Source organism: Bemisia tabaci, chromosome 1 (assembly GCF_918797505.1).
Source record: "Bemisia tabaci chromosome 1, PGI_BMITA_v3".
NCBI classification, from domain to species: domain Eukaryota; kingdom Metazoa; phylum Arthropoda; class Insecta; order Hemiptera; family Aleyrodidae; genus Bemisia; species Bemisia tabaci.
This window is the reverse complement of record NC_092793.1, coordinates 15,995,313-16,126,363: the sequence shown is the minus strand read 5'-3', so window position 1 is coordinate 16,126,363 and position 131,051 is coordinate 15,995,313. Positions and strand designations below refer to the sequence as shown.

Below are 131,051 nucleotides of genomic sequence, written 5' to 3'. Positions count from 1 at the left end.
ATTCAATATGGTGATATTCGTGTTAGCAAGACATATGGCATTAGCCCTTTAGGGCGCCCCCTCCCCGAACCAAAAATTGTCCCTAAAAATGTTCATTTCTAGCGATTTTTTAAAAATAATTTACTCTTTGATCATCAAACCCTGCTAGCAAAATTTTCTAGATATACTCAATACTACTTAGACCTAAATAGCTTTGACATTCTTATACTCATTGGAGGCTGTCAACCATTCTGCGCTGATTTTCATGGTTAGAATTATTATAAAGATTCTAGGCCTAATGAATCGTGGCCAAAAATCCGATTTTTGAAAGTACGAAAATCTGGCAATCGAGCATATAATCCTTATCTACATCCTTTAGTAGGTGTGAAATGACCTATCAAATCTTATGTAATTGTTTTTACGATCAGATATATGGTGGCGAACTTCACATCCTCCGAGGTAAGTAAAGAAACGTGAGAATTTAAAGTGCACGTCATCGTGTATTGCCTTGTGTCGCTTTGTGATAAGTTGGCGTAGATCCCCGATCAAATATGGAAAAGAAAGGTGAAAGTAAGTACTTTTTGATGGTTTAATCGTTTTTAGTATTAAGATTGATTTTATGACCACCATGAGACTCCAAAGTTTTGTCCTAATTTAGGCAAAAAATTGCCTTCACCTTAAGTTTTAGTTATCACTAACACGAGCTAACACGTTCTTATCAGTGCAAGAATGTAGCTCATATGTTCCTCTAACAGGATATCATAGGTTTTTTTGCATCTTTTTGCCTCTGGGGCCTTCAGACCCAGACCCAGATCAGACCCTAAAACCTTGCGGATTACCATTCTCGGGTTGCCTAGCCAGGAATTGAACTCGGAACCTCTTGATCTTAAAGCCAGCACTCCAACCACTACGCACCACAGCGGGCCGAGTTAATAAATTTGTATTATGTATACAGGCTGAAGAATAAAAAAAAATACCTAAGTTTTATCCACCATTTGTCGTTTTTCCGGAGAAAATATTATTTTGCTTAAAAATGAGGTTTTTTGCAAAAAAACTTTATTTTCCGGAAATCTGGCAAGTGCTGGAAAAAAACTGATATCATTTTCGGATTCAGCAGCCAAAAATACATATGAATCACCCTATATCAAACGTTGACCTTGTCTCATCTCTCTTATCTCCTTCTGCAATGAAATCAGATTGCGCAGAAAATCGTATAAGTCCTTCACTAAAATGACCAAAAAAGGCCCCAGAGGCAAAAAGCGGCAAAAAGCGGCAAAAAAAACCGATGATATCCTGTTAGAGGAACATATGAGCTACATTCTTGCACTGATAAGAACGTGTTAGCTCGTGTTAGTGATAACTAAAACTTAAGGTGAAGGCAATTTTTTGCCTAAATTAGGACAAAACTTTGGAGTCTCATGGTGGTCATAAAATCAATCTTAATACTAAAAACGATTAAACCATCAAAAAGTACTTACTTTCACCTTTCTTTTCCATATTTGATCGGGGATCTACGCCAACTTATCACAAAGCGACACAAGGCAATACACGATGACGTGCACTTTAAATTCTCACGTTTCTTTACTTACCTCGGAGGATGTGAAGTTCGCCACCATATATCTGATCGTAAAAACAATTTCATAAGATTTGATAGGTCATTTCACACCTACTAAAGGATGTAGATAAGGATTATATGCTCGATTGCCAGATTTTCGTACTTTCAAAAATCGGATTTTTGGCCACAATTCGGCGCCCCCAGACCATAGTGCGTGGGTGCCCGTGGTATCCCCGATCGGGAATCAATGACTCCGTTGTCGCCAGACGAAGCGTCGGCCGCCCGGAAGCCCCGCTCCTCACTATGACGCGAGGAAATCCCACATTCCCACGGGTTTCCGGTTTTACTGGAGCAGAACTAGCGCCATGCGTGCTGGTGATCTGATTCATAGCACCTATAGCTAGAGAGTATTATACCGTGGTTGTACCGCTCTCTGATAAGTTCACTGCTTTTAGGCCTAGGGCCCAAAGTGAACAGACCCAATAAGCGAATTTTATTTAAAGTTCCGACCCTCTTAGGGAAGTTCTGTCCCGGGTTTGTCTCATCAATCACCACACTATCTCATCACCAACACCAGTGGACACAGTCGTTACCAGATTCGATCAATCAGGTCCATTGTTTTTCGACGGTTCGAACCTTTTTTAGAACCACCTCGTGAGGGGTACCACGATACCAACGTTGTGATTCGTCAGTCACCGAATCGGAAGTTCCGAACTCAAATAAAATGGCACCTTGGAGATCCGGCACAAAAGTAGTACCAAACCCCTAAATAAAATTCGCTTAATTTGGATGAATTCGAATTTTCGAGAGAGAAATGAATGACGCCATGACTGAGCAACTTGTTTGTTAGGATGACGGCAGAAAGGCTGTCAAAGAAGATGGGGTGCCTCCTGAGAGGAGGCAAAGTGGACGACCCGTGAGAGGGTGGCGACAGGGGCGACAGGGGGTTTTAAATGAAATGACGGAGTGGCAACTTCCTACAGGGCTGTGGGAGGACAGGGTATTGTGGCGGTCAGACGTCGCAGAGCGCCAGAGAGCGCTGTGAAACCGGTTCTTATGTATGTATGGAAGTGGGAGAAGGTTTGAACAACATGGAAATGAATGACACCTACCCGCAGGAAAAGAGTAATCCTCGATTAAAATACCATCAACATTTGTTTAGAGCTCATTCCAAACGTCAAGGACTAACATTCCTTATCGCACGTAAAACTACTTCACCATTTCGCCTATAGCTATGAAAGCATGTAAACTCGCAAACTGAACAAAAAGCGTCACAGTATTTCTGGACTATAAGGATCCTGATGGCAATACCCCCTGTATTTATGTTCTCTAATTCAAACTCGTGCCATCAGTCTCACTAGAAAACCACTCCATGTCTAAGAGTCATGTCTACGAGCTTCACGTACCAGCGAATCGTCTAAGTCTGGTTGAGTGGCCGCAGCTGCGGTTTTTGATATCTAAGGTTCCGGTTTTAAGATCTGAAACTCCTCATCCCTTAGGAAAAAGCTGTGGTCAGCATCAGTATGCTAATCGACGCGAAGCAACGCTAGGTTGATAGAAGCGCCTGAATACAACTATTCGTACCTAACGGATGTCTGTGTTGCATACTCTATTAAATGAAGGCACTTTGTTTTTCGCGTTGTCGGCCAAACTGCGCTGATGGGCACCGCCACATCGTTTCATGTTGTTCGTAAGGGTTGCTCTGATGACGTCAGAGAAAGGAACAAGGAGGGAAGTTTTTCTTTTTGCGATTTTTGTTTGTTTTTTTTTGTTTTCTTTTTTCTTTTCTGATTGGATCAGACTTACTGAGTGTGCACTGTGCATTGATGACCGCACCATCCACACAGATAGAAATGGGCCGTTCACTCATTTTTACATTTGTGAATTACCGATATATGCTGATAAACATAATATGCTGCATCCTATGTCAGTGGAGGGAAAAATATTTATGCAGGAACTGTTTAACACCCACAGTTTTTACGCATATTCGATTATTTTAAAGGGCATCGTGCAAAAGCTCTGCTTACCTTTTAAGAAATAATAGAGCACCGGTGACGACTTAATACCACCGTTAAAGATTAAAAGTCTTCCCACTAAGTTGTAATCAACTTTCAATGAAACTTTGCTGATATGAGGTATAACGAGCGGAAAATTGAAATAGATTCATTTTGACGTGCATTGAAGATCTTGAAAAATCTCAAAATTGACAACCATGTTGGTCATTAATCCAATTAATTGCCTGGGCGGCACTTTCGATTTTCATCAATCCGTAATCTTCACGCGTGTAGAGGTAATTCCAATTGAGCGTAAAATACCTTCCTGCCTTATATGCTGCGTTGCCTAACCGGCCTAAAAATTCAATGCCTATCCTGAAATCTTAATGCCTCATGAATGATTCTGACAACACTGTGTTGTTGAATGAACGCAATAAACATTTACACACGCCAGGTTTATGACCTTCTTTTGCGATACATCATCCTAGCGGTTCGTCTTTGAACTGTTTCTTACTTGACGTCATCGTAATATTTCCCGTGGAAACACATATCGATTATGAAAAAGTATTTTTTTTTGTTTGGATCAAATTCGATCTAGCCGATGCCTGTACCAATGGAGAATTCCTACGAGGATGTCCCGTGCAAAGTGTGGAACATCAGTTTAAAAATTATTCACAGCCACGCATTGGAGTATCTCTTCGATTTAACTTTTTTGAGCGATAAAAGAATATGGACTCGTGCAGGGATTTTTACGTTTTAGACTCTAGGGTTTGCAATATGTTTTTTTCAAATTTACTGGGAATAATGTGAATATTTTTCTTCAAATTTTTCAGACGATTTTTTTTGCAATTTAATCTAAAATATCTGAAATTTTCGCCGAAAAATATGCATAACTTCCCTCTAAAATTCGCGTTTTATCCAGAAAAACTTGGCAACTCTTGAATATTCATACGGCGTTCTTCTTTAGCACGGCAGTATGGCCATGTCAATAGGATGACGAAAGAGGAGCTGCCAAAAAGATGCTTGACTAAGTTCCACATGGGAGATTAAGCGAATTTTCAAAGTTCCGAACCTCTTTGGGAAGTTCTGTCCCGGATTGTCTCATCAATCACCAACCCCAGTGGACACCGTTGTTACCGGATTCGACCAATCAGATACGTTGCTTTTCGATAGGACAAACCTTTTCTAGAGCCACCTCGCGAGGTGGTACCAAAATCACGCACCATAACGTTGCGATTCGTTAGTCACCGAATGCGAAGTTCCGAACTCGAATAAAATGGCAGCTCGGAGGTTCGGGCATAAAAGTAGTACCGAACCTATGAATAAAATTCGCTTAATACGAATCAGACAACCGGTGTAAGAGGTGCGATAAGGGATTGAATAGATTGAGGGTTTAAAAGGGCCGAGAAGGAGGACTGCGATGGTTGTGCGTCGCAGAGCGCCAGAGAGCTCTATGGAAGCGGTTTTACGTGTATGCATAGAGGTAAAGGATGAAATCAGTGTCAATGTTGATGCCTGACTTGCACTAACGGCGGTCCTTTCGCAATGTGCACGCATTGGTGTCGCAAAGTGAGACCTTCCTGCCTTCCCCGGATATAACGTCGAGGCGCAATGCTCTGTCCTCACGGGAATTTCCGGTCCCTCGAAACGGAAAATCGGATACATCTCCGTCCAACCAGGCAACTATGGTCGTCTCTCAGGGCTAAGTGCCCAATCGTTGAAAGCTGCGCCCGTGAGGTGCCCTAATTGACGACCTAAAAACAGTGTCAATGCTGAGTGTGAAAAATTCCCCACCTATTAAACGGCGTAGTTACTTGTGGCATTAGCTTTAGAAGCTCCGCAGGTGTCACACATGCTGGTCAGTTTTACTGAATAAGGCATCAATGTGTGCATGTCTCAATAAAATCCACGGAACAATAATTTTTACGGAAAATGAATAAGTTAAACAAAGGTAAATTCTAAATTCCTGCGTAATCAGATTTCTCGGGTCGCTCAACAAAAATTCAATTAGGGCCAACCGAGTAAGCCGCGATTCTGGTTAAGTCATCCTTTATTGAAGCCTCGATGAGTGAGGGATTTGTGCAAAAAAATCGGGTGTAGAGTATTTGAAAGTGTGTTTCCAGGTCACTCATTCAACCGTTCTCTCCGGATTAAATACGATCCCTAATAACAGCTCTTTATTCACATTTCGCATTTAACCCCGTCCCTCCACCCTCTATTTAGGCAGCCTCTGCGATCCTAAGATCATAAAAAAAATGTGTTCGCTTAATCTCATGATTATAATTATTAGTATACATTTTGTAAAAAAGAAAATAAAAAAGGTCCATCTGCAAAATTACTTTAAAGATTATTTGAGTCATTAGGTCCATTTTAACTTTAACAATGTTACCACATCTTCACGAACTCTTTTTTCTCAAAATCTCTAAAATGGTACTTATATCTTCGAAGGAATGAGTTCTCTCTACATTTTGGTTGAGGATGATTTTATTTGCACGGTTGTGGATCAAGAAGTCATGCTATAATAATGGTGACTGATGCCTTTGACCAATATTTTTGAACGATGCAAGAGGATAGAGAACCACGATCGTCACGATGAGCTCGTATGACAGAACCTTGGTAAATTAATTCCTAATCTTTCTGACCCAACTGTGACCGCGCAAGGAACTCAAACAACAGGATATCTATGATCCTCTACGATATGAGAAGATACATCATTATTGAACACCTGTTACTCAATAAACTTCAACAAAAAGGACCGATGAAAAATGAAATCTATTAAAATAACAATTATAGTGTGGTAAAATAATTTCCAACATGAAGCGTTTGTACTTGTCGGGCGCAGAATGAATGCGAGGCTTCTGTGCTCCTCACAGGCGCTGAGGCGTCGCGTCGTTGGACTTTTTTGCCTCAAACATGTTATGAGGATTTGGAAGGAGATTATGGACTGCACTTTTTATGTGCTGTGACTCCATCAGGAATCGAATAAAATTCAATTAAAAGCAATAAAAGAATTTTTACATGCAAGGATTAAACTTGAACTTGTAGGCGCGACTGTCAAAGGACAACCAATTTACACCATAGGTACTGTTAAAATGAACCGGAGGAAAATACGCCCAGGGGAAATTTACAGAGGCCATTATCTAATTTACGTTAGAAATGCCCCCAGTTTATCCAGTGATGTAAACATTCAAGTGCCGCCAACAAAAAAAGGAGGAAAAGAGAAGAGGAAAATTGGACTGCGTTAAGTAGAAAGGAACTAAGCCACATCAGCCATTGAAAAATTTCATCAGTGTAGCGTTGGCCTCGGACATCGCCTCACCCAAGATTTCGTCCCTTTTGTCCCACGGTCCAAAGCTGCTTCGTTTCCGGCGATCAGGGCACAGGCCGCCAGATGGACCCCCAGCGATGCAATGACGCTCGCAGGCTGAAGGGATTTTTTTGGAAAAGGAAGGAACTCGATGTTGTTGCCCAATATAAATGTCGGTTCCTCATATTTGATTTTGGTTTTTCATTTGATCCATCGTTTTGCTCTTCCACAACCTACACCGGCGAGGCCACCAGCAACACTAGCAAAAGGCTAAAAATCTTTTTTTACCTCCGCGACAATTCGGCACTTTAATTGTTTACATGAAAACGGTGGCGGATTTTTATGCAAATTTCAGTGAATTTTCGAATAAATCTGGATGATCGTTCTCTCGTAAAAAATTTAATTGCCCATTTAAAATTGGCAATGGCTGATGTGGCTTGGTTCCTCTCTGCTAAACGCGGCCCAATTGACCCTCGCATCATCAAATGCTATCATGCAAATGCATTCATGCTAAAGACGTCTGTCGCTACATACTGTCGTGCTGAGGAAAAACGCCGTATGAGCACTCGAGAGTTGCCGAATTTCCCCTCTTAAAATATTAATTTTTGAGAAAAATTATAAATAATTTAAAAAATTGAAATAATGAATATTTCTACTTGAAATTCTCCGATACTTTAGATCGTATTGTGAAGAAAATTCTCTGGAAAATTGGACAGTCAGTTTCCACAAGTTTTCTTGAAAATTCGTGTTTTACCAAAAGAAATTTGGCAACGCACGAAGGTTCATCCAGCGTTCTTCCTTAGGGTGGCAGTATAGAGGGGCTTCATTTTAGAAAAAAATTAATGCACTGAAAATTTTGCTTCTACTGATTGAAGCTATTTTACTCTCGGACAGTCTGCTATTTGTGGCTAAAACGAAATCTCACACGCTTGTAGCTCGAAACTCGCGAAACTCATCTCTTAGCGAATAATTCGAAGAATCAGTGGCCGCCTCCGTCAAGAGGTCCCCCATTAAACTTATCCCGGAGTTTTCTGGCCGCGAAGGTGCTGATCGTCAACAAAAAGAAAACAATCTAATCGGCAATCTCCGTCAGTTGGGGAATTCGGGATGAGGTCATGGGTTTATCCGAATCGGGGGGCACCAAGAACAAAGGTGTTACATCAGAGCGGATTCAATTGTCGCCGCAACAGAGGAGAGTTGGTGCTTTTTTAATGCCTCGGTAATCCTGGCTTTCACGGACTTCATACCACTGTGCTCCTCCCGATTGTAGACGAACAGCGACTCAAAAAAGAGAGACAAAGTAAGCTCTGCTGTGGATAATACTCAGTTAACTAGGAAACTCGCAATTAGACGTGAATATAGTTATGTTTAACATCGCCGATGGGGCAGTAAATTGTAGAAGAGGGTTTATTTCGAAAGGGGGTTTCAGAAGTTTGTCGTCATCGCCCGACAAAGGAACATAATTTCATTTAAATGTGATAACATTGACTAGGCAATTCAATTTTTCACAAGAATATGCGCATGAAAACTGAACTTTATCGCGTGTAGTTAGGAGAAAAATCGATTACATTTTCAAACAGGAACGCCCAACAGTTTCCAAGCATGCTTACAGTAAATTAGCTAAAGGAAATGCTGCTGTGTTAAAATTTAGTTTTGTTTTTTCGCTAGAGAAACGACAAATTAAGTGTCAAAATGCGCTTGGATAAGTTGATCCAGCTTTTTTTCAATTTTGATTCTCGTCCTGGGTGCCAACTTAAATGCGTAACTCAAGAAATTTTAAATACTATAAACTTTCAGTCTAATCTCAAAATCATAGTCCTCGACCCAACTTGCAAAATTTTGTCTCCGTGAACTAAGACCAAGGTTCCTTCTATCATAAGGTCCTGTAGATTGTCACATGTTATACCCAATATGATATACCCAAGTACCATTTTGCGACAAAAATATTGAAATAAGGCTGCAATTATGCGATGGAATATCAATATTTCAACCATAAAATTGCAATATTTTTACATTATTCTGGTGAATAAAAACCGATTTTAAACGATCAATAGTTCCACTCATCCGAAAGATAGGCAACATGCACTCATGCAGTGGAAAGAAAAAGCTCACATAATTTCTATCTCTTTGAATGGTCTACATGAGGAGCCCCTGCAATCGGGAGATAAGCAACATACATGACACTCCGATACAGGAGCGAGAATTCTACTGTCCACAGTCGTGATTCATTGCTATTTCAGAAGGGGTGCACATGCAAGAACGTGCACAATCGCACACTCTACGTTATCGTTAGTGTAGCCGGCAGAAGGAGATGGACATAGTAAAAAAAGAACAGATAGTTTAAAATTCATTCCACGATTAGTAGTTACGTAAGAGTAAACAACGTGAATCATACAGAGGAGCGACGATCAAGTTCGGAATTTTTTACTCTCGGTCATCTGCCGAACGCGACGCGCGGCGCGCTGCGACACACAGTGGATCGAGTCAATTAAAGATGTTGAACATGAAATTTTTGACTAAAACTGCAAACTTTGATGTTTGTTTCGTCACATTGTAAATTTAAAGAGGTGCTACATGTAGAAAATTTAACAAGGAAACTAATGTTTGAAAGTTTGTATAAACGGAGTTATAAGCATTTAAAGTTTCCAAATTTTGTTCGACCTCTCCTATTGACTCCATTCACTGTACGACAGTCGCTCGAACTCAATGTACCTATACTCGTATTTCATTTGGACGTCGAACGATTTTAGTCGTAACGGAACGTATAGCTAACGTTAGTAGCTACATGAAATACGATCAATGCTGCGAGGAAAGCTACTCCCTACTAATTCCACATGTATATTGTTTCGCGAGAAAACCTTCTATGTCACCCTTAACACATACAAATCATCTATGACTCATACTACACCGACAGTTTTTATGTGTATATGTCAATTTCGTTCATCTTAACCTTCCCTCTCTCCTAACTGTGAACATAGTCACCCAGGTTTTCCCTCATCGAGCGATTTTCAAACAATTAAAGTAATTGCCTACCCTCAATTCGCAACAGGTATTCTGAATTTATTCAAGGTTAGAAGAAAATCGTTCCGAAATAATGATAGAATATAATTGCAAGGAATAAAAAAATTGCTCCAACATCTCGAGACGCCTCTATCTAAGACCAACCCCCTGACTCCTCCTCTTCTTGAGATCCCGATAAATCAGGGTCTCTTACCCCCCCCCCCTCCCCCCTACCCGCCAAACCGGCTGGGAATTACCCAAGCTTCGTTAAGGTCAGTCCTCCCGAGTGAATTGAGGATAAGGAGGGGAAAAAAGCAAGTAAATTGGAGTAGTGACACCGAATAAAAAATGCGGTCTGCTAGTGAAGATTGTAGGATACGGGGTTTGTTCTCGATTTGGTTGATACAGAGTGTAATTTTTACGCGTGATGGATTTAGCGACGTAATTCCAACTTCACTCCTGATAGGTCCCTCAGCAGACGAGCAAACTCCTTCCTTTTGAAACTCCACGACCGGTCTGTAAACTTCCAAGTTAATTTGTTCGTGACATGAGCCTGGTATAGCCTACGTTGCCTTAACGCATGCCGAAAAACTAAAAGATGAGAAATTCCTAACTAGAGGTTTTCTTAAGAATAGTCTTCGTTTGCTTTTTCCTCTGGAAAGTCCATTGACGACTCCACTGTTGACTCGCCGCGCTGCGAGTGAAGTAGTGAGAGCCTGGAGAATCAAAACGCCTTCACTTTCACGCGTATGCAACTCGGACATCCGTGGAGCTCGAATAGTTGCATCCAGGCGCTATGATGGAATGCGCTCACTGTTCTTGCATGCGATACTAACTGAGGGTGCTTTAATTGTTTCTCTCATAACTCAACTTGAACACAGCGTCGCCCATCGCACTGATGAAGTAAAATTACTGCTTTTTAATCGTGACATTGATAGTTTTCCGAAAAATGCTTTAGACAATTGTTTGAATGTATTACAAGGTTGCCCTCTGAGAAAACCGGCGCCTGCAGGCCGATTATTGAAATTGATAGACAAGGCTACAGACAAAGAATACAAAAGGGACATGGAGAGGTCCTATTGGTGGAGGTGGAGGTTGCAATGGACAAAGGAGGTAGGTAATAGACTAACTAAAGGCAACCAACGAGAGGCCTTGTAGTTAGTCCATTATTTTCTCCTTTAGTCTATAGGAACCACCCATTTCAACCAACGTAGGATCGCTCCATACTCCCTAAGTCTCCTTAGTCTATCGCTTTGTCTATTAATTTCAATAATCAGCCTGCTGACAACGTTTATCAATGGACAGCCTTAATCCATGAATTTTTCTCAGCGTTCGTTTGAGACGAACCTCTAACACGCTACTGACAAAATTGGCAACATTAGAGGGGCAGCTCTGAAATTCCTAAAACTCACGACCCCCCAGGCGTTGGGAAGTCCCCTTTTTTAAAAAAAACTAGCAGTTAGCGCTCCGGTTGTTTCTCTCTCAACATATAGTTTTATGAGACTCATAATGAAGCGGTCATGATCACACGACTGGGAGTAGCTGTTGATTTAGCAGGGTTTATCCCGTTGCTTCATACGCGTTCCGAGAAAGCTCTTGTGCGAATCGGTCGCAAGGTGCACTTTTTAATGTTTTTCCCCGTCACCAACTTTGCACCTTGGCTTTTACGCGGACGCTTATCAGTGATGCTGTGAATTCATCGCGCGAACATGCAGTTAGCGTAGTCATCAGCGTTTACATTATTTTTCTTTCTTTTTTCTATTATGTATTTATTTTAGTTTATTTTTTTTGCATGATTATTCAAGCGTAAAAATGGATGCGTGGATAATGATTGCTTTTGTGAAAAAATACACTTCACACTTGTAAATTTCTGGCTGGATCTAGAGAGATATCTGACCTCCTAAAAGTTCAAAATCAAATTGATGCTACTCGGAGTAGGAAAGTACAAATATTTAAGCTTAAATTAGGCTGGAAAAAACTTAAAATATTCATGGAAACAATAATAACCGCAGGTTAAAGATCAAAAAGTTTTAATTCTGTGGCGAATTAAACCTTAATTTTAAAAAGGTGGTGATACTTAAGGTGAAATTACTGTGAAGCTAGAACTGAGTGTACGATAAGTAGGAAATAAAGTTAAATTTTTGTCCGTATAATTCAACATACCTTTCAGTAAAAGCTTGTAAAAGCTTTGCTGGTACCTAAAACCAGTGAGAATCATGTAGAAAGTTAAAAGGAGGTTGAAAAACACTTGCTGTTGCCTGTCCATTTACATTAGGTACATACGCATTTTTCAACTTTTTTTGTACCTAAAAAGCTAAGAGACCTTTGTAAAGATTAGGGAGAGAACACATGAAATAAATTCGTAAAAATATAACAAATTTTATGGGGCTTTCAAGCCTTTAAAACTAACCTAAAAAACAGCGTTTGAAGATCACTTTACATGCAGTTTTTTGCGTCCCCCCCCTCTTTTTTTCCTTTAAGTTTTCCATGTTTCAAAATGTCGCGTTTATGTCTTATCCAAGAAAAGTTTTTTTTCGGGTGAAAGACTCTTTACGATTTGTTTTGAATTTTTCGATGAATCGGGCAATGGATTCTCAAATAATAGGTTCAAAGCCTTTTTAATTATCACATATAGCTGATTCTTTTGTCACAAGTTTTTCATTGATTTTTCACGAGCCTTCATTGCAAGGGTTGCAATATACTCCTCATACTAATACAGTGGTCTCCTGTTAACGAATCAATTCTGCAAATTTTGATTGCAAATAGGAAGGAAACTTAGACTCAAAAAGTTTTCATGATCTTGAAAATGCGAGAACTGTGATCAGATTCCAATAACTCAGCCTTGAACCATGCTTGAAAATTCTTCCGAGGATCGAAATTTTGCGGTCTTAACGCTAAAGCTTCCACGAAAAAATCAACGGAGTTAAAATGTTAAGCGCGACCACCTGCGCGTGGAGATAATTCATTGCGACAGCGAATCAGGAAGTCCCAAAAACACGCGAATCGTGGTAGAATTTTTGCACCTCCGATTGCTTCAAAATTCCCAGGACTCGTAAAATATACACCCGTCGCGGTAAATCCAGCGATTTTGAGGAAAATTCTCGTGAATAATCAAGAGTAATCTCGCCGCGAACACGACTACATTTCAGCTGGGAAGAGGAACGAGAGTGAAGAGTAAGAATAAGAGCAAAAACCCGCAAGCGTTGACGGAAAAAAACATGCATTTTACGTGAAGTGCAAATTCCGATTTTTATTTTTTCATTTTACTGATAAGGCGTCTTTCATTGATATCCACGACCTATGTCAAGTAACATTTCATACTATGATGATGGCGTGGATCATAAGGCATTGATATAAGAATCGAGGATTATTTTCAAAGTAAAAATACGATAAGCAAAAGGAAAACTTTTTGAAAATAAATCCCTTGAGTGTAAGTAGTTCCGGAACTGGATTTGGTGAAGCGCCACCACACATCGGAGTGGTCCGACAGGATGTGAAAAATTTAAAGGCTCTTTTAAGTTTACCTAAGCGTCTTTGTTAACGAGACGTAGCTAGAGGTTTGAAAAAGGTTTCATTGATTTCACCGTATAAAATTTTTTCAGCAGTCTCTTGATATTTATGTATAAAATTTTGGTGGAGAAGAATAAACATGCGAATGTCCACTTTCAGGAGAAGAAGGAAAAAAAAGGGGGAAAAATAAAAAAAAAATTGCGGCAGTTGTCAATAGTTGCGATGTAATTATTCCTATTCTGCATGGAGCCACTATAAGTTTTGTCCAACAGTTTACAGGCCACGGGAATTCATGTTCTAGACCCTCAGCTTGAGCGGAAAATTTTCAGGGCAAGCGCGTAGAAGTCACGCACGCAGACACGCACGCACGCAGTGGCGATTTTGCATTGTGGCAACACTATTTCTCCTCCATTTAACTCCATTAAAAATTTCGATTTCAGGTGAGCCAAGCTGCAATTTTGCAATTCAATGTAATAAAATTGCATTTTTTTACCATGAAATAGCAATTAATATTTCTGCATCATTCAATGACCGCCAATTTTATGCGGCCAATGAAATGGAAACTCGCGTGTGAGAAAGGTGGGCAAGTCGCAACGCAAAACAAAATTGCCTTAAAAACTTAAATCAATTATACCGCGATAAACAATAAGAGGAGCCCCTTCAATTAGTGAATAGACAACATACCTAGCACCCCGATACGATGACAATAATTTTACTATATCGATGGCTAAAGTGCGAAACCACGTATCTCCATTTGCGACGATGCAGACTTCCTGTCATACTTCATTTTTTGTTCAGAAAACTAGACAACGTAATTTTTTTAAAACTCGATTTTTCTTCTCTGTGTGAGCAGATAAATTTCAAGCTATGAAATTGGCTAAATTTCCTTTGAAAAAATGAGGCAGGAGCGAAGATTCTGAACCACTGCAATAACCACTGTACGTGGTTTCGCACTATTCCCATCGACGCACTTATATGTACAATTGGACGTATTTCTGTTAAATAGAACTAAGCGCCGAATTGAGTTCCTTTTGAGGATTTTAGAATCCCGGATAGCGCGTTCTGTCAAACGGAACTAAGCGCCATGGACGAGGCGAGTCCTATTGCAAGTGTAGGACGGACTGGCATCGCGCTCCACAACACCCGCCAATCCAACCCCCCTCTCTCTTCCTCCCCCTATGGCGCTTAGTTCCGCTTGATATCAAAATTTTCGGATACGTAGCTTGCGCAGCATTAATACTCAAGGAATGATTTTTGAATACTATTAGCGATCATCTCTATCCTGTTCCATTACCGGACACTGAGTGGATTCTATCCCTAAGTGAAAACAATTGCGCACGCCTGACGTGTCGCAGTGACACCCACATTCACACTTACACCGATGCACGGGAGTGGACAGACAGTTCGCGGCGCAACATCGCATCGGCGTGCGGTTGTCGAGTCTGGGTCTAGGCGGGCAAACACGTGATTTTCTTGATTAGTCAGCCCAGAGGCTGGGATTTTACACTCGTTAACCACTCGAGTAATTGGAGCAGATCTTCATCTTGGCCACTCGCGTTATTCACAGCGGTTCCAGCGCAGTGTAACGACGAAACTGCAAAATCGCGTATCTCATCCGCGATAATCAGGGTGTCTATACTAAAACAGGCTGGTCAAAAATAAGTGCCTACTTTTACAGTGATTTTTCCGTGCATTCTCAAGAAATTCAGTACCTCCTCCAACAGAAAAGTTTCGTACTTTTTCAGTACCTCCTTTTAACGAAATTAGAAAAATTTCAAATTGCGACAAAAATGACAAAAAATCTAAAACAATTCCGGACCTTTCTGCGGAATATCGGCACTTTATCAGTACTTCCGGACCGCCCTCAAAAAATCAGTTATATTTCCGGTAATTCAGGACTTGTAGACACCCTGAATTCAAAATTTCTACTCCCATTATTTTTTTAATTGAAGGAGAACGAACCAGTAGCATTGCTTGAAATTTTCTTTGAACGTATAATGAACACAAGGAAGGGAAATCAGGGGAAGTTTTCAAGGAGGGATGTTGATTTTCAGTTATAAAACATAATGGCAGGAAGTCTGAGGCGTCGCAAACCAAGATACGCGCTTTTGCAGTTCCCGCGTCTAGTGGCGATCCCTCTCAAGTGGCAACTATGCTTTTCTTCCATTAAAATCCGATATAAATAATCGACTCCTCGCGAGGCAGTATTTGCTTCGATGCCATTATATTTTTTTTCTTTTTCTTATATGCGTTTTAATAAGTAAATAATCCCTAAGTTGGCGATTTGCGAGGATTACCGCAGGGCTTTTCCTCCGAGGAATGCATGCGACCGACCGGTCAACCCGAGTGGTACAGGATAGAATATACTAGGGGGCTACGCCCCCTGGCCGCTACGCGGCCCAACCCCCTGAAGGCGCTCCGCGCCATCAATGGGCCGCTTCGCGGCCCTATTTTTACCCTCCTATCAGTGTTAGTTTTATTTTTCCCCTAAAAAAATACGATATGAGGTATACTTTAATTTTAAACTTTACTTTAAAATACTTTAAAATTAAAAGGACGCGTTTTGGAATGACTGCTTGATGAAATATTGCAATAAAACAATGAACAGTGAAAGTCAGGTAATAATTAAGATTACATGAGTCGGGGATCAAACCCACACTGTGATCAAAGCGGACGCTTTCTACGTCTTAGACGACTCGGCCACCGCTCGACATGAGGTCGCTAGTGCGAATCTTGTGTAGATAAGTGTAGAGCTGATGCGCAGGCTACCCAGCTACTGCGCAACCTCCTCGACCATTGCGCATCCTCCCGCGCATAGCGGTAGCAGTACCGGAGCATTCTGTAAACTCACTCACTTTTATAACGTGATTTTAAAAAAACCTGGGTCCTTTTTCCAAAATCTGATTGCAGCGGGCTCATCTAGAGCCTATTACCTGTCGATTTACGCAAAAATCATGGAAATCGGCCCGGTAGAACGCTCAAACGAACTATGACAAAAAGTATAAATTTACATTGTTTAAATGGGAGAATTCGCAACTTTACCACGTAATATAAAAAAACCTGGGCCATATTTTGAAAATCTGAAAAAAGTTGGCTTATCTAGAGGCAATTGCCCGTCGATAGCCGCAAAAATCATGAAAATCGGCCCGGTAGAACGCTGGAACTAAGCGTTACCAGTTTCGCAAAATTAGGAGGTCTTGGAGCTTATAGTATAGATAGCGATTACGGGGTGAAATAAATGCAGCTGCATGGAGGTGTCGGGCATGTTGTCTATCTGTTATTTGAAGGGACTCCTCTTGTTTTGGTGTTTTTCGGCGGATTCTTGCAAGTGGATTCAGTATTTAGTCGACTTTTTCAATCTAATCGGCAGGTTTGTAAACCAATGGAGAACAGGGGCGTAGCTAGGAAATTTCTCTGGGGAGGGGGGGCTATGGGACCACCTCTCGTGGTGAAGAGAGCGGGGGGGGAGTGAAGAATGGAATATCCCGTTTTTCTGGGGAGGGGGGGGGGCAGTCCCCCCCAGGACCCCCCTAGATACGCCTATGATGGAAAATAATGCTCTCAAGAGCATTCCAATGTCGCTAACCTTGCAAACATAAACGATCATCTAAACTAGTTTCACCTCTACTCCCAATAAACTATGAATTCAAGACGAAAATTACCGTCGCAAAGTTTACTTTTCGCAAAGAATGTACCTAAGTTGCAAGCAACATGAAAGGGGTGAAATAAATGCAGCTGCATGGAGGTGTCGGGCATGTTGTCTATCTGTTATTTGAAGGGACTCCTCTTGTTTTGGTGTTTTTCGGCGGATTCTTGCAAGTGGATTCAGTATTTAGTCGACTTTTTCAATCTAATCGGCAGGTTTGTAAACCAATGGAGAACAGGGGCGTAGCTAGGAAATTTCTCTGGGGAGGGGGGGGGGCTATGGGACCACCTCTCGTGGTGAAGAGAGCGGGGGGGGAGTGAAGAATGGAAGATCCCGTTTTTCTGGGGGGGGGGGGCAGTCCCCCCCCCAGGACCCCCCTAGCTACGCCTATGATGGAGAATAATGCTCTCAAGAGCATTCCAATGTCGCTAACCTTGCAAACATAAACGATCATCTAAACTAGTTTCACCTCTACTCCCAATAAACTATGAATTCAAGACGAAAATTACCGTCGCAAAGTTTACTTTTCGCAAAGAATGTACCTAAGTTGCACAATCCCAGCAACATTGAAATGCTCTTAGTTCCTTTTTGCAAAATGCGATCCAATTGGTTGTTGCTGCAAAAAAATAGTTTCCCACAACCTGCTATACAATGCTCCAGTGACCATGTAAGTTGGCCCGAGCACTAACTTTTCGGGAAGAAAGCTAGCCTTTCCCCTACCTGGTTTCTCACTTAATATCCGCCCGAGTTTCGCATATCTTCCGTTTCTCCTCATCGCAGCTTCCATCAAACCGCAATTGCCCGGAAACTAGGACCGCACATCTTATCTGATAAAATCGTTCGCCCTTTAGACCGATTCTGGGGGGTTAGGCTAGACTAGTCGATAAGTCAACTGTTGATCTAATTTCATTACGTGAACGTAGAAGAAAAACGGGGTAAAAAATCACTAATGTGTGATCAATTTTCAAGGACAATTCTGTAATTTCTCCTACGATTTTAAATATATTAAAACGCGTAATATCGAAAATCTAAGCTCAGATTCGGATTCCTCGGGAAAAATTGATGAGATTTTATGCATCATAATGTTAGAATAGCGTGAAGGAAAGAGGTTTAATGACGTAAAAAAACACTAATGTGTGATCAATTTTCAAGGACAATTCTGTAAATTCTCTTACGATTTTAAATAGATTAAAACTCGGAATATCCAAAATCTAAGCTCAGATTCGGATTCCTCGTGAAAAATTGATGAGATTTCATGTATCATATGTTAAAATAGCGTGAAGGAAAAAGGTTTAACGACGCGTATAGATTTCTGTCATACTTCCCCTTTGAACTACGCCGCGCCGGCGCTTAGCAAGCGTTCGGTTTCGTCCCGAGGAATTCCTTACGATAAATTCTTATTCTTCCTCCTCCGCTGACCCACTGAGCACTACCCATGTTGCCACGTTGCATTCATATGCTCGAATCAGTATGTCTACGTTACGTCTCTTTCCTTCACGCTATGCTCGGGTATGATACATGAAATTGTATCAAGTTTTAACGAGGAATCCGAATCTGAACTTCGATTTTGGGTATCACGCGTTTTAAGTCAAATTTTTCAACTTCAAAAATCCGAAATTTCTGAAGTGGCTTAACATGCCATCTCGGCTCCTGTTCGATAGATTCTCCTGAAATTCGGTGTCAGGGTATGATACATGAAATCGCATCGATTTTTTACGAGGAATCCCAATCTGAGCTTCGATTTTGGGGATCACGCGTTTTAAATCAAAATCTGTCAAAATTCAAAAAATTCAAAATTCGAAAATCCGAAATGGCTTAAAATGCTATCTCGGCCCCTGTTCGATGGATTTTTCTGAAATTCGGTGTCAGGAGGTATATTTCGACAGGAAACTCGAATTTTTTGTCAATTTTTTAAAATTCTCAAATTCAAGATGGCGGACGGGGACTAAAATGCTATCTCGGTTTCTGTTTGTTCGAGTCTTGAGAAACGCGGTATCACACGGTATTTTTCAACGGAAAACTCGAATTTTTAATCAACTTTTTAAAATTCTAAACTCCGAAATGTTGGATGTGGCCTAAAATGAGCCCTGGTTTGCCTCCGCTTTGGTTGCCAGCTTTGGTTGCCTCCGTTTCTGTTCGTTAGAGCTATGTGAACCGCGGGATCAGGAGTACTTTTCGACGGAAAACTCGAATTTTTAGTCGATTCTTGAAAATTCTCAAATCCAAGATGGCGGACGTGGCCTAAAATGCTATGTCGGCTTCTGTTCGATGAATTTTTTTGAAACTCGGTGTCTGAGGGTATTTTTCGACCGGAAACTCGAATTTTTACTATGTTTAAAAATTCTCAAAGCCAAGATGGCGGACGTGGCCTAAAATGTTATATCGGCTCCTGTTCGATGGATTTATGGCGTCCCCTTACTACATGCCTACTCTTGTATTTCTGTACAGCTGCAAATTTAGGGTCAAGGGGCGCCTGACCGTCTATGGACCAGGTGGAGTTTTTGTCCTGAAAATTTACCTTTAGACGGCAATTCTCTTTATATTTTGTCTATGGTTTTTATGCCCCCCCCCTTCCTCGCGGACTCTCTTTTCACTTTTCTTGCCTCCTTTTTCCTTCCATTTCCCCCCTTCTTCCTTGCTTTCACTGCCCAACCTTGTTTCCTTTTCCTTTTTTCCCCTTGTCCTTTCTTCCCTTTTTTTCCTTTTCCTTTTCCCCCCTTTTTTCCCTCTCTTCTTCTTTCGTGGCGCCCCCCAAAGGCTGGCGCCCGTGTGCGCCGCACGCCTGCACACGCCCTAAGTCCGGACCTGGCTCTGCTGGTGTCAAGAACAAAACCTAGTTGCTTGATGAATTTTGACCCTACGTTTGTATCACCTCACCTTTCGACTTGCTTTCGACCCACCTTTGAATTTTGGATGTGGTCGTTATTGCTGTTGGCATGAAAACCAAATATTGTAGGTGCATCGTCATCTGGAGGGAATTCCGTTTTGTTATTTACTGTTTTATAATTTCCCTCATCTATGTACCTTCCCTTCTCTCTCTCTCTCTCTTCCTTCTTCTATTAGTCTCTTCTTTCTTTGTTCATCCCTTTACTATTTTAGGCATCTTGTTTTGACCTAGAGCAAGGGCTTTCTTAAAATTAGGGCTCTGCCTTAAAATTAGTTCTGTTTTCATTTTCCAGTTTCCTTCATCAGGATAGACTTTTTCATTTTAATTCAGATGTTTTTTTCATAGGGCTAGTCAACTAGTATTCCGTCTTTAATTCGGAGCCAATGATTACTGAGCTGTAAGTACATAGAGGCTGCTATCATCACATTTTCAACCTTGGCTACTTCGAAATTCTTGATTAATCTTTCAATATTTCTATATCATACTTTAAACACTTGAAAATGAATGGATGGAACATTTTTAAAAAAATATTGTTTATTTTACAGTAAATACAAGCAAAAAACATGTTTTGATAGCTTCAAACAAGTACGATAAGTTAGTCCCTATCAACTACTATAAAACAAGTAACGTCTTTACATAACATTCTTTAAAAAACTGATTTCTCAATGCAGATTTTTAAGATGAGATGGAACAATGATTAGAGGCGTTTCAAAAAAGCACATTAAAACATACCTTAGTAGAAAAATAAAATTATCAACAATAAAGAAATAAATTAGAATTTCCGTTGACAGCAGTCACAAGAAAAGTAACATTTTCTGAGGAGACATAAAAATATTCTTACTAAGAAAATACACTAAATAAGTAACAAACAACGAACAGCCCGTCGGAAAACATAATCACAGAAAAGAACACTATACTCTTCTTGGTTTAGGATTGTAACACGTGCTGGAGCATAAAATCAAAATGTATTATTATTCATTCTCAATTCTTCAAATTAAACTTGTTCAGTGATTCATTTTGCTTGAATTTCTTAAGTCAGATGAGACATCCTCTAGAGGACCTAATGGAATGTTTTTGACATCATATAATGGTTAATTTTTAGTCAGCCTTTTTTATGCTTCAAAATTTTTAAGACCCTTATTTTCAAGGAACTACTCGCTGATTATTGACTAATGGCGGAGTCTTCAGTGCCAAATTAATTTGAAAAGAAAAAACCTGAAGTCACAGATAAAGGTTAAATTTATTTCTTTTTGTTCACCATCATATGATGCCAAGCTGGCAGTAAATATGGGGATCAAACTGGGAAGCACACATAAAGATAGTTAAATTGATTCGGTAATTTAAACCTTTGTCTGATTTGGATCCATATCCAGTGCTCTATTTTAAATTTTGTCGATTGATTCGTTACGTAAAATAAAAATTTAACTCTTAGAAACATTAAAAATTCGAGGAGTAATGAACAAAAGAAAAAAAAGTGAGAGGACGTTCAGAAAAGCAACAATTTTTGTAATAAAGGAACGACAATGGTTTCAAGTCCTACCCCTGCTAAGGTGAGCTAAGTTCATGAATACATCAACTTATCAGATTTAAGACTGATTGTGAGTGACACTTTGAACATTAGATGGATTTTGACTATTGCAATTAAATTCAAGAGAGAGGCTGGAATGTAAAATATCAAGCCCTAAATAAAAAAGTGTATCATCAGATAACATTCCTCTGGCTTCAAGTGCTGCAATTGACTGCTTTCAATTATAGGCTTTATTTGGTTTTTAAGAAAGAAAACTAAATGATTTCATCAGCTTACAGTCTTACCTGTAACATAGCTCCCTTAATTATTTGTTGAAATTTGAGATTGCTATGAGAAGTTATTAACTTTTCTGAAAAAGGTACAAAGACTGAGTAAAATGAAGAGAAAAGGAAAGGAGAGGGGGAAAAGAAAGAAAGATGTAATGGAGATATGAGTAAAGTTACATTCCGAATTAGAAGAAAGCAAAACTAACATGAGGCTACAGAAAAACTTTCATCAATGATTAAATAGGCGCAGGGACATTTCCCATTTTTTTAAGTATGAAAATACATAACACAAGAAAGGGATAAAAAAAAAAAAAAAAATACATATTTGATTCTAAGATACAATGAACTTTGAGACTGATTTTAAATAAGTTTTCAGTTTTTACTAGGAAAACAAAACTAGAAAAGGTACGTGTGATACACAATTGATAATGCACAATGAAAAAACAAAAAGCCACAGCCGGAGAGTCACAACAGCAACTAGTGCTATCTCAAGTATCACTTACGCTGAGAAATGACTTCAGCCACTTCCTACTTCTGTGCACTAGCTGTGGCATAATCTAAAAAAGCAGGTCACAGCTTTGCGAATGGGTAACTTGACTAATATGTGAAAATTTTTAGATACATACAACAAAATGAGGTTTTCGGCGGAAGGCAACAAGTTCAAAGAAATACACAGGTCCCTGAAGATGCGAGGAACTTGAGCGAGACGATCAACCATCGATCACACGAGAGAAAAGCCCTCTGTTTGCTGAATAGCTTGCAACAACTTGTAGCGAAGTTTTTCTTTGGTTTTGTATCGTGGTAAATCTAGTAAGTTGAAACAGGTGTGGGCCACTGGAAGATATTTATCATCAGTTGTAGGCTGGATTATAATCTGTAAAAAAAAAATAGACAATGAGGTTTTAGAAATTAGGCTACAAAGATCTAATTACAACAGATGAACTATTTTTCTGGAAGCCTAGAAATTAGAAAATAGGATTAAAATCTGGAAGAAACTGTATTTAAAAATATATATATATAAATACTAGAGTTGGGTCCGATATCCGGCTATAATCCAGATTGCCAGATTATCCAGCCAGATACGATTTTCGTGAGTATCTGTGTCCGGCCAGATAATCGCAATATCCGGTTTTTAGACCCGCCGGATAGTGCTTTTACAGCGTGAAAATTTCGAGAAATTTTTGGTGATATTTTGGCATTTTCCGGCGCACTTTGAGTAGTCATTGTAATTGTTCAACTTTTTGAAACTTGTTATCACCGGGATTAAGGACATTTTCCGCACATTTACACGATTGCAACGTGATCCTTAACTCCCAAAGTCCGCGTGTTTCACTTTCAAAGACAAAGAGGCAGGTGGAAAGGAGGAAAAAAAAAAACAATGCCACCAACATGTGCATAAGTTCCCTGTTGGTAATATTTTTAGTCTAAGTGTAACCCTGCAATTAATATATGTCGCAGTACGCAGCTTGTTATTGCAGCATCAGAGCGCTGTTTTCCACTATTGTCTTGTTTAGGCACATTCCTAATGATATCTCTCTTTCTGCACAACAGATTCATCTCGCCCATCACACCATGAAGCCAATGAAAGCCATGCTGCTTATCTGCCCAATCCTTTTTTATAATATTCGTTTTAGCGGGGCGACTTATAGTATATCATTGAAACATATGGAGGTTGCCGGTGCGAAGGTGCCGGTGGTGTAACACACAGTGTGCCTCTTATCCCAAGTGCAAAATCAGGAGATTTTTCTCACGCGAAGCAGCACTATCCGGATCCGGTATTATCCAGTTCCAGCTGGATACCTTGGTAAATTATCTGGTACAAGAAATCGATATCCGTATCCGGTGACGCGGAAAATCCATTTCGGCCCAACTCTAATAAATACTATTTTACACAGTTTACAAATAAAAAACCTAAGCGCAAAAAAGGGCATTTAAACATTTACTAGGTGAAGCTCACGGGTAAAAATGGAGGAAGACCTGGAATAAACTGTAAGCAAAGATTACAATGGTAACAAGATCAACTAACAAAGAAATCATTAGGTCATGTTCACTCTAAGCTGATGTAAAAGTAAGAAACGGGATAAAAACTAAGAAATTAGAAATTAACGAAAAGCTAAAAATTTACCTTAATATCTTTCATTCCCTTGATGGGGATGCGGTCTGAACCCGTTAAGAACAACAAAAACTTCCTCTTCTCTTCTTGGGGTAAGGCATGGAAAACTTCCCAGAACATTCGAATTGTTTCATCGCTGGAGGTGTAACCATTCTTGTAATCTGCTGCTTCTTCTAACTGATACCAGTCATAGTTTTCATTGCCTATAGTAGACAAAAAACAAATCAGAGTTGTTTGTTGGTAAAGGTAAGAAAAGGAAAAGAAATTGAAACCGAAAGGAAGAAATTTGAATGTAATTTTTTCATCAAACACTTTAGTTATTTTTTCAGGTTCATTGCAGAAATTCTAAATATATCTTCATGGAGAGTCCATACGCTCCATGTGCCTTGGTACTGACTTCCTAAAATCCGAGCTTTCCTCGTAAATACTTTTCCTTTACCATAGACACCCTGCTGTTTAATTTTTTGATGAAAATCTTCACAATGCTGACATCAATCTGTTTTTGTTAGATTAAGCAAGATTAACCAGACTGAAAATTATACACAGAACAGAGCACCTGGATTTACCTCGAGTAGGTGTGTTTTCTCTTTTTTTTATGGTCCATCGATAATCATGTTGGGGTAAGGCGTAAAAAGGGAAAAATAGCTAAAAAAAATTACAAAAAATAATACGCTGAGGGCTAGTGTTTAACCATATCCACTCTTTAAAATTGATAACGCCAAGTTTGATGACGTCTGAGACTGTATAAGAGCTTATACAGCGTGGGACTTACCGATTACTACTGCCATTAATTCACTGGCTTGGAAAAGCTTTAGAACTCTACCACCGCACACTTTATGGAACATGGTATGGAATGCATTGTACTGTTTCTCCACAGATTTGTTCAGGACGTAGTCTACATACAAGTCAACAAATTCATTCCTAGAAAAAAAACAAGAAAACGATCAGAAATGAAAAAAGAAAGAAAAAAAACTCAGTCAACACGGAAAAAGATAAAAAGAGCAGCTTTAAGCAACTTGCCAGAGGCAAATTTCAAAAATTTCTGAGAAGGAAAAAAAGAAAATGATCCAATTGAAAACCTGTACATGGAGAAAATGTCACAGAAACCTATTACGTTTGGAGTCATAGACATTTTTGCTTATAGTGTGGGTAAATAGCAGAAAAAAATAATTGGATACTAAAGTAAAAACTACTTTTTTGTTTTATGTTTAGGTGCATTCTTTTTTATTAAACTTTTTACATTTTCCCTTTAAGTTTGATTTTGCAAGCTCATCTTACACAGGAGTTTGGATGTTCCTCAGAACATCATATTGAAAAATCTTGAAATCTAGCCAACGCTGAATTTCTTGGTATTGTATGCATAGTCCTTCAAACAAAGAGAATATGTCCTGACTTAAGGTTGACCAAAAAAAATATTAGCCTACCTTACTTGCAAGAGAGCTTGAAGGTCTTGCTGGATCATTGATAAAATAAAACAAAAAAGGAAGAAACTTACTTGTTCTCCTGGGTGACTGGTATATTTTCACCATTTGGTTTTAGAGGCTTGACTATTACTTCACCAAAAACTTCTCTGGAGATTTCAAAATTTAAACTGAACACATCTTGAAGATCGTCTTCTTTGTAATCTAAAATGTCTTGCAAACTCCTAAAGAGGAGAAAAATAAAATGCATACTTAGACATTTATTTGTGATAACTGAGGGAGTGGTTGTAAAAGTAATGATAATCAGTTTGCAAAAAACTTGTTCCCAGAAAAATTTACTTGTACTTAGCTAAAATTAGAGATGCTAGTTTTAGGGATACTTAAAAGTCGTTACAAGTTACAGGTATTTTGGAAGTTGAAACTTTTTTTTATAGAGATAAAGGACTCATTTATTAAAATGTATTTGCCTCTTGTAGTTATTTATTTATTTTTTTTATTTTACTTTTTTGCGTTTCTAACCTGGAAAATTTCCAGTTTTAAAAATCAAAGAATAATTTTATTGGAATATTCCGACTTAATTTAATTTTATATTTTTTATTTATTTGAATGCTTCTTTTATGCCTTAAGAGGCATGCTGATACCAGCTGTATTACTTGATAGCACTTTGTGTAAGACATGCCTTGAGGTCGATGTTTGTTGCCTGTTTACCTCAACAGTTCGACCTCAAGTCATGGTCTCTTAGAGTGGACAGTAACAGATGCTTCCAGTTTGAATATATGTTGTAATTATTCAATCTTATAACGTAAATTGGTCATTTTTGTACATTCAGTCAATATCATCTACTATCTTAAATGCCTAGAAACATTGTGGAATGATTAAAAAAAAAGGGGGGGGGGAGCAAAAATTAAAGACAGGCTCTGGAAAGAATAAATAATCTAGGCAAAAAGGTGGACATACTTAGCCATTTGAGGTGAGAGATCTTTCAGATCTTGGAGTCCAATTGGTTCCTCCAGCAATTTCTTGTACAAAGCTAGTGGGAAAGGTAAATTAATGATTGTAAAGTTGTAAATGGCCAAACCACAAATCAGACCTGTGAGAAAAACAGAAAATCAACACATAAATGAAGGGATAGCTAATTTTCAAAACTCTTGATCAGATTTTAGATTCACAATTATTTGCAAGAGAAACAATTATCCAAAATAGGGGTATCGATAAGGGCTTTTTTGGACTCACCCCGGATTTCCTCAACTCCGCGCTTTTTTGCTAATTAGAGGTCTATATTGTACGGAATGTACTATGATTTAGTCATTTCCGCTCTCTTTTCAGTTCTACTACCGGCCTGAACATGGGTCTAAGAGCCGATTTTGACGAAAAATGCAGATTTTTTGGTATTCAACTGCAAACCTGCATTTTTCTCCAATTCGGCCTTCAGACCCATGTTTAGGCCGGTATTAGACCTGAAAAGAGACCAGAACTGACCAAATCCTGATGCATTCTGTCAAATCAAGAATGCAAGAATGAGTAAAAAATCGTTAAGTTGAGGAAATCCAGCTAAGGTGGGCCCAAAAACGGCCCTTATCAATACCTCTCCTCTTTTAATTTTAAGAATTTCATCTGTTGATCATCAACATTTTTGAAAGTCAAATTCATTTGTAATCGAGCTTACAGCTAAAGCAAACTGTAGAGAACGAGTACGTACCAATTAAACGATAGATTGTTTCATCTTCAAAAGAATATTCACTAAACCAAATTGTTCTAGTTTCTTCATAATATTGGAACATTCCATACTTGGGGTCCAGAATCTCTCTCAAAATAAGCATGAAAAATTCTTTCTTCACACCACCAGCATCTTCAGCTTCTTCATTCAAAAACGTAACCTAAAATAGAAAGAAAGAAAAATCAGTAGTAAGAACCGATATTGAATTGGCAAAAATTACAAGCAAAGCTTTTGGGGTTTGCTTAGCTGTAGTTAGGTACCTGACAATTATCATTGTCTGACTTTTACTGTCCACCACGTTCAATTAGATATGTGAGATTCTATTTTATTCCTTTCAAGAGTGGAAAATATATAGAAAGTATTTTTAAAAAGAAACTTTTAATAACGACATAAAAAGCAAATAAAGAAACTACCTTGAGGGGTTTCTTGAAGTCTGCTTCTGAGTAATGAGAAAGTGCCTCAAAAGTACTGTGAATAATGTTGTTTCGGTTTACAAGCAGCTCGAGGAATGGGGGTGTGGAATTCATGGAAGAGAAAAATAGATTCCTTGCAGCAGCATAGCTAGCCTGAGTCATTGCAGAATGCATCTGAAAACCATACAAGAAAAAAAAAAATAGTTAGAAACAATCAGGAAGATAAAATTCATGAACTCATGGTGATTTTGAGGCATGCTTTTTATTTTTGAACGATGTACTGATTAGTGTTGTTGATGGCATAAAAAACTTAGGAAAATCTTACAACTTAAAGATTATTCAGTTTTGGTGAAACAGCAGGAATGCAAATCTTGGTTGCAATGTAGCAGACTTCCTGGTTTGCTTTAATTTTAAAATGGAAGAATACCTGACATCAGTTCTTGAAAACTTCTTTTTTGAAAATTTTGAGCAATAAAGACTGTTTGTTCTCCTTAGATGAAATGAAATGCAAGCAGAGATATTCAGAAACTCCAAAGATACGCGTTCCTACAGTTTAACAGTCGAAATGTCACAGTATACTAAGAACAGAACCTTGAAATATGGAGATAAATTTTTGAGAAGCGCAGTTTTAGTCATTGAAATAATTGAAACTTGAGTTTTCAGTGGAACTCATTTCTGGTTGGTTTTGGTAGTCAAAGAATAATCAGGAAATGATCTACTCTATTTTTGTATTGGTAGAAGATGTAGGTGGAGTCCGAAAAACCAGAACCAGGCGTGTAGGTAAAACACAGAATAACTTTTTCCCAACGATACAACTTTTAAACTTTTAGCTTCGGATTTAAAAAAAATTTTTAACGGTAGATTTCTGGTATGGTTTGACATTTTTTGGTATCTTTTCAGTCAAAAAGTTGGTAAGTCTTCTTATGGCGTTTGTAGACATGAACATCACAATTTTGCGTTTCTTAGCTCTGGGGTGATTGTTTTTGAGGTAGGTTGGGAATAAAGTGGTGGCAAAGAGGAAAATCTAAAGCAGATGTCAGAGAATAAATTGAATGTAAAAGAAAAGTAAGGAATACAGGGGAAGCATGACTCACCTGAATTTGTTGATCTACTTGAAGAATTGTAGTTTTGGCTTGTGCATCGAATAGGAATGGGTATTGGCAGAATAGATTGGGCTGAAAAATAGAAACAGAGACTTTGTAGAGAGTATTTCATTTTCTGTATTTTTCTTTGAAAACTTATTTTAATTTATTATTGTTACCTATTACATATTATTATTTTCTATTATTGTTCTGGTATTACTTGTATTTCATATGGGGCTGCAAATTAGAAACGTAGACTTTGAAGAGAGAATTTTATTCTCTACTTCATTTGGAATGTCGTTATACTTCATGATACTACCAACATTCAGAAAACTACCAGACCACATATCTTGGTTTGCAACGTTGCAGATTTCTTATCGTACTATGTTTTGTGAACGTACTATGTGTCGTACAATGTGAAGCCACTTAATGATGCTGAGCACTGCACTTTCAGATTTGATGCACTATGCGAGCACTGTAATATTGCACTACAGCTATAGTGACCAGCCCTTTTATACAAAGTTCCCAATCTTCAGTCACGATTTGTGAAGGAAGAATAGTCTCCAACAGATACCCGGCTGAGAGGAGAGGTCAATCTTCTAAAAAGACACATGATAATTATTTAAAAGCAACTATATGAATTGGGCACTTACCCTTCTGTTAGGGTTGAGAGCAAATTGACAATAATCTTCCATGATGTCGACTTTTTCAGTTAATTCTGGGATGTAGAATGTTGAATAAGGCACTTTGAGATTATTATTTAGGGTGTTCATTTTTGCAAGGAATTCCACAGCCACGTACAATGCTTTGCTCCAATTCTAATTAAAAAGCAGATAATAATGATTGATGACTGACCAAAAAATCTTAACTGATTAATTGAAATCAACCTAACTGATAGATATTTTGAAATAACATGAAGGGACCATCTGTAAATTATTTAACATCAAGGTCGTCAGTAGGTATTTCTGCTACTGCTAAGTACTACTAAACAGAAGGCAAGATTTTTGCAGTGATACTTATCTATTCACTGAATAATTTGACAAAATTCTTGCATGACGCATACCTGAATAAAATTAAAAACTGTTTTTTTCTTGCTCTTTGAATATGAAAGGTTCTATTCTTTTTTATGTATGTACTGCAGAGCAACATAAACACAATGGATTACTTTGACGTGACTTTCAAAGCAAGTTCCAAACTTGAGGGAGGACCTGTTGAGACTGACATCTTGCTATATTTAGGGGAGTTAACACAGAGTGATAAGGAGCGTTACAAGAGAGGAAAAGGTTCTAAAAAACCTGTAAATTTAGTGTTGACTTAATTTAAGGGTACCCCTAATTTATCTACTTGATGTATGCTGGCGAAGATCAGAGGATGTTTCAACAATATAATAAGATAGGAAATATAATAAAAACTACAAAAATGGATTATAGCAGAAATCTTCACGGGAAGTTCCTTTGGAGAGTAATTACATTTCGAGTCAGGTGCTATTTTTTTAAAAATTTGTTTAGACACTTTTTCCAAGGGTTAGCAGTTGAAAAATAACTGACTGCTCAGCTAAAGAATATTCTGTTGTATTTGAAAAAATAGTCAAATTGCATACGTATTAATGAGAAACTGACCAGATTATTCATGCGATGAAGTTGATCAGAAACGACTATTTTGTAAATTCTAATTAGCCGCTCAAAATATTCTTCAGACATCATGCGATACCAATAACCTGAAAAAATAAGACCAAACATTTTCAGCATATCACCATTATCCACTAAGAATACAACTATTAGATTATCGAACCTCGATAAGTTTTCTTTCCCGTTCAATTTACTGGGAAACTTTTCATTCCAGAGCATTCACAACTAAACATTATGTGATTAAAACCTGCTTCACCTTTCTTGATAAAATATAAGAGAAGAGGATATTAACTGTAATTATAAAAATTTCTTTGCAAATTTCTTCAATTACAACATGAGGCGTTGGGACAAATGATTTCTTTTATTTCACTATCAATACATTACAAGGTGCTCTTGATTTTACAGTATGCCCATCACTGAATCTAGGAGGAAATAAGGCAAATAATATGGATTTCACTTTCGAAGACTTTCTTTTAAAAAAATAAATAAAACGACATGCTTTCGATTCATTGATTGAGTCGAATTTAAAAGTTGTAAATCCAAATGGTAGCAAAAATGGAACTTAGTTTCTCTGATCTACACTCACCAAGTACTTCTGCTTGTGTGTCTCTCAAGTTTAAAATTGCTTCAGCAAAAGGCACTTGCAGCTGATTTTGGTGTTTGGGATTGTCAAACTCATGATAAAAAGGCATGATCAGATAAAATCGGAGTACTTCGAAGTCCAGTGGTTGGACTGGTAGAGAACGCATGATGCTGCAGAAAGACGTGAGGATCTGAAAAGAGAAATGCAATATTGGTAACCAAGATTTCAAAGGATATCCTCAGAAAATAGACTACAAGAAAAAAAATAAGCTCATTAAACTAACTTTCTCCCTGAGTCTTTCTTCTCGTTTTAATAAGACCTTCCAAGGTTCAGAGTTATCCACTATGATCAATTTCTTTAAGCTCTGCAAGTTATTGCCCCATGAAACACAATCTGTTACTATGCAGAGGGCAGTGCGACAAAAATTTTAGTGCGGGGCGATGAAACAAAGTTTTTGCACCCCCCCCCCCCCCCCGCACTATGAGGGAGAATAAAATAATTATCCATAGCCCCGTGCCAAAAAAATTAAGAGTTTCATTCCCCCAAATTGTATCACTGGCTTGATAATCTCAGACTGCTATGGGACACCATCAAAATCATCAGAAACTTCTCAATGACATTCTTCATCACTTTATTATATACACTTGACAGTGCTCCCTCTAACGAACAGGGTATCGCTGCAAAGCCCCACAGATTTCATTCCCCCCCCCCCCCCCAAATACGGAGGAATGCAATAATTTTGTTTCACCGCCCCACATTTCTTTTTGATGCCCGGTTCCAGAATTTTTTTTTTTTTTTTTGGAATGCCCTTGATCTTGTGGGGCAATGAAATACCAGTACGTATCATGGAGAAATAATCTATATGGAGCTGAAACGTTTTTATTCTGGAATTTAATTCACAATTACAGCTCAATTTTTAGACGAACCAATTGGAATTTTTCATCTTCTTTTATGTAAAGTATATTTTTTTTTCAGAATTAGACAACTGAGGCTAAAGTCAAAAGAGGGAATCAGCTCTTAGATGATGATACATAAAACGATGATTATGTAACGTAGATAGTGGGGGATGTTAACAGCCCTTTCACAGAACAAGTGATTACAGTAAGACCTCAATTTATCAGATTTCGCACTTTAACGCCATCTTCCAGTCCCTTCAAGGGCTTCAAGCTAATTAGAATCTTTATTTAAACAAGTTGGTAGCGGTAATTACCACAATTTGATAGCGGTAATATTGATTAAAATCACCAGATTCTGCAGTTTAACTATTCGATTCGCCAGTCTCTTGAAATCTGATAAATCAAGGTCTAACTGGAATGGCCAGTTACTTCACCTAGTCTATTTTTTAAAAATTTAAAATTGTTTAAAAATTCAACACTGACCGAGAATCTCCAAAACTCACCAATTCAGATATGGAAGAATTCTCTATCCTAGTGATTGTATTGAAACAGTCAATCGTGTAAAATATATCAATGCCATGGTTTAACAAAGTGCAGTTGAAATGTCCATCATTCGCCAACAAAAAGGAATAATTTATACTTGGCATACTGCTTAAAACGGTTTCCAGGTACCTGTTGTAAAAATGCAGAATTTTAGAAGACAAATTTTGGTTTCACAAACAGCAAAAAAACTTAAAATTAAAATAGAGTAAAAAGTTGCTTTACATCTTACTTTTGCCAGGAGACTTTTAAACCATTCTCATGGGTTAGATCCTTCAATTTTATTTCTGTTGGTAAAGATTAGGAAAATCTATTTTTTGTTGGAGAACTTGTGAATAAAATTAGAAATAATGAGTATATATTTAAAAGGTGTGGGTAGTAGTTTTTAAAGGTTAAAGGAGCAACATCTTAAAAAGGGACCTTCAAAAAAATAGAAGTTTTTACTTTTTACCAGCAGAGTGTTGAAGAGGAAAAAAGCGGATAGAAGGTGTGCATATGTCACTATCCAGTATCTGCAACCTCAGATCTTCTTTCATGTCTCAAAAGAAACTGCTTCAATACGTACGAAAGTAATTAAAGAGAGGAGTAAAAAAGAAAATAGAGACAACAAAATTAAAATAAGAGCATACGTTAGTAAATCTTGATCAACAATTTCATCAGATTTCACGAGCGTGCATTCAAGTAACTTCGCTAGCGTAATTTTCCAAATTTGAGTGTTTTCTGGAAGGAACCGTAAGTCATCAGGCTCAACATTTCTCTGTGAGGAAAAAAGAAGCAATGGTTGAAGAATGAAGAGTGAACATTTGTCTGTTAATTTAAGAATAAAAGCTAAGATTTAGTCTTGCTGAGGAGAAAGGACTTTCTTTTCCAGGAAATGAAATTCTAAAAAAACACTATCTGCCTTTTTTCTTCATTGTCACAATTTTAAAGCTGTCCAAATCGGGAAAAATCAAAATTAAGCCAAGTTAGACTCATCACTTATTGACTTGATATGGAGCTTTTATGTTACAATAATAGCCGCTATGCTTCTGGCAATAATTTTATGACCTTGTCTTTAAAAAAACAAGAAGGCCTCAAGCATTTGGAAAAGTTTTACAATAACAAACAAACTACATCAAAACAGAAGATCTACTTATACCGAAGCAGCTGGTAGATTTTTACATCGAGTTTCAACTACTCATTGACAATATTACTTTTTGATGGTCAAATGCATTTAGTTTGTTAATAGTAACAAACGCAATGAATTACTGATACATATTTGGAGTACATAATTTAGAATAAAAATGTTGAAAATCTGGCTGAAGTTGAAAAAGAGTCAATTTTGGGTAAGGTCCTTTGCAATGTTTTAAATTAAGATAGAAGTTTATTTTAATTCCATCTTGCCAAAGACATGGTTCATTAAAGAGAAAATAAAGTTGAAGCAAAAGTACTCACAGGATTATTCGTGACTAGGCAGAAACAACGATCGCCTCCTGCATAAATGCGCTTCATAACGAATGACTCACTATTTTGTATTATAGCTTTGGAGGTTGTCAACCAAGGACCAGTAACTACTTGCGGAGAGGTAGCAGACTTAATAGCTTTGCCTAATTGACCAGCTCCACCGAGACCAAATGCATAAATGCGTTTTCGAGATGGGACCAGAGCAACAGTATGCCGTCTAGAATTGAAAGACAAAATACATAAAGGACAGGCAGAGACCCATTATCTTGCAAAAAAATCATTAGTGTGAGGTTCATTCTTGGATCAAGCGTCCTCTAATTACTCTTCCACTAATCAAGCTCAGTAAGTCTAACCTTTAATCAAATAAACCAATGGTCTCCTGAGGATTGAAAACCAGCTGTGTCCATCTTTAAGGCAAGTCGTCCATTTTATCATAATCCTGTATTTAAAATATAATAAAAGTACCAGCTTTCACTATTTTCATCAAAATGGACGTTGTGATTAAAATCAAAACATGAATATCATATGATAATTCAGTTTCTTCATTTTTTTGTTAAAATTCTGTAATCCAAAGTTGATCGGTTCAATGATGATTAAAATTTCAATTGTATACAACTTGAAACGTGATATCATTACGTATTCTATTCATTCAAACCCATGGTAAGTCACCAAGGTCTCACATAGAAGCAAACAGATGAATCCAATTTATTTGGTTGATGATTGAGCAGATGTCTCCTAAAACTGCTCCTTTTAATCCTAGGATAATTGATAATAATTTGACCAAATAATGCTACAAATTATTATAATCATTTATAATAAATAAAGTTGATTTCTAATGTGACGAGGATAATAAATTAGGGTATGTACCTTCCACAGCTCACTTGGGTTACAACGCTACCCATTAGATCTATTACTTTTTTTGGAAGAATTTCATTGGATTTTGTTCCGTGTCCAAGCTGACCATCCATTCCAGATCCACAAGTAAAGACACCGCCATCCTTGATAAAATAAATAAATAAGTAGACATGGGGGCTTCAATCAAATAAATATGATAGTAAAAAAAATAAAAATAAAGAAAGAAAGTACGTAGCAAATTAAAGTATTCACATTAATGTGAAAGCAGCAGATGAAAGGATTCAGCTTAGTGTGCAGTTAGAACCATGATCCCCTGGTGACATTCTTTAAAATTATCTATCTATATATATTATATCTATACATTATGAGGGAGTACACACTCAATAGTTTCCAGGCGATTTTTTGGAGGCTGCTGAGTTTTCTGTCTCTAGTTGCGATATTAGGAGTGAGTGTTGAGTCCTTGAAAGTTTGTGTGTTCAGTGGTAGTACAGTGTGACTGAACAAAAATGTTTTGGGAAAATTTACACCTTGTAAAGATTTTCTTCGAATTTCTTTGTTTGACATGTTTTGTGATATTTTAGCTTTTCAACATTGATGCATTTACTTAGAGATAAACGATCCAAATTTTCAACCTAGATGTTCAAGAAAAAACGCAACTTAAGGATTTAAAATTAATTACCTGGGTTAGAAACACAGAAAACTCTTCACCGCAAGCTATGTATTTGACTTTAATTGAACGCAATGTTCTCAACTGTCTGGGAAAAATTAATCGATCTGACTCACTATCAATACCTAACTGACCGAAAGTGTTTTTCCCCCAGCCATAGACCGCATCTGGAAAAATAAAGATATTAATGTAAAATATGTAGAATTGTGCCTTGTCTTGATTGTTCATCACTCAAAAATGTATGAGAAAATTGTGAAAATATTTTATTGGTTGAAGTCCTCTTATGGTTCTGTTTTTTGCTTCAATTTTAAAACAGATAACTGGTAATCTACCTACTTGAAAACCAGAATCGAATTTAACAGAAGACACTTATGACTCCTGATTATCTTGAAATTCCATAAGAAAAAAAAATTGACAATTTGACCTTTGACTATAAAAAAGTGTACTTGATTTTTTGGGCAGTACACACATTTTATAGAGCAGTTTAAAATAGCTTCTTATAAAATATTTGGGCAGCATAAAAAAATATGAAAATTACAGAGAATAAATTTAAAATTTGAACACAGGAACAAACTAATGGAGTACTACGTAAAAACAATAACAAAAGGGGAAAATCGTAGGTTTTTTACAGTGATCTGTAATGGTTTTGAGTTCAATACTGCTGTGCTAAGGAAACTGCTGTATGAACCTTTGGGCATTGTCAAATCTTATTTGATAGAGTACAAATTTATTGAGAAAGTTGTGGATATTTTTCTTCTAATTTTTTAGACATTTTGTTTGCAATCTAATTTAAAATATCTGCAAATTTTGAGGAAAAAAAGAATTACTTTCTTGAAAAACACATTTTTTACAAAGGGAAAATTAGTAACATTCAAAAGGCAATACAGCATACTTTCTTAGCAATTCTATTCTGTTCTTGCAGAATAGCATTTCACCAAATTTGCTATGATTGATAAAAAATACGATAGTCTGCCATTTAAGCCAAAAAACTTTGCGAATACTTCTCAAGTGGCAGTTGAATTACAACATAATTTAACAAGAGTAATATAGAATAAATAGGCTTTCACTTACTTGACTTAGTTATTGCAAAACTATGAAAACCTCCACAAGCAATGAATGCGATGGGTACACCTTTCAAAGATTCAACTAGATTCGGAGTTCGTATACTTTCAGTTGTGGATAAATTGAGACCTAATTGTCCGTACTGATTTGAACCCCAAGAATAAAGTTCACCTCCTAGAAAACACCAAGAAAACCATTTCAGTACATCAAGAAATGATCTTGCATATTTTTTTGATAAGCTTTTCAAAATGGACTTCATTTTGCAATTAGGAACCGAAATTTCTGGCTCAGTTTATGAACAATGTATGTATCATTGGTTTCCCTATGTACAAAAGTGCTTTTACGGATGGGTCATAAAGTGTAGTTTCTGATAGCTAAACTGTAGTTCAAATAAACTGGACGGATTGAACCAGGATCTACCCAACTGCATTTCATAGGGCCCAATTGGACTTAATTTTGCAATTAGGAACTACAATTTCTGGCTAAGTTTGAGAACAATGTATGCATCAGTAGTATTCCTGAGAACAAATGTGTTTTTATGGATAAGCCAGAAATTGTATTTCCTAGTAGCAAAATTTAGTCCAATTTTCTCTATTTCATATTTTTACAAGAGGAGGTAAAATGAGACCTTCAAACTCTCAAAGAATTTACCTTACATAATGAAGACTTAACACATGAAATCGAAGCAGAATATTGTTCAGGTTTTTGCTACATAAAAGAAACATGAAAGTTGAGAGGAGGTAAGGCAACGTCAGGTGTGATTACACTATTTCGGGTCAAATCAGACCGATTATGAGTCATTGAAGCAACTGTGAAAACAGTAAGTTAACAAAGTTAAGGCCGAATGGAACTTTGTTGTTGAATGATGATTTGTTTGTACATCTTCTATACAAACTTTTGAACAAAAAATATAAAAAAAAAATACCTCTCCTCTCTTTTCTATCTCTTGAGCATTTTCTGAGAGGTCAAATAGCTTCTAAAAGTTACTATGTGAAGAAAAATAAACTGTTTTACCTTTACCAAAAAGTTTAATAGGTAGATGCACTTACTATTATTCAATGCTAAGCAATGTCGGTAACCACAACAAACTTGAACGATAAAATGAGTGGCTAAAGATTTGACAATCTTAGGTTTTTCCTGAGTATCAACATCATTACCTAGAACAAATTAATAACAATTGCTGAGTATTTTAGAGAAAATAAAGCATTTCAATAATCGTCCCACTGATCTATATGAGAGAGCTGAACGAAAAGTTTAATGCACACTGGCAAACATCTTATCTTAGGATACATCGGAAAAGTGTGGCTCAGAAGTGTCATACATACAGATTTTTTTTCACGTAGGTGAATCAAACCTTAAAAAGAGAAAATTATCTTGCAGGGGTTGAGAACTGATCTCTAGCCTTAAAATTAACTGAAACTGAACACATCTTTTTCCTATGCAGTTCAAGAGATAACTGAAAAATATGACAAAGTTAACTGAGAAACTTGAGACTTAGCTACACAATTTGCAATCGGCGCCGATCGCTTGAGCTACACAATTTGCAAAGAAAAATAGATATCACCTTACCTAACTGACCAAATTGACCTGATCCCCAAGCGTACAGCTGTCCCCATTCATTGACCGCAACAGAGTGGCATTCACCACAAGCTATAGTTGTTATTACATTGTAATCTAAACCATTGACAAGTTCTGAAAACATAACCCACAGAGTTTTAAAAATATTGAGAAGACATTAAGAGAAAAACTATGAGTGATGCACATCTTGCATTCATTTTTGAATTTTTTAGAGTTTCTGCTTTTCTAACTGCTACGATGTTGAGTGAAAAGAGGAGATTGCACAGGTAGACACTAAATATACGCTAATCCTCCAACAAGATTTTGCTCATGCATTTTTCCGATAGTGATTGTTAAATCATTTATTTTTAGCCTGATTCAACTTCAAGCATTTTGGTTTCTCGAAATGCGAACAATGCTGGCAAGTGTGCTTCAAACCTTTCCAAGAGGGAGGAATCATTTACCATTTTAACTTAAATCGCAAAAGCTTTTAGAGTTTACTTTCATTGCTCATTCAGAAAGCTTGGAATCTCACCAACTAACAATTGTACGGCATCTTCATGATTAGGTTCTTCAATACTGATGCAACTCTGTTATCTTCGATTCCATCATCAATTCTACAATAAAATAAACTTTAGATTTTCTCCAAAGTATACTTTGATACATTTTATAACCCTTTTATTTACTTTGGCACCAACAAACAGGTAGTTATTGGCGCTGTTCATTTTTTATTTATTAGAGTACAAAACTTACGAAAACGGGTTTGAATGTTTGAATGGCCTAGTTGGTTATGGTCATTGTTACCACACGAGTAAACTTGTCCTGAATTGGTAAGAACTAGCGTATGAGTTCTTCCACAAGCAACTGAAACAGAGAAGATCATTTGAATTTCCGGATCATTAATATATGCCTTCGATAAGAGTATCGGCTTATCAACATGGCAATTTTGACAGAAAAAAGAATGATTTGCCAGCAGTTGAGATAATTTTTTTTATCAAAAGCAGGTGAATAGTTGCAAATTAAATGGAAAAAATTAAAGTCCTCAACATTAAAAGTATTGATTAATTTTAAACTAAATTTTGGAATAACAGAACTTAAAAAAATCATAGCTCTGGTTTGGCTTGATGATGTTAAGTGTTTTACATTCCAGGATATTAGTAAAACACTTCTCTTTGCAAGGGTACAACAATCTCAGTCATGCATTTTCCGCCATTGAGGTTCCTCTTCTCATGGAAATTTTTCTGCAACACCTACCTTGTTTGATATAGCGTGCTTCCTTGAAATCAGACTGCGTGGGTACCAGAACATTGTCTTCTTCGATTCCTCCCAAACCCAGTTCACCATTGCTTGTGTTACCCCAACAGTACATCATAATAGTGTCCACTGCAGGAGGTGAATATTTGAGTGTCAGGCATTCTTCCGAGTCCACGATGTCCACGTCTTGAGGGTGAGTGCCCGTGGGACTCTCCTCATGACTTTCAATAGTCTGGTCCTCCGAAATCTGTTATACAAAAGGAGTATTTTGTTAATTAGAGACATTTCAATTACCTAAGTATTTTAAAACCAAGTTACGGTAAAAACGAAAATGGTGATGGTTCTATATTTTTCCACAAAATTTTCTCCCTTTCTTTCAGTGGAAAAAAAAAACCCCCGGCAAAATATGGAACTGAGATATTGTTATCACTATTTGGAGGAAAACCTTACGCTCACTTTGACTTTGAAGAGACCTGATGTCAAATCAATCTTACTTAAGTCATGCAGGTTCGAATTTTGTAGCTTAAAATAAATAATTTTGATAATATGAAATTTTTCAGGGCTAAAAATTCTGAAATTCTATTTTTTTGACCCAACTGGACCATTACTGTCCTTGAGAAAAATTTACTTCTGTGCAGCAAGTATAATCACTTTTCCTGTGGATGGTCGTGTACTAAGATAAGAAGCATTTTATAGAAGAATTTGTTGAGGTCATATCTTATTCCTCACAAAAATAATCAAATGATAGAGAATGAAACAAAAACCAATTCACATTTGAATGAATAGATCAAGCAAGGAAGACTGATACAAAAATATGAATTTGAATTATCTTAAAAGTTGTCCATGAAGAAGAATACTCATAATGATTTACCCACTGAAAAAACTGCAAGGGAAAGGAGATTAAAGGGCCAAATTTCTTGTGAACGGACAATGAGATCGGTTGGGAAGTCATATGCTGGAGGAAATATAAGGTAAAATTTTTCTTTTAACCGGAGCTGAGATGATTTGACCTGGCTGGACGTGTTCTGCCTTTAACAAGAAAGACAGGATTTTGATATGGTGAGGTTCGTCAAAGGCATTTACTGATGGTCCAAAATATGGGGTTGTTCCTTACTGGAAGGGATAAAGGAATTGGTTCTTCATTATATGCATTTTAAGCACAAAACATGTTGTCAAGGGTGCAAAAGTGTAAGTTTTTAGTAAAAAATAAAACGTGGCGGAAACTTGGACAATGTTGAATGCAGTTAGACAGATTTCTGTTAAACCTGCGATCAACTGACATGCCTCTATGTATTGAACCAATGGATTTTAGAGCAGGGGATAATGCACCATTAAATACGTTAGTAGAGTATGATACCAGATCTATATTGGTTGAAAAGGATGCTAGCATGGTTGGAATAATATATGGAAATCAAGAGACCGTCTTAGCAGTTCCAAGGAAAGCCCAATGGGTCACAAACCATTACATTAAATGTACAATGGCTCTAGAGGACACGCTTCATATAATGAGACAGATGTCAATCTCTGATTACTTTTGAATTAGCACCAATCGATAGGTTAATACATGCAGTTAGATAACACCAATGGTAAGTAGTGACATAGAGAATACTTTTGACATTTATCTCAACATACGATGCGCGAGTTCTAGGACAAAATGCGGGACGTGTTGGAACAGGGACTGGGAGATGCCCTCTATACTATGCATTTTCCTTCCCTTGTGATAACTAGAATTCAATACATTGGCAGAAACCCTAAGAGTTGAAAAACCATGTAAACACCTGCATGATGTGAGTTCCATCGGAGGAGTCCCATGCCACAGCACCACAGCACTATTTCCCAGCTTAAGCCATTTGAAAGGGTAAGTGCAAGCAGGACACTTGGTGCAACTGTTTCAAAAGCAAAATTCCTGCAGTACTTACTTACTTGACAGCCAAAATATTTTGCCAAATCGACAAATGTGGAATAAATCCAATCCATCAGAACGATAGGTACGAGTATAAACATCGGCGATACTCAACAGATATAATTCACCCAAATTAAGCACATTAAGTGTCAAAAACTGATAAAACGTTACGACAGTGGACAGCTACAGCTACTTGAAAATATGCACCCGTGGACCTAAAAATGTAGTAGAAAAAAAATGCATAAATAGTGGTACATAACCTCAAATTTAAGAAAAACAAATTTACAAACCATAGGTATTGCACTCATGGTGAATTGCTCATCAAAAAATCATCGTGTGTATAAACAGAGAAAACGTGCATACAACCAGAGTTCCACAAATTCTTTCAAAAATTTCAGACAATTTTTACCGCACTTACACAACACAATTTTAGCATGAGTAGGAAATGTGATTAGTCAGTTAACCTTGAAATTTCGAACTTCCTACGTAAGTGGCACATTCGGATAAAAACTTCTGGAAAGATCTAAGTAGATCAGACTATAGCAGTTATGATTTTACTTTATGGAGGCTGACTTTATTAAGACGTAGAAGGTATATTACACTGGAATTTAATGTTTAAAACCAAAAAATGTGCTGAATAGCGATAGTGCACTGCGCAGGAAATTGATTCTTGCTGTGCGCCAAAATTTGAATGTAACGTAAATAAACACGGCAATGTTGCAATAGTCACGTTTAATCTGTCAGCCCTGTTATTTTAGATTCTCAGTTCTAAACCAATAAAACACACTTATTACATCATATCAGAAATAATTTGCACGTAAAGATCCGTTGTAACAGAACAAACACGATGAAAAAACTAGAACTAGAACTAGAGCAAGAGAAATGACCCGCGTTGATGACGGCGCAGAGATACAACTATTCGTACTTAATGGATGTCCATGTTGCGTCTGCAAAACTGAAGGCGCGAAGGCGTGAGGCGTGAACTTGCAATGCTGCAAATGAGAGGTCCCTCATAAGTGGGGTAAAGATTAAAAATCTAGACCCGATCTATCTAATACCTACCCATACCCTGGTCATTACTTTGAAGTTGCCTGATTGTAACTGCGGAGAACACACGGTATAGTGGAGAGGACTTATATAATTGATTTTTTTACGTGAGAAAGCGAAGTTGTTCCACGCATGGAACTTTTAGTTGAAATTCTTGATCGAATGAAGCAAATTCGTACAACAGAATCACATTTTAAAAGAAGTTGAAAATTATTTAATGTATGTCAATATACGAAATGTTTTCTTCCGCAGAATTTAAATTTTTGTCAGATAGTGCTGAAAATCAGCACATTTCCCCATTTAAATCCATGTTAAGAACCACATTTTACTGTAAATTCCGGCAATGTTGCCGAAGACAATGCCAACACACTCTCATACGATTTCTCGAATGGCCACTGCTAACGTAGCCCTTGAATAAGCACCAATACAAATGAGACAAACGGAAACAACACAAAATGGACATGTAGCAAGGGAAAGGAATCGCGGTAGTCGCGGTGATGACGGCGCAGGGATACAACTATTTGTACTTGATGGATGTCCGTGTTGCGTCTGCAAAACTGAAGGCGCGATGGTGTGAGGCGTGAGCTTCCAATGCACCGCTCTAACTATATTGGCAAAGAGGTGTCGCTCAGAATCGGGAAAAAGCTTAGGTAACAGTTTAGGCCCGTTTACGTCTCTTCTATCTTCGGCTGAGTGGACACTCGATTTTTACCTTTTCTTTTCAATTTTTTTCCTTCTCGCTCCTTGTAGAGAGAGTTTAACTGCCTTCTCATTTCTCTTCTCTAGTTGAAAGACCACTCGTTGAGAATTTTTCCTGATCTTCTCATTTATTCAATGCTGTTTTAGATCCTGAAATCTACTATATATCCCATCTAGCTGAGGTGAACCATGACGATTTAATCTTTTTTGAACATTCTACCCATAAAGCAGGGCCTGGTCCTTTTATTTAATTGATGTTATTTCGCTTTCAATGTATTCTTGTTTTCCTATCTTCTTGTATAAAAATTTGTTGTTTGCACTGTTGGTTATTTTTTCTGTGATTACAATTTTATCGTGTACTCCAGTTCGGTGCTGTTTTGCATTCTCATACTCTTTAATCCTTTTTTGCATGGGCCTTCGCCTTATTGCCCGCTTGAGTATAATAAATAAGTAATATAAAAATTGTATAAATATAAGGTGACGGGGAGGGAGACAGGGCGATTTTGCCTAAAACAGAAAAATCCCCCCCCCCCCCCCCCGGACGGCGGAATCCCTAAACCCGACCATATCCGACATATACGACCCAAGGCCGACGCACAGACGGAGCCCGGAGGACGAATGGGGACAAGCGAGGGGTCGAAAAAACGGCATTCCGAGGCGTAGCGCCCATCCGGGGGCCGAAGTCGGAAATTCCCGGAACTTAAGCTCCGGCCGCCCGGAGGCATCCGGGAGCCGAATTCCGAGCCGAAAAGACGGAAGGGGACAGGAGTGTTTTTCCGAAAAAAACCCTTCAAGGGCTTTAACACCCCGGAGGATCGGGCCGTGAAACCCCGCGGAGGGACGAAGAGCCGGCCACCGCGGGGTCCAGCCGACCAATTTTCAAAAGCGTGGGATACGGGAGGACCGCGAGACGGAGCCGGGAGTCTCAAGGTCACGAAATCCGTCCAATCCTTTTATTACTTAGACTAGGGGCCTGTGGCCAACCACTGAAAAAAAAAAAAAAAAAAACTACTAGTAAAAAATCGTAGAACAACCATGTTCAACTTATTTCAGAGATGAATGGATTCAAAAGCCGACGGTTGCATTGAACGCGAAAGAAAGCGTATTTATCTCTGAATGCAACGTTATGAACCACTTTCTATGTACTATTTTTGATCACCGTTTTTAAATAGCTGACAAACAGTTTTTTGGAAGAGTTTCCCTGCAGTTCTCTAAATGATCTCAAATATAAGCGTCAAAAATGTCGACGTGATATTTTCTGTTTTAGTTCGGTTTTTTTATTATTATTATTATTCTTTTTTTTTTATCAATCTAAAATTAATTTTACGCGCATCAAGTCTCAGAATCCCTGCATCGTTTAAACATCGTCCGAGTTTTCGAATCGTTGCAATCAAGATACATATTTACCCTTTAATTGTGGTAAAAACCGGGCGGGAACAGTCATTAGAAATGAAGCGTGGTCCTAGTTTTGCGGCGATTTTAGCGTCGAGCAAGCCAGGGAAGGGAGCGCGGTCGAGTGTCGAGTCATCTTCTTAGTGTGATGCACCTCCAATCCGGCTAGCAGCAATGTACCTTTACCCGAAGTCGAGTAGTTATCGCAAATAACTCTCGCATTACGTTTGGTGAAATGCGAGAAGTATTCAGGCAGTCTTGTAGGCGCTAATAATCGCTCGAAGCCGACCGCACTCTTCGGCGCAATGCGAGAAGTATTCCAGCAGTCTTGCAGGCGCTGATATGAGTTCGACGCCGACCGCACCCGGTACCGTGTTCGGCGCGATCATTCGAACACGCGTTAGGATAATCGCGGCTTTGAACAATGGCGCTTAAAGACCCATGTTGTGTTTCGACGCCGAATGAACATTCCAACGTTGCCTCGTTTCTCCGGATAAAATATGTTTTCTGAGAAAAGTTAGGAAATTGCTCTACAGTCGCTTTATTAAGTTGAACAGACCATTGGATTTCCATGACTACAAACGCCTCGGGCAGCCGCGTTATCAGCTGACCGAAAAAAAATCGCCCGGAATTAACGAGAAATTGCGCATCTCCTGATGGGACGAACGGGATAACCGATCTTTCAAAGGGTGTAAGGAGCACGGGGTCCCTCTATTTTTCCGGCCAGTGGGGGTCCGGGACAGTTAAGACGGACCCGCGCCCGGATTGGCCCAGGCGGTCCCCGCTAATTTTTGACCCGAAGTATTGGGCTTACGTAATTATATGGACGTATTTCTATCAAACAGACCTATGTGGAGGTGAGAAATATGGGGTATGCTCGTTAGTTCTCTGGCCGTAAGAGTGAATGAGAATATTAAAGCGCCAGTGACGTCAGCGGCAATGATCGAGCCCCAGAGCGGGGGCGCGATCTTCGTCGGGGGGCATTAACTCATGAGCCCTGTCCACAACGCTCTCTTGCCATGTCCGCGGCTCATGAGTTCCGCATTCAGTTGGCACATAGGTCTGTTTGATAAAATGTAAAATCCCGATTTTCCAATTCTTCAAAAGGAATCACGCCCACTTTTACATTGCTTCTTACGCAGATTTCTGGAGCACACCCCATATTTCTCACCTCCACATAGGTCTGTTTGGTAGAAATACGTCCATATATTGTGATTTTTTTAAGGTCTAGTCTAAGACCATGGCATCTTAGGAGTGTCGTTCAGAATTTTCAAGAGTGGGCTTTTTAAAATGTATGAGTGTCTTTAATATTGGAACACCTTAACAACGTATCTCGTTTCTCGTTTGCGGTGTTTAAAAACGAGTGTTCCTATTTTGTTTTTCAAGGAGGAATGAACATTATTTCTCGAACTTTTCTCAAAATTCGTTTCGCATAGAGGAGACAAAATCAGGGAAGTTTTCAAGAACCGACGTTGAGTAGTTCTCCATTTAAAAATGAAGTATGACAGGAGCGAGATGTGTGGTTTGGGAGTTTCACCTTCAAAATACAGATTTTTGCAAATGCAGTCCTGTTGCTGATCGTGAGTGACGTCGAACTTTTGTTGAGTTGACATTCCAATATCTGAGAGAATTCTGGAGAGTTTACAAGTGACATCACTTGTGGTGTATGAGCGAGGACTCGAGGAGCCATGCATCAGAAAAGTTATTTTTAAAAATGAATATGAGCATCCATGAGGGGAGTGACAGTTAGTAAATCAATGGCATTGACGTATGCTACGGTCGCAGTCCTTGTTTACACAGCGCGTAGCAGACCAGTGCTACCGTGCGAAGTAAAAACGTCCTGTGCACCTTTAGACGTTGCCAAATTTCCGCAGACAAAACACGAATTTTGGGGAAAATTCAAGCTCATTTTATTCCAAATGTCTTATTATTACGAATCGTGTTCGTAATTTGAGGTAGTGTCTAACAATTTCCTGGGAAAATGTTCATGCCTTTCCTCAGAAATAAATATTTTCTGAAAGTAAATTTCGCAACATTCGAATGTTTCGGCGTTTTTCCTTAGAGAACGTGATAAAACCGATTTGCGATTAGTGTTTATTGCTTCAACAAAAATTGATGTATTACCGTATGAATCTGTCATTGCTGACAGATGCTATAAACGGTGCTGTCACACCGAGTAAAAACGCCGTATAAGCATCCGAATGTTACCATATTGCCCTCGATTAAATATTTATTGATATGGTGTATTACGGATGCTTTTCTTTGAAATTTTCCGGTACGATAGGTGGAGTAATGTATGAAATTCTCTGGAAAGTTTACAGAGAAAAATTCATAACATTTTCATAAAATGTTATGGTTTATAGAGAGAAATTTTGCATCGTCCAAGGGTTTACGTGTCGTTTTTCCTTAGCACGTCAGGATGGATGCCAAATATGGTCAAATACGCTCGGTAATGAAAGCTCATTGACAATACTGCCTTGCTGAGGAAGAACGCCGTATGAACCTTTAGGCGTTGCAACGTTTCCTTTGATAAAACACGAATTTCCTGGTAAGCTTGTGAATATTTTTCTTCCAAATTTCCAGATAATTTTGCTCGCAATTTTTCCGAAAAGTCCTAAAATTTTCAAGGGAAAATTTTCATAACTTTCCTAAAAAATGAACATTTTATCGATGGAAATTTGGCTACTCTCGAATGTTCTTACGGCGTTCTTCCATAGTGCGGCAGAATAAGAGGGAGGTGCTATTTGAAAATAGGGCAATAATGGAAAGAACACAACATGCTTTGAAGTGCTTTGAAGCGAATTTGTTTCCGATTCGCATACAATCGTGTATGTCTCGATAGAAAATTAGAGACGGGTGGATGTGTTGTGCGGGTCGTATCCTTTTCTTATAGGTTTAGGGGATTACGATTGATTCGATGGAAAATTTTGCGGAAATCCGTTCCTTGGAAGCCCCTCGACAGAGTGCCGGATCAACAGTTGTTACCGTGGATCAAATTAAGGCCTGGAGGTGAACGAAATGATGGTGTGGCAGGTAGGGTGTATGGATACTCATTTGAATTTGTTTCGCGTTGGGTCAGATCATTCAAAATGTATAGTGTACGATAAAAATTTTTGCGGTAGTATCCGTTACCCGAGAATATTCGCAGTTGAAGCCGAAATTAGCGGCCCCGGCTGCCGAAATTCGGCAGTATTGCCGAAAATTCAGCATATTCTGCCGAATTTCGTCTGCCGGGACTGCAAATCTCGGCTGCAGCTATTAGTTATTAGTTAGTTATTAGTACAGTATTAGCTATTTTGTATATAGTCCAGTCTATAAGTCTATCTGCTATGGATTTTCGGAATAAATATACTCTTTTTTCCCACTATAGCATCCAATTCAAGTAGAGTTGAAAGTCGCGCCGCAGGTCGTGCTCGTAAGCGTGTGTTCGTAGTCGTCAATTGCGGCTGGCAACGCGCTGAAGAGTTATGCTTGTCGTATCGTTTGTTTTTGAAGGGGATTTGAAATTTTTTTGCATTGTTCGCTGCGGATCTGTAAAACCACACTCACATTCTAACCTTTGCCGATTTCCAAGCCCATGAAAAAAGAAGATAGAGATAATACGAGAGTCCTTGCTTGATGCATGCATCAGTACCTTACCGCATCCGAAAAATTTAATTGGTGACAAGTCACATGCGCTGCATTTTTTTCAGAGACAGAAATATTCAAGAATAATATCCTATTCGTATAAAAGTTAAGAAATTCTAATGGATCTCAAAACTTCTTTGCACAGGCACACTACTGTGTTGCACCCATCAACTTATCTAACATACAAAACTTTTTGACGATCTTCTTTGGTATTATTTCCTTCATTTGAGAAAAATCACTCCACAATTTTTATAAATCAGATCACCGTGCAACTACATTTGATCATTTGAATCGGTGACTTTGCCGTGCAGTTCTCACAGAAAATATGTAAAAATGACTTTAGACCTTTTTCACTCTCAAATTCAATGCTAATAAAATTGAACTAAAACTTTGTGCGGAGAGGGAGCAAAAGAGGTTATACCAAAAGAGGGACTGCAATAAATCGCTATTTTTGCCCTTATCGCAATTCTTGCGATTGGTAATAATTATTGCGTTAATAGAGACAGTATTGCCTTCTGAATCCTTTGAGCATATGAATTTTAGAATAACTGTGCCATTTTCCGATTGGTTTGCAAGTTTTAAGCGCTTACATAGCCTTGGAGACCGAACGTGAGCTGACAATATGATACAGTGAATACAAAGGAGTGACAGTGAAATACACATATAAGAGTCGCTTTCACAGCGCTCTCTGGCGCTCTGCGACACCTAACCGCCACGGTACCCGGTCCTCCACAACCTGTCAGGGGGTTGGCACTCCCGCATTTCATTTAAAACCCCCTGTCGCCACCCTTCCACTAAGCGTCCCCTTCGTTTCCTTCCAGGCACACATAACCAAGCATTTCTTTGTCAACCTCTCCTCGGTCACTCTGTTAACATGATCGTACAGACAAACAGTTTGGTCATGACGTCGAATACGATGTCATTTTCGACTTCTATGATCTGACGCACTCTATCATTACGGACCCGATCTCTCCTAGAAATTCCTGCCGACCTCCTCCAGAAATTAATCTCCGTTGCTCTTAGCATATCCTGAGTCCGTTTCTTCAGCCGCCAAACTTCACATCCGTACGTTAAAATACTTTTAACTACAGCGTTGTAAATTCTCCTCTTATTACCTTTCGAAATCGCTGATTCCAGAGGATTCCATTTAACATCGCTATTGCCTTCCTTGCTAGGGTGCCTTCCAACCTGGATCAACTGCACTCACAAGTAGATATTTATACCTCGCGCAGCCTCTGATCTGCTGTCTATCCTCCAACCCAGATAGAAGATGAAAAGTGAGGAGACATTTCTAATTTTTAGCTCTGAAAACATGAGATCTAAGAAACAAACTTTCATTGATATTTTTGCCAATAATTAAACTGTTTCTATAAGTATCATTACTTTCTCTTTAGAAAATACAAATTCCTCTTGGTTGGATTAATTAACACTAAACTCATGTGAACCATCTGAAAGCCCTAAAATTAGTTCACCTTAGAGCTGTGTAGACATGGCAAAACTCTTGTTATACACTGAAAAGAAACTATAGTTAAAATTACTATGACAGTGATGTTTCAAGCGAGTGCTCAATAACCATCGATAAGTAGTGCTTTTATCATCAACCCTTAACATCCTAAATTTTTTTTTTCCGAAATTTTTAAAATTTTCTAACTTTTTGAAGTCACTAAAGCCTCCTAGGAGTAGTATCATGAAAATAAATTAGAAGAAGTTTTAGGTCATTCTGGCTTAGAAATGAACGTTATCCGGCAAGCTAGAATTTTGAGGGGTCAAATGACCCAAGATCCCATAAAATTTATTGGAGGTCAGAAAATGTGCCGTCTATATAGCACGTCAAGATGTTGAGGGTTAAAAAATCAATTTACTATCGTAGTAGCAAAATTACCAACGCAGTGGTAAGAACACAGTAGTTAACTTACCACTATCGCTGTTTAAGACTGGACGGAGTATTTCAGAATTTCAGACTATTTCAGAATTATTTAAGAATGAATATAAAACACCATTTATATGGTAATTTCTAGCATAGTTTTAAGTCCATTTTACGCAGGTATTGTACACTATTTTTCTGTGCACTTTAACCAAGAAGGCATCGCATCGGCGTCATGACGCGCAGCGTGCCTTCATCGGTATTCTTGCAAGCGTCAAAAATCCGGCGAATTGAGCAGCTGGCTACGCAACTTCGTAGCGATGAGGGGGGGGGGGGGGGGGTTAACGCGACCCTTGGGCGTCGTTCCTTTGGCCGGCAGAACAAATTACGCGCCGGCGAAAAGAATACGGACGCACTTAATCGAGTGCTTGACCATCTGATTAACGTTGATGGCCCGCAACTCGGGCCGATTTATTTGCATTTTTAATCCACGGAGAACATGCCCGCGTTTCGAAGCTTTTTCCGCGGCACGGTAAATGGCCCTCACCGATCCGAGGCGCGATTTAAAATTGCAAGAAGTGAATGTGTGTTGCGGTAGCCTCTCGATTCACCCTTCGTACTCTCTCAGTGGGGCTATTATTTTTCACCCCTTCGTTGCCCGCCCCCTGTTTTTAAAAATCAAGGATTCTGCATCTTCACCCCACCTAATTTACGCTGGCTCGTTCTGCTCTATAATTTGGCTTGACGTTCATCGGCGCTCACCGATGGTACACGCAGTCAAGAATTTCTGTACATGTGGTTACTTCGGGTTAATTTCTTCTGGTCAGATCAACCAAATGGACTTGGTTGATCGGGAGAATTTTCGGTGAAATCGAACAAGACCGCAGGCTGTACTCTGAGACATCTGGAGATGAAGAAAGTATCCTACTAGACTATTGCACTATTTTTTCTTTAGATGTCACTAAGAACTTGCAACTTTCGAGTAGCTAGCGCATTGAACTGTCACCAATACTGCCGTGCAAAGGAAGAACGCCGTACGAACAGGCGAGAGTTGCCAAATTGTCTCCGATTAAATGTTTCTTTTTGAGAAAAGTTATGAATATATTTCCTTGAAATTTTCAGACACTTTAGATCAAATTACATCCAAAATTATCTGAGAACTTGGAGGAAAAATATGCACCAAGTTTCCTGGAAATTCGCGATTTGCCTAAAGAAATTTGGCAACGCCTGAAGGCTTATACGTCGTTTTTCCTTATCACGGCCGGGCCGATTTCAGGGGGTGGCCACATGGGCCGCGGCCCATGGCGACAAATTTAGGGACGGCAAATTTTGCAATTTCTTTTAAATGTAGGTATAAAAAAAAATCGGATTCAGAAAAAAAATTACAAACGAAAAAAGGCGACAAAATCTCTCATTTCCTGAGGTATAGTAATTTCTAATTTTGTCGTCTTTCGGTGACACAAGATACAGCACCTTTAATTTGTCGAGTTAAGAGAGAAACCAAACACGCGATTTGGCATGGAGCGGCGCGGCGCAGAGAGCAATGATGACGAAGACTTGAGATGAAAAGGAGAAGCCCTCAGCGCGGCGGTCGGCGTGTAACACATATTAGCACCTACAAGACTGCATGAATACTTCACGCATTGCGTCAAACATAGTGCGGGCAGCAGCACTCAGCAGTCGACGTGAAACGCATAGCGCCTACAAGACTTTATGAATACTTCACGCATTGCGTCAAACACGGTGCGTTTGCGGCGGCGCGGCAGAAGGTAAAATTATTAAACCACATTTATGTTTGTTCTTGCATAATTTTTACGTTCATTTCTTACAAATGGAAGGCCTTGTTCACACAGAGATAGGGTTACGGAACTTAACTTTTGCGCAAAGTTCCGAGAATTTTTGCTAGTAGTGTTGACAGGGCTTTCGCAAAAAATGTGTCCAACACGAGTAAACGCGTGTTATGCACCCCTCCCCCTTCGGCACGTTCACTTGATGGTTTTTATTGATGTTTCAAAACGAATAAGGAGGGGGCGGCAAACAGGCGGCCCATGGGCAGCAAGTAGGTAAATCCGGCCCTAATCACGGCAGAATATGATAATATATAATACGAAGTTCGATCCTAGATGCCCGTCCCTGAATTTTAACGAGGTTGATTTTCAAGTGAAAGAAGCGGTCAATGTACCCCCAAAGAAATTCTAGATTAATGTAATGAGCGTTTAGGTCCCTTTGTACCCTACTTTTTGTATTAACACACAATTTTGGGTACTTTTTTTACTGTGTACGATCAGTTTCGTGTAGGAAAAAGTAGAATGTAAGGAAAAATCCTTCGCAAACGCCCTACTTTCAAAAATTCCTCGATCCTTGTATCAATAGCTTATCCTGAGCTTGCTTCAAGTTTCTTCCAGAGACCCCATCTCAATTTATAATTTAAAAATATTTGAATATAGAGCTGGTCTTCAGTCAGCCTGATATCAGACCATGCCATCTAAAATCCTCCTAATGTCTATCAGCTGTCTAATGATCATTTGACGCTCTTCTCACGCCTGGAAGATGCCACACTAAAAAAATTCGTTTGTATGACTCAAACGTTTGAAGTTCCATGTCGGTAGACATGTGAGATCGCACGCTCGGTTCGTAAGATCGATTTTTACGATTGAACCGAACTGACAAAAAGACGTTCGATCCCAAGAAACGAACAAACATTCCCTCAGTTAATAGTAAATTGATCGTCAGTAACAAAACTTCTGTTTGAAAAATGTCTCGTTTGACTCCCTAAATGAATAAATAAATGAAAAACTCTCTATCTTCAAGTAAACAATGTTTTTCTCTTGAATAAAAAACCGCTATCGGGCTAAACTCTTTTCGATAAACAAACGGGAGTACAATAGTACATCCTTTTGAAATACAAACGTTTTTCAACGATTACGTCGCTGTCTTCCTTGGAAGCTCTAGCTTGACGAAAATATTTCGCGGGCCACAGCGCTGAATTGCAGACGAGCCTCAAGGCAAAATTCCTCCTTCCGATTACGCAAGGTTCCGGGACTCGAAGAGGAACCCCTGGTCCAGGGACAGCGACGGCACCCACCGGACCGCGGCGCGAGCATGTAATCGCGCAAAATGATAATCCTCGAAGAACACCGTTCAGCACCTTTAGCCGGCTAATGGACCAGAAAAAATGAGTTATAAATCGTGAGTCATGATTATGCCACTCTGGCGAAGCCGCATTCATTTCATCGACCGCGTAATTAATTTCCGATCGGATCCTCTGCAACGTTGCCAGGTGCTTGGGATTTCTCTGGAAAAGAGTCTCCGAACGACCGAGATGGACTTTCTTGACACTTCTGGCAACGTGATGCACCAGTTTACGCCAATGGCCTTGCACCTGTATGCAAGTTCTTTTGTGCCTTCCTATTTCGCATAGTCTGGTTGGATTCCTCGCCCGCACTTCTCTCAGAAACTTATGTGAGCCTCCAGAGGAAATGCAGCGAGCTGATTATTGAAATTGATGGACATAGCAATAGACAAAGAAGACAAAAAGGATATGGAGGGATCCTATTGGTGGAGGCGGGTGGTTGCAATAGACGAAGGACGTAGGTAATAGACTAACTAACGGCAACCCACGAGAGACCCGATAGTTAGTCCATCATTTACCCCATCAGTCTATAAAAACCACCCATTTCAAACAATCGGATCGCTCTTTACTCCTTATGTCTTCTTTGTCTATAACTTTGTCTATCAATTTCAATAATCAGCTCGCTGGGCCTCCGGCGCCGAAAATCTTGTAGTTGAGGGGCTTGGAGGACAAGGCGCATAAATTCAGTTTCAGCTACTTCGAGAAATACGTGTTTGAAGTTTTGACATTGCATGGATCCTAGAAAAAAAGTTCAAACTGATTATTTGATGCTTAAAAACTGGAATTTTGGAGCTAATTTTTCACAAAATATGCATACAGATTAAGTACTTTTACTCGAGATAATGAATATCTCAATTTTTCCGAAAACTGCACTTATGCGCCTTGTCCTAGGAGCCCTTCAATCGAGATATTGGTGTGTCTTCTCGGATGAGTGTCCTACGAATATTTAGGAAAATAATGTCAATCCAAAGACAGAGATGCCAGCTCAAAGTTTGCAGCTCAATAGGGAGTTTTTAATAATTTTTTCAGTTCTATTCTAGTGAGTTTAAATCCAACACGGAGCAGTCGAGGCCACCGCTCCAGCACCCGGAACTTTCAACTTCTGAGTCCGGAATAGGTGGTATGTTCATACAGCCCGTAACTTTTTTCAGCGTGAAAAACTGGAGTAATATGGGCACAGATCGGAATATACTCTCTTTGTAGAGTAAAAACTCCTCTTACAGAGAGGCATCGACTCTTCTTGCGGAGTTGGCTTCGCTCTTACGTAACGAATTTCACCTCTCGTTCGAATCACCCGAGTTTTTTTAAAGCGAAATAGGCTCGAGGATTAAATGCACTCCGGTTTTTACTTCGAAATTCTTAGCAGTGTATGTATAGGCCAAGGCCGCTTTCTGCGTAGAGTCAAGACTTCTGTATTCGAATATTGAAACCGGAAAGGCAGCGGTCCTGATTCGAATCTGAATTGAATATTTAAAATTAACTCGGCCACTGTGTTGTCGCAGCATGTCAGCGAATATTTAGGTTTGGTCCAATGATATCGAAAATAAAAAATTAAAAAAAAGTGAAGTGTGAAGATAAAACCAGGTGAACGAAATGCAATGGAGGCGTCGACAAGAAACGCCCCGCGGGTTAGGTGCCCGCTTCCCAGGCTTGTGAAGCGAATTATATAATGCACATGCTGTTTCGTGGCGAGCAAAAACAGATCCGACCTTGATCAATAAGTAGCGAGTTTCATTAAACTTGTTTTCGGCAGTTATTGTGATCACTCTTTCCTCGGTCTCTTTGTTCGCGCTTTCTATCCTTTTCCACTGTGAGTCCAATCGTCTGTTTTTTTTATCGACCAGGAATAGAACGGAGCATCGCGGAAGGAAGGGAAAAAACAAAAACCGCTAAGTGGCAGGATATGATTAGAACAGCTTGACTGCCGAGGTGAGGGTTGACCTCTTGTCTTGGAATGTTTGATAATGGACCAATATGAGTGAAGGTGCTAATGAGGACTGTTGAATGCGACCTTAAATTCGTTGAAAATTTAAAGTATCACTCGTTAATACCAAGCTTTTTTCACAGTTACTTCAGGTCTGACGATGACACGGGCTTTAGGAAATTGGCCTGCTGAATCAAACTCCGTACGGAGTACGGAGTGATCCTATTGGTTGAAATGGATGGTTCATATTAGAGTACCTATATTGAGAGAGTATGGCCACTGAAGTTACCACCTCTGATTGGCTCAGCCATCTTAGGCTAAATGGAGCCTTTAGGACCCAAAAATGGCGGACGCCATAAAGTAATGTAATGCAAAATGACTCAAAATGTAGTTTTCTTTGCTTATCGTAACGAGAAATTTACTCAAATGCACCATTGCGACATCTTTACATATTTTTAAGGCTAATCGTGTGCAATTTTTGAGAAAAATTATCTTAGATGTAGTAAGGTTGGCAGCAAGTGCGGTTGGTAATAACCGTCAAAAGTTGGCAATGACCCCCCTCCCATCCACAAAAACCAAAACAAAGCACCGCCATTTTTGGGTCCTAGGCCTCTCCATGGGGCCCAGTGGCCATACTCTCTCAATATAGGTACTCTAGTTCATAATGAGTAAGGAGAAAATGATGGACTAATTATAGGGTCTTTCACATCGTGGGTTGCCGTTCATTAGTCTATTATCTACCTTCTTCGTCCATTACAACCACCCGCTTCCACCGATAGGATTTCTCAATAGCCCTTTCGTCCTTCTTGTCTATAGCTTTGTCTATCAATTTCAACAATAAGCCTGCAGGATATCGTGGGTGCGTGGGGTGTACCCTCCATTACGTCTTCAACTTTGAGAGCTATTTTGAAGTTTTGGAGTTCGTTTCAAAGTTAACCAGTTCACGGAGAAAAAAACTTCGTGCGTGGGACTCGAAGTTGAGGTCATATGGATCTCTGAAATTTACGGATCACGTATCTAAAAACTTGAGGTCGAGCTGTCGAAGTTCGGGTCAAACATCTGAAGTACTTCGATGTATACCGAAGGGTTCGGGTCATACATCTGAAGTACTCCGGTACATACCCAAGTGCCTCGATGTCTGACCCGAACTTCAGCAGCTCGATCTCAAGTTTTCGGATGCGTGATCAGAAAACTTCAGAGATCCATATGACCTCAACTTCGGGTCCCATGCACGAAGTTTTTTTTTCCGTTTGGCACAGTCGTGTTTCTGGGGAAAATTTACAAAGGCTTCAGGGCTTGAATCTTAAATTCCTGATACATGCAAGAGCTTCATTATGACTTGCCGAAAGGTAAAAATTAATCGAAATTTGCTGAAATTTCATCTTAGATCCTGGACTGCCTGGTGGTCCACACGGCGAGAAAAACTTCGTGCATGGGACCCGAAGTTGAGGTCATATGAATCTCTGAAGTTTTCTGATCACGCATCCGAAAACTTGAGGTCGAGCTGCCAAAGTTCGGTCGGAGTTCTGAAGTACTTCGGTATGCTGAAGGGTTCGGGTCACGCATATGAAGTACTCCGGTACATACTGATGTAATTCAGATGTCTGACCCGAACTTCGGCAGCTGGGCCTCAAGTTTTCGGATTTGTGATCCGAAAACTTCAGAGATCCACATGACCTCAACTTCGGGTCCCATGCACGAAGTTTTTCCTCCGTGCATGGACTTGCGTAACATTACAACATGCGAGTGGGTTGGAACGTGAACGGCGGGTAATGGTGGCGCGCGGTGAGAGATCGGCTCCAAGGCCAGTCTTGAGGAAGAGCTCAAATTTCCGGATGGTGCGGCTTATTTCCCCGGATTCTGAAGGGAAGGCGGAACGCGGCGGCGCTGATGGCGCGATCGCTGGTCGTGGAGGGTTCGCGTGAAAAAAGGCTGCCCCGTGATCAGCACGGCGCGCGCGCGGCGCGGCACTCCGGCAACTGGAGCGGAAAGCTGTCCACCGATCGGATCTGATCGTGCTCTGCTTCCCACCGACTCGTGCAGTGTGCTCCGCTGCACGCTGCTGCAGTTGGTGATGTCACAACACGCTTTCCACCGGTGCGCCCCCGTGTTGCCCCGCGGGGAGAGTAGCAACACCCAAATTTTCGAAATCGAGTTTTCCTAGCACACGACTTGTAACAGCTAAATTCGTCTCAATTTTGAAAAAAAAAACCGAGAATAATGAGGATGAGGAAGCAGTACATGCGCAAAAAATGACGTCATCTCAGAAAAAAACAGCAGTAATAAGTCCTAGAGTCCCATTATATTGACAGAAAAGACGATGCGAATCCATTTCTGATTGGTTCCTGTGTTTAAGACTTTTGTAAACGTTGCTAGAAATTTTCGTCCAATTATACGATCAATTATCAATTCAGACCCACCCCGCAATGATAACTATACGATCAAGTTCACTCGTGCTTGCAAAGGAAGCGCATTAAAATTGATTTTTCAATCCAATAAATTCGTCATATGATAAGAAGACCCTTAAAATGTAGAACCGAAAGGTAAAACTCCCCGTTCTCTCTCTCCCCCCTCCTTACCCACACCTACGAATTCTATAGATATTACTGCTCATGTTTCAGTTCGAAATCATATTCTTTTGAGCTGAAATTACACTTATTGGCTTCAGGGCCGGATTAAGGGGGTGGCCACATGGGCCGCGGCCCATGGCGGCAAATTTAGGGGGCGGCAAATTTTGCAATTTTTTTTTAAAAATAGCCATTAAGAAAAATCGAATTCAGAAGAAAAAAATACGAACGAGAAAAGGTGACAAAATCTCTCATTTCCTGAGAGTATATCTCTAATTGTGTCGTCCTTCTGTAATACAATAGACAGCACCTTTAATTAGTCGAGTTAAGACTAAGAGAGAAACCGAACACGGAATTTGGCCTGGAACGGCGCGGCGCAGAGAGCAATGATGACGAGAACGTGAAATGAAATAGCGGCGGTCGGCATGTAACACATATTAGCGCCTACAAGACTGCATGAATACTTCACGCATTGCGTCAAACACAGTGCGTGCAGCAGCGGTCGGCCCGAAACGCACACCGCATGTAAGACTGTAGGAATACTTCACGCATCGCGCCAAAGACAGAGCGGTCAGCGCGGCGCAGCGGCGGAAGTTACAATTACTAAACCACATTTATGTTTGTTCTTTCGTAATTTTTTGGTTCATTATTTATAAATGGAGGGCCTTGTTCATACAGAGATAGGTTTACGGAACTTAACTTTCGCGCCAAGTTCCGTGAACTTTTGCTAGTAGTGTTGACAGGGCTTTTGCAAAAAATTTGACCAACACGAGTAAACGCGTCTTATACGCCTCTCCCCCTCCGGCAAGTTCACTTGATGGTTTTTATTGATGTTTCAAAACGAATGAGAAGGGGGCGGCAAAATACAGGTGGCCCATGGGCGGCAAGTAAGTAAATCCGGCCATGATTGGCTTCCACTGCGCTGCGTAAGCCCTTTCTACTTATTTTAAAGTACTTATAACTTTCACCAGAATGATGAGAAAACCATGAGGCTATGTGATAGATTTGTCATGTTAATGCTGGAAAAATTAGAAGTTGATGATAATCGGCGTCGCCAAGTTGCACCATCCCTTATAATACTGCCCGAAGATTGTTCCCAACCGTATGATGCATAGCATGAGAAATGCCATCGGTAACATCCAAGAAAAGTTTTGTATACATTTTCAATCACACTCCCTGCGATTAAACTGTTCGCAGTAAATTGTTCGAGATTATAACAAGATACCCTCGCGAAAAGCTAGGAAATTTCACTTAGAAGAACAGGGCTCAAGACTGATTTTTAAAACGAAAACTAAGAATACGCCCAAATGAGATTTTCAAGCAGTTATAGTCGGTGCAATCAAAAGAATTCAATTATCTTTCAAAAACTTCTAAGAAGTTTGCAAGCACCTCTAAGAATATACATAAAAAAAAATCTCAATGGCTTTCAATTATTATGCCTTAAAAATGAGAATTTTTTTCGGATATTCTGAGACGTGCCCTGAGTGATGATGACTTCTTTAAAGTGATACGACCATTTGATCACCAAGGGGCTCGTGTTGCCTACGCTCGAAAATGAAGGGAAACTAAAAATGAGTTCAAGTTACCTCTCCTTATTCGAAAAATGATGTTTTCGAGATGTCTTCTGCGGAGTGGTAACTTATTTTAGGTGATACCACTATTCGCCCACCTAGGCGCTCGTGTTGCATACACTGAAGACTGAAGGGAAACTAATGCGATCACCAAGTCTTTTCTCTTTTACTATCCCTGTCTTCTGCTACTTATGCTTTAAAAAGCGAATGTTGGTCAGCATGGTCGTACGTATTTGATATTTTGGAGGCCTTTATTGCGAAAAGAGGTCATTTTTCTGAACGACCGTGTTGATGTCACTACTATAACAGCGTCCGTGCAATCTGTATTTACAATTTTAGTTTTAGAGTACCAAGGTACTGGTACGCACCTTCCTGATGTACCAAGAGCACATATGTATGGGAGAGTATTGCCATCTCAATCCTTTTACTACAGAAAAAGTGTGCCGCTCTCCCACTGGTCGGCAAGTTTTAAGCTTTCATGGTTGATGGTATCACTTTCTCTCCTAGTTTTTACCCATTGACAAACAAGATGGTGACAGAGCTCTGGATGTGACAGAGATTTTTGTATTTTCTTATTTTCAATGTCTGAATAATTGAGTTCTGACCAAACTTTGATTGATATTTCTGCCGAAAATTACACTTTTAGTGTGATTATAATCCATTTTGTACCCGATAATACGAATTCCTCTTGATCGACTCTCTTTACATTGGGCCAATAAAGAGTTCCATGGGGAGCATAAAATTGATGAACCAATCAGAATCGGCACGGACATGGCAATACTCTTCCATATACAAGTACTCTGCAGGGTGTACCGGTCTTGCACTTATGATGAGATTTCGTGGAAAATGCCCAAGTGGACCAAACCTGACAACATTTGAGATAAAAAAAATCAAGAAGCCGAATTTGAATGACATTTGTTTATATTTTAATTCGAGGCAGATGGATCTGGATAGGCGGGCAGACGCAGTGTGAGGAGCGGAGGAAAGTTGTCGCGCAGTGTTGCCGAATCATGCTGAAAATCAGCAATTTTCCTACTCGTAAATCACAGCAAAGCACGGAAAGTTGACGAGACGATCTGGAAACCTGATCGTGACGGGAGGGTGCGAATGAGGGGAGGGGGAGGAGGGGGTGGAGGACGTCTCTGATCCGGTCCCCAGAGCCCTAACGCCTAACGCCTAACACCATCCGCGTCGTCAGCCGTCTAACCACGGCGAGGTGCCGGGCGTCCGCGCCGCGGCGCGGCGTGAAGTCATTTGCTGCGGCTTAGCGCCGAGAAATTAGATTTTTCCCGTCATTTGAGTCCGCGCATCACTCCTCTGACGCCTCTCAAATCTGACGTGAACATGCAACGCCGCCAATTCAAAAAAATAAATAAATTTGATCAACCCAAGAAAAGTACCGAAGAACTACTCAGGGTCGCATTTAGGAACGACGTTCCTGAAACGGTTCCTTCCCTCAGGAGACCCCACTTGTTTTACTTAGTGATTAAGGGAGGCATAAAGATCCATAACATAGTATCATAAAAAGGACAATTGTAACAAATTTCCGGTAAAATTCAACGGCATACCTTTAAAACACGGATCCTTGCAAGGGACTACGACAATTTGACAAAAGAAAAAGAATAATTAAAATTACTTTCCGAGAGAAAGGCAGTTTTCTTGATTCCTTAAAATTTAATTTATCCACTCCTTATCAGGCATATCAATTTACTTGGTGACTTACATCTTTTTTTTCTAAGGAAAGGGTACATCTTTTTGGTCATGCAAATTGCCCACACTCATGAATTAAGAACACAGGGTGATATTTTAAGAAGTAGAAAGTTCCGGTGGTTCAAGTCCTTGTGATTGAACCACCATCGAATCCTTCCGGGCCTTGAGCCAAGAATTACGTGACTAGGTTAGGAGTGATAAATCTGGGTTCATTTTTGCACCACTACCCTCGTCACCTTACTCTCATTCCTCAGACACACGTGAGTTATATAACGTGATACTCGCAAGCGGTAAATGAATAGCGATGAATCGGACATGTTCTGCTTAAATACCGGTTCTATCCTTACATACAGTAAAACATATAATATAAGTAAAACATGAGTAAAATTGTGAGGAAGCACATTCAAGTCAGCTTTGCTCGAGATATCCTTACCGAGAACTTTTCATTAAAGCCACGCAGGGTTTACATGTGATAAAAGGCACTGTCCAATTTGACAATCCGGATGACATGTTTTGCTTTCATTATTTTTCGTTTCTAGGGGGAAATAGTTTTTTCAGAGACAGCTAAAGTGAATTGCTTTACTTTTCCTCACAATTTTCCCCCCAAAATTTAAAGCAATACCTGGATTTTATAAAAATATTTCCGAGATATTGATGTGGATCCCATTAATTGACAGCAAAACGCACAACTCAACCAATCAAAGCTCAAACTGGACTAATATTGATAGTTTTTAATGATAAGAAGGCATAAAGACAACGACGCACTAATCGCAGAAGCATTTATTTACTCTTCTCATTTAAATCTCTCTTGTCCAACTTGGTGAAGACCCGACCGTTGGGTTGCAATCCGGTATTGATGTCTAAAAATAGCTCTGCCAAGACTTAAAAGTTCGAATATTCAAAGCGCTTATCCATAATTAATGACGAACAAAAATGATGATGACTCGCTTTCAACTCCGCATCCGTGAAAAATTTCATCGGAGTTTGAGGGTCGCTGCGTTCTGCAAGTTAAGACCTAGGTGTGTCCGGTGCAGATCCATTTAGCTGTGCGCATAATTGCTTCGCGTATTTTTTATTGACTCCGTACGTCGTTTTCTTTTTTCGTCACCTTGACTCAGCCGCCGATTGTCAAGAGCCGTGCAGTGGCGTGGCGTGTTTTGCGATGTATCGATCGATCTGCCATTTAAACCTATGGAAAAAGATCGATAAACAGGGTGCTCGCAACGGACACCTTAATAATCGATTTTTTACCATAGCTACAAATGGGGAATTATCGATTCTCGCTCATTCACGCCACGCCACGGAGAGTCATGCTGCCGGGCCGGAAGAAAAACGCCGTATGAACATTCGAAAGTTGCCAAATTTTCTTTGATGAAAAACTCATCTGTGACGAAAGTTATGAATCCTCTCCCTTGAAATTTTCAGATACTCCAGATGAAATATCGGATTCAGGTCACTGTAAGATTTGAAGGTAAGTATTCACAAGTTTCCCAGAAATTCTTGAATCATCGGGAGCAGTTCAGCATCGTTTGAAGGCTCATACGACGTTTTCCCTTGTGCGGGAGTATGTCAGATCCGAGTTTCCGGATGGTACAAAGAGGCATGCCTTTCATAAAATGCAATCAAACCGAAATCGATAGTTTTCCGCGTGACTATGTCCCAGCCCGTCGTTGCAGCTTCCTCTCTGGGAAGCTGAAGCATTTACGCACAGCTAATGCTATAGTCCGGAAATTCATGGTTTCCACGTTCAAATGCTCGGCTCATGTCTAAGCATGCATGCTTATACTTCCGTAATTTGCGCAGCCTCGTTAAGAGCAAAGATGAACACACGAAAGATCGTGCTGCAAATAGTAACGTCGGCGGTGGCGATTCCAGCAAGTTGGTAACGCTGTTAATACTCCGTTTAAATCTATTGAAAATATCGAATTTAGTGAGACAGGCTACCTCACTTGGAATCGATTGTTTAACATAAATTTAAATTGGAGAAAACAGTGTTGGGGGAAGAGGGTCAAACCTCCTCTAACCATGACTTTGAAGTGTCTCCCCGAAATGACAATTTCAACAACTTTTAACCTCTCGACTTGACCTGGATTTTTTAAATCTTCTCTTTCTCTGAACATTTTTTTCTATTTTCCATCTATTTAATTAGAAGTAGTATAAGTTTCAATAAAAAAGGCAAGATTGGTAGATTAGCTAGTTAAAATCTTAAATTATTCAAAAAAATAGACGAGAGTACTTTAAGTATACAAATCCGTGGGAACAATACCAGATCCAGGAGCAAGAATTTTTCTCGGCGTAGTCCAATATGTTTCCGGATATGAATATAAAATAATAACGTGAACTCCTGACAAGATTCTTCGATCGTGCTCTGGGCAAACACATGAATGAGGCGGCCATAATGCGTGAATCAGTCTGGAGTTTATGATTTGAGTGGGTAATTGGTCGATCACGGGCCACTTATTCTTTGCGCATGAATAGACGGACTGCTCAATACTTATACAGCCATTATTACTTTATTCCTTCCTGCTCCTGGTCTGGGTGTCTTACGAGTGACCAATATGCTGCCACGTTAAGCAAAAACGTCGCAAGAATATTCGGACGCTGTCAATTTTCAACAAAGAAAAAGCAAAATCTCTGGAGAGAATATGGGAATTGATCAAAAAATCGAGCTACAAGCCAAAAATTGAATGAAAAAGTAATAATTCAAACTACATGTAGATAAGAAATAATATAAAACTTACCTACAAGAAACAAAACAAACGTTTCGGCCGCCAACAAACTTTGTCTCTTGTAAGTTTTGCAGTTTGAAATATTACTCGTTTATTCTATTTTTGGCTTATAGCTCGATTTTTTAATCAATTACCATGTTCTATTCAGCTCAGCCAGCCAAATTTTGCATTAAAATGTATCTCTGGAGAGCTTGTGTATTTTATATTTGTATCCTTCAAATAATTTAATGCGAAACTCGATTTAGCGCGCCTGAAAATTTCTCTGAAAACTCTTCATAATTTTTGTGTGGCAACAATGTTTATTTTGAGAAAATTCGACAACATTTGATTGCACATACAGCGTTTTTCTTTAGCATTGATTCCTAACGTATGTGCCTCCCTCTGCATGGTGATTTCTTCGGGCATGCGGGTATGAGTAATTGAGCATCATCGAAACTTAGACGTCTGCGGTGTTGTCTAAAAGTGTGTTTTTCGTCCTCTTTGTCCATAGTGGCTGGATATTCATTTGGCAACGCACTTATTGCGCTTATTGATACGGTTATTGTATTACTTCAATTTTTACGCGAGAACTGGTCTCTGTGTTTGATTTGATGCGTGTCGAAAAATTTTGCCGCCACTCTTCGCTTTCTCCCGGTTTTGGCGGTAATTTTCATTTTTTTCTGGGATTTTCCGCGCCGCCTAAGTTGATGGTTTGGAGGTTATATAATGAGTCTCTGGTTCAAATTATCAGTGAGCATGCCGTTCGAGGAAATGTGTTTCTGATTCTTTACATGGGTTTGTATATTATCAACCAATGAAAACACCCACTTTCCTCTGGCTGCTGTGCAACCTAACCCGCGGCGCTATGTGGCAATGAAAAATCTGGGAAATAATTTAAAAAAATCCTGGGAAGAAGAGGTTCATTTTGCGACGATAATCCACCAATAAGAGTAAAATTGTATAGCTTAAAAAAATTGCCGTAACTGAAAATGGAAATTTGGACTGCTACAAGCAAGATCGCATAAAGTTGCAAGATTCACAGATGAAGTATCCGATTGTCAGAGAAAGGGACATACAGTCCACTTAAATTCAAAATTGAGTACTGATTAGAATATCTCTAATGAATCAGAGTTATGGCAGTTTCAATTTGCTAGTTAGAAAATTCCTGTTTTGAAGTAAAAGATAAATAATCTAATTCGTCATCTTCAAGACGCAAAGTTGTCGATTTAAAATGCAACTTATTTACGCTCTTTAATAGTACGAAAATGAACTAAACCGCTCTCAATTTATTCTTCAAGATATTCTGAAAGGACTATTAAAGAGTCTGCGGATACCCGAGTGTGTAAGAGACCCGCGTCAAAAAGGGTGCTCTGAGGAAAATCACTGTTTCCTTCAATTAATTTTGATATAATTTTTTCTAAGAAGTGCCATCACTTAATTTATCGGAATATGTATTTATCGGAGGTATGTAACTCACGCAATAAAGTTCTCTGGTCCAACTTATAACTCAATAAATTTCCTCCGATCAATAGTATCCCATTAATGACCGTGCGAAATTGGACATTCAAAATGAGGGGCTTTATTTTACGAGACATCGTTTGAAATAATACCGACCCGACTAAGAAAATTCTTAAATAAACAAATTAAAATTGGGGAAAATCTTACAGGAATGCCGAAACATTTCACCCTCGATAAACCTCCGATTTTTGAATTCCCATATCATATTTAAATACATAATAAAAGTTAGCCGCAGCAGTGATTCCAAGTCACTTAAAATGGAAATCAGAATAGTCATTATTATGACTACGGAAAGCAAGATTTTCAGAATCGACTAGTTTAATAAGAGTTAAATTTTTGGATATTTTCATTTTTTATGGGTCCACATAAAAATATCTAGCTAGCTTTTGCGGCAAAGGGACCAAGAAAAAAATATTAAGAGGGATTACTGAGCAATTTTGATGATCAGGAGGTGAGAGAGCCGAATTAAAGAACAAGGAAGAGGATTAAAATGCTTGTTGTTTTAATGGAGCCATGTCTCGTCAATGTATTTTAACGTCTGTTCATACCACGAGGTAAGTGACTTGAACGAAATGTTAGAACGGAAGAATTACATAAAATTTGGATTGGGCCAAGCTTTTGCCATCAATTTTTAATTATTGTAGCTCGAGAATAAGTTATTGATTAAGTTATGGAAGAAAATCATTCACTGAATCTAAAGAATTTATAGATACATACATATACTATTAAAGTTACGTTCGTGGGGCCTGAAGATAATAGAAAACCTTTGAAAATAAGATCAATTTACTTTACAGAATGAAACTAATTCTTTCAAAAAAAGCAGAGCAGACTTAAAAGACAACTAGAATTAATGAACTGAAAGGTACTAGTTGATGGTTCAAGATCATTGGATCAACAGATAAAATTGTGCGGGATGTGTGGGAGTCTCAACATTTCTAACGCTGCGTTTAAGTCTCCAGGCCATTCCATGTCAACGCCTGATTTTTCAGGAAGTGATTTTAAATTTAAAACTTTTTTACCAGGCAGGTTTCATGCGCCATTTATACCCGATACTCTTATGATTAAGATCGAGTATAGAGATGCGGTAATCGAATGTTTTTACTTACATTGATCAGATTAATAATAACCCCATATCTCCACCAATCCAAAATTCCTCTTAATTGTAAATTATCCATTCATAATGTCACCAAAGCGTTGGGATTCTTGCCTCATTCTTCGAATTGCTACCCACGGATGCACGCATAGTACCATTGCGAGAACGTCAACAATATGTTTTTATTCTTAGCGTCACACCCTCGAGTGGTGCTCTCTGGGTTCGACAGATTAGACCGCCTTAAAAAACTTACAGGAAGGAAGACTGACCAGCCTGCCACGCGACCGGATTATTGACATGCAGTTGAGCTGACCCGCGTTTTGTTGTTTTGTCTGCGAGGCCTTGAAGGTCGTTTGCCCGGTTAAGGCTCGCTCGATTAGCAACAATGCAACAATCTAATTGCCTTGGGTGGCTAATAATTAGCGCCGTGGTTATTTCTTACGGTATTAATGGAGACGCTGCGCTATTCCTAAGATTTTTCATGCACGATGCAGAGATGAGTTAACTCAGCTGCAATCAGAGATTGAATATTTTGGAGACTGAGCACCATTCATGTAAAAGGTTATTTCTGCAGATCGGCACCGATTTTGGTTCAATGATAGTTGATGAGGTTTCAGTAATCTATTCGACTGAAGAAGGGTTTGATAAAGCGACACATGGCAACTTTTCAATTTAATTTTTGACAAATGATCCATGAGACTAAATTACTGCTTTCGTGAAAAACACGCTAGTTAAAAACACACAAGTAAAAAAGAAATAAATCAAACCAAACCGGAGTTATGACAGTTTGAATTATGCAGTTCAAAAAATAATTCCATATAGAAAAAAAAAATATTTAAAATGTTAATCTGTCATGTTTTAGGCTAAGACTTACAAAATTACAGGGGAAACCCACACTTTCCATTAACACAAAAATTAAGAACACTCTGTGAGCCCCCCGAAGGCCGAGCCCCGAAAGCGAGGCCCCCTCGAAAAAAGTCTACCTTTTCAGCAAATTTTGGCTTTTCCAGCAAAATGTACACAATAAGAAAAAATAACCAAGGAGTAACCAAAACGTAACCTCTTGTCGCTCATCTTCAGGATGTTGGTGGGTGTTTTTTATTGAAAACTCGAATACGCATTTTGCGATCAAACCAGGATATTGCTTTCTTTAAGGTTTCGACAGAAATTCTTGAAAAAACACCGAGACCCTAAAAAAATTAACCTTCAAAAACTGATGGAATTTTTTTTTTAAAAAAAAAAAAATGTAAAAGCGTCGAGTAATATGCGCATCAAATGTGACGCATGCATGGATTCAATCTCTTCTCGCTAATGCATTGTTTCCGCTGGAAGGGGCAACCACAACAAGCTGTCGACTGACGAGCCAATGATTAAGTAGCAATGAAAATACTGTAATTTCAACAAAGAGGGAGTGGAGGCAACAATTAACCGAAGAATAATGGAAAATTGAATGTAACCTGTCCAAGAGGTGCCTCTCACGCGAGGCTGACCTTACTCACTAATGCGTACAGTTCGATTTTGACCCAGGATAAAAAGCTCGGAAAAACAAAGTTTGCCGATAAATTGCTGATTTCCACTGCAGTGCCAATAATTGTCCGTGACTTTGCAAAAGGTGACGTCGTCCCGGAAAACTCCTGAAAGCTCTCATGACGTTTGAGGATGTAATTTACAATCAATGTGTTTTTTGCAGACTCATTTCGCGTTTTATCTTTTCGTCCACCCTCTTTGTTTTGGTCTTAATTATGAAGCGATTTCCCAGCTAGCGTAAGCCTGATTGCATCATATGTGTATCGAAAGATTTTGAAAAAAAAAAACGACAGAAATAGGACATAGAATATCAATTGCGAGAGGGACCGCTTTAAGAAAACAAACTTTTAGCAGGGACTAAAATGATGCTTGACTTTCTGGAGTGAAACATTTATTTTTGCTAAAGCACTCAATAAAGATGCGTTGCATCGAAGAAAATTGATTTTCATCAGCAAATGTTTTTTTTTTTTTTTGTGTGTGTGTTTCTTTAGTGGATTGTAGCGGTTCTGGATTGTGAATTCGTCCCCGTCCAAAAAAAAAAAAAATTGTTATTTATGGGTCTATTTCAAAAGTAGTAAGGTGGGGGGGGGGGGGTCTTAAAAAAAGGCTGCGGTCATTGATTTTGGCTAATTTATAAGACACTTAAATATAATTATTTATCAAAATGCCACTTTTTTATTCAATTTATAAGCATAACACAGTGCCTAATCCACAACAATAGTGAGCACCTACTTTTGTTGCACTGCGTTGAAGTCTCCGAGAAATATACCATCAAATTTTTTGTTAGGGGCTGAGGGCGCCTGTGGCCACCCACACAAAAGAGCGACGCCAAGAATGGCACAATTTGGGCCAGAAGGGATTTTTCTGAAACCGGGCCCAAACGATACCTTATGATACCCTAAAACTCTGGTAAAAATTTTAGCTTGAGTATACGCACCGTTTTTGAGAAATGGGGGGGCAAAGTTGCCAAATCGCCATCATTCTGGACAGCATTTTTACAGCAAAAAGACGGGAAAAATGGACGAAAAAGTTACACTATTGATGGGTTTGGGCTGTAAATGTTCTTATTGAGCCCCCGTGCATGTAACTGTGTTCAGTTTCAAAAATTTTGGACGTACAGTGGTCCAAAATGGGGAGAAATCGTGGACAGATAAGGATTCTTTGTCAAACTTTTTAAAAATGGAAGTAAAATTGTTGGTCTCCTGCAGAGATCATGTGGAACAATGTTCTTATCGGTCTTCAATGCATTCAATTGAGTTCAGTTTATCAAATTTTCATCGCACAATGGTCCAAAATGGGAAATCAGTGGACAAATTAAGATCTTCTGCCTAACTTTTTAAAAATGATGTACGACTATTGGTCCCCTGCAGAGATCATGGGGAACAATGTTCTTATCAATGCATTCAATTGGGTTCAGTTTATTAAATTTTCATCGCACAATGGTCCAAAATGGGAAATTAGTGGACAAATTAAGATCTTCTGTTGAAATTTTTGAAAAATAACATGAAACTATGAGGTTTTTCACTAGATTCGAAAGGTGTAAATTCAAAATAAGTTAGTAGCCAATAAAAGCTATCCATGTTCACTGTTTTGAACTGAACAAATGAGGTCTGGAAACGGTAATTCAGGAGGAACTTAGCTTTTGGATCCTTAAAATCCGGCTAACTGGGTGGTTTTTGTCCTAGTTAGTTGTCAGAGAATAATTGTAGTTAGAATAATACTTTACAATAAATCCTTTCTAAGGATTTAGGAAAGGTTAGGTTAGGTTAGGTTAGATTTCAACAGAAGATCTTAATTTGTCCACTAATTTCCCATTTTGGACCATTGTGCGATGAAAATTTAATAAACTGAACCCAATTGAATGCATTGATAAGAACATTGTTCCCCATGATCTCTGCAGGGGACCAATAGTCGTACATCATTTTTAAAAAGTTAGGCAGAAGATCTTAATTTGTCCACTGATTTCCCATTTTGGACCATTGTGCGATGAAAATTTGATAAACTGAACTCAATTGAATGCATTGAAGACCGATAAGAACATTGTTCCACATGATCTCTGCAGGAGACCAACAATTTTACTTCCATTTTTAAAAAGTTTGACAAAGAATCCTTATCTGTCCACGATTTCTCCCCATTTTGGACCACTGTACGTCCAAAATTTTTGAAACTGAACACAGTTACATGCACGGGGGCTCAATAAGAACATTTACAGCCCAAACCCATCAATAGTGTAACTTTTTCGTCCATTTTTCCCGTCTTTTTGCTGTAAAAATGCTGTCCAGAATGATGGCGATTTGGCAACTTTGCCCCCCCATTTCTCAAAAACGGTGCGTATACTCAAGCTAAAATTTTTACCAGAGTTTTAGGGTATCATAAGGTATCGTTTGGGCCCGGTTTCAGAAAAATCCCTTCTGGCCCAAATTGTGCCAAAAAACGGTCGTTTTTGGCGTCGCTCTTTGGTGAAATATTTCTCGGAGACTTTAACGCAGTGCAACGAAAATAGGAGCTCACTATAGTTCTTGATCAAGCTTAGTGTTACGCATACTGCACACAATTTTCTAGCTACACTTACGCAGTGAGTAATGAGCTTTGATTCAAGTATCAACCTCCTCAGAAATCTAAAGGTTGAATAAACACAAGCCCTGTGTTTGCAAGATATTTGAACTCTATAAAAACACATACTGTTTGGCAGAGCGATATACACCAGATTGGAATTGTGTTGAAAAACAAAGGATCTATAGCAGGGAAATGACCCTATTATTGTATGCCTGTGTTAGTTCTCGTCTCAGTATCGTTGCTCCGTGTTACTCTGAGTTTCTGATGTATGTTATTCTGCCTTGATTTTGTGAGCAACTTAAACTTCAGAAATTCAACATCGACTCAGTGTTAAAAACCTACGTAAACCTGTGAACACGGACCATCGAACCTAACCATCGAGTAACCCACCATCGATAATTTCTGAAAGCACAAACCGGAAAAATGCTTGTGTTAAATATGTCGCAAGAGGAATTCTCATCGAACAACCGGAAATCCCTTCAAAACGACATAACAAGAGTACTGTTAAAAACAAAGCGATTTCCTATCGTATCAATAAGGAACTCCTGTCACGGCATATCTGACGGGAATTTCTGTTATTCTAATAGAAAATGTTTACTGGGGTAACTTTCTAGTATTGCCGGAATATTAGTGAAGGGTTCATATTACCATATTGGACGTATTTATGCTATGCTATGGAATGCTGTTTAAAACAAAGAGATTTCCTATTGTATCAGCAAGGAACCCCTGTCACGGCATATCTGACGGGAATTTTTGTTAGTCTAATAGAAAATGTTTACTGGGGTAACTTTCCAGTATTGCCGGAATATTAGTGAAGGGTTCATATTATCATATTGGACGTATTTATGCTATGCTATGGAATGCTGTTTAAAACAAAGAGATTTCCTATTGTATCAGCAAGGAACCCCCGTCACGGCATATCTGACGGGAATTTCTGTTATTCTAATAGAAAATGTTTACTGGGGTAACTTTCCAGTATTGCCGGAATATTAGTGAAGGGTTCATATTATCATATTGGACGTATTTATGCTATGCTATGGAATGCTGTTTAAAACAAAGAGATTTCCTATTGTATCAGCAAGGAACCCCGTCACGGCATATCTGACGGGAATTTCTGTTATTCTAATAGAAAATGTTTACTGGGGTAACTTTCCAGTATTGCCGGAATATTAGTGAAGAGTTCATATTATCATATTTGGCGTATTCATGCTAAAAGGAACTATGTGCATAGGGTTTGCGTGGAACATAGTTCCTTTTGACATCAATACGTTCATATTTCCACGAGGGGCCCACGTGGACGGGGCAAGCAGCGCATCCACCGGCTGAGAACGAGATGAACGAAAGAAAAAAGCGCAAGAAACACAATTCCCAAGGTCGGCAGCGCGGAAACGGCAAGTGGTGAGGACTCTGAAAAAGAAGAAGTAAAGTGTTCCTGCCGTGGCGGGAGCTAACAGAGTTCCTGCGGACATGCGAGTACTCAGGAAACCGGTCGGGTCAAGCGGGGGCGAGAACGGCGAACCCGCGCCGGTTCCCGCCAAATCAGGTGCGCGCGGAGGGAGGAGGGGCACCGGCACCTGTGGCGCGCGCCGCCGCTAAATCACCGACCGGTACAATTAGATAACTCGATTCCTTGACAATGACCGCTAAATCCTTCCTTCCTTGGCCTCCCTCCCCTGGCGCTCGTGTTCCGTCTTACCCCCTCCCAGAGTGGCGTCTCCGGTATAAAGAGCCATTGCATCACCGCTTTACACATTATTTTCCACTTTTCACTTTTAATAATGCAGTCAGCCTGCTGATAAGCGACTCGCGACACCGACCCGCCGTTTTTTCCACTCAGTTTCGTTCGGACTCGCGATCTTCGCGCTTTGCAGGTTATGTTCACGCGTCTTGTGCTGGCTTGAAGTCTCGTGTTCGTACCCAGTGCTGTGAGCTCTGTGCGTGTGTGTCTGTGTCAATCGTCTTTGGTGCAAGTGTAAATTTTTGTATATAAGCTACCACGCTTAAACAACACAGCAACATGAATCCCGCAAGAGTTTTATTTGTGAGTATTTTTTACGGTCATTTCCTCTCCCACCCTGAAGAGACTGAATTTTTCGCACTCTCAAAATGACCGATTCGTCATGGTTCAATGAGTACAATGAGGAAAAAATAAGCGGGAAAATTTACTACATTAGTGTTTTTCCATATGAAAACTTGATGAGTGGTAGTCTTACGTATTGACAGTGGTATCTTCATCACTACGATGTACTATTATTGCTAAACTGTGAAAAAACCACTATTATTGGTTATCACTACTACCAATTAAGAGTTCATAACGAACGCCACTGATATACTAATTTTACCCATTGTTTTCTCTCGAGCGCATAGAAAGTAAACGAGGCTGAGGTTTTTTTGTGGCATTCAACTTAATTAGGAATGCTTGAATTCGATTTTGCATTACAATTGCGTTGAAATCAAATTATTATTATTGAGTCTTAAATAGAGGCGCAGCTCAAACAAAGTGCAGCCGAACTATCAACTCGTGTCATATCAATACTTAACGTTACAATTTATTTACAATTGTTTTGAACATATAAGCTTTAAAAAATGGCGAAATGATACATTTTGCAACTTTTAAAATAGTTAAAAAAGCAACTTTTTAATGAATTGATATACCTATTCGCCAGGGAAAGGATTCGCTGGGGTTGATGATAGTTGGGACGTATGGTGTGTTGGCCGGAGGAAAAACAGCCGCAAGAAAATTATTCTCTTCATACTTTTTTGACTGCTTTCACCAAAACGTATAGTGTTTTTGGTGGTAATATTTTATTTTAGTCGCATTGAGAGGTGCATATGGAAATTAATACGAAGGGTTTTCACGCGCTTCTCAAATGTGACAAGGGATCGGTCGTCTTTATTTTGGAAATGGAGATAAATACAAGAATCAGGATGGTATAGTAAACTGTCAGTCTCACTTTAATATGCAAGAATTCATTTGGTGCTTGGACTCTGGCTTCAGTATTTTGGAAAGCTGTAAAGACATACTAAATTTAAATAAATTATAGGGAAAAACAATGTAATGAAGCAATTTGTTTAAGGTAAACCGGGTCTCCGTCCAATATTGAAAAATTGATGGAAGAGTTCATATTTTTTCAAATATTTATGGACATAAAATAACTTCCAATTTCGCTACACCATTAGTGGGGCTCATATTTAGAGGTTAAGTGGTCATAAATTTTGCATAGCTTTTTCACATATTTCACGATTTTTTAAATTTATTGCGATGGGCCATCAATTAGGGCTGCTATTGAAGATCGAACTATTTTTCTTTTCTTTTTTTTAACTGAGTCGTATTCCGTTCACTTTCATTGCTTCTGAATGGTCAGATTCTAACATGCAAAGGATTCAAATGAGATATTCAGCCCCAACCACCTAAAATATTTTCTGGGTGGCTCTATTACTCGTTCAATACAAGTGATCATCATAATCAAGTGCTGTGTAAATGCCACATTATTTGTTTGTCTCAATCTGTTAGAAAAAGAAAGAAGACCAAATCATTTCAGCATGAAACAAATTAACAACTTCTCTGTCATTAGCTAATACTTAAAGTTGTGTCTTTCCAAGCATAAGAAGTTAGGCGACAAACTTAATGGACACACACTCAAAAAAAAAAAAATGTTACTTTAAGCTTGAGCAAGCTTGATTCAGCATGACGGGCGTCTTAAAAACGGGTACAAGCTTACAGCATGTTACGGGAACATAATCAAAAATGTTGAAGAAACATGATAGCCGTCATGTTAAATCAACATGACTGTCGTCACGTTGACTTAACATGCTGTCGTGTTGATTTAACATGACAATCATGTTGATTTAACATGACAATCATGTTGATATACGAGTACGTCAAATGCTACAAATTAAAATAAATTACGTTATTTTTATGAAAATTGAATCGTATTTTAATGTAGTTATACTTCCGATACTACTTTCAACCCAGAATCATCCCATCCGACCTATCAAATTTTTCCGACTTTTTCGGGATTTGAACGCGGGACCTACCTATTATAAGCGGAGTGTTCTACCAACCGAGCCATCCGGGCTTGTGGTTCCAAAAGACGAATTTTAAGTGTTTCCATATCCCACTGAATTACTTTTTCCTTTTTTTGCCGTCTAAGTTGTGTGAAATGCATACCGCATCAGATTGTTAGGTTTTTCTTTTTTTCCATTCACTATTTACGAAAAGGAATTTACATTATGCACCATATAAAAATTAACAATTTATCACGAACTATTTTTTTCTCCTCCAACAACGATGTTCACTTTCTTCAGTGTTTACGATTGTCATTTTTATTCTTATTTTATATCATAATAATAATTAATAATATAAATAAATCAAACATTGAAAATAAAAAATATAATCAAATAATTAGAAACGTATGATTCTAAGAGCTTTAACCACACGAGCGAAAATGTTTTTGAACGAAGAATAATAAACTATCATCAACTTAAAAGTAATTCTTTTTGTTTCATGTGTAAGTATTATTACCATATTACCATTTATTTGTCATGGTGAGCGTTAATAGCGTTATTCGAGTCGATTTATTTTGTTTCCGAAAGTGTCTCAATTGTGTTTTTACCTTATCAATTGGGTATCCAGAAATTTTTTTAAGTAAATACTTTGGGACGTATTTCTTAAGAGACTTTTTCAGAATGTACCAACGAATGGTTTGAAAAGAGTAATGGTACCAGTTCTCTGAATAAAAAATAGGTACGCTATTTTTAATTTGAACGTTACTCGCAGTGAGTAGACAATCTTGTCTAAGTGTCAAGACTATCGAGTCAGGTGGCTTAGATGTCTAGCTTATGAAACGAAATCATGAATGGAGGGAGGGGGAGGGAGGTGGAGGGAGGGGGAGGGAGTGAGGAGGAGGGAGATGAGGAGGAGGAGATGAGGAGGAGGGAGATGAGGAGGAGGGAGATGAGGAGGAGGGAGATGAGGAGGAGGGAGAGGAGGAGAACACGCCATCCCCCTTTTCAGTACGTAGATGATGTTTCAAGAGCACCACGGTACTCCTGAAACAATATGAAAGCAAATGGTAACATAACACTGCATATGCTAATTCAACAAAATGTTAATGTTCTTTCAACCAAAGGAATGGTAAAACAACATGTGTAATGCAGTTTCAGTCTGACATAATGCTAAATTTACATGAATTTGGTTGAATTAACATGCGTAATGTTACTCGAATATTACCGTCATGTTGATTCAACATGACAGGTAGAAGCATTCTCGGTCATGTTGATTCAACATGACGGCAAATGTAGAATTAAGTCAAACCATGTTGGGTTACGGGGAGTGCAGCCTATATCAACATAATTTCTGTGATGTCATTTCAACATGGCGGTTAATGCTACTTCGACATTTCCTTTTTTTTGAGTGCAACTATATTTATGTCTAAAAGGAATTCCATATACCCTCCTGAAGTGATGTCCCAATAGTTCGCTGTCACCATAGCCCTTTGTCTCATAAGCCCTTGTGTCATCCACGTGCTTTTGGGGGGCTAACAGGTCCTGGATTGGAATTTGGATAAGTCACAAAGACGAACGACCAATGACATAATGCGATTAAAACTTGATAAATCACCCGTTATACGGATCAGTTGTCCTCTTAGGTATTTTAATGTGTGAACTTGTCAAGCTTCGATACGTTGCCAGATGAGGACGCTTATGAAGTAATTATATTAAACAATGAATTAATGAAATACACAAAATTGAATTAATATTTAGTCACATTTATTTATTTGATGATAATAATAATTACTGGATCTACTCATACAAGCAAATAAAAAACGGGTGGAAAAATAACTTAAGTTATTGATTGGAATTTTTACGGTAAATCAATGGCATCTGATTAAAAAACGTACCCTCAAACTTTCAAGAAATATGTTTTCCTAGTCAAAGAAGAGAGGTTTTAAGGTAAAATGATTAATAAAATTGATCCTAAAACATAGTTTTCTGCTGAAAAAAAAAAAAAAAAAAAAAAAAAAAAAAAAAAAAAAAAATCTTGCAAAACGGTTATATATTTTCATTTTTCACGTTTCTTCCTCCAAGGGATAAGATGAAAGTAAAAATTATAAGCATAAAGTATGATCACGCTTTTTACCCCATCACATCTTGTCTACTTAATCCTGAAACCACAGCAAATTATGTGAAGGGATTTTTCCTCAAAAAATTGAATTGATGATTACAATTTTAAGAAAAAGCTACGATCCTGTAATTTTTTTATTTGCTTTTTTTCTTTAACGTAATTACATCGATTGTCCAATGACAGTCATTTGACTGGAAGGCATTAAAATTGGAGCGCAATTTTGGTACAATTTGGCAACGTGATCGAAGTCAATCAGGGCACACGATAAGACCGATATAATCTGGCGGCCGAGGATGTCTTCATCATCCTTGAATTTGTGCAGCGAAATGGCCGCACGAAATTCGAGGCAAGCGGTCTCTTTTTCCAGGCGAAAAACTATGTAAGCTCGTCGAATTTTTTCCCTTTGTTCCTCCATTGCGAAATGGCGTTCGCATAGTTTTGCTCGTCGCCGACGAAATTTATTCATACAAATTTGGAGTAACGCATCTTCCGGGTTATTACGCTGCTGGACCGCTTTCTCGTGCGTCTTCGTCCGTAAAAGGATGTTATAGTGGTTGGTGAATTCATATAAATTATGAGCAGAAGCGTCTCCGTCGCGGTGACACAATTAATATCAGTGTTGAAAAAAAGATTAGGTAATAGTCTGCAGCTCAAGTTTAGTGAGGGATCAAGAGGTTTTGGTCAGTGGGGCATCTTTGATGCGCTTTGGCGATCTCGTTTCACCGTAAGGAATTTCAGCTCATCTCGAAAAGACGGTGCATTCATGCATGGAGAAGATTGTACCTTAAATTTTTGTGCGTTGAGGGCAATTCGTCCGTGTCCGGTTTTGTGGCTCAGCCTCCGTATGGATCGCATCGAAATGGCTACAAAACTAGGAAGACTTGGAGTTAAGGAGGCCTACCCTAATGGCAAGAAACTTTAGAGAGCATTTGTCAAAGAATCAAAAAAAGGGTTTAAATAATTATTCATGGAATCCCTTTTGGTTATTTTTGTAAATTACGTAAACAAGTACTTTAATAATGACAAAAATTACCTTTTTTTACAGAAAAATATTTCTAACACTTTTTTCATAGCTTTTAAGCATGAAACAATGCGTGAGATATTTTAGAATTTTCAACTCATTTCATTAAATGTTTCCTCTCGTAACTTTTAACTAAAAATATACCCAAAAAATATTCTCTTAATCATAGATGTTAACAATTTCTCGAAGTTTTTTCTTTCACGAGCGTTTTAAAAAATTTTCAACAGTCTTTGCTATCTCCCACGAGTCCGAAGATTCACGTGGGACGAGACATATCAGATAATTTAAAGAAAGAAAATCAGAATTCGGTAACCGAATCGCACAGTACTTGATACCAGAATGATTGCTATATTCTTCCATAATTAAAATTCTCTTTACGAAGGCTATAATATAAACGTTAAGGATCTGCGGTTAGAGAAAGATAGTGATAAATTAAGAGCATACTCATTTTTACCGTTAAAAATATAACTATGAAATTTTAATTTCCTCCATTTCTGTTTTTTAAGATGCTTCGTAGCAATACTTATGAGCCACCATGATTTTTTTGAATTATGAGTCTCCCATGCCCCTGCTGATCTTCGAGAAGCTGTGTCCAGGTCTGTGAACTTCGTTTAAGAAGTTGTTCATGAGAATCGTTTTAAACTGTTTGGCATCGATATTCCGGATTTCGATATTTCGTTGCCTACCTGACATAAGAGCGTAACTACATACTCAGCAATGAACCCTGTCCTCTATACAATTCAATGTTTTTCCGTGTTCATCTCAATGTGTAGTTACGCCCTTATGTCAGCCAAGCGACGATTTGTTAGCGGGTACTACGCGGCTCTGTGGACGAACCCGGGTGGAATTCACTCGGAAGCAACGAACATGCACTTAGCACAATCAATCACCATACGGAAACGAAAGTTACTCCCAGCCCATCTCAGAATCTTTCCAATGTATTTTGTCTGCTAATTTTTACGGTCCCCAAAAATTTAGCGAAATTGAAAGTAATTGATGAGTATAATTTTTCTTCGCCGCTATAGCTGTAGCTTTCTCTGACGATAGTTTTCGTGTTTGACGGTTCTGTTTCACGAGCATACGTTAAGAGAGACCATTATCTCCAGCGAAATTGACTAGGGTCTAAAACGTCGTATTGGAAGAAACGTGAGGATCCCGAAGCTACATTTTTTCTTCCGTCATAAAAAATGTAAGCTCATCGTCTCGGTATATTGACGTTACGTGTCGGTAAACGGTAAAAATGTCAACCAGATTACTCATTAATAAGTTCCTCCTGCCAATTTGGAATTTAGGCACTCTTATCTGCTGCAAGAATCCTTCCATTCCGTAAAGTCCCACATAAAATATCTCCTCTTGGTAGAATAATATATCGAATACGACGAAAATGCTGACTAATAATTTGTTAAAAATACTTCGTATTTTATAGTTCCAACTTTTTGAGCATTCCCAAATTGTTAATAACGGCAGAGAAATTTATTTCATCAATACGATGCGATGATTTAGATTATTCTTGGGTTTTAATCCGTCTCTAAGTTCCCTTCACGATGAACTCATTTTAAGAGTACCAAATGGTTTCTTAAAACATTTTAAACAAGGAAAACGTATGTAAAGGGAATATTCTGTTATATTACATCACTGTGAACATGATGAGGAATTGTTACAATTTTTTAGGACGAAAACATGTTCCAAAACGTAACTTTTTCATCGATTAAAGCTCTGAGACCTTATCAACAAATGCAATTTTCCAGTCTGAAGCTGATCCTGTTATTTTATAAAAAAAATTTCTCATCGATCTATAATCTATAGGGCACAGTTCGGTGAAATAGAGTCAGTAACACTTTTTTGAAACAGGTTACACAGGTTAAAGTGCGAGACGGTCGTGATCGAATGTTTCCGAAAAAGCATGTTTGAAACCTAGTTCTTTGATGTTAACAACGGGATAGAACATGCGGATTTGCCAAATCGAACTTTCATGCACATTTACAGCCTCGTCATACAAGACAGACCTACCTAAGTTTGCGTCACGTGAGGTCTAAAATTGGAAAAATATGCAATATTTAATAATACTGAGCCTTCCAAAATCCCAGCATTTTGTCGGGTTTCCGTGACGTCATTCAGCTGTAGAATATTTTTCTCTCGTTCCTTCCCCTATAAAGCATCGCTCTAAGAAAAAACTATGCGCATGGTTACTATAGTGTTGGAAGGACAATGAAGACAGTTCCTCGTCGGAATCCCACAACCCGTACTTTAGGCTTATCTTGAGAACAATCGTTCCACTGAAAACATTGGTCCCTCCCCCGGGGCTGGTCTTTTTTAAACTTCTTTTTTTTTTATCTAACAGGACATTTTTCTCAATGTGGCAACATGAAAAGCATACGCTCGACGGGATAGGATGCTCAGTGCGGGCAATCTCCTTCGAGAGAGATGCTCGCAACAAAATAACTGTGCGTTGCGCAACGAAACAGCCGACTGCATCCTGGGAAATGCACTAAAACGTGAAATGTGGCAAAACAACATGCAAATGTGTCCGTGCCACCACCTCTCCATGGGCTCAAGTTTATGAGGTTTTCGTTTACATAATCCTCCGAGGCACCACCCACCCGAGTGCTCTGAAATTGTCATATTCTTGTGCAACGGGATGGCATTGCGAGCTGGGCTCCGTTCGAGTAACGGAAATTGGAGGACATTGAAATTGCTCCCGAAGGGCGAATGTCACCGGGATCCATAATGACTTCATCAGTGTGGTGACGTATTTTCATGCACGCCCTCACCACTGATTAAGTGTGTGGAAAAGTATTATCTTTTAAGATGTGTGATTTCATTCACTATTTTGAATCAGCCTACCTGCGTCTTGAGTTGCCTAATTTCCTCTAATGTTTTATTTTCGTGACAAAAATCTAATTAACAATAAGCCTTGAAAGTTTTCTCCAATTTTCCATCAATCGGCAAGAATGAACTCACAAAATTTCAAGACAGAGAGTTGCTCAGTTTCCTTCCAGGAAAATAAAATATAAGAGGAAATTATTCAAGGTCCAATGTATGGGCTAACTCTGGTTAATTCCGTCCATCAGCAGAAAAAGAGTAGAAAAACCAGAATTGGACTACAGTTTTAAATTAGGAGCTACAATTTCTGGCTCGGTTAAGAGACAACACATATACCGTTATTTTTCTTACGCACATAAGTGGTTTACAAGTGAGCCAGAAATTGTAGTTCCCAATTGAAAAATTTTGTCCAATTAATGTAGCTATATCAGACGTTGTCTCATGTTCGTTGAAGTTCTAGATTCTAAACAAAAAAAACCAAGCAACATTCCGACTTGAAACTTTGTTGGTATATCTACATAATTTAGGGAAAATTGCCAGAGGGCTTAATAAAGATGTTATAATCTGTAGTTCTTTAACACTAAAATTAGGAAACTTGAGAAATTGAGGCGATGTAAAATGTAGTTAGACTGAAATCCGTCCATTTGATCGTCTACCCAGAGTCTAGGCTAAGGATCCTTAAAACAGTGAGTGTATGAGTTTTGTTCGATGATGATCTCCGTTGGAAGGGAGGTAGACTTCAAAAGCTCGGTGGCCATCATCAATAGACCACGGTTGTCGCGAAGACGAGACTCAGCTACCGGGCCCGAGGCGCCGTACGACAATTGGTCCCAGTTTAGGAACCAAGTACAAATAAAGCACCTATTTGCACAGGTGCATCAGAGGCAAATACGTCGTTTTCGAAGTAAACGAAAAAAGTGCTTAACTCGGTCCAATTGTGTCACCGACGGATGAGCCGATGTGCCGGCTTCAGGTCAGGGGCGTAAATTGTGTAAACTCCCGCGAATTGTGCTCCAGATGCGGCCGAATAAAAGACAACTTTGAGCCGGACTGCGCTGGGCCCCCGGCCCCCGGGGCCCCGAACGAGGGCCCATTGTGACAGGCCCGCGTCGACGTCACGGAGGCCAGCCCGAGTCCGATCTCCTCCGATCACGTACTCGGATTAGCTCTTTTGAAATAATCAATTAATTTTTTATTTTATTCCCCCCTACTCGAAGCTCCGCCGTTGCTCAATGGAACACACCAACATTTCGTATTTCGCGCGCGTGTCGAAAGAAATGTGCCGTTTTCATTGATCGATAAGTACTCCACGATGTTGTCAGCCGAGCCGCAGTGCTAGGGAAGAACGCCGTATGAACATTTGAACGTTCCATAGTTTTTTCCGATAAAAAATCTAATTTTGGAAATGGTGATGATCACTTGACCTTAACATTTTCTGATACTTAAGTTCAAATTGCGAATCAAATGCCTTGGAAAATTCGAATAAATATATCCACAAGTTTTCCTACAATTCGTATTTTTGCATTGAAAATATGGCAGCGTAGTTTTCCTTCAGTCTCTGGGCACCTGGCTGCGCATCTGGACCGCGAAAATTGAAGTGAAACACAACGGTGAAACACTTTGGGATTCTAATTGATTAGTAGCGTTTTTTTGAATGAAAATTTAAATGAACCGGAAGAAACAAGAAGCGTGTACATATTAAGGCTTCGGTCACTGCTATTGTTCCTTCAGTTTTCGAGGTACGCCACAAAACATTCTCCATGCGGCAACAGTTATCCATTTGAAGATGTGTGTCTTCTGTTAAGATTGCGATAAGGGAAGCTAACAGCATTTGTGATTTTGTGAACATTTTCAGCGTTCCTTCAAGTAATTAATTAATGTCTCTGTTATACCTACCTGACAATTCTTGAGTCCTGTAGGACCTGTAACGTTAAAGTTTTTTCACCCGTCCCCCTCAAGAAAAAAAAAAAAAAAAAAAAAAAAAAATTAAATTTTTGAGGTGTTAACCGGCCTTATGTACCTAAAATTGATTTTATTTTTATGAGAAGATCGTCTGAATGAAGAAGTATTAATAATGATTTATAAGAGTGGAAAGCTTTGTACGTAAAACTAATAGAATTTAGATCATAGTTATAGATTTAGAATCAGTACACATTAGAATTTAGTTACGTAGATGAAACATTTTTCCAGCATCTGACAATGAGCGCATTCCCCTCAAAATGAAAATGGAATGATTAGCAAGAGTTTAAAAGAAAGTATCCTGTGAAGTGCGCGTCGGCGAACTTGACCTACATTCGCGGGTGTTTACCTATTTAAAGCTGTTCATTCATGCAAAGCGTAAACTGTCTCCGAACCTCCGAAAACTCGTTTCGTTTATTTTCCTTATGGCGCGGAATTAGTTGCAGTCATTCGATTAGTATCGGGGTAACCTTCGAGCCATTACCGTTTAGCATATTCGAGTCGGAATTCGGAATTCGCAGTCGCATTAACGTTCAATTGGGTATTTGTTTAACCGTCGAATCCAAAGTCACATGATTAATTGCTGTCGAGGAATTTATGTTCTAGAGGAGATAGATCCTGACGAATTTGGAGCAAATTTCCATTTAATTTTTCTTTCATCATTAAGGACGACGTATCGGCCGACTTTTCTACTCCTACTCCTGTCTTTTTGCGAGGTACCCGTTAGGCAACCTCTAATCCCCCTTCATTCTATTTTGTTTAGGAATAACAGAGATAGCCTGAAAAATAGCAGAAAAATGCGTTTTATGAGAAAATATAATTTCATGAAAGTGAGAAGCTTACGTACGATGTATCCCCGTATCCCTCGTAGGACCCTGTCATACAAACTTAAACAAGGAATAGACTGCATTTTGCAATTGGGAACTACAATATCTGGCTCAGTTTAAAAACGACGTATGCACCATTAGTTTCCCTATGCACAAGAGTGGTTTTATGGATGGGCTAAGAAATTGTAGTTCCTAATTGCAAAATGCAGTCAAAATGAAAGCATCGAGCAGAGTTCAAAACTGCCGTGCTTAGAAAAAATCGCATATCTACGTATAGATTTACGAGATTTTACCTCAGCGCTGCAGAAACATTATCGAAACAAGCGCCCAAGCGACAGCAGTTGCAGTCTCGCATTGTCGCGGGTAAATCGACCAATATACGAGTCGCGACGCGTTGATCTAGTTCCAGCCCCGATACTGACCTTGGCCAAATGGCACCTAATTCTGACATCATGTGGACTAGACATTTTTCGATCTCATTGACTCAGTACCACGCTTTCTCCGTCCTGGGACTTCGTTGTTATGGCATTCTAACAGATTCATTAGTGTGTAAATTGTAAAATTGCGGATTTCACAGTGAAAAAATCATTTTGAAAGTTTAGTAACGCACGCTAAAGTAATATGAAATTTATAATCCTTCAATGTTAGTGAAAAAAAACGATTGAATCTGGTTTAATTCTAAAAATATGTTAAAAACCAGGACGCTTCAGAGCAACACAACTTCGTACTAATCTCCCCCCTCCCCCTCCCAAAAAAACTATATAACGAGAGGAAAAGTAAACTTTGATAGCTGCTCATTAGATGAGACATTAAGGTACCTTAGTAATAAAAACTAAAAATCGAAGTATATTGGTGCAATACTATAGAGGAATGTTCCTCGAAAATGGCAGAAAAAAACGCCCGAAAATGTTGAACTATATTGTAGTTATGATGCTTAAAAATATGCAGCTCAACAAATATATTTGAAGGCGCATGCTATTAATGTTCATCAGTTATATCCAGGGCTTAACATTTTTAATGAAAATGCAATTTTGCACCCACTGTTTAGCTCAAAAATGAAATAGACCACTCGCAAATTATTTTTTGCAGTACTATAAAAAGCGTCTTGCTAAAAACTCAATTTTGACCGAATTTGAGGGAATACGTAAGTTTTTCTGGAAAATATTCCTCCGTAAACTGAGGTCTTTTTTACCATTGGTAATCCAAAATAAATAAAATTAAGATTAGAGAAGATAACAGAACACACTCAAACCCGCAGTTCAGACCCACCAGCCCATTACCTCCATATGCAAATTGTGTTAAAACTGGTAGGTTAATGTTCTGCTCTCAAGGTCTGCCTTGTTGAGGAAATAATTATTTTTTTTTCATCACATTGGCTTTCCGTTTTGAATGCAAAGCTCCACATTTTTTTTCCAGATACCGAACAGGCGGTTAATCATCTCCGACCACGCTTAACGGAGGAAAGAAGTGATTCGAACGGAATCTTTTTTTATTCTTTATATGGTGCTCTTTTTGCCACACATTCGAATGTCAGACTGGTTCGCTCTGTAATCCGAATCACTAGTTCAAGTCATTTTTTTTGTCGTTCGAACAGTGTTTCACAGAACTGAGGTTTTGGATTTTAGTAGTAATTCCAATCACTCCAGGAATTTCCAAAAAGTGATCCTTGAAGATTAAAGATTGGGCCTTTTGAATTCACCTGGCACGGTGCGGCGCGGCAGGCGGGCAGCCAGCGCGAAACGCGCATCAGCGCCTACAAACCTAACAGGGATACTTCACGCGTTGCGCAATGCGTGAAGTATCCCTGTTAGGTTTGTAGGCGCCAGTGCGTCGCCGCTCCGCTTTGTGTTAAGCTCTAATATTTAATCTGGCGGAGTCGGCGTTACTCAACTCATGATGTTGAAATGTTTGCACATCCATTATTGTTCTCATTTTAATTGATGGAAAAAAAAATTGTGTGAAAGGAAAATATAATGTGTGTTTTGTAAATATTAAGGTGGTTCCGTATCAAACTTAATGATTTCCAAAGCACACGAATTTCTACACAATTTCTTATAACCTTTTATAATCGATGACGAAAAAGCAGCAGCCAAGCGATATAGTGTAAAGCCCGGCGATGGAACTATAGCCCGGCTGCATAATTTGTTATCGCTTCGTATAGCCCGGCCGTATGATTTTCTCCGCATTCTACAGCCAGCTATATAATTTTCTGTAGCCTTCTTTAGCCGGCTATAAGAATTCCTATGGTATTTTGAAACGCTGCTCTTATCGCCAATTTTTACCAGGGATTATAATTTACTTTGCTAGAAATAAAATCAATTGAAGATCCTTTGCAAATGAGGCTGATTTTAAACCCCTAATTTTTTGAAGTGTTAGTTCCCCGAGGAGCTTAATTACTGAAACGAAAATTTGAAATTCAGTATCAGAAGTTTGAGTGGGGCGACCTCATACTATAATAGACTATATAATAGACGTCAGATGTAGGTACATAAACGTTTCTGAAGTAGCTGCTCCAATCCAAAAACCAAACGAGCTGTCTATGGAAAAGAGGTGTTTAAAGAACGACTGAATGCGACCCTTGGCGCTCATCCGACGTTATTCTGTTGCGCGGTCGATGTCCGAGCAGGGGCGGGGCGGTTGCCCCGGTTCTTGACCAGTTCCGGTGTGGTTGCGGAGCACGACGCACAGTGGGACGAAAAGGTGTCAAAACGGGACATTCGCCCATCAGACGATAATTTTTCGCCGATCTTCTCAAAACTTGACATTTTCGGTCTTTTTGGGAAAAGGAATCCAATATTATGTTCAGTATTTGGTTCATGGTGACAATCCCGCCAAAAAGTGATGTTGCCAAGTCTCTGTTTAAATCTACTTGATAAACAGATTAGCATGATTATGGTAGAGATTTAACGCGCGTGTCTTTTGCTTTTTTTCATTGAAAAAGAAAATGAATTCACTTATCCTGAAATTGAGAAATGCTTTTATTAAGAAACAACACCCCCCCCCCTACCGTCTTCTTACCTATCGCAAAAACCGCATCGATATTTGACTATAGGGGAATGAGTTCATCAATGGGCAGACATTAAAGTGAATCCGAAAATCATAATCGAATAGGTTGCTCCCAAATATTATCATTCTTTGACACAGATGCTTTTTTCCCGTTTTTTTTCAAGGACTTTTCTTCTTCCCTTTTGAGCGCCATTTTCTAAAATCCTGATTATACGGAATATGCAACAGACACTCAAAAGCTCTAAATCTTAAGATGTCAAGGCAAAATTCCATACTTTAGAAACTCCGAGTTTCTTAGGGGTCTTTTCTGCACTTCTGAGATATCGTTCATAAGAATGAGGATTTATTGCCACTCAATATATTGCAAATTTTTCCATCGAATATGCTGGAATACAAATCATGGGATACTGTCAAACTGTCGCTACATTGGTTGAAATTATATTTTCAATCTCAGCCTCGATTCTAAGGACCGTTTCCATCACGACATCATTCGATTCTTTGCATATTCAAAATAAAAAATTGCTCTACAAAAAAAGACGACAGCAATCAGTATCCTAGATATCAGATAAGCATTGCAGCAAGCTGATAAGCAACGCGGCGGCGCGGCGGCTCGGCGGCCAGCAACGCAGCCCGTTGCGCTCAACCTCAACCGTCAATTGGCCTGAGAAAGCGCTCGATTTTAAGCGAACCGCGCTCATGTTTTCCCTTGTAACTTCCAAAGTCGGAAGAAGTCGGATGAAAACTAATATGATTCTGAAAGCTAAGGATACGTAGAATCTCGATATGCAAACCGTTTCTTGGACAAGTCTGGACATTTTTTTAAAACTCTAATTGAAGTTTGAATTTTAGTTTTTTGACTTGTCGATTTTGAATTCACTCTCTGACCCCCAGGAAGTTAAAAGTAATCATCACCAATGACGTAAACGAATAGTCTATGTTTGTATTCAATTGTTATAACAAAAAATTGCATTTAAAATCATCTCGGAAGCTAGAGGAGCAACATTTGTATACGTGCGCTTTTACCTCTTTTTTTCATCTTTCCGAAACACGCGTTTCTCTACGCCTGTCATTTGAATATTCCTCAATTAAATTGTTAAAATCTTCGTTATTCTGGAAGTTTAGACCCTCCAGGTAACTTCTACACCTTTGGTTTTTGCTTTTAATGATTTTCATTTTTACCGTGAATGTCCCGTTTCTGGCGACGCGATGTGGACGACGCCAACGTGGACGCGACGGATCGCCACCCGCACAACATGACGAGGATGAGCTCCAGGCTCACCGCTCCGCCGCGCAGCGCCGGGCCGCGGGCCGGGATCAAAATCAGTGAAAGTGCGCGTGCTACGATTATGACATAACCCCAAGAAAAAAGGGAGATGAGAGACCCCATTGCCGCTTTTCCGCGGAAAATCGCTCGCCGGAAAATGAAGTGATTCTCTCTGCACGCGGTAGACAAGCCTGCTATCCTGGAATTGTGAAAACTGAGGGAACTCACTGTTCTACTGTGTTAACGCTGAGAGAGCAATAAAGCCGACATTTTCGAAATTGAATCTACTCAACTTTTTTAATTGAACTGACTTCTTTAGGTGAAACAGCACATCGTAAAGAAAAAGATAAAAAGGAAAAATAATAAACGCAAATAAGAAGATTTACGACAAAGCATTAAATGCGTAAAAAATGACATCGCCAGACAAAACAGCGGTAAATCCACATTATTCTGTGAGAAATCTGTACTTACTGCTGTTTTGAGTAAATTGGTACCCTTTTCTACCAATTTTTGACCTTAACATTTGTTTGTCGTATTTTTAAAACGTAACCAAAAGGCACCCCCACTGCTATCTTGCCCCACACGTAGGGCCAAGACCCTTTTTTTGTACAGTCATAGATGTAAGTCGTCTTTTTTCTATCGTTCGAACGAATTCTGAGAGCCTTTTGTACGATTATTGATAATTTTACGAGGAACGGAAGATTTGTTTGCAAAAAGTTTTTGCTCAAGTGCTATACAGAATCCATTTTTTCAAAATTTCATTTTTGCACTCACTGCTTTCTTCGGTAACACATAAAATTAATGTATTAATTTTCGACTGATCCGACAGCCCAGTGGAAGATGTTCAGTGGTTTGGTGACCGGTTGTGAGCTTGAAGCTCGGGACGCGGGCATTCTCATTATCCAACTAACCGTGACCAATGCCCCAATAGCAGCCAGCATCGCCACCGCGGGCCAGGCGCTGACCGTTTGTCTACTCTCACTGATCGTCATCCTCATTTCTTTTTGACGCCTCCGTCTCCCCCCCCCCCCCCCCCCCGGGCGAGTAATTTGATTCGAGCAATTTCCCGCTCTTCCGTCTAACGCTCATGCTGGATCCGCACTAGCTAATTTTACTATGAATTCGCTCACAAACCGATCGAATGAACCTCATAATAGGTTCCAGAAGTACGGTGAAATCTCGCCGAGTCGAACTGCGTCCGTTTAAGGTTATGTACAGCTTGAGTCAAAAAACTTTTCGGTCCCCAGGCACCCCATATGGGATAATGTAAAAAATACGATTCAGACGAATTCGTGACTCTTGGCGCGGGGGAAAAGCTGTTCAAGTTGCAAAAAAATGTATGGGTACCCCGACGAAAATTCGATGTTAGACGTGAAAAATCAACAGGAAGAATCGATTTTAACAGAAAGAAACTTTTCAAAAAAAGGTTTAAGATGACTCTTCTTTATTTATGAAGGGATTACAGGTATAAGGGCTTCATAATCGGTGGATTTGAAATTATTGCATGAATTGCTGCAAGTAAAGAGATTTTTGAAAATTTACTGAAGGAAATTGGAGTCGCCTAAAAAATTACTTAAAGTTATTTGAGATCACTTAATTTGAATGTCCGAGCATATTTTATGTCAAATGGTAAAACGGATAGGACAGAAAGTCGCTTAAGTCAAAATTTCTCTAGGTCCCGTTAAGGTTTGACTTATTAAGATTTCACCCTAGATACTTGGTCCAATGGCAGTCAAAAAAGGGCCCATCAGGGGTCAGGGTCAACGGGTCATCAGGGGGTCCGGACCCTCTCCCTCTCGTCGCGGAAAATTTTCCCGAAAAATGTCCTTTCCATGCATTTCAAGAATTTTCACCTTTGGATCTCCCAGGAGAAACTTTTGACCGTCAAACCCGTCCGTTTGTCTCTGCCATTAATGTGGTCATTTATTATTGTTTTTCAGGATGTCACACTTATCGATCATTGACACCGTGTTTTATCTCTGTTCTCAGGTCACCCTTAGCTGCTTCCTATACATCTGTCTAGTCACAGCCCAAGGGTTCTTCGACACATTCGGAGGACCATCATTCAGAGGAGAAGAATTGAGCAGGACTCAGTCCAGGGATCCACGAGAAAACCGAGGTACGTTTCTCATCAGCTGATTTCTTATCATGGCGTTATTTGAGACAAAGAGGAAAAATAAGAAAAGCAGAAGAAAAAAATAAGAAAAAAGCCCCTTTGGAAATGTAGGACATACAAGGAATTTTCATCTCACATTAAAAACGTGCATTTTATTTTCAATTTTGGTAAATCATTTACTTCAACAACTTCTTTAAGAAAATGCATTAATTCATCATAACTACGAATAGTATTATAAATAAATCCATAAGGGAAGAATGAAAATGTGAATTTAGTGCGTAAATATTATACGAATATCTTTGATGGAAATTTTACATTTCATAGTTTATCCATGGTTGATTCTTTACAATTAATAGAGAAGAACCATGAATAGATTTTCAAGAGCCGGATTAGAAATGTATCTTTTCACTTTGAGGGAGGGAAAGTGCACACACAAATTGGTGAGGGAAAACTGATAGCGAAGAAAAACATGCCCGAGAGATATTTTAAAAGAAAAAGAGTAACGGATGTGCAAGGTGGGACCATCAACGATTTACGGAGTTCAGTTTAAAATGAAGCTTTTCACACCCGCACAATAGAGTGCGTCAAGGGATTCAGTCGGACATGATCTGGAATAACTTTCAAAGCTTATATATTTACTAATGTGAAACGTAGAAGTTTAGAAGTGGTGCCATTGGTTTTTTCGAAAAATTCCCTTCAAAAAACATCCCTTAAAATGTGTAATGTGACGGAATAAACATCAAAATTTGCTGTTTCTATCGAATATTGAATGCCCGACTTCTCCCTAAGATGTCCTCCACTGTGCGCCCTACCATCGAAAGAAGGAAAGGTGCACGCAACAAAACAAGGGTGTGGGAGAATATAAAGGCAGGATAAAATAGTGCTAATTTAAAAATAAATGAAAGTTTCGCCGAGTGATGCAGCGGGAAGGGGATGAGCACGAGGGGGTGGCTAAGGAGAAGATGGGCTGCTGGTAAAAAAGGTCGTGTAGCACAATCGGCACGTAGAGGCCGTTCTGGGCGTCGTGAACAGCCACATCCAGCTCCGTTTTCGGGGCCTAAATCCAATTTTGATTTTTCCGCCATAACCGCGTGCGGCTTAAACATGTTATGATACGTGATCATGACGCTTTCGACTCGCTGCTCTAATATCACGAGCTGAAATTTCGTGTCTCGAGTCCAGGAAAGTTTCGGCAGGATTCTTCTGGGATTCTAAGTGTAGGGTAGAAATTCATATCGCTCCAATCAGTGTTCTAAACTCACCTTTGAGTTTTAGGAGCCACGTGGCGCATCAAGCCCGATTTTTAGGCGCCATTGAAGATTTTTTAGGGGCCAAATTGACTTTTTACCTATATATTACGGCGCATTTGGTGAAAAGTTAGACGCAAGATGTTTTCATAACAGAAGTAATAAGAAGCTGTACCTTAGGGAGGACAAAAGCACTAAGGATGAAATCGCGAGGAATAAAAAGGCTTTTACTTGTAGTGCTGAAAATTTCAAATAATCACCTAATATGAAAATTCGGATTTTTAGGGGGCAATTTTTAGGGGCCACGTTGGCGCAGAGGCTTCATTTTTTAGGCACCATGGCCGATTTTTTAGGCGCATTTGGCGCATTGGCGCTTGTGAGTTTCAAACACTGGCTCCAATTTACACAAACCATGCAAACATACGAAATGATAAAATGGGACGTGATGAATTTCACATGAAGAAGATTCAGGCAAATTTGGACAATTGTTGGTGGAAGGTCAATTTTTCAGCAAAGCGAAAAAATTTGCTTGGGGACCAAAACATCCAGGTTTTAGCTTTCGATTGTAAACAATTTGAATACTCTCAAGAATATTAGGTCAGAAATTTGAGTCTTGCCCTCCATTTAAATGTATGTAACACAATTGATCCTTGATGAGGCACTCGCCTAAAATCGATATTTTTAATGGATTTAAATGGAAGAAAAATAGTGTTGTCAGTTTGCAAAATCGCCGTTGCTTGTGCTCTCGAGTGTCAAAGTCACCGCACTTTGACTCCGTAAGAGGCAAAGAAATGAAGAAGAATTTTAAGAATATGTTGCAAAAATTAATGACGAAGACTCTAGGGAATTTCCGAAAATACTATGTATTTAAAAAAATGTATGGGTTTCTCGGATTACAAAACTTTAATATTTCTGATAGAGCAGTAGCATTTTTAACAGGCAGGGCCACACCCAATTTCCAAGGTAATTTGGATTGTAAATGAGAGCGTGGGGAAATTTTTGAGCCTTCAGCCAAGGATGGAATCAAAATTGACATCTGTATTAATTTCTCCTCACTGATAAACTCTGCGGACTATTCTTGGTTCATTTTTAGACCAGGATAATAAATTTATAAAAAAAAAATAAAAAAATTCTCCCGCGAAAAAAAGTGAAGTCGTTAACATTGAAAAAAAGAAATACATAGCTAATAGTTAACTCGAACTGCACTGCAAAAAAATGAACTAAAATGTTTGCCTCTTTAGAAATACATGTCATTAGATTCTCTATGCTTTTGGTGCTTCGATGGATGAATCAGAAATAGTAGTTCGTTGTGATGGCCACCCCTATAAGGGAAAGGTCACCCTTCCTTCAAAGATGGACTCGATTTCTATAAGACGTAATTCTATAAAAATTTAATATTTACTCTTATAAAAATCAAGTCGATCACTGGAGGAGCGGCTAATAAGATGTATTTGACGAAATACTTCGTGATTCACCCTTGAAGTGAAAAACAAAGTATTTTGACAAATACAAATGCTGAAACAGTGTGGGAGAGCAATATCAGAAAACTGATTGAAAAATGAAAATTTAAAAATTTAAACATTCATGCTTTTTACGGGTATAACGATCGGGATTTTCAAATTGAATGATGCAAGAAAATTGGCGTTTTACAAATTTTATTACTTAATGAATTTTGAAAAAATGAAAAATTACTAATTTTGAAAAAAGTTGAAAAAGTCTAATATGACAAACTATTAAAAAGGTAAGAAAAGTCTTTCGACGATTCACCGAGATGGTTTTCCAAAGTCCAAGTCCGAAAGTAGCCAGGGTTGAAATCAAGAGAGAGCAAGAGCAGTAGGAGCTGAGTCCGAAGTCGAAGCAAGCAAGGGAATGAGAGCATGAGATCCCGCCAGGCCGAGGCTCCCGGCAGGAATAGATTGAACCTCGATAAAAATGAGCGTTCGAGTTTGACGTTTATCAAAAAATTAATGAGCGCAATTTAGATAAAGAGTGAAGCTTCTTATCTAAATATCTCATCGTGAATCAGTCCAACTGTAGGTACAAGTTTTGGTACGATTCATACTGGATAGACAATTTTTCACATAATTTGTTTTTTTTTCCTTTCGAGTGCATCCACGGCCCATAAAATTATCATAATATGCGCATCAATTATAAAATAAATATTTCATATACACTATATCATCTGATTATCTGCTACATCAGATACTCTTTTGAATACAGAATACAATTTGTTGGAGGTCTTATTCTTCGACTCCTCATTTTTTACATGACTCAATTTTCCCCTCAAGAAAAATTCCCTCAGTATACCGAGTTTAACTTACTTGCACCTGAATTCCGCAATGAACAGTCCAATTACTGAATCCCGGTAATATTTATCTCCAGTTTAATCAGAGACTGCACCTTCGGACAGTTAGAAAACTTCGAGCCTTGTGAAGGTCGGAGACAAGCAAGAGGAAGAATTAAGAATGTTGATTAAGATGTAGCCTTGGATCGAAAGAAATTGTTTCGCGGACCGAAAATCATTTCATTAAACGGTTATAAACATCCGTGTGATTATCTCAGAGGCAGAGCGCAGTTATTTTAAAGAGTATTTTATTGATTCGATTACCGTTACGTCAGGATCTGCGCTTTAATTGCCCCCATGATGCTTTCGTGCTCACTCAGGTGTAGAGGTACAGTTCGCAGCGAAAAAACTTTATCTTTAATTTGGAATGAGCATTCAGTCGTTTTAGTTTGCACTATTGCGACCTCAAGCGAAATGTGGATACTTCTTTTTTTTTTTTCGTTGCTAAACACTGACCATGACCAAGTAAATATCTGGGTGGACAGTACATCATTGATGACATAATATATTATTTTACTTACTGAGGGAGGAATACTCACTCAACATAATATAAGGATCCTTATCTTATTGAAAACATTTTGAGAAAATATATTATTTTAAATCTTGTGTGCAATGTTACGAGTGCATTGTCCCAGTCACAATCGACTGATTGTGAAACTCCAAAGAGTTGTCTATTTTTCACTCTTTCTAGGCTACCTCATATTTGTCGTACTTCTAGTTTTTAGGTACTTAAATTCTAAAATTTAGGTATTTACTCGTAGGACTTTTGTATCCCATTTTATTTGCCGCACAATACTAAATAATACTGTGGCTCAAAAACAACAACCTGTCACTTAGAATATAGTTTTAGCAATAAAAAAAATTACTTATTTCATGAGTTTTTAATATAAATTTACGAGTTTTTTTCTTTGTTCACAAATCTGGTTTCAGGGTAAATAAAACTGATTGATTGATATTAATTTAATCGATGGAGAGATAAATGAAACTGATAGTAAAAAATAATTTTGGGAAAAATATCCATCAAATCGATCAGGAATGATTTTAAAAGTTGGAAATCAGAAAATGCGGGAGTACCTGAAATTCTTCGGCCAACCAGAGAGCGACGCTTTTTTCTAGTGAAATGATTGAGAAGCTATATTCAGTTTCTCCACATAGGTACTCTGTTATTCGGGTGCTACAACTAACGACAACTCCCATGCATTTCTGAAGAGGTGAGAAAGCGAAAATGCCTTCAATTTTGAACATGCAACACGCACATCCGCGGATAGTTGCATCAAGGCGCTACGGTCAACTCAGTCTAGTCTTTGTGAAGCGGAAACGCCTCCAATAATGTGCATCACGAACATCCAAGATACTAAAAATATAAGAAAAAGTTCAAAACTTCGTAAATATGTAGGTACTACAAACTTTCGAGAAAAATAAAAAAAAATAGGTTGTAAAATTTATTTACATAGGAGGATAATCTCGAAGAACAACATTTTTTAGTGTTGATTGATGAGCAACATGTTGGAAAATCGATTTGACAAACAGGCCTTAGTTTGTCGATCTCTCTCAGTCTCCAAATCGTTGAACACAGCAACCGTTAGCTGCTATCGGAGTGCCGCAACCCATAAGAAAGTGTCGCGAGTCCCTGAGAGTATCTTTCGCGCCTCACTATTTGCACTGCTCTGATGTCCGAGATACCTTGCCTCTGAATTTCTCGATTGATTGGTGATCTGTGATCGCGGCGCCACGCCGGGCATCGATGAAAATCCGAGTTACCGATTCGATACGCCTCTTTGTGCCATGACAGACATGCTTACGCTCCCCCTCCCCTCACTCCCTCTCTCTCGGAGAGAATTCCCGACTCGTAATTAAATTATTTTCTCGGCCAGACTAAGCTCCGCAAAATCGGTCGTGGATTCGAAGATTCGGGGCGTCGCGATTGCGCAAGCGTGGGATTATCCATTTCCAGGGCCTCCCGTGCTTTATCGGCCATTTCCACGGATTTTTTAATGTCAAAATTATTGCCCCCGAGCTGGGGGGGGGGGGGCGTCTGACTCGCCAACTTTAAACACTTTCACTTTGATGATTGGTGAGATAACTATGTCCACAGAGCTTATTGTGTCCGTTCCCGCGGGGAGTTGATAGGCCCCCTCTTCCCCCGCCCCTTTGCCGCTTTTCATTGAGAAAGAGGCCTCGAAGCTTGGCTGTCTTGGGCGTTCGAATAGTTACATTAATGGCACTTCGCTGTTCGCATACCTGTGCCCAATTATGAAAGTGGGGGAATATATTTTGCGTAGGTGGATAGTCAGATTAGGCATTTTGCTGAATGTCTAGGCAGATATTCAGTTATTCTTCCTTGAATTACGATACTGAGATTTTTTTTTATTTTTAAACAGCAAATTGTCTAACTAGTATGTACCACTCTTCTGAGAAAATTTTGATCATTTCAAACATTTTTTCAAAGAACCTTGGCTCTAGATGAACATTTATCGCAAAATTGCTGGATTTTTCATTAAATGCAGATTATTGACACATTTATTTTCACAAATGTATAATATCAATAGAAATTTTCTCAGTTTCCACGGTTTTCTTTTTCCAGGACCAGTTCTTTTCCCTCCATCTGCCATGGCCATCGGACCCGAAACTAGCGGTGTCGTAGTTGGAGCTTCCGGATTTGGATTCGTCCCTCCCGGACAACAAAAAGGTAATTATTAAAATTAGTTCAAAGAAGGAAAAAAAAACGAGTTTGAACTATAATAATACATATCCAGGGCGGTTCCTCGTATCTTAAGAGGGATTGTGATGCTTGTTTTCGTTACAAAATTCTTTACTTGTTTCTCTTCAAAATTCAAAAATTCTTAAAACTCTTCAACTCATTTTGTTTGTGTGTCCTCAAAAACTCTTTTTTTATGCCTCACCATTGTTAAGACTGCACAGAATGTATGTTTAGTAGCAATCAACAAAACATATCTCAATTCTCGCGGGTATTTAATGACAGCCGAGTCCCAACATTTCAAATTATATCAATCAATTGATGATTAGTGATTTATTCATGATACATCTGTAATGAACTAATTGATAAAATCAAATAGGTACCTTGCCATTTCTGTGTTCCAAATCCTCAATTTGTCCTCTACATCTGGCAAAGAGGCTGGTGTAACTGTCAAAAATATCATGCATCCAAAAAATTTAAGGTCCAACTGCCGAAGTTCCGGTCAGGCATCTGAAGTACTTAGGTATGTACCGGATACTTCAGATGTGTGACCCGAACCCTTCTGTATGTACCTAAGACCTCAGATGCCTGACCCGAACTTCGGCAGCTGGACCTCAAGTTTTCGGATGCGAGATCCGAAAACTTCAGAGATCCACATGACCTCAACTTCGGGTTTCATGCACGAAGTTTTTTTCTCCGTGCGCATTATCCTTTGTTTACACTGGAACCGCACCGAAGACAAGAATAACGCGGTCACTTGATCATCCTGTAACAAAGGCGATGGTTGTCAGGATCGGATACGGGTGCGGAAATTCGAGCCGTCGGCAGATAATTAACGTCGGCGATACATAATGAAGTGTAGGTGCGGCCGAAAATCGCCCAGGAGGGAAGGAAACGGCTGTTAAAAAAAAGGAAAACGTGGCGAGGAGGGGAGGTGGAGGAAGAAACTGCAGCGTGAACCGGTGAGCAGGTCACTGGATTTCCTACACGCGCGTTCATTCATTTCCTCGGTCGCGTGGCCACCTTCCGCGTTCATTAATCGCCCGCCAGACCACGTGGTCGGCGCGTCGGCGGGCATCGATAATAAAGGCGCTCGATGCGGTGGAAGAAGAAAAAGGGGGGTGACGTCACGGACCACGCGAGTGACCGGAGAGGAAGACCCATGTTTCCGATTGCACCGGTGACCGGCGGAGGTCAGTTCAGTTGATCGGCCGTGACCGTCAAAGCCCCAAGGTCCGCGGATGAACGTACGCGCCGCCGCTCTTTATGGAGTGATTTTATTGCTCCCTTCAGGCCGCGTTGCCACGTTACGTCACACACTGTGACGTCACCTCGATGCAGAGACAATATGCTTTTTTGAGACCCCGCAGTAACAGTAGTTCAAGGTATGTAATCGGGTGAGGCACAGTTAAGCGCTCAACGCACGAACCAGGGGCTCCGAAGAAGCTCGTCGATAGAATCGTTGAATGCAGTGGCGTGGCGTGCTTTGCGATGTATCGATTGATTTGCCATTTAAACCCATGGAAAAGGATCGATAAACAGGATGTTCGCGAAGAACACCTTAATAATCGATTCTATTCCGTAGTTTCTGATGAGGAGACATCGACAATCGATCATTCACGCCTCGCCACTGATTGAATATAACCCTTCAAAGATTACGCGAATTTCCGCGAGTGGATGAATGCAAATGTTGGCACAAATGCATCAAGTATTGACATTAACAGAGCGTTTTTCGCCTTTGGTTTAATGGTTTGCAGCCCCGCTAATCTGGTTGAAAAAATCGACCACGTACGCTCGCGGTTATTCTCGCTCATGCAGTAGAACCGTTTAGTCTAGGTTGAGGAAGTGGATAATCTCTTGAAAACTGATAAGACTTAAGAGAATTGAAGTTGATAACTTGAGAGGGAAGAAGAGGATGAAGAATAGAGAAAGAAAAGGAATAATAAAGAATGCAGAAATCCGAAAGACGAAGAAGAAATGAGTAAGAGAGGAGGAAAGTAGAAAGGAGAGAGAGAAATAAGTGAAAAAATGTTATAGTCATGAAATTGCGTATGGGTCACATTATGAAATAAACTCTCTACCAAAGCGAAAGAGGTTACTTTCATGCCATGCCAGTTTGCCTTCAATTTTTAGTGTAGGCAACGCGAGCTCCCTCGTGGTCGAATAGTGGTATCACCGTGAAAAGGCGCTTTCACTCGGGACACGCTAACGGGAAGAGGCCACTTTAACGCCATGTCGGTTTGCCTTCAATTTGTAGTGTAGCGCTCTGCTGTAAAATTGTCTCTTGAAATCTTTCTGAAGAGTTTCAAAATTTTAATCAGTTATCATTGCTAGTTTTATGAAACTGTACATTCGTGCCTATTTAATTTTTCGTTTAAAAAACATAAAAAAATAGAAGATCTCAAAGCTTCCCTCATTCACAACAAGACAGTCATCAGTCTACATTGTCCCGTAAGAGGATAACGCTATTTCATGTAGAGCGGCACTCAATATTTTTTCTCATAGTGCTCACTTTAGTATAGTGTCACGCACAGTGGAGCACATCAATGCTGGAAGTCGAACATGAAATTTTTGACAGAGACTTCAATTTTTTATGTCTATCGCGTCACACATTTAACTTAAAGGAGAGTTTCTCTTTGAAAATTTATCGAGCAAACCAATGGAACCACTTTAAAATCTCTACAGTTTATATTCATGAAGATTTGAGCTTTTAAAGTTTTTATTTCATGACCGACATCGCCAATTGGCTCGCTCCACTGTGCGGCAATCTGATCCGTGATCTTGGCAATGCCGCGTGAGATGACAGCAAAAACAAGCGGTGCAAGTGAAATGTCTCGATAGAAGCGTGGCGCGCGCGGAGCATACGTGCTAGTTCCGCCGCAAAGTGGATCGAGTCAATAGGAGAGGTTGGACAAAATTTTGAAACTTTGAAAGCTTATTACTCCGTTGACACCAAATGTTGAAGTTTTAAAAGTGGTTTCATTGGTTTCCTCGTGAAATTATTTTTCAGAGACACCCCTCTGTATTTAAAATGTGGCGAAATAAACATGAAAACTTGCAGTTCGAGTCAGACATTTCATGGCGGACCTCTCTGATTGACTCGCTCCACTGTGCGCCGCACCTATAGCGCCACCGCGGCCTTGGTGGCGTGTGCCTGGCATCGCGCTGCTCAGACAAATACTCCTAATGACCAGGCGTTTTTTTTTTTGCCCCGATGATGCTCAGATTAATCGATTGTAGGAAGTCTGTTAGATTTACGTGTCACTCTATAGATCGCATGACAGTTTAGTCGCACCTTAATATGGAGGAAGTGATCCAGCCATGTTTTGTACACAATGCTCCGGAAGATCTGCCCCTACAATGAAAATTTGAAGTTAATTATTACTTCTTAATTAATTATTAATGCCAATCATAGACAGGTTAATAAAAAATAGAGCTGGTATTAAAATTGTCAGAAAAATTGCTGCAGTCAGAAATAATTTGCAATGACCCACGCTTACGGACAACATAAGTCACATGGTCCGGGAACTGGAATCACGATCATTTCCGCAAGGAGGATGTCACGTGGCCTACCTCTAAAGTTAAAGGCAAAATTTAGGTTTGCGCAAACTCTATAATGCATCTCGACGGTGAAACGGATCCCTCGTTTGCGGTGTTTCAGAATTCCCACTCCCATTCTATTCCGTCTTGAAGGAGACCAAATTAACATTATTTCTTGACATTTTCACAGAGTTGTCTTCGCACAGAGGAAAAACACATGGAAGTTTTCGAGGATTGACTTTGAGTAGTTTTCATTTTAAAAATGAAGTATGATAGGAAGCCAACGACCGTCGCAAACCGAGATTCGTGGTCTGGCAGTATCACCGTCGATTTGTGTTAATTTTGCTTTTGCATTCAGAACACGACTTTGAAATGATAGAGAGTCCAAAAAAGTGTAGGAAGAGGAAGAAATTCAAGTTTTCTTAGCAAGCTGAAAGAAACTAACAATCCTAGCGATTACGATATTGCAATCCTATTGGTCCGTCATGGGAAAATGGAGCCCAAACACGCACTCTCAACGAGAATCCCGAGCATCCAGGCTCATGAACGCTCGTCAAAGTGAACGCAAGGGTCACTCAGTTCTGTTTGTATTCCGCCGAAAGTTTCGCGGAGGTTAAACTATCCGGCCCGGAATCACTGGCGGTCAGTCGTGAAAGTTCACCGCCTTTGAGGCTCCCCCTCGGACCAATTCACTCCCGCTTCTCCTAATTATTAATTATTCAAAAGGCGAGGGCTGATTAGGCGATGTCTCCGGGGTAAATCCTCGGAACTTCTGTAGGTAATTACAATTGTAAAGAAGAGAATGAGCAAAACCGGAGCCGGACACTCACCGGACCTTCTTTTCCCCTGCAGTCCTCCCCCCCTCCCCCGAAATCAATCCGAAGAATCGAGCGTCTCTCTCCGCGGCTATCGGAGCGCGGGAGTTGATGAAGGAGGGATAGAACTTTTACCCCGGTCCCTCCGGACTCAAAGGGATGCATCGGAGGCCGGTCTTTGAGAATCAAGCTGCAGATCAAACGAATCCGTTGGCAGCGCTACAGACGCGCGCCCCTTTCCACATCTTCATTTCCGGCGAAAATCAACTTCCGGATCTCGCGCACTGGTGCCAGATTCAACGGCGAACCGGCTGCGATATAGGGTTTTCCGATGCAGTTCGGCAACAGCTGTCTCGTTCATTAGTTGGTCCGGTGATGATATGCCATTGTGCCCTCATCAAACCCAGATTTCCTTGTTTATGTTCAATATGCAACCCACCCGATCGATCCCGTAATCGTGTTTTTGTTTCGAACTATGCCGCACAACGGAACGAGCTTTTGGAAGAGCAGACGTGAGATTTTTCGATAAAAATTCAAATTTTGATGGTTATTTGTCATTTAATACATTATAAGGAATGTTCCGATAGTAAAATTTAAAAGGAACCCAATGAAAGCACCTTTAAACTGTTGCGCGTTTTAATAACAGAAATATAAGCTTTTTAAGTTCCAACATTTTGTCCGACTTTCCTTACTGACTCGCTATTTTTATAAAATAGAATGAACTCTATTAAATGTTAGAAGCAAAGACGCATTATATTTAAAAACTACACACTCAGGTAGATCTACTTTCCATATTACGACCAATCATCCAGAATAATCAATAAGAACGATGAAACTTTACCATTCTTAGTTTTATCTGATACTCTCGCTTTTCTAAAAGTTCCTCGAGGAACGAGTACTCTCTACGGCCTTTAGAAACCGGCAACAACGTATGAACAACTTCTTCAGAGATGATTTTGATAACATTCGACACAAAGTAAATGCCTTTTTGGGGAGCAACCCACATCAGGCCATGGACAGGACGGTCCACCACAAAACTGTCAAGCGAAATTTCTGCCACTCTGCACCCGTCATTCGCACTTCAAAATCTTTTGTCCGCGGAAACTCAATCCTTTCAGTCTACCGAAGGTCCGTTTCCGTTTCCGTTGACTCACGGAAACAGTTGCCGATTCGGTGACAAAACTGCAAAGATCTCATTCTCATGGGTGACTCGCGGGCGTATGATGCGCCTTCAAGGTTTTGATACCATCCGACCACAGTCGCGTTAAAATAGTTGTATCACATTTTAGTCTCATTCATCACAGTTTGGCTGGGCACCTTGCAAAAAATGCCCTTTATTTTAATGGCTTAACTCGAGGATAGCATTTACAACGTTGCAGAATTTAAAATAGATGTAATAATATTATCGGGCGAAGTTTCCTCGGATTTATTTATCACGAGTGTAAAAATTAGTTTTAACACGGTTTCCCGTGGACCACATATCAGAAGCAAACATTTTTAATCGTTTTCTTTGTCATGAAGTTTGTATATTTCTTTATTTTATGTTCTCTTGTGCCTCATATATTTACGTTCATGCGTTGATTTGATTGGATTTAAGATTATGCCTCAGCAAAAATGCCTTGATAAACTAAATAAATAAATAAAAATAATCATATTCTGTAAAATGAGAAAAACCTTTCTGATTTCCAATTTTTCTCAGATCGCAAGGGGAAGGCTATGTGGTTTTTATGATAGCTCCGAAGAAGTATCGTTCCATTCATAATCTAATTTAATCCAGGGCATTATTTTTATTTTGAAGTATTTATTTTTTTCATAATGTAGAATCATAAATTCCTCCACTCCCATTTTTTCCTGTAGTTGGGATCCCATGCGCTCCCATGCGCTCCCATGCTCCCAATTCGGCAATCCTGGTATTGATTCGAAGCGTGCAGAACTTTTCTGACGCGGGAGCGAAATTTGTGGATCTGTTCTGTCAGTTTAATTCCAAAGTTTTCACGGCCATGTCTCTCCGTTGTCGGTTGTGAAATATTTTATTAGCTGTTCATTTTTGTTCGCAATGCCGAAACCAAAACAAGCTATCTTGCCGAAGCTAAGAAAATACACCGTGCTTTACCAGCATAGGCTTGAGCGAGGAAATATCTCCTTATTCCGACAACATTAGCACAAAGGGGCTTGCTCCTAGTTATAAATGGGCAGGAAATCTAATCGAATTTAGCAGGGAATTTATCCACTCGCGGAAAGGTACAAACCCGTCATTAGCTGTCTGAAATATCCTCGAGAAGTTTCGAAAGCGTCAGAGAACTTTACTCTTGCTACCTTTAATTACGTTCTGTGAACAGTCTTAATAGGTGAGGCGAAAATGAAGATTTGGAGGTCAAGACTCTCCAGCCCCCTCTCAATTATCGTAACTTACCGTCAGGGTCCCTGCGCTCCCACGATTTCATTCTTTCCCTTCGCCGAGATTTTGATCACTTTTCATTCTGTATTTTATCAATGAATGGTGTAGTTTACGATATTTTCAGTAACGTTTTTGTGAATTTAAGAGCGACACTCTAAAATTTGGAAAATATTAAAGCCTGAAAATATCAATCGATCTGTTCATGCACTATACCACAACCTTCAATTCTATTTTCAACATGTCGATAAAACTTTCTTTCCGTGTGACTGTTTTACTTTCATTTATTTGCTGTTCCGTTTTTCTCTACTCTATAGCTATATTTATTCATTCATTACTTTACTACTTTTTTATTCATCTGTATGTTTATTTTATGTTTTCTCATTTTTTTTAAAAAATTTCTTTTCTTTTTTTCTTTCTTCTTAATAGCCTAGATTAAGCAGACCCTGCCTTTTTGAAACTATCTAGATCTACTTTTTTCATCATAATTGAAGATTTTTTTCCACATCATATCAAAAGATTTTAGCAGCCTCTTCAACCTACGTATCATCTTATGAGATTAATGGGATTGTGTATGTATTTCCAATTAGCATGCACATTTTTTTTATCAATTTTATTTTGTTGCATCTCCTGCGTATGCTGCACCTGATTACCACTCTAGTTTTTGACGTAAAACCTCAATTATGATTGAGAAACGTCTAATCCAAACGATTGCATGCATCGCACTAGCATATAAACCTGTATAACTTACTTTAGATCCCAGAATGAGTGGTAAAACTATGTAATTTCTATTTTGAAAACAGTTATGATGAACTTCCAAATGATAAATTTCGATAACTTAAGAAGAATAAGTATATTTATAATTTTTTCCCTCTGGCGCCGAAAGAGAGCTCCTTTAAAAATTGGAAAAATCCACTGATCTTTCGTGGAAAAATTCACTGACATGATAAGGGGTGATTTGTGAAGACAGAATTTCGATAGTCCTTTTGCAAGTAAGAGCTCACCCCTGAAATAACTCATAGATTCTGATCGATTCAATGGTTGTAGCTAAGAGAATGGTCGGGAAACTAAGAGGAAGAAGTAAAATAATGGGCAAAAAAATGATGAAACAACTCCATAGCTTGTTGATTTTGTAAGAAGCTAAGGCATTGTTTCTTTTGTGCGAGGACCCGTGTGGTCAATGGTCGTGGAATGACAGGTGCTCGCAGTTCTGCCAAACTGAACACTCAAATGATCATATTCTCGGATAATTCGATAGTAGTAAACAATTTCCGATCACGATTCGGCAAGAAAAATCAAAGTTTAGAAGAGACAAGTAGAGATACCGCCATTTTTAATCTATTTTAATTGCAACGGGAATCGCAGCTGACAAATCATTTCCCCATAAAAATATTGTACTAACCATTTTGATTCACTGTTCGGTAAGTTTTTCCTTTCACTGGCATCACTGTTGGCCATCATACTGATGCCGCACAGAACCGCATGCACACGAAATATCAATTTCCGAGCTCCGTCGATGGATTCCAAACAATACATCACGCACATTGCGGATGATTACCGGGGGTTTATCCCCGGAGCAGAGGAGGGAGGGGGGGGGGCTCAAATTCATTTTCCGAAGAATTAATATTTTAGTTCCCTTGATTGTTGGTTTCGTCCGTTATTTCTACTCAAGATCAGCCTATCGATTATGTCCGAAAGTTATCGTCGCTCCTCTGACGTAAGGGCGTAACTCAATCCACGTGAGCCCTGTTTCTCATATAACTCTACGTTTTCCATGGCTCATGTAGTTATAGAGATACGCTCGTATGTCAGAGGAGTGACGTTATGTCCTCGTGCCTCCGTCTCACGCAAGATAATAAGTTTCGATTTCATCCTTGGTGCGTCCACGATTTTCCTCAAGTTTTTCATCCCATGACTATTTCATCTAGGTTGCACCACAGAGAGAAAGAAAAAAGAGGTGTCAATTGGGTGTTTTATTGCACATAAATTTCTCCATTTCTTAATGCAAATATTTTTGTGAGTATCAATAGAATTCTTGAAACAAAGATGGACTAAGTTTGTTGTTCTCTCCATGATAAAACTTATAGCAGGAAGTTAAAAGTTCCTCCAAAAATAATTCGCAACCAGCTTTTTGGCGGTCCACAGCAAGCAGTACATTATAGCTTTCACACCTCTAAAGCTTGTTAGATTGCATTTAAAAGTTATCAGACAACATTGTCAACATTAAGAAATTTTATCGAGTACAACGTTGTTTTCAATTTTGACACACTGCAAATTGGAGCATCCGTTTCAGTTCAAGTTCCGACGAGTATGTATCAGATGTAAAGATGCTTTTCCATCCTGTATGCCACATTAGATCCGCTAAGCTATAATTAAGGGAGAAAGAAAAATTGTTACTTTAGTTAGTTTTTCATCGGTACGATTTCAACACATGAATGTATATTTTGATACTAATTTGTCTACACCCCTAAATTTAAAATTAGACGTGCGCTAAAAAAAAAATAAATTAATCTCCGTTTTAACTCCACCCCCTTGCTGACCGGACGAGCTCCGATTTTGGGCGGCCCGAGCGAATGAGGAAAGAACAAAACTGGAATCCCGTCTCATGTATGTGACTCGCTGACTCGTGCCCCTGTCAAAATAAATCTTCGCTTTTAAACTGTTACCTTTCATCCTTGCGCTCCAAATTTCGAAACTTTATTATTTATCCCCGTTTCATTGCCGTTAATGTGCTGTTTAGGGGATTGCGCGGCGCGGCAACAATCGCGGAATTAGTATCTAATTGTAAGCCGCAGCCATAAATCCCGCGGGGATCTTGAGGGGTGCGCCGGTTATCGGCTAACCCTTTCCCGGGGTTAAAACCGGTGACCTACAATCCCGAAGATAGTTCCGAATACCTAATGAAATTAGGCAAACCGGACCGCAAAGCCGGACTTTCCCTGTTTGAAAAGACTGTCACACGCACTGACTATTAACCCCCACAGAATGGAGTGAATCAATGCTTCGGTCCCCTGGATGAGCGTGCTCCATCTCTCTCCGGCTCTTTTTGTTCAGTCGTGCGGGAGAGAGACGGGAGATGAGCGCGGCGGCTGGTGGACCGGACGTTTAGGCTGACCTCTGACCGCGTAGCTAACATCTGGAGCGGCAAACGAGTTGCTCCGGGGCTTTCGGGGCTGAACGCAGGATTTTCGGGGCGCTTTGTGATCGCGGGAATTTGAAAAGGCGGAAGCGCCGTGCTCGGTGCGCGTGTAATGTGCGCACGTGTGCAAACAGCTCGTGTCCCCGCCAAAATCGGGGTGCCCTCCCGGTCAAACTGTCGCCAGTAGCGTGCTGGATAAAGGCGCGCAAGCTCGGACATCCGTGAATCCATAAAAGCACATATCGAAACATAAAACTATTATTCTCAATCAGGCGAGATATCCTAATCTAATAGAAATCACACAATCATAAAAACGCACAGAGACATCGAGATTTTTTTTTTTTTTTTAAATTAGATCAGGCGACTTCTTTAGGGAAGTACGATTATATGTTCAACTTGAATAAGAGTTATTTAAGCTTTCATAAGCAGGGGTATATAGAACTCCCTTCCTGGAGTTCTAGGGTGGGGAATAAAGTGTGTCCGCACCTTTCCCATCCAGGGCGGGTAAAAAGGTGTGACCACGCAAAATTAACACAGAACATTTCATCCACGAAAGGAAAATGTGAAAATATACGAATATTTATTATTGGAATATTCATCTGCCATAGATATTTGTTCGTTGATCAATAATTTAAGTACTTGATTGATTGTATTATGTGGTTTAAATATCTCTTGATATATACATTTTTCGTGAATTGATTATGTAATTTATTTAACCATTGTTTAACTTTAGGACAATTATTAGTTTACAAATTAGTAACTAATAGTATTATTAGTGGTAGTAGTAGTTGTAGTAATGGTAGTAGTAGTATTTTAGTGACTTATATAAACTAATAGCAGGAGCTTTGTGATGTAAGCTGCGGAAGAATATCGTTGCCCCTCTGATGTAAGGGCGTATCTCAATTTCCACGTGAGCCGTGAAGAGCGTGGAGTTATATGGGAAATAGGGCTCACGAGGAAATCGAGATAATTCGCTACGTCAGAGAAGCGACGATATTTACGGTAGCATGGAATATGCGCGATAGAAGTTCCTTTTTCCGAAGGAAATATTTTTTTATTACGTATGTGTCTATTATTAGTCATTGGTATATGTAGCTACTATAAAACTATCAAGTAGAGTGTAACATAATGTATTATGAAGCAAGATTTACATACATCGTATGATACAAATCCTCTAATTGGACTTCATTTTGCAATTGGGAACCAAAATATCTGGAACAAACATAAAAACGCTTATCTGCACGAGGAAACTAATGGCATATATGTTGTTTCTAAAATGAGCCAGAGATTGTGGTTTCCAATGGTAAAATTTAGTCGGATTGATAAGAAGTGTTCAACGGAGCATGTTTTTTGGCCTACCTCAAAAATTGAAGGCGAAATTGAGTCACGCGTAGCTTCCATACCCCTCCCATTTCTGTGATTTTTCCTACCTCTAAATTTTTAGTTAAAGGAATGTTCTTCAAAAGATCAAGAAAGCCTTTTTTTCTTTTTCTTTTTTTTCTTCTTTTTATTGCTCTTCTACTACGCATGCACTCGAATCAACCTCTAATCTGTCTCGAATTTCATATGAAAACTATAGAAATACTGAAAAGATAGACTAAGAAAGAGGGATTATTTAATAAAATTTATCAACGATCACTTGCGTCAATTGACTTAGACATTGTTTTTATTGAGTGTTTTTAGTACATGTATGATAATAGTTAAGATGTAGTCTACTTATGATGTACTTGTACGTAAGATTTACTTACTCTAAGAAGTTCTTCATTCAAAATTATAATTTTATATGACCATGAAGGGTTTTGAAATTAGTGATACTCCCGCCATATCTATTTTAAATTTTTTTCTAACGTGGGTCAATTTTTGTTTCAGGATTCGGACATGCCCGCGGTGGTCCAAACTTCTTCGATATGTTCGGCTTCCGCAGGCGATGATCAACGCCACAGCTCTTTTTCTGATCCTCATCTCAGTCAGAATCTCAAAACCTACTCTCTTCCACTTCCTAAAATAATCCTCCTCTCCGTATTATTAAATTAGCCATAAATATGGATACCAGAAAGTATTAATGGTTTGTAGAAAGTGTAAATCTATATATGATAGGAACTCAAGTGCGATATTGTGTAGTTGTTAGTTACTCCAATCTAAGGATCCTAGATTAGTTGTTCCTGTACATAACCTATTGTATTTATTTATTTGTTGCTTAGGTAAATCTCATTTGTAATATTTGGTTTGTGTATATTAATTAGGTCGTTGAAGCGCTTCTCTTCATCATACGATGAGTATTTATTTTATTTATGAGCGTTATTTATTTGAAAACTTGTTTTTGATTGAGTTTAATAAAAATTGACTCGAACTGTACGTGCGTGGTCTTGAAATTCTTTCACCGTTGTCTTTCGATTTCCGCTCGCCATTGGTGTGTCGGGCGCGGTGACACAACGCTTACTTCATGAGTGAGAATTGAAGGTTATGTGACAAAATCACATTTGATGATATTAGGAGTCCAACCTGACATTCCTCAACGTCGATGCCAAGTAGACGCCAAAAATATCAAGAATTTACAATATTTTAATACAGAATTGTAAAAATTATACCCCGATGTGAGCATAGTGTTTCTCATAATTTTCCGGTAAGATGTATAGAAACAACACCTCTGATACTAATAATTCAAGGTTCAAGGCATGAAGCCTCACTTGCACTGTTCTATAATGCGCTATGCCGTTTGAAACGCGGAAAGAAAAATGCGACACGCATTAATTTTCATTCAGGAAAACGGAAAAGAAAACCAGTGAATCGAGAAAATATGTGAGCATGTATATATTCGCACTTATGCCACATGGTGGGAACCTCGATGATCCAAAGGGCGCTAAAATTTTGATTTTTTACTTTCTGATCTTTCAAAATAAATCGTGTAGGTTCTAGAAAAACAGACAAGTAAATCCTTATGATAAGGTCACTTTAATTCATTTCAATTTTTTATAAGAAAAAAAGTTGCGTAAATGCTACCGACGTTTGCTTTACTCTTTCTCCCATCAATTCAAAGAGTTCGAAGTAGGTTTCATATACGAGAAAAATTCAAGAGAAAAAATGTGGTAAAAAAAAATACATATACACAAATAAATGATAAAACCAACGATAAACCAATTAGTTAGCTCCACTAATTCAGTTTTATATTAATGATACATTTAATGTAGATAAAAAGTGAATATTTGAAAAAAAAAGGACACAAAAATGAATCCAAAATTTCGGTCGCTGAAAATAAGAGGCAATGGGAAACCCGAAAAGTTAATCTGAAACTAATAATTTTCTTTCTTTGCTGGACTGAAATCGCACTAATGCAATGCTTTGATTCGTTATAATTAAATGCCTATTTATTAAAAGTATAATTCAGATACAGTCAATCACGGAGTTAAGGATGGGTCTATCGTTGGTAGACGTAGACCGTAGTTCCATTTATCAAAATGAAGTTCATTCATAAATAATCACAAAAAAGTGACAGCTCGAAGGACTGTTTCAATTAGATATTAGAGTGAATGAGGGAGTCTTCAGTGCTGATTCCTTGAGTGGAAGCCTGTAAAAATATGATGATATCGTGCCATCTTTGCAAAGAGAAAAAACCATGATGGGAATTGATATATTATAGTGCTGTTTCACATGAACTTCATGAATAATAATCCAGATAATAATCCTGAGGTAGTGATAAAAGACACTTCTATTAGTGATTGCGACTATTAATAATCAGGGGACTATATTGAACATCTCTAATATGATAATTTTGAGTAAAGTTTTTGTCCTTAGTGTGCCTGTGCATGCGCGGTCACCGCTAACAAGATTACAATCACTGCAAATCGTGTGAGAAATTCTCCATTACAGTTCCCATTTGTTCTGTCTCCGAGCGATTGCTTTCTGGAATTCATTCATGCAAAACTGATTGACTCATTCCTCCACCAGATCCTAGTTTTTAAACACGTCAGTTTTCAGGTTAATGAACAGGTCTCCAGAGCACGAAACAGGAGAGGGATCAAACGTCTCAAGGCGCGTGTTAAGTACCTATTTAGATTTTTAATCCAAGTGTACGTTTATCAAATAAGTATCCCCGGCGGAAAATACAATAGTTTAATTATGAAGGAATTACATGAGAAAAAAAATGCTACATGGTTAATTGCGCTTGCTGCAAAATCGTTTATTGATGGTGAAAGACTGTAGATTGGAAAATAATCATTAGATCCGCCCACTAATCAAATTTTTTATAGAGACCTACATATATTATTGACGCGTCAATGTATGCGCGGAGACATTACAATTTGAAAAGTGCAATGGTGATGTTGCATGTGTGAGGAATTTGCGATTTGACCTATGATTCTTATGTAATAGTTCGCGAGAAACACGATGGTGCCACTGGTTTTCTCTGAAATCAGCTCCCAAGCTCAAAAAAAGCTCTCAAGTTGAGGCCAAGATGGAGGGATATCTCACGCTATCCTGAGAGTCCACCTTTACATCAAGACAAACTCTCCCTGCAAAGATAGGGAGCAAATACATTGACTGGGCTGCCACTTTATTTGGGGACTCTAAAATTGAAATCACGGCAACCCTGTCAATGTATTTGATCCCTATCTTTACATGGAGAGTTTGTCTTGATGTAGAGGTGGACTCTCAGGATAGCGTAGGATATCCCCTCCATTTTGGCTTCGACTTGAGAGCTTTTTTTGAGCTTGGGAGTTGATTTCAGAGAAAACCAGTGGCACCATCGTGTTTCTCGCGAACTTTCACAGAAGAATCAATAGTCAAATCGCAAACTCCTCACACATGCAACATCTCCATTGATGACGTTATCTCTCGCGATATTACATTCGATGAAATCCTATACGCTTCTGTCTTATCCGAGTAGCAATGAATGAGATGTCGATGGACGGGAAAAGCTAAAATAAGAATAATGTGTTCGTTCGTCCCTTTGTGCTGAGTCCGGTCCTGCTGACCAATCGCATAGCTATGGCACGCGCAAAAGTACCGCACAACCCACCCGCACACGACCCGAACGCAGAATTTTTTATTTAAAAACTACTCGAGTAATTTATGGTCGCACTCGAAATTCAAGAGCTGCTTGTTGAGGTTTTTTTTACCGATGTTAATTTCGTTTTAATAATGATTTCTGCTATCATTTTTTCCCCCGCAATGAGCCGCATTGTTATTGTAATAGCGGGCCGTTGGTGGCGCCCTCGGCCGCGGCGGTGCGAAACTTTTGATGCAAAATTATGCAACTTCCTCCGGTGCGGGGGCGGGCAGGAGCGTGGCATCTGCGGAGCCGGGGGCACTCGAGCGGAAGAGCCCGCGGGGGTCGAAATTCCTCGAAATTCGTGGGGCCGCGTGGCTGAAACTCACCCCCTCCCCCGCTCCGCGATTTCTGGCCCGCTGCACCGCATTCGAGAACGGGTCAAAAACAGGTTTGCCCCGGCCGGCGGCCCGCTAAATTTATAGCTCCGGACCGAGGGCCCTGTTATCACCTAAAGGTCACTCGGGCGCCCCAGCGTACACATAACCCTCGTATACTCCAAAACCAACCCTATGTCCATACTTTGTTTCTGCTCAAGAGGTTGCCTCTGGGTGGTGCGTCGACGTGCGAAGAAATCGACCCCTCTCCAGTAGCTTCGTCTGTGCAATAATTCATGACAACTTCGGCCGCCCCTTGATTGAACTATTTGAATAAAAAAGAACTGTCCTCGTTGTGACTTGGACCCTGAAACCCATTAGAATCCATGCATGTCGTGGCCTGAGTGGCGATGGAGATAGGTTCATCCGCTGTGAATGAAAGCGTACGCTGCTCGGACGTCCGTTGGAGGTAATTTTTGGCATGTCCCAATAAAAAAATTAAACGGAGGTTGGCACACGAGAGCTTTTGTTGAGAGCGTGAAATGAGTTCGAGTGTCGCGAAGGGGGATGTACAAATACGAGAGGTGACCGGACCAGGGAATCTGAATTGAGAGGTCACTGATTTCGGTCTCGTCGGACAAGCTTGAAACAATGTACCCCGTATTGAATATTAGATTTTATTCGTTGGGGTCTTGACTGACTCGAAATTTCATAGCTTGTGAAAGCGTGCAGTAACGTGAAAATATATTTGGTTCGACCGTTGTACATGCCACAGAGTTTTAGGGTTTCTTGTCCTGGTGCAATGAAATGACTTATTGCTTTCAGTCTCGACTCATTCATATTTATATACACCCATATATTCCATGCATACACGTGTGCATATACAAGAGGCCATCCTAAGATATAAGGTTATGCATTGATAAAGAAGTGCATTATGCCGTTCGTTCCCCGCGTTTGTTGAAATTGCTAGTTTTTGTTTTTTTTTTTTTTTTTTTGAACGAGGCACAGATTTTTCAAAGGAGGAGACTCTCTGACCGCTTTTTCTGATATTTTTTAAAGCCTTTAAGCTGAAAAGCTTTTAGGCTAAGTCGGATTGAAAAATTGGCATTTGATGGAATGACGAAACATTCTCCAGAATCCTTAGAAATGAGCTTTGAGCGGTTTTTTATATCTTTTTTTTTTTTTTTTTTTTTTTTATCTTTATCAAAACAAAAAGTAATGTTGTATTCAAATCAGAAAATGGTGGTCCATGAGCTGGTAAACAACACTTTTTTTTGCCCTACTTTCACTCTTGGATTTAAATTAGAGCAGATGTTATTTTATTGGTTTCAAATCCTTTCAAGAAACTAAAATGTTGCTGGTCCACGGGCAGCCAAGCTAGTCTTTTAATATTTTTGAAGGGGTATCATAGTATGAATTCAATGGATAGACACAAATAAAAAATGAATCGAAATGAAAATAGAAGCAAGTGTCGTCATTTGTTCAAGACATTTATTCAATGATTCAATTGACTCCAGTTGCACACTTCGTAGGTGATAATGACAACCATTGCACATCATGTACGTATCCGATGTATGCCAGACGGCAGTTTCCGGGGCCGCAAACGGATCTTAAACCTTCCTCTTCAAGGAAGTCCTGCCCTCAAAAACTAGCCTCTTATCTCTATTCTCTTGTTCTTTTCTATTTTTTTTCTTTTGAGGCCTCAGTCCCTAGGTCTTTACTTTTTTTTATTATCAATTATGTTTTCATTCATTGTATGAACAGAATTTATTGTACTAAAGTTTTATGCGGCAAATAAACAAAGAAAAAAAAAAAAAAAAAAAAAAAAAAAAAAAAACATCATGTACGTAAAACCTTTTAAAATAATAGTCGCAAGAATCATTCCAATCGTGTATAAATTTTAAGGAACTTATTAACTGCATAACTGCTCCACGGTGAAGGAGCCCGTTGTAATCAGTATCGTCTAATCTATGTTCAATTCTGATTCATATTTTGCTTCATCTTTTTCTTTTGAATTTTTCCTTAGATTTTTGAGCTTACCGGAATACTTTCAGACTTCCTTCTTACCCTTCATTAAGTGTCTCGGTATGGTTTATTTAAATATAGTATTTGATCATTTTAATGGCTTTAATAGTGTGCAGTTGTTCACCTTGGTCAAAGGCGCATTGCGTAGAACAGTTACCAAAAACACTCAACTCACCGAGCCAGGAAAAAGAGGTCAACATTTTCATACCGCACAGTGGATCGAACCAATCGAAGAGGTCGGACAAAATTCGGAAACTTTAAATGCTTATAACTCCATCTAAACAAAACTTTGAGGGACAAAAGTGGTTTCATTGGTTTTCTGAGAAATCTTCTGCTACATGCACCCTTTGAGATTTAAAATTTGACAAGATAAACATCAAAATTTGCAGTTTTAGTCAAAAATGTCATGTCCAACCTCTCTAATTGACTTGATCCACTGTGCGCCTTCCGTCTCTCGAATTTTATAGACATATGCAAATGCATTCTTTTTCTCAGCTCTTCGATTGATAGCAAACAGGTGGACGCAAACGTGCATGCATATGCACTGCACACGCACACCACAGTATAAAATTCACTAATTACAAGCCGCCCCTCCCTTCTTCACTACTTCTTCCAATTACTAAGCTCTCAAAATTGTCATCACTAAAACCAAGGTAATTAGGTTGCGATCGACCATGATAAAAGCTCATTTGGGCACGAGCGAGCCCATCTTTGTCATTAACGATTTTTATCGTTCATTATATTGAGTAATCTTGTTCCCGGAAGGGTTGGGTGCTTGTTCACGCAGCAGTTATAATTGGACCCAACCCCCCTCGCTACACAGGTAATTATTTCGTGGATTTTCGAACAGCAGCGGCCGAAATAGACAGGTGATGAAATAATTTTGTTGATATTGTGAACCGGTAGACTCGCCCAGGGTGCGGGGGATAATTTCTTATTTAAATAATAGCTAATTCATTTTTGGGGGCCGATTTTATGAGACACGTGTGAGTAAAGATAGAATTTAAGGGGCGCTACATGCGGCTCTTTTGCTTACGAGAGGAAAATGTCCAGTAAAGCAATTTTTGACAATTTGGGTCGAAATATTGGCCAATACAGTAGGGGGTCATGTCCTCTTCCTGCTTCGCGCCCGCTCATACATATACTTATCCTTTAAAATTTGCTTTGCGGGCCTCTGTTAGTTAATCTAAATAGGATGGACTCGTCTACGGACTATCTTCTATTGTTACTTACAAGAAGCGCACGGAAATCTATAGAACAAACTTCGGCAAAAATGAGAATGGGCCTGTTGCATGCAAGAGATACAGCCGCGCGAATAGACTTTATAGAGGTTAAATGACACGAAGATTACGATGGTCACATTAAAAAAGTCTGAAATACACTCCTTACTGCGCAATTTGCGTTGTTAGGAACGCGCTTTTTCAATTTCCCGCGTCTGGAGGCAGTTTTCTAATCACCGGAAACGAGCAAACGGGCGGGCTCGGTGATTTCCGGAAGATGTCGAGTCGTTGTTGTTGTTGTTATTTTTTCCTTCAGTTTGTTTACAAACCCAATGTGATCTCTTATAGTGGTCCATATAAGCTTTATGCAGTAACCAAATCGATCAACTTTTAAATATCCAACGTAATCCTTCTACATTTCATTTCACGACATCACGAGCTCCGATTTTTAGGTTATGTTGTCAGTTTTAGTTGACCGGAAATAGCCGCGAGTTGCCGTAATTGTCTCCGATAGAAAACTGCCCCCAGACGCGGGAAATTTGAAAAAGCGCGTTCTCTAACAACGCAAATTGCGCAGTAAGGAGTGTATTTCAGACTTATTTAATGTGAGCATCGTAATTTTCGTGTCATTTAACCACTAAAAAGTCTATTCGCACGGCTGTATCTCTTGCATGCAACAGGCCCATTTACATTATTTAAATGAGAGAATTCGAAACTTTATCACGTAATATACAAAAACCTGCGTCATGTTTCCAAAATTTGAAATAGAGCGGGGCCATTCAAGGCCTATCGCCTGCCGATAGCCGCAAAAATCATGGAAATCGGCCCAGTAGAACGGTAAAACGAATTGTGGCAAAAGATGAAAATTTTGAGAGATTAAAGTAATGATACATCACGTCACAAGTTACTAAGAAATGACAGGTTTGGAGGGATCCAATTCGACTTGATTACCTCGACTCCTTTTTTTTACTTTTTCCAGAGAAGAAAATGGGGTGAAACCTTAAGGACTTTTCGAGCTGAATTCTGTATCCATGCGATATGGCAACCACGATTAGTTTTACACCTACTTATGATTCAAACCTGCCCCAGGCTATCAAATGATGAGCATATGTGGGTATTTGCGTATTGGTTTTGTTTTTTTATTCCAATGCAGCAGGCGTATGTAAAGCACAAAGGAAACCGCGAAGTTTAAAGCAACTGAAAAGGTAACCAATTTTTAAACACTCATTTCCGTCGTCGGCTAGGCAGGGTTGAGCGTTGAGCCTTTATTTACTCGGAGCTTCCCCTCGCTGGTCCATTATCGATTCGAATTTAAATTTAAATTTTGCCCGTTCAAAGTGCGCTTGCCGGGGGCTTAAATTTACATGCCATTACGCGCAAATTTGCACGTTAAAAGTAATTTTTCATCCCCTTCATTCAGGATATTTTCAATTTCTGTTCTTGTGAACCGATCTTTTTTGCATTATTCCGCGAAGTTGAGGCACCATCACCTACCCCCATCTGACAATCCTCTTTGCTACACCCATGAAAGTTTTACGGAGGGCATAGAAACCTGGATTATTAGAACCCAATAGCGGTTGACGAAGACGTGCTGTCGAATTTTGGAACGGCCGCACGATGTCAGTAATCAAATTCACTCAAATTAGGTAAAATTCTCAAACATTACTAACATTTTGACCTACTTAAACCCCCTTCGTCTCATCATAAGACACCTGTAACCGTACCCCTCTCAACCCTATTTTGAATCAAGTAAGACCAGTCTGACCCCTCCCTCTTAAATTTTTCAGAAAACCACGGAGAAAACCTGGAAAAAGTTCTTTTTATCGAGGTAAATTACTAATTTTTTTTTTTCAAAATAAGAGGTATGTAAGACTGGGTTTAACCCCTTTCCCCGCTCAGTAGACCCCGTAAGACAGACTCAAACCTCCTTTCCCCATTCCTCTTAAGCAACAGCCTACGTGGTACTTACCTGAACGGTACCTATGGGCCCAAAAATCCTACATCCGACCCTCCCCCCCACCTCTCACTTGACAGTATCCACTCCCTCCCTCTCTCTTATGCCGTGCTAAGGAAAAACGCCGTATGAGCCGCCAAGCGCTGCCAAATTTCTTTGAGTAAATCACGAATTTTTGGGATTTGTGAATAGTTTTCTTCCAATTTTTCAGATAATTTTGTTCGTAATTTCACCTGAAGTTCCTGAAAATTTTAAGGGAAAATATCCATAGCTTTCCTACATAAAACATTTTATCGAAGGAAATTTGGCCACTTTCGAATGTTCTCACGGCGTGTTTCCTCAGCACAGCAGTCTAGGTCTAGGTGTCACTAAATGCACCACTCATACCTACTTTCCACGTCACAGCATATAAGGTCGCGTTCAAACGTCTGCAGCTTTTCCGCCTGTGTCCCCCGACGGAATAATCTCCAATCATCCGTTCGGCGACTCCCTCGCGCTGCTTGTCATCAGCACCCTTTGTCTCCCGACGACTCTCCTCAAGATTCAGAGCAACGCGCGAGTCGTGTCTTCCGCGGCGTGCGGCATCTTCGGGCACCACCAGCACCGCGAACCGCGAGTGATCCGGAGCATGCCGGGATGCTGGGGTCTAGCACCGCGCGATCAAGGTCCCGCCTCCGGAACGCGCGACCAAGGCCGCATCGCGCGAATTCAAATCCTAGTTCCGCATGATCACCGCGCACCTGCACTCACGATTCTGGCACCATCGACACGCTAGTAGACGCTAATAGTGTCATGAAGTGACGGAGGGGGTATCAGGGCTCTGGACCACCCTCCGGCTGGAAAATTCTCTCAAAAAACGTTTTGTCTTGATTTTTAGAAATTGTTAAACTTTTGGTCCTCCTTCTTCCGTGAGAAATTTTCGGTCATAAAAAATCTCTGGCTACGGTGGCGTAGACAAGGGGGGAAGGGGGTCCTGGAGATCTGGACACCCCCCCCCCCCTAGCCTCGTTAATAGTACGATACTTTTGGGGGGCAAACATAAAATATTATCAGGGATACGTAGGGAGACCGGGGCACAGTGACCGCCGGGCACAGTGAACAAAGCGACGCTAGCGCTCCTATGGTTGTCTCGGGGAAACATTTGTTTGTGTGTGGTGTTAGCCCTCTATAGGTACTTCATTTCTATGCTGTGCATCTCCAGTTTGTTGACAACGGAAATTACTGACAACAGGTCATTTATTTTGAGTTAAGTTTTTGCACATTTTAAATATTTAATTTCTCATTACTTTTGGCGTTAACATTATGAATCAAGGAAAATCTACTTGCTATTTTCCAATGCACATGTCTTTGGGTGTATTACCCTGTACTGAAAAGTTTACCACTATTTCAGAATCATCACGTTATGAGGTTATGTTTATGAAAACTCCTACCGGGGCACACTGATCTCTTTCCCCCTGGACCCCCTCCCCTCTTTCTGGAAATGGGACCTTCACCCCCCCCCCCCCTTGGGCTCGTCGGGGAGCATGGGATGAAGATCCCCCCCCCCTTCGTTTTCACTAAATCACTTCTTTACCCAAAATACTGACTTAATTTGGTGAATTTTGGCAAATTGTTGCCCCCCAAAAATTTACCCCCCCCCCCCCGAATTTGTTAATACCCTCCTCTAAGTAGGAGATGAATCATCCTTCCCTTCCAGGATAAGAAATGTCGAACTTCCTTTCCTGTAGGGGTAGAGAGGGTTCCTAAGGCCACTCACAAGAAAAATGGTCACTGTGCCCTAGTCCCGTGAGCACTGTGCCCCAGCCTTGGGGTACAGTGGCCAAAATTTTTTTCAACTTTCTTGGATTTTTAACAATTTTTCTAATAGGTGCAGACCTTTGAAACTTCCAGGGGTTTTAAGGTACTGACATACACTTATCATCCCCCCATAGCAGATCTTCAGAAACCTCTTCAGGAAGAGCAGAGAAAGCAAAAGGAAAAATCCCAGGTCACTGTGCCCCGGTCTCCCCTACACAACTTTGCCGCATTCTACAATATAAACTACACAAGCCAATGATTTTTTCCATTTCTGTCGGAGAGCGCTTCAATGACGCTGTAATGTTGGAAACAATTGCAATTAATCTAACCCTAAAATTACATGAATGGGGAAGTTTTCTCTTCGCTCTGCAAAACCATCACTTTGCAGATAGACGTATTGTTCGTTAGCCTTCATTTTATGAAGACTATTCAAATGTCCAAAAATTGGCATGACTTGTTATGGGAAAAAATTCGGCATCGCTCACGAGATGTTAAGAATTTAAAACTAGGTTACGGATAAATTAAGAGTCTATGGGAAAGGTGCGGGGTAGTGCGTTCATCAAAATCCTTATGCAGGCGTTAATTTTTACTGCGGAAAAGTACTCAAAGATACCATATGACACATTTTTTAAATAGATAATTATACCTGTCTGAAAGATATTTTCTATTTCACCTTGCGTATTGAAGGCAGAGTAAGGATTTAAGTCACCACCACATCCCGTTCACGTTATTTCTGCTTCTTTCAAAATTTCAGTCCCAAGAGGACCCCGCAACGTGACCATGTAATTATTTTCTATACCGAATTGGTCCTCAATTTATTTCAGGAAACCGAATTATTTTAAGGGGGTGAACATTTGAAGGATTATAATCAAGGATATAGCAATGTTTACCACGGTTGCCTTAGAGAGTTCCTATTTCTACACCAAGGAGCAGGGCAACTGCCCTCTCTACCGCCTCATTGGATGGCGACTCAGAAACTCTCCAAACACACTTACAAACCCCGCAATTTTAATCCTAAAAGTTTGAAGTTGAACCCTTGAAAGTCTGCGCTTATCGGTTTCGTAATCTGACGACACCAAGAGGAAAAGTAGACGAAAAGCAGAAGGAAGGAGTAAAAAGGCAGAAGGGCTAGCCTCAACCTCGTCGACCCCTTGCTCACCGGGGATAGTCTCCTGAGACATCCTGTCCCCCTTCCATCCCTTGATAAACATTGGGTTGATGACGGTCATTAATCCACGTAAGGAATTCCGTGGGCCGGCAGCCAAAAGAAAACCCTGAAATCATATTAACCTATTAGACGACTCCACCTCCAACCCTTTACTCGGCGATGAGATGTCTTCGAGTGCTAAACGAGCTAAGCCGCAAAGTGGAGGGCTTTGAAATGCGCGGTTGCCAAGAGAGAATCGACCGATTCAATCCACACTTACTTAACTTACCAAAAGCGAGGCAATGCAACAAACTGGTTGTCCCAGAAAGAGAAGGTGCATTGCCCATTGTATAATTAATTCTGTATAATACCGATTTTGCTCACTTGAAAAAAATTTAGGTTATAATTTAAGATTGTGCAACAATATTTACGGTTCATCAGGAGTATGACTATATGGCGGACTCACTAAAAAAGAATTATCAATTTTTTTTTCAAAAGAAAATTCTCTTTAATTTATAGACAAAAGAGAGACAAAAGAGACAAAAGAAAATTGTCTTTAATTTATAGACAAGTTTTTGTAGTAGGAGTTCTAACGACATTTTTTAGTAAGAAAATTTGTTTTTTTCAATCAAGATGAGTATTTTTAATCCAAAGTAATAAAACTTTCTCATCCATGACAATTCTTTTTCAATTGCAAAAGCGGAAACTTATTTGAATGAAAAGAGAATGAATTTTGTTTAAATTCTTAAAAATATGCTTTACCGTGTTTGTACTTCCCTAATGGAGGGTTGTCAATACGGGACGTTTTTGGGCACACCCTGAATTTCCTCAACCTAACGATTTTTTGCTCATTAAAACAGGCCTGTCTTTTACGGAATTCATCTACATTTGGTCATTTAGGGTCTAATATTGGCTTTAACATTGGTCTAAAAACCGATTTTGGCGAAAAAATCGTATTTTTTCGCACAAAACTCGCATATTTTACCCATATTGACGTTTAGGCCAAAATTATACCCTATAAGGAACCGAAAATTACCAAAGTATGATGCATTCCGTAAAATATAGACATTTAACGAACTCGTAGAGTTGAAGAAATTCAGGTTGGGTCCAAAAACGGCCCTCATCGATTATACCTCCCCTTTCAATTTTTAGGAGCTGATCTTTAAATCGTTGATTTGAATTATCCAATCACATCTTGGCAAGAGAGCATCATGCGTAAGATTCTTCCTCTTAAGAGTAAGTCGCGAGTAATTTTGATTAATTTTGATCAAAAGGGACCAATGTCGGGACGAGCGATCAATCATGTTTATAAGGAGCCAAAATGAAACCAAAACAAACCCGGATGCTCTGTATTCATTTATTTTCGGGTCTGGTCTCCAATGATGAGCCCGCCCTCGGTCCCTGCCTGGTGATTTGCCGATGACCCATTACGGGCTCCGTCCCTTCGAGTGTCCGGACATCGAGTTCAGAAAATGTCCCTCTACACGACTTCTGAAAATTGGCAGAGAAGGGTTGTATTAAGTTTTTAATAACACGGGTACAGATTGAGATTGATGATGGTTTTGCCTCTGATGCATCTGGTGAAGGTGTTTGATTAGTTTTGACTGATTTAAGATTCTTATGATTGTTCAATGGGAAAATGACCGCAATGTCCAATAGTAAATTATCCAGTGGGTTGTGCCTATTTGGTCGAGACGAATCAAGAAAAGAGGATTTGAGTTTTTGAAGAGGGAAGCTCTCTCGAAAGTAGGTGAATTAATAGAGTGACTTGGTTGTAGTATTGCCTAGAAATCTAGATTTCCGGGGAAGCAAGTAGACAGTCTAGTACCTTTAAGTATTCTTCTACTCTAAACGTTGATAAACCCATGTGCCCAAATAAATACAGGATACATTTTTTTTTAAAAATAAAACAAATAAATAAAAAAAACGTCAAAACTGCCGAAGGAGTTTCACATATCGAAATGTCATTCAACGAGGCTGAATAATAGTATCGCGGTATAATAAATCGCAGGGTGAGAGGGCTGATTTACTATCGTAGTCACTAGAGATGACGAATGAAAACATCTTTCAAAGCCAAAAAAATAATTCAAAATTTTTACACAACGCATCATTGAATACCCGTCTCCCTTCATACTGGTTTTTTGTGATACATTTGAGACGACAACCTTTTCCACCTGGCGTTGATTTTCCATCTTAAATTTTTGGAAAAATCGGCGCTGCTTGGCGATTTTAACGTCAAGTGACGCCTTTAACTTACCCCTCCCCCCCTCAGAGCGTTACGTATTTGATGAACGGCCCTTTATGATAATAAATCTGTGTAACCCCCCCTTCTACCCGCACCGATGTCAGTATGTCATTCTCAAGTGATACAAGCGATAGGACTCTATTGGAGCGGAATGTGCAGCTTTGCGGATGAAGCGGCATCGCGCATGCGCATCGTTCCGCGATTCCGCGGCGTATCGTGTTTTGCGATGAATCGACCAAAATACCGTCTAAAAATATGAAGTAGAATCGATTATCAAGATAACCTAGATAATCGATTCTTTACCGTAGCTTCAAGTAGGAAAATACCGACCGTTGATTTTTCACGCTTCGCCGCGATGTGCATGCACGCGCACACGCGGGTTGCATAACGTCCGTTCGTGTGACGGCGCGGCGCGGCGGCGACGAGTTACGGGTCTGGGGCAGAATCGTCTTGAATTAAGTGGTGCATCACTCCTGCAATTAGCAAACAAAAACGAAAAACCGCAACTCATCAACTCTCGAGGGCCGACCGCAGGTCGTGGCCTCGGTGGAAATGTCCATCGGCCAAGGCCACGTTCCGGATTCCAATTCAACCTGGGGTCCCTTCAAACTGAGAGTTGAGACATGTGCGATGCGTTCTTGTTTGGTTCGAGTATTCAGGGCCAGATTTACCTATACTTGCCGCTCATGGGCCGCCTGTATTTTGCCGCCCCTTCGCATTCGTTTTGAAACATCAATAAAAACCATCAAGTGAACGTGCCGGAAGGGGAGGGGTGTATAAGACGCATTTACTCGTGTTGGACACATTTTTTGCGAAAGCCCTGTCAACATTACTGGCAAAAGTTCCCGGAATTTTGCGCGAGAGTTAAGTTCCGTAAAACTATCTCTGTGTGGACAAGGCCTTCCGTTTATAAGAAATTAACAAAAAAATTAGGTAAGAACAAAGAAAAATGTACTTTAATCATTTTAACTTCCGCCGCCGCGCCGTGTTAACCACACTGTGTTTGGCGCATCACTTGAGGTATTCACCCAGTCTTGCAGGCGCTATGCGTTTCACGCTGACTGCGCCACGTTTGATGCAATGCGTGAAGTATTCATGCAGTCTCGTAGGCGCTAACATGTGTTACATACCGACCGCCGCGCTGAGGGCTTCTCCTTTTCATCTCAAGTCCTCGTCATCATTGCTTTCTGCGCCGCGCCGCTCCGGGCCAAATTGCGTTAGAAATTACTGTACACTCAGGAGATGAGAGATTTTGTCGTCTTTTCTCGTTTGTAATTTTTTTTTGGAATCCAATTTTTTTTTACCTACATTTTAAAAAAAAATGCAAAATTTGCCGCAATGGGCCGCGGCCTATTTGGCCACCCCTACATCCGGCCCTGCGTGTATTTCATTCTCCTATGCTGTCACAAACCGTCAGAAAGGTTACTGAGTTCCGCCCGAGTTTGTCTGGTCGCTTTTGATGAATCATTTCAACGCATAAGAAACGCCTGTGTTTGGAAAAAATACCTCCTAGCCTGACCGCGGAGGCCGAATAGTTGCATCATTTAAACATCCAGAGAGGATCAGTGAGTAATCCGATTGTTTAAGATAAGGGACCACTAGACGTATGCTAGAGGTATGCGAGTTAAAGCACTACACTACGTATCATATGTGATCTAACTTCCATTTTCTCGGCGTTTAATATCTTATTCAAGATTTGATTTACGAACTTCCTCATCGTGAATCGTTATCGATGTAAGATTTTGGGAAGAAAACGTTTGACGTTTTTCCCGGTTCAGACTATACTTCCTTTTTTAGGTCCGAAAATGCCAGTGTATGCGTGACAGAATAAAATGGAATGAACAGAATTATGATAGATTTGAAATGTAGCTTTTGGATTGTAAAAACGGGGAAACAGTAGATTTTAAGCATTTTTTGTAAAGTCGGCTTCACCACTGCTCTTGTGAAAAACTCCCTAATCCGTTTCTACTGAGTTCCAGTATTGCAGCATTTTGCCCAATACTTAGTCGCTCAATTATAATTAAAAGTCGACTGAGACAAAAGTTTCTTTTTTCATTTTTTCCCACACAATGGTATGCTCATGTTTGCTTCAGGCTTCAGCCAATGACTTTAAATATGAGAAGAGACGCGAGCATGAGAGTAAGAAAGAAATAATTTAGACGATCAGGGGCTTCTCTGAGAAGCAGTGAATTAGATTTTTAAAATTCTTTCGGCACTCCCCTCAAAGGCCGCATATTAAACAGTCCGTTTGACTCTCGTAGCCGCCACATTAATTCATCCACCGGTTTTATTTACTTATCTGCCAGTGAACGACGGAGGCCGTTGACTCTGAGCTGTCGTGAGGGGTGCTTACCAACCCCCCCCCCCCCCCCTCTCACGCGTCGAAGATTTCACAACCTTGTCAATCAACGAGGAATTTTCCGCTTTTTGGACTCAAAACGCTGTCACTGTTCCCCGAATCCACTGTTGCCTCTGGCTAGACTAATATCGTACACGAGTTTTCCCCTCTTATATTTTGAGAACTCCTGTTCAAAAGCTCTATACTGAGCGGAGTTTTTATATAATTACTTAGAGAGGCTCAAGAACATCATGATTCACGACTGATGAAAATTTCATGGTCTTTACGAACAAGTAAATAAGTTCGAACTTGATTTTTCACAATAGAGAGAAAAAAGTAGAAGTAGTACTAGTAGTAGCAGTAATAGTAGAAGTCTAATGTGAAGAAAAATGTGGCAAAAGATTGGACACGAGCTCTAATGTACAGTGAAATGGGCATGGTGTTTCGATAGCTAACCAATTACTATAGCTATGCGGTTGTATTTCTCACAAGATATGTACCTCCATAGTCTATTCGACCGAAAACATTCCGCTCCAACGAAATAACATCTAATGTTTCTAACTTTCCACCACCGATAACATTGCTTGGCAACACTGAAATGGAAGCTGGTGGAGCTTTTGCAAATGCCAACCTCAAGCTGAACTTTATTCGCCCGAATTCACTCCCCCGGCATTCGGAATGCTTGAGAGGGAGGAAAAGTTTGCGGTTTTCGCCACCCTTGCGGTTTTTTGCTCTCCACGCGCGCGGCTCCGACATAAGAATGTCTTCGTTTCCTCCTTTAATTTTGATGGATGAGTAATTTTTTTCCTTGGATCCTCCGTCCGATTCAGGAGTGCAAAACCTGGTATATTCGTAAATTGTATTTCTCAGAATTTTAACGAGTTTGAAAGGCGCGTCTCGGAGAGCAAGTAAGGGCAAAAGAGACTGAGTTGAGCATCAAAGAACCAATTTTTGGATCGTACCTATTCAGTCGGGAATTACTTAACTTTCATTGATTTTTCAATTTAAACAAGTGCTTGGCTTTCGTCGGAATGTTAATTTTCTCCTTTGAACTTCTTTGGCTCGATATTTCCCTTGAATCGTCCTGTACATGGGGATTTTCCAAGAAAATTGAGAGGCCAAATTTTCAAAAGGGATTTAAGTCACGCGGAGATTTTGAAAGATGTGTTACAATCCTGGATCTGAGCATGTTCATCTACTTGGTTCTCTTCTGCTAAACTTGCTCTAAGCATCAAGAGATGTCAACCTTTGCCATGATAATTGCTTAAGTGTATCACTGTCCACTTTTACCAGCGCAAAACCATACACCATACACAATTAAATGCCGCTTAAACAGCCTGAACTCAAGCTTGTTCCGGCAAAGACCTACTATAGTTACTCAAAAGAAGGAAAAAACTGCGTCTTTCTGATACAGCGATTCAATCTCATAAAATGTTGGGCTTGGTGGCAAAATGCGGACTAGCACCCCTTTTCTCTTTCAACTATAAGAATCCCTTTTCTTCTTCATTCCTGACGTCTAATTGGAATTTCACTTTCTTTCCGGCGACATTTGTTCGCGTGACCCATTTTTCCGTAATTAATTTTTCACTTAATTCAGTCAATGAACGTTTTTTTCCTTTTATACAGCTGCCTTGGGACGTCATTTTTTATTCATTAATGCGTCTATTCCACTGAGAAATATTTTTTCCTCCGTTGAGGCTAATTCAATCTTTGGCTCCTGATGGAGTGAAGAAAGGGTTGAGCCTCCCATTCGCTTACGGCTGTACATTCCCTGCACCCTTTTGTAAAGCTAACAATAATATTTTCAAAACAAAGTTTAAGCATCTTTTAAATCAGACACATCTCATACACAGATTTTAAGTTTTGTTCCTTCATACATGGAGAGAAAAATCGTTGCTTTTACAACGGCCATAGCTGATCCCATTGTCCCACCTACCTACTTTTCAATGGGAGTTACAATGCTAATTTTGTCGTTAAAATAACTCTGTCTCGACAAGAATACAGCATTATTACCGGGACCAACATGATACAATTCCTTTTTCTCTCTGTGGCATCCACTGCTAAAAAGAAAGTTCAGCCTTAATTTTTACATTTCAAAATATTTCACGCGGGCTTTGAGTCTCTGGTGGGATAAAATCTTTCTAAATCATCGCCGAGTTTACAAGCGCTCCTGATACCTGCAATATAGGTTCTTTCTGTTCAAATAATTTAATATTCTCTAAGAATAACAAATAAAAATATTCATGGCTTTCTCGAAAATAAATATTTCGTCAAAGGAGTTTTGAGAAACGTTCAAATAACTATAAAGCGTCCTTCCTTAGCATAACAGTACTGCCATGCTTTGGCAAAATGCAGTGCGAGCATTCGGACGATGCCACATTTCTTTTAATAAAATATTTATTTTTTCAGAAAAGTTAAGAATATTTAATCTTTAAATTTTCAGGCACTAAAAGCCAATATACATATATTTGAACGAATAAAATTCTCTGAATAGTTGGAAGGAAAATATTCACCAATATCCCAGGAAATTCATCAATAAAATTTAGCAAAGTGTGAAGGCTCGCAGGGCGTTAGTCCTACGCACGACAGATCATTGGTAAAAAAGTTTGGTTTAGAGCAATGAGTGCGCCGCAACTTGCGTAAGAGCCGAATCCCGGAACGAGAGCTCTAAAAAAGCGGAAGAAAGTCATTCCGCATTTCTGAATAAATTAAGGACGGGATACTTCCGGCAAAAGGGCAGTATGTTATCATGACGGCGGAGCAATTACACGCCCGAAATGATAATTTTAATTATCCCCGATAATACACCTACTCCTCCGGAGCAGCATCCCTGGCCAGGCACCACTGACCAAAGCTCACGAGAGGGATGGGTTGGGACGCGGACCTCGCATGAATTAATCCGGATTTCAATTATATTCATTTGCGTGAACAAGAATCTCGCAGCAATTTAACCCTCTTTTAAAATTCGGACTCGCGTAATTTATAAACGGCGACGGTCAAGAGATTATTTTTCGGATTGCGGAAACAATAAGCGAGCCTCCCCCGCCCTCCCGCGCCAGCGCGCGTTATGAGATGCAGACTTCACCCTCCGCAACTCGCGGACGTCCGAAAAACATCTGGAGAGAGACCGAGTAGTATAAGAATCGGGGTTGACAATGCGGGGGCTGCGGTGCCGAATTTAGAGCTCGCCGTCAGGTAGGCAACTTTCCGCGATATTGGGCAAAGTTCCCTAATTACAGTCATTAGAGCAAGGAAGATGAATATTACATTTTGCGGTTATTTTTAGTGCCTCGTTAGATGATGAATAGGGAACGATGACATGCCCAATTTTCAGGAAAATGATACATCGTGTATGGGAAGACTCATTTTTTTCGGAGCAGATAGAGAACACCTAGATAGTGTGCATCAGATTATGGAAGTCAAAAATTACATCAAATTTGACGTCATTACTAAAAAGTTGACTTGTTGTGGGCATGTCAACGCATGTCAACCGTATGACCACAGAATGACTGTCCATAAAGATTCGGCCCCTCTTGTTGGAGGAGACGCTCGGGTAGCGACGCAGGATTTCATAAGTGTGTAACATATTTTCCCCCTTGAATTTTTAATTCAAATACTTTTAAGGTAAGATCAGCTCAAAATTGCTCCTGAGGCGATAGAATATTTCAAAATGCTCCGAAAAAGGCCCTACGCCTACAAAGCCCCTTCGTTCAAGTTAGGGACATCCCCTAAACACATCTTTTGGAGGTGGAAGATTCACAAAAATCGCCCTTAATAGGGTGATTTTTAGTGTCTCGTAAACTCTCACAAACTAAGGTGTCTTTCTTCCCCCCTCCTCCCACCCGCCAAAAAAAGTTCCTAGTTTTGCCCATTCCTGACAGGCTGTGGGAGGAAAGGGCACTGAGGCGGTTAGATGTCGCAGAGCGATCGAGATTGCAGTGAAAGCGGCTCTTACGTATGTATTTTTTTCGTAGAATATTCATTAAAATTCTAATCTGACATCGCTGCCGAGGAGGTGGAGATGAGGGAGGAGTGTCGAATAAACAACAATATGCTGCCGCGCGCGAAAAGCTCAGCTCTTTACGATTGAGCCAAGCAAAACGGTTTTATGGCCAAGGAGTCCGGCCTTTTAATGACTCGGGAGGTATTTCGAAAAGGCTGGCCGTATTCCAACCCCTGCTTCGAGCCTCGCCACAATGAAGGGGTAGAAAATTCATTTCTCAGTATGTGAGGACGTTACAGCGTGTTCATATTTTTAAGACGCGAGGATTCTTGTCCGACTGTTTAAACTCGGAGATTCAAAATTAAAGTTTTCCGTCAAAATGATACATGCATATTTGCCGGGAAAGCTCCTTCATTTTAAGAGCAGGGCCGGATTCATCTACTTGCCGCCCATGGGCCGCCTGTATTTTGCCGCCCCCTTCTCATTAGTTTTGAAACATCCATAAAAACCATCAAGTGAACGTGCCGGAGGGGTAGAGGTGCATTAGACGCGTTTTTTTGTGTTGGACACATTTTTTGCAAAAGCCCTATGTCAACACTATCAGCAAAATTTCACGGAACATTGCGCGAAAGTTAAGTTCCGTAAACCTATCTCTGTGTGGACAAGGCCCTCCATTTATAAGAAATGAACGAAAAAATTATGAAAGAACAAACATAAATGTGTTTTAATAATTTTAACCTCCGCCGCCGCGCCGCGCCGACCGCACCGTGTTTTGCGCAATGCGTGAAGTATTTCTACAGCCTTGTAGGCACTATGCGTTTCACGTCGACCGCTGCTGACCGCATTGTTTTTGACGCAATGCGTGAAGTATTCCTACAGTCTTGTAGGCGCTTTGCGTTTCATGTCGAGCGGTGCTGAACGCACTGTGTTTGACGCAATGCGTGAAGTATTCCTACAGTCTTGTAGGCGCTTTGCGTTTCATGTCGAGCGGTGCTGAACGCACTGTGTTTGACGCAATGCGATATTACTGTGCTCTCAGGAAATGAGAGATTTTGTCGCCTTTTCTCGTTCGTATTTTTTTCTGAATCCAATTTGCTTTATACCTTCACTTAAAAAAATCGCAAAATTTGCCGTGCCCTAAATTTTTCGCCATGGGCCGTGGCCCATGTGGCCACCCCCTTATTCCGGCCCTGTTTAAGAGAGTGCACGCAACGCGCAAAACACAGGCAAAAATTCGTAAGGCCAAATGAACTACATTTTGCAATTGAGACCAACAATTGGCTCATCCGTAGAAACACATACGTCTTTAGGGAAACTGATGGTACATGCTTTGTTTTAAACTGAGCCAGAAATTGTTGTTCTTAATTGAAAAATTTAGTCCAAATTTACTGTTTAATCCATAGGTGCCTGTGCTTCCTTCCCCCGGGCGATTGATTACCCCCCCCCCCCCCCCCATCGAATCTTAATTGCTCGATGCAGGACTCTCCTTGCCAGCTAGGCAATATTTACAAACAAAGTGAGACAGAAATCCCCGAATCCACGAATAAGTAACTATTCCATCACTGAAGTTTTTTCTAGCCTCCCCTGAAAATTTAAGAAGAAAGCGATGTGCGTAAACTGACTCTGAGCTCTTTTCTTGTCGATTTAGCATAATGCCTTACATTTTTTGGAGGGAGCCAAGTAGATTTCTAACGAATGGGGCACCTTCTGGATCCCCTCGGTTCCGTCCATGTTTCCATACTGTAAACATGGAGAAACAAAGGTGCCAGTTCTCAAAATCCACACCCTAATAACGCCCTTTACGCACGGACGGAACGCCATCGGGGGACAAAGGATTCCGGCTGGTGACCTCGAGGTCATCTTGCAATCGTTTAGCGCGCTTCCGTGGCCGCGTGCGCGCGATCCACTTTTAATTTACGCTGCGTCACGGGCAGATAAAAGTCTTGGGGACCCCTCCCCCTCCTCCCGGAGCAATCCTCAACTCTTTAATGCCGAGTGGGTCAGCGTGGTCACACCGCCGCCGGGCCCAAGAAAAGACCGAAAAAGCCCGGGTAAAAGGGGTGGGTGCCAGATAAATAATCTCCGGCGCCAAATCTCTTCCGGGTACTTGCTGCGCGGGAGGGTCTTTTAGATTTATTGGAATTTGCATATCCATGCTCCACGCTCTTGGACTCATTTCGGGTGGGCCCCTGCAGCTTTTATTCCCCTCGATTCTCGTCTTTGTTTTTCGACTCCGAGTTCTCTTTGATTCTTGGAGGGTTGAAATTTTGTCGAGTATCACAATTTTTTGCGAAACAACTTATTTGGTATGGTCGTGTTCAGAGAATGGCAGGAGACCGGTTGCCGAAGAAGGTCCTTGCTTGGGATCCTTCTGGGAGAAGGCGCAGAGAGCGCTAAATGAGAGGTTGGAGGGAGGGAATTGAAGCAGAATTGTTAAGATGCTCAATACCTCAAGTTTCGTGGTTCGACAGAGAGCAGTGGAGGTTAGGAGTCGCAGAGCGTGAGAGAGTGCTTTAAGGCGACCTATATGTATGATCACAATTTTTTGGCTCGGATGATTTTACTTCGGAGGTAATGATGTTATTGCCATTGTTGTATCTTCAGTAGGGACCGTTCAAGTATTTACGTAAGACCCCTGTAAGATACCAATTAGGTTCCTCTCATCCCCTTTTTGAATTATGTACGACTGGCCTAACATAGAACCTTTATCTTAAATTTCTTAAAAAATAATAGAGATAGCCTAAAAAAAGGTGGATATTTTTTGCTCTTATAAATATTTTTATTTTAAGGGGGTGGCTTACGTTGGACTGTGGACTTAACCCCCCCCCCCCTTCCCAAACGACACGCGACAAGTTTAGATTCCCCCATGTGGCTCACGTAATACTTGAACGACCCCTTACAAATGTTTTAAAAAATACTTTGAAGTTGAAACATATCTTACAAGAGGCCAGGTCACTATAGCACTCTCCGTTTTAAGGAAGCAGTTTTGATCAATTAAAGGGCATTTCTCCACATTTTTTAAGTTTCACTTCAAGCACATGTTGCCTCTGTCAGAGAAAGATCAATTTTTGCCACCATCCCTCCCCCCTCTCCTGTTGAAATTGGGCTGTAATGATATCCTTGTTCTGTATAATTTATTTGATTTAGAGAGAAAAGGTTGGATTGCTGCCTCATCATCTCCATCAAGACATCCCCGCCGAAATAATCAATGAAGGAACTATAACCACCGATCTGGAACAATGTATCTTTATTTGCCTTTTACAGCCATTAAAACTCTAAAACGACTCCTTCGGTCTCCAACTAATGTATAAATCGTCGCGACGACGGACTGCGAGTGAAACCTCTGCACTTTTGGTTTTACTCCCTTTGCTCTCAGAGCGCACTAATAAGAACCCATAAGGAGGTTTTGGGCTTTGTTCCGCACCAAAGTCATAAAATCGGCGGAAGGAACCTTGTTACAATGTTGCCAGGGCGTTGTTGGCTTAGTTTTTATGACTTCATAAATCTTGGTTACCGTTGTGAACGTGCATTCAAGGGTAAGAAGGGTGACTAGTTGTCACGAAGCTCCACCGCGGTGACCGAAATTTAACACAAAGAACCGAGTTATTTACTTATTAGATTTTAAAAAAAGCATTCATAATAACAATAGTTCGTATGAATGTAGAATATTGCAAAAAATCGTGTGTACTTTTTTTCACCGTTTTGTTTTCACCCCATTCCAGACAAACTAAGTATCATCTCTGTGATGGCAAAAGTATTATGCAAATTAGGATTATTCGTCCCATCTTTTAGAGGAGAGAACTCAAAATGAACACATCGATGGTTAATATTTTTAAAAAAGCGTCTCTCTTTTTTCTTTAGTTGTTTCATTAGTTTTCCTTTACGGAACATGAAACCGATTAGGTGCGATTAGCAGGTTTTTGAACGTTATAGATGAGATATGCATTTTTGCGCGTTT

The 131,051-nt window shown here is 39.6% G+C and overlaps 2 protein-coding genes across 7 annotated transcripts; one reads left to right on the top strand and one right to left on the bottom strand.

Annotated features, from left to right (window-relative positions):
* Positions 1-20,391: 20,391 nt before the first annotated feature.
* Positions 20,392-41,485, bottom strand: LOC140224012 (probable E3 ubiquitin-protein ligase HERC4). Of its 4 annotated transcripts, none has more exons than XM_072296858.1 (22): positions 41,097-41,485; positions 38,904-39,150; positions 38,403-38,513; positions 37,662-37,784; positions 37,142-37,249; positions 36,102-36,266; positions 35,043-35,197; positions 34,376-34,506; positions 33,500-33,725; positions 32,695-32,822; positions 32,029-32,197; positions 30,633-30,819; positions 30,038-30,135; positions 29,072-29,236; positions 28,431-28,511; positions 27,337-27,510; positions 26,906-27,083; positions 26,164-26,296; positions 25,281-25,430; positions 24,558-24,706; positions 23,798-23,988; positions 20,392-22,546 (listed from the first exon to the last, which is right to left on the bottom strand). In XM_072296858.1, the coding sequence occupies exons 1-22, from the start codon at positions 41,112-41,114 to the stop codon at positions 22,394-22,396; spliced, it is 3,240 nt and encodes a 1,079-aa protein (XP_072152959.1). In that variant the 5' UTR covers positions 41,115-41,485; the 3' UTR covers positions 20,392-22,393. The 4 variants fall into 4 exon arrangements, with proteins under 4 accessions (XP_072152959.1, XP_072152954.1, XP_072152966.1 ...); XM_072296853.1 differs by lacking the exon at positions 41,097-41,485 and adding an exon at positions 40,827-41,055; XM_072296865.1 differs by lacking the exon at positions 41,097-41,485 and adding an exon at positions 40,823-41,053.
* A 5,315-nt stretch (positions 41,486-46,800) lies between these two features.
* LOC140224009 (uncharacterized) lies at positions 46,801-107,418 on the top strand. 3 transcript variants are annotated; one of them, XM_072296840.1, is made up of 4 exons: positions 46,801-46,977; positions 88,759-88,888; positions 95,061-95,165; positions 106,933-107,418. In XM_072296840.1, exons 1-4 carry the CDS (start codon positions 46,963-46,965, stop codon positions 106,992-106,994), a joined length of 312 nt encoding a protein of 103 aa, XP_072152941.1. In that variant the 5' UTR covers positions 46,801-46,962; the 3' UTR covers positions 106,995-107,418. The 3 variants fall into 3 exon arrangements, with proteins under 3 accessions (XP_072152941.1, XP_072152948.1, XP_072152933.1); XM_072296847.1 differs by lacking the exons at positions 46,801-46,977; positions 106,933-107,418 and adding exons at positions 71,480-71,783; positions 102,354-102,505; XM_072296832.1 differs by lacking the exon at positions 46,801-46,977 and adding an exon at positions 71,481-71,783.
* Positions 107,419-131,051: the final 23,633 nt, after the last annotated feature.

What these genes read in the sequence shown, in the direction of transcription:
- LOC140224012 (XM_072296853.1), bottom strand. Translation starts at nt 40,907, where the DNA reads ATGTTTATACTCGTACCTATCGTTCTGATGGATTGGATTTATTCCACA. An exon ending in CAAAATATTTTGGCTGTCAA is followed by an intron (nt 39,151 to 40,826) that starts GTAAGTAAGTAC and finishes TTTGTATAACAG; the next exon opens with ATTTCGGAGGACCAGACTAT. An exon ending in TTGCTTAGCATTGAATAATA is followed by an intron (nt 36,267 to 37,141) that starts GTAAGTGCATCT and finishes GGTGTTTTCTAG; the next exon opens with GAGGTGAACTTTATTCTTGG.
- LOC140224009 (XM_072296832.1), top strand. Translation starts at nt 71,760, where the DNA reads ATGAATCCCGCAAGAGTTTTATTT. An exon ending in ATCCCGCAAGAGTTTTATTT is followed by an intron (nt 71,784 to 88,758) that starts GTGAGTATTTTT and finishes CTCTGTTCTCAG; the next exon opens with GTCACCCTTAGCTGCTTCCT. An exon ending in GGATCCACGAGAAAACCGAG is followed by an intron (nt 88,889 to 95,060) that starts GTACGTTTCTCA and finishes TTCTTTTTCCAG; the next exon opens with GACCAGTTCTTTTCCCTCCA.